Source organism: Hirundo rustica, chromosome 12, assembly GCF_015227805.2.
Source record: "Hirundo rustica isolate bHirRus1 chromosome 12, bHirRus1.pri.v3, whole genome shotgun sequence".
Classification (NCBI taxonomy): domain Eukaryota; kingdom Metazoa; phylum Chordata; class Aves; order Passeriformes; family Hirundinidae; genus Hirundo; species Hirundo rustica.
In genome coordinates, this window is record NC_053461.1 from 20,426,588 (window position 1) to 20,530,113 (window position 103,526).

Below are 103,526 nucleotides of genomic sequence, written 5' to 3' on the forward strand. Positions count from 1 at the left end.
GGTACAGAATATGATTTGTGGGTAAAATACATGAAGTTCACATGCGAAAGAAATAAAGTCAAGAAATCCAGTGTTTATAATCACCCACTGGATTTAAATAAATTGATTTAATTGGTTTCTGAGGGGAAGGAGGAAAGAGCAACACAGGAATTCTTGTCACACGATTTCCATCTGAAATCTAATACAATTAATGCAGCAGGATCCAGTTACCAAAGGCAAAAAAAGAAGGGAAATCAGGAGTCAATTGAGTTGCTGCAAAATTTAATATCTGGCTGTCATCTTTGTTCTTGGTAGAGAGTTGCTGTAGCAACAGACCAAAAAAAGAACTTGCACAAGAGGAGGAGCTTGCCGCTCTTTTAACAACATCTCTTTACCCTCCCTGAATTACTGTTTATGGCCAATCAATCGCTTCCTGGAGTAGTCAATGACTGTGGACACAAGGCCACAGCCTGCAGGTATTACACCTGTAACACACACACTGGTGTTCTCAGCTCCTCTCTGCAGGGCACGTGGTGGCAACTCTTTTCTGCAGAACTGAGCCCATTCTAATCACATGCAAGATACATCTATTCCTTGATCCTTTTCCATCACTGGGGGCTCTGCACCCTGCAGATCAGCACTGCGTGGGACTGTGCAGCTATAAATAAGAGACAACTCTCCCTACCACTGCCTTTCAGGATGATGCTGACAGCACAGTAGCTCAGGAAGGACAGGCCATGGGGCAGCAGAAGGCAGCAGCTCCAGGGTAATGATGGATGCCAGCAGCTTCAGGTCCACTCTAGAGAGCAGAGCCTCGGGAGCTGCGTGCAGTTGGTCATGCTGAAGCAAAGGAAGCTCCAGCATCAGTGGTGGCTGGGCTGTCAGTGTTTTCCAACAGTTGGGTCCCTGCTGTTTGTTGTTCCCAATTAATTTAGTCACACACGATCTCCAATTCTCCATCTACAGTGTGAAACCCACTAATGGCAATTTTAGGCATTTGGGGATGCAGAACTCCTAAGTGCAGGAGCAGGTTGGACAGCAGCTGCAGGAGCTTTCCCTGTGTGCCCTGTGGAGGGGCCCCTTCACAGCCCTGCAGGACCAGCAAGCCTGCCCATCATGGCCCTGAACATCCCTGCACCAAAACAGGGTCCCTGCCCATCACAGCATGTCTACCTGATGTGGTGCTTGACTGGATCTGCCGGCAGGGCACAGAGCTGAGGGTGAGCCCCCACTCCTGCCTGCACTTGCCAGAGCCCAGCGTTCCCAGCAGCACCCCGAGCCCCTGGCAGCAGCGAGGCGCAGGCGGGTGGGCATGGGGCCCACTGGGACAGAAACAGGCTGATCTGGGCCACCAAAGTCTTGCCCACATCCCCATTTCCACGTCTGTAAGTGGAGCTAGCGTTCCTGCTTCCTTCTGGGGGTACTTTCATGGCTGCTGATAGAAAGGAACATCTCCTTCTATGCAGACTGGATGGCCCTGCTCTCTTGCCTTTGTGAAGGGGCACCACCAACCTGTTGCAGAGACTCAGCCTAGTTTGACTTTTTTTTAAGCTTCGCTCTGTTGCTCCTCTCTCCAGCATCTCCATCTGTCTTGGCATCACCTGTTGCCAGGGAGCCCTCACCGAGGCAGGCCACATGGGCACCGCAGCACTCTGCCCTCCCCAGAGCCACCCCTGCTGCCATCACCTTGTCACAGGGCTGCAGCGAGGGCCCTGTCTGATTGCAGACCTGCTGAAGAGTGCCGGGAGCCCCCCTTGCATCCTGCTGTGCATTTTTGCCCAAATTACTCAGGTCTGTTGTACTTGAAAATGATCCAGTACCTGCAGCTGGAGCCAGGGGCAGAGGGGCCCACCCCACTGCCTTTGTTCGGTGCCAGCAGCCCCTGCTCCGTCCTGCACTGCCGGGGGCTTCCAGCGGGACAGGGGAAAGGAGAAAAGGAAAAGCCTGGGAAACTGAGCTTGCACTGTGTGCTCACACAAAGCGCTATTGTTCGGGGCTCAGAGATGCAGTTTAGTAGGGCAGCCTGTCCTCCCCGAGCAGCCCCGGGCGGCACACAGACCCAAGGGAAGCTGCATGTGGGGCCTCTGTCTGAACTGACAGCGATTGATGAGGGAAAAGGGGCCAAATGGAAAACACAGCGCTGAGGGAGAATTCGGCTCTCTCATTAGAGCTGAATACAGCTGGCCAAAGGGGCCTTTTCCTGGAGAAGGCCCGGGCTCCAGCCACATTCACGGCTTCATTGCAAATTCCAGCATGAACGTGTTATTTCCTGAAGGAGTGGAAAGTTTTGGGGTGTTTTTACGTGCCCCTTCCCAGCGGCACAGCAGCGGCACAGAGACCCAGTGACCTGGCCTGTGCACCACAGCAGCACCAAGACACTGAGGTTGGATTTTGTTGTCTGAGCTCAGTCACATATCAGCAGCCCACCCAGAGGGATCTTTTTAGCTTTTCTCAGGAACTCGGGCTAGGCACACTGAAATGGGCTCAGTGCACTACTCATCACTGTCCACCCATGGATCATCTACCACTGGGCAAACACAAGAAAACACCAGCACTTCCACATACAAGTTGCTTCCCAGACTCTTGGCTTCAGCGCTAATTTAGCAGGCGGAGATTTTCTGATTTCCTCCACCAACCCAATTGAATGCAAAGTAGGTTGGGATAATCACGGCTATAGGAGTTGAAGGGCAGGAGAGGAGGGGAATGGCCTGTGGGTTCAAGAGCTCCAGGAGCTTTGCCAGGAAACTGCTGAGTCTGCCCCACAGACAACATGCTTTCTTGAGTTTTGTTTCTTCAGACCTTGTCTTCTGCTCAGGCCCAAATGACACCCGGCCTTGCTTTGGGAGGTGAAGCCAGCCCTTGGTACAAGGCATTAGTCAGTGCATTCAGTGCACGTGCTTTTGTACTTTCACATGGCACAATCAGGAGAAAACTGGTAATTTTTATTGCTATTATACAGTGAGGTCACACAGTTAACCTCATTGTGACGGATTGGCTTAATAAGCTAGAGGAGAGGAGAGGAGAGGAGAGGAGAGGAGAGGAGAGGAGGAGAGAGGATAGAGAGATAGGAGGAGGCGAGGAGGATCGTGCTATCTTCTCTCTCTTCTCTCGCTCTCTTCCTTCTCGTCGCTTCTCTTCTCTTCTCTTCTCCTTCTCTCTCCTCTTCTCTCTCTCCTCTCTCTTCTCTTCTATGGAGGAGAGGAGGGAGAGGATTGCACCAGGGCTTTCACAGTCTTGCAGGCCCACTTAACAAATCTGCATCATCAGTGCCAGCTCTGGCCCATAACCTGGGGGCACGGCCCTGCAGGGAGCACCTGAAGACAGGGAGATCTGCTGATGGAGTCCTTCCCTGGAGAAGGAAGGCTGTTTACTAGAGCAGCATCAGTCAAACCTTCCTAGAAGAGCTGAAGCAGCATAAGCACTTTGCTGACACAAACTGTGTCAGCACGTCTGGACCTGGCCAAGCCCCTCCTGGATCTGCAGAGGGCTTGGGCAGCATTGGCAGCTGTGAGGTGTCCCCATGGCCAAGCTCCAGGCTGCCACCCCAGGCCCTGTCTCAGCTGTGGGACAGGGATGTTGCTGCAGTCACCAGGAATCCTGAACCTTCACTCAGCCATGGGGCTGCCCTCACGGAGTGGGGTCTGGCAGCACCCCTGCAATCAGCATCGTGGGGACAAAGGAGCTGCCTGGGGCAGGCAGGTAAGGTGAATTGAACTGCCACAGCAACACACTGCAGGTACATCTCAGCCTGACTGTGCCTGCAGGACACAGAATCTCCCAGAGTGAGGCGAGGACAGCAATCCACTTTTATGCCATGTTTTTAAAGCTTTCTTCCCTCTATGACCAGCATCACTGTGCTTTAGGTTTGACAGTTTGTGCGCACAGTGAATCTAATTTGATTTTTATCCTTTTTGTCTTCCTCTATTTTGCACACTACATTAGGCTTTTGTTCCAAGGCAGTTAAAGCAGATTTGCTGTGTGCTTCGAGCTGCCTTGCAGTGCTGGCAGAGCCTCAGAGCACAGATGAGTGTCACATAACAGATATGCTATCGATAAGCAGGAGGCTTGCACGACAGGGAGGCCCAGAAAACCAGAATTCTCAATAACAGCAGTAAAACCAATTGTGTGTGAGCAGGTCCCTCCAGCTGGAGAACTGCACCCTGCAATGACAGCGCTGTGGTCGCTGGAACTGCAGCCACTGCGGGGGGAATTATCAGGGAGGCTCCAAGAGCTTCAACAGAAATAGCAGCCCTGCTATTGTTCAGCTACACCCTGGTGTTTGATTTCTCCTTCCCCTCTTTCTAAGTTCATGCTGTGTTGACTGTGCTGCTGTCACAGCCCTGTGAAATGTGGAGGTGGCAGAGCAGCAGCTGTTGGTGACCCAAGGTCTGCTCCTGCAGCTCCCAAAGGCACCGTGGGTGCGCCCAGCAGAGCTGCCTCCAGCCTTCACTGCTAGGATGGGCCAGCTCCTCCTGTGATGCCACTCAATGAGCTGCACGTGAATCCTTCCCTTTAGACAGCATCAGGAATGTCCCAGCATGTTCTAAGTATAGCCATGACTGCTTTCCAGAAAAAAAAAAGCTGCACTAATTTGTGTTGGCACTGATTTGGCACTGGTTTCGCATGTGCTAATCATGCTACATTTTCTTTTCCCATCATCCCCTCAACACTGCAGCAAGAAAAACCTTGTTTACAGTGACAGTGGAATATCCATTAGCTATAATTTAAATGTATACAGATCCATAGATGCTTGAATGTACTTAGATTCAAATGCCTTGAGGAGGAAACGAGGACAAAAGACACTTTGTCAAGACAATAAAAAGTACATTGTTATGACACAATCTACTGGTTTAACAATACTAGAAAATATTTTTTTAAATTACAGCAGACTTTTAATACCTGTGAGTTTCAGTCTGAAGGAAAACCATGGGAACAGAGGTGCTGCAAGGAGGGGAAAGCTGAGGCAGAACTGTGGTGATCAGACAGCCAGGACAGGAGCAAAGCTGAGGCACAGCTTGAGATGCACCTGAGCAAACCCTGAGTTGGGCTAAGGTGCTGAGCCAGTGGACAGTCACCGTGGCTTCCTGCTGGGCTTCAGCAGCCCGTGGTCACACCACTGCTCTGAGGGTTGCGCTGCCCTGCTGCCTCCCACCCCTCCTCTCCATCCTCTCTTTCCCACAGCACCGTGGGCAGGACAGAACTCAGCTCTCCATGCTGCTCTGGCTGTCACTGACCCTGCCACAATGGGCTGCATCTCATAACTCGCAAAAGTTAAAGGATCTCTGACATGGGAGATGCCGGGGTACATGCCTTGTGTGGGTTCCTGAGGCACAGACCGCCCAGGAGCACACTGCTCCAGAAGCGAAAACTTCAGATCCTGAGGGGTCTCCAAAAACACAGCAGGAATGAAGGCGCTGACCTGAAAACACGAAGCAAAAGCTTGAGTCAGTCATCTCCAAAGGCAAAGCAGAAGCACAGCCCACATGCTTGGGGTTTCACCTTCTCAAAGAGCCAGATGGGCCTTTTTGTTCATTCCACAGCCAGAAGACAAGGCAGTGACCCTGGCTCCCTGCAGCAGCGACCCTGGCTCCCTGCAGCAGAGACCCTGGCTCCCTGCAGCAGAGACCCTGGCTTCCTGCAGCAGGACTCCAGAGGCTCCGTGCTCTGTGGCACTGGCGTGCAGCTCCGCAGAGGTTGATACCTGTCAGCTCTCACAGCTCCTCTCAGTGAGGACACAATCCTGCGTTATGGGGCTCCTGCTCCAAAGCACTGGATGTAGCTGGATCCAGCAGCTCCCAGATCTGAGGAGCAGAGCAAAACACATGTGTAAAACAGGAACTCAGCTGAACCGTGCCAGCTGTCTGCGTGCCCAGAATTAGTGCAAAACACTGTCAGATCTAACTGGCAACCTCAACTGTAATACAAACAGCACAGCCTGCTTGCTCCCAGGGACTCACAGCCAGTACTTGTATGAGAGGCAACATGTTGTGGGGGATTTTAATTTGAAATAAAGGCTGCAGTGACCTTTCATTTCAGGTTTTAATTAAAGCTGCAGAGAAAAATCCTGAAAAATATAATCCAAGAGCACGCTAAAGTCTCAAATGTCAAAGGTGAGCAAAATCCTGAGCTGCTGTTGTTCTAATCATAAGTTTGTTAGTCCAAAGGACATATCTTCCCCAATGCTCACAGTCTGACTTTCTGTAGGACACATCAAATGCCAGACAAGTCGTAGATATAAGCCTGCATTTCATCTCATCACAAGATGCTGCATCAGGATTTACCTGCTTTCAGGATATTATTTTTCCATGCTTTCACTCCCTTAATTCAAAAGAGCTACTTGCACAGCTCTTGTCAGTCTCTGGCTGAAGGTCTAGATCCCCATTTTTTGCAAACTAGTCCCACACCTCCTGTTCCCAGGCAGCATGAGCTGGGCTCCATGGGATCTCCCAGCATGCCCATCTTAGGTTCACTCACCTCCTCTTTCTCTCTGAGGCTTGGCTAGTTTTTCCCCAGGCAGAGGTGCAGATAGCCCAGAAATATTTACAGAAAAAGGCTAACAGTGGTGTCCAGCATTAAGAGCTCCTTCCTCTCTGCTGGATTGAGGGAAGCAGCACTGGAGGCTGCAGTCCTGCCCAAGCACCATCTGGGCAGTTACTGTCTCCTGTTTCTGTAGCCCTGGCATCCCTCCTGTGTCCTCTTGCATTCCTGCTCTAGGTTCTTCCAAGAGCTGTTTCATTGCCAGTGTTTGAGATCTAGGCCTTGGCATGCTCTTAAAAGGAGGAAATTGAGCTGACACCAGCACCAGAGCCTGCTGCAGCCTCATGGGGAAACTGCTGCGTGCAGAGGGAGCTGGGCCAGAGCAGAGGGAGCCCCATTTCCTGAGCAAATCACCCACAAGGTCACTGTTTCATAATCAGCTTGAGCAAGGCCATGGGAGAGCAGCATGAAACACTCCTGAAAATGCTTCAAAACTGCAACAAAAACTCAGCACTAGCACTGCAAGATCTATCCTCTACATACTTTGCACTAAACTGAATCCACAAATGGGTTGCTGTGTGAGTGTGGTTCAGGCTGGCACAGGGGGATGAGTTGTTGCTCCCTCTTCAGCTGTCACTTCTCATCCAAAACAGCTCCAGTTCACAGCACATCCAGGTCAAAAAAGAAGAAGCAGGTCAGCAGAGACAGTGACTGACACGTCCACACACTCCTATGACATGGAACACTGGGAAGTCACCGGGTAAGGAAAACCAAGAATTTGGGACAACTGGCACCTCCCTAATGCTCACTTCCACCTACCAATTTATCCCACAAAATCAGGCACAACTGATTGAACACTGTCATCCCCATGCAGGAGCCACACACCACATACTGTTGGTCCCCTGGAGGCTGTGTATCACAGCCCTTACACACCACACACCTCACACATCATAATCTGAGCTGGCTGCCAAGGCCCACTACAGGAGAAATGAATGCACAGAGGTAATGGGTTCAGCACTGTGGAGGGAGTCCCATACCCTCCAACCCAAAATCTTACAGGTAGGAATTTGGGTGAGTGACCCATGTCAGTGCTTAAGTTGGATTCGTTCCAGCAAAGGGTTATCTTCTCCCCCTATGAAATGAGTTTGAAGATCATCACGTTTCAGAATTCCGAAATTACAAGCCTTGGTTCTCTGACTTCACTGTTTTGCAGCTCAGTCAAATCCCTGTCCCTGCTGAAGGGATTCCCTCCAGCCCCGTGTGAGGCACGCTGGAGGGGCAGCTCTAGAGAGCAGGACAACCTATCCAGAGGATTGGCATCCACAGCCCAGGAGACTGACGATCCTCAAATTATTGTCATGGCTGCAAGTATTTTATATGAGCCACATTTGATGATAACGTCTGCAGGCATGTAGTCATGGATATAGAACAAACAAATCACCGAATTGCAGAAAAACAGTGAGAAAATTTAAACCTGGAGTTTGTTCTGGACTCTGCTCCCTGCAGAGTTGCACAATGTTCCCAGTTTCACTTTAAAATATCTCTGTGATTTAATGCCAAAGAGCTGGGTTTCAAGTGAAGCCTGGATTCCCCATGGCTGACTTCACAGATTGAGTTCAACACTGTCTAACTTGGAAGGCATCACCCCTCAGCCTCTGAAAAACTCAGTGCTGCAGAATCTGTTAAGGAATCAGTCAAATATCTGCTCAGACAGAACATTCATCACAGTATAGTAATACCCAGAAATTCACATGTGAACCAGAACGTGCAGGAGGTATCCTCTGGCCCAGAAGAGCATGTAACTGCATGAAGAATTAACACAGATCAGTGGTGCTTCACAAGACCCTGCCGGGGACTGTGCGTCTGGAATGGAAACTTAATTATCAAATCTGAGTTTTCATCTTACTGACATCATCCTTTTAAAATTATTTAGGATGAAGGTATAGCGGTAAGCAGACATGTTATCCAGGATTACTCCTTTTCCTAGCAGAGGAAGGGCAGTCCACTCGCAGCAGTATGAAACATATACAACTGCCCGTGAGTTCCCGTGTGAGCTGTGCAAGCCCTGAGGCCAGAAGGGGATGCTGGGCTTGGCAGGACAGGTAGCAGGACATGCAGAGTTTGCACATTGTTGCTTCTCACCTTGATGCTCCCTTCCCAGCACTTCCGGGAGAAGGAGCTGCAAGCAGGCACAGATGGATGCAGACAGCTCTTGCACATGCTGGAGCTCGTTTGTGCGTTCGTATTGTTACACAGCCCCACAGGAGATACCCAAGATTCAGTCGCATCATTTCGGGAAAGCCCCTTACAGGGTGACTCACATGGAGACACCTTCCTGTCCACACTCCCCCTTCTCCCTGGGCAGGCACTCTGAGCAGCTCTCCCGCTTTGAAATCCCAAGCACAGGGCTGGGTTTGTGGAGAATGGGCTTTAAGGAGGGCATCAAACTCTTTGTTTCACGTGGTAAAAGTGCAGGCTTCCCACTTAAAATCATGTTTAAAACAGCAATGAACTTTGACTGGTAGATCAGACTTTTTAAAATAAAACTCAAAACCTCAGGCTCCCCAAAAATGTCTTTTTAAGTGTGTGTGTGCCAGTCTTCTTCCAAATATTCCCAACAGAAGAATTTCCACTCAGTAACGTAATTCAAATCTTCTCTGCAGGACATATTCGAAGAAATCTGCTGACAATTCAGCTGAGCTGTCCACCGCATTATCCAGCTGCAATACCCACACAGGTTACAGGCAGGCTAAGGAAATTCCCAACAGAGTCGTTGGCAGAAAGGTCACTCCAATTTCTGCCACGCTTCAGCTGTTTAAGGAGTTCGGATTTCCCAGTAAATGCAGCAGCACTCCCTGCACCGTACAAGCTGCTGTGTGCACGACACGGTGATGTTCATGCCCAGACACACAGTACCTCACATGTCACTGTGGTCTATTAAGTACTACAACAATTCTGCTTTTCCTCCCACAGCAATGACTAACAATTAGCTGGAAATAACCGACTAGCCAGGAACAAAGGTCTCAACAGCAGCTCTTGTGTACAGGCAATCTCACTGACAGGTGCTGGTTACACTGACTCAGAAGGAAAGAGGTTACAGCACTTGTGTGCCACTGCTTGGAATGCAGAACCCTGCTTCTAGGGAAAAGAGCTTGAAATTGATTTCTTCTCAGCTCAAAATATCAGCAATAGCAGGAGTGTCGAGCAGTTAATGCATCCTCCGAATGCGTGGTTTAACACCACAGATGTTGAGCCAACAGCGAGAGGAGTGACAGATCCTCAGGTCCCCAGAGCAGGGTCACACGGAGGTTAACAGAGGTAAATTAACTGAACTCTTTTGATATTGCAATACACTATGCATCTTGCACATTCCATCCTAGAGAATAATTAAATTGATTTTATAAGAGGGGCAGTTTTTTGGGTGTGGAGGAGAGACTTTATAATTCCATTAGCCTCTGTTCTGGCCCCTAAGTGATACTTGGCAAGTCTGTTAATATGCAAAAGCCTCAATTTGCTCACTAATAAATTAGCTGTTAGGAAAACAAAGCTTCAGATCAAAGGCTTTAGTAAAACACAGCTGCAGACTCTGAAGATGCTCAGCAGTGCCCTTGTAGCTTCCCAAAGCTCTATATTCCTAGCATCAGTGGCATTTTGGACTTGGGTAGGAGCTAATCAGGTGTAACAGAAAAATACAACAATGCACATTGCAGGGCCACAATGAGATTATATATTCCTGAATTGTGTTTCCAGATCTGTTAAAAATGACTGTAGGGTTTATTAGTTTTCTATTATTTAAAGCTCATGCTAGCTCCACCAGCACTGTGAGCAATCCCAGTCTCTTGGCTGCCAAAGCAGATTCAACACCATAAAGTTGTATCCCTGGCTGGAAGAGGAAAAAATCCTTAACTGTGCAACCTCTTCCCTTTTCCCCACACAGGCCACCGAGGCAGCACAACAGACTGGACCCCATTAGCCCTGTCTGACTGATCTGCAGTTCACACCGCAGGGTGTCTACCAACACTTCATTCACACCTTGCTAGCACCAGCTGACGTTAAAATCCCATGAAAAATTCTGATTTGTAAATTACTTAATATTTGCCTGCTTTTTTGTTTAATTATGTGGGTAGGAAACTTCTCTTCACTAAGTTGTCTCAAAGCAAGCTGGAGCGTCAGGTCAGAAGCAGATGCTGTAGGTTAAAAGGTGATCTGAACAAATCCCCATGCTAACCCTCACTCCTGTAGTAAATATCTGGCAACCTTCTGAGTAGCAGTAAGGTACTGCACAAGAGAGAGCAATTCCAGCACCAGAGAGCACGCAGCTGGAATACCACTGAGGAGGAAGTGGTATAGCCTTGCCCAAGTCCCCTGAAAGCAGAACCTTCTTCAAGAGTTCACAGGAGGCAAGAGCCTGGCACCCTCACATGCACCTTTCTCTGAAAAGCTTTATATACTGCTCTCAGCATTTTTACTTTGGAAGGGCAAATCTTTATTTCACTTTTCTGTGCACATATTGCAATACAAAACAACATTTTAAAAAGCAACCTCTGGAGCCAGGAAGCAACACGAAAAACTTTAACCCCTGCAAACTCAAGTGCTGGATGGAACTTACAGAACACATGCCTGTCACGGCAAGACAAACCAGATCAGGTCACACCAAATTCATTCTGTAGCTCAGAAACTAATACAAACCAAACAGTTTTTTCCAGGTGAGGGCCAGCTACGGGGCCAGAACCCCCGCAGCCCAGTTCGGGAGCTCAGCGCCGGGATCCGAGGGGCTGCAGGGACACCCACACTCCGGGAATGCTGGGCTTGGAACCGGGAATTGACCCGCGGGCCCGCCAGCGCTCCTCGCGGCGAATGAATGACCCTGTCACAAAGCGGGAATACGCACAGAGCAGCACCGAGCCCGGCCCGGGGTCCGACAGCCGCCCACCGCCGGGCAGCACGGGCCGACACCCGGTACCCGCACGGACAGGCACCCGGTCCCCGCGGGACCCTAAGGACCAACACACCCGGTCCCCGCGGGACCCTAAGGACCGACACCCGGTCCCGGCCATCCCGCCCGCGCCCAGCAGCGCACCGGGAGCAGCGGGGGCGGCGCCGCCCGGCGCGGAAGCGGAAAGGGCGGGCGGTGGCGGCGCCTGGGGCGGTGTGACCGGCGGCGCTGGGCGGTCCGGTGGTCGGTCGGCCGCTCGTGGGTGGGTGTGAGCGGTCGCCCGCCCTCCCCGGCAGCCCGGCATGGCGGAAGCGGCCGGCGACGCGGGGCTGGGTCCGGCCGCAGCCCCGGAGGGCGCGGAGCTCGCGGCCGTGATCGGCGCCACCGTGCCCACGGGGTTCGAGCAGACGGCGGCCGAGGAGGTGCAGGAGAAGCTGGGCTCGGCCTCCAGGATCAGCAGGGATCGGGGCAAAATCTACTTCGAGGTCCCGGCGCGGAGCCTGCCTCAGGTCCGTGCGGGCTCTCCGCGCCGCTCCCCGCGCCGCTGTTCCCCCTGTGGCCCGGCGGTTCGGTTCGGTTCGGTTCGGTGGGTCCCAGCCCCTCCGGGCGGAACGCTTCGCTATAAGGCCCCCGATACGGACAGCATCCCGCACCCAGCCACGGACGGCCTGGGTGCAGCAGCTGTGTCCGCCTTTACCGGGGTTTCAGGGGGAGATGAAATGATAGATGGGGACGGTAAATCAGTGCAAAGACGTAAACTGATAACTCCCGTGGGGACTAAAGGTGGAAAACCGTAGTCTAAAACCTCGACGTAAGATGGCAAAATTCTAGCGACAGTAAACGCAGTCCCCACTGCACACGGTTTGTAATGTGTCACCTTTTCATCTCTTCTAGGTCCACCGTCTGAGGTCAGTGGATAATTTATTTGTTGTGGTTCAGGAGTTCAAAGACTATCAATTTAAAGAAAATAAGGTGAGTTACTCTTCCTTTTTCTATCGGTTGTAGGGTTTGGAGTGTTGTTTGGGCTTTTTAATTTAAGACTAGCATCGAAGTATTGTTTGTTTAACAAGTTATTAATTTGTGATATTATTCCAGTTCCCTTTTCTGGCTTGTAAATGGAGGTGTGGCCATGTTGTCTAATATAATTTCTGCAGTTAAATACTTTACATTGGCAAAATCTGGGATAAGAGCTGATGCTATGTTTGTAGGCCACAGACATAGGACAGTGGACAAATCCTGCGGGTCTTGTGATTTTCAGTGTAATTCCATTTAGTTATGGCAAAAACCAGACAAAAACCTGTAAGCTTTGCTTAAACATGTAGTGGATTAATGTTTAATAAACTACTTTGAGAGATCTCAAAATAAAGAATAACTTTTAAAAGGATGGAATAACTTCAAAGCACAACTTTTTCTGTCTTTTAAAGGAAGATGCTCTAAAGGATTTGGAAGATTTGGTTAAAAAGCTGTCCTGGACCGATCCATTGAAAGTTTGGGAGTTGAACAATAGCCTGAAAAAGAAAAAGACAAAACGCAAAAAGCACAATCTGCAGAGTCCAGCAAGCAGAGAGAAGCTGAGTGATGGCGGAGAAGAGGGAGGAGCAGACCAAAATAACACTAATGACCAGGAGGACTGTGCCCAAAATCCTGTGGCTGTGGAACCCACTAGTGGCCAGGAAACAGAGAATCCCCAAGGGGTGACCTCCAGAAATGGGGTGGAGGAGGAGGAAGAGAATGAGCAATCAGATGTGAAAGTTGAAGTGCAGGCGAGTTCTGAGTGCGGGACCAAGGCTGGTGACGGTCAGACAAGCGAAGGAGAGGCGAAGGTGCTGAGGTTCCGAGTGACGTGCAACAGAGCTGGAGACAAGCACAGCTTCACGTCGAATGAGGCTGCAAGAGACTTTGGTGGAGCTGTGCAAGAGCACTTCCAGTGGAAAGCTGACATGACTAATTTTGATGTGGAGGTATAGTGGTGTGCCTTGGAAATACCTATGTTTCTGCAGTACAAAGTTTTAGTTCTTACTTCTGATGCTTAGAAATCCCCAAATTGCCTTCCAGAGACTATGGAACTGAAAACTGGTAATGCTGAAATCAGCCTCTTCTGGAGTGTTAATTTCCCTGGCAACATTATGCATGTCCTCTGATGCAAGCACTTGCCTTGCTTTCACCTTCAGCAAATCTTTCCTCTAATGCGTTGTTTAATAGCAGTCTAAGTTACCAGGAAATGCTCCAAATGGAAGCTGTTTTTGGGATGAAGGGGACAGAAGAAATTAACTGTCAGGTGGTTTTTTTTCAGTCAGGGGAGAGCAGAGGCTGGGAAAATACAACAGCATCTGTCACTGAGACACACAAAGCAGCCACACGCAGACAGGAGGTTTTGCAGAGCAGAGGTTTCTCCATCCACCTCAAAGCTGAGACAGGGCGGAGAGAGACCCCTTTGTTTATTTCTTACTTTTTATACATTTCTGGGTCTAGCAGAAGATTGGCTTTTTGGGGTTTCCACCCCTCAGCCTCAGTGGCTAGACCAATTGTCAGTTACAATTGTTTTCAGGTTAGAAATATGCAAACAAAGGACAGAGAATGAAAAACAAGGGATTTGTTTATGTTACATCTGTGGGAAAAGGTAGAAAACTGCTCTAATATTCTACAGTAACTAAAAGAACTGACTCCATTTATGAAATTCAAAAAGGCCTTAAAAAACTCAGAAAAACCAGGGTAACAAGCATCCCTGGCCTGTCAGTGGTCAGGAGCCACCGTTTTTGAGGGGCAGAAAGACCTAAGGTTTCTTGCAAGTTTACTAAGGGCTGGCCACTGCCCTGGAGTGAGATTTCACCTTCCTAGTTAATGTAGTCCCCACCACAAATATGATTTTTATTGCTGCTTTTGCAGATGGTTCACTATGTCTTGCAGGACTTACCCGACTTCTGCCCCAGAATCTTTTAAGAAGCCAGTGCAATGGTTGTAGCACTTTGAGAAGTCTTGTGCAGCAGGTTTGGTGTGAATGAGACTGTATGTGAATGCTCATCTGAATTCTGTCTTATTAAAATGGTGCTTTGCTTTACTCCCAAGAAGAAAAGCTTTTTTATATGTCATTCCTGGATTTTAAATTACCATCTAAGGCTCCTGCAAGTATTTATTAGGCATTCTGTGGAAAGCTTTTGTTACTTCTGACATTCACTTCAAGTTTTTTCTTTAGGTTCTTCTGAATATTCACAACAATGAAGTCGTGGTAGGGATTGCGTTAACTGAAGAGAGTCTCCACAGACGAAATATCACACACTTTGGACCCACAACGCTACGTTCTACCCTGGCTTACGGCATGCTCAGGTCAGGGCAGTTAAGTTGTATTATGCTCGGTTAACAAGTCACTTTGTTTCAGCAAGTAAACCTTTTATATCCCCCACTGCTTCCTCAGAAGCCATTTCTGTTAATTCATAAAGAAAAAGAAATAAAAAAAACTGGAGTTGCTGACACCATGTGCCTTGTAGTAACAGGTGGTGTTTCCCAGCCAAGGAAAGTAAACATTTGCTGTATTAGCCAAGTTTCAAAATAGTGTACCACAGTCTTCAAAGAATTCCACTGCATTGCTGGTTATGAAATAGTAATTAACTTGTGGAAAAAATAATCACATAAAGTTTTTCGTTAGAAGAGTAGAATCAGAGTGATTAAAACAGTTTCCTTTCCCTTATTTACAGAAATTCATGTTTTTAAGACATTTCTCACTATATCTTTTCTTCTGTTCCTCAGACTCTGTGATCCCCAGCCTACAGATATCATAGTTGATCCCATGTGTGGTACAGGTGCGATTCCAATAGAGGTGATTCTTCTGTGTTTTTTTTTTTAAACTTAATTAAACTTGTCTATATCTGCAGCTGAATAACATGTGTTAGTCTTCTTGGTAATAGAAGACTAGAATAGAAGAATAGAATTCACTGAATAGTAAGCTCCAATTTCACCAATTTTTGAACAGATGCAAATACACTTTTTGTAAATGACCTCATTTTCCTTCCATGGGATGTAAGAGGAAGGGACTAAATCCAAAAGTATTTTGAGCTTTAAAGATGCAAAATACAGCTGTCTGTTACAGAATTCCAAATTTCCTGCCATCCACTTGCAGTCGCTTTGTTGTATTCTGTCATGTTCGAGAAATTAATGGGGTTTTTTCATTCAGTCAGTGTTGATGCTAATGTTGCTTATTATCATTTTCCTGGCAGGGAGCTGCAGAATGGCCCTACTGCTACCACATTGCAGGGGATAACAACCCTCAGGCAGTGAAGAGAGCAGCAAACAACGTCTGCTCCTTACTGAGGAAAAACGAGAGTAAGGACAGGTGAGAGGAGCCTGAGGGATCTACCTTTCCTGCAGTGTTGTATGCACAGAAACCCACTTTGCATTGATGTATTTGAGTGTCTGGTTCATATTTTCTTGTCTATTTTATTGCCAATGTTCTAGACCTCCCCACTGTAAAAACGTTCTGAGTGCTCATGTCTGAGGGAACTGCCTTTGCTCTTGCAGCAGCAGCGCCCTGGGCGTTCCGTTGGACATCGTCCAGTGGGACATCTGCAACCTGCCTCTGCGGACGGGCTCTGTGGACATCGTGGTGACAGACATGCCCTTTGGGAAGAGGTGAGTTGTGCTGGGAAGGTGCTGCTCCTCGCTGCCACAGCTGCGCCGCTCTCCTGACCGGGGCTGGGCTTCTCCCCAGAAGGTACTGAACCGCGCCTGGTGGGGAAGGAGTCGTGAGCCCGATGTTAAAAATGAGCTTGAAAGTAACCGCGGTCCTGAATGAGCACAATGATGTCTGAGACACCAACAACACTGAAGTGGCGCCAGTGATCACAAAGGGGATCTGAATGTGTCTTGCAGGATAGGGTCGAAGAAGAAGAACTGGGATCTCTACCCAGCTTGCCTGATGGAGATGGGCCGGATCTGCACCCCAGGGACCGGCAGGGCTGTGCTGCTTACCCAGGACAAGAAATGCTTTGCCAAGGTTTGTTCTGTGAGAGAAAATCAAACCTATTTACACTTGAAAATACATTGAGGGAAAAGTTGTAAGCTGTCATCATTACAAAAGATACTCCATTTATAGAGCAATAATTAGTAACGCTTAGATTCAGTTTTGGACCTGAAAAGTCCTTTGATGTTGCCATCAGATGTGATATAGAATAATAAAAAATAATGTTGTCTTAATGCCACTCTCTGTCTGTTTTTGGCTTTCAGGCCTTGTCCCGTGTGGGACACATCTGGCGCCGAGCTCAGACCGTGTGGGTGAATGTGGGGGGACTCCATGCTGCAGTGTATCTGCTGAGGCGCACCTGGGAGAGAGCAGAGGAGAGAAGGCCCTTCTGGTAAACTGCCTGAAGGAGACAAGAGACACCTCCAGACTTTGTTGAATAGCCATCTGGTAAAGCAGACACCTGAGAGCATAGGTCTGTCAGTTTCAAAACCACACAACCTGTGGAGAAATTGTCACACGTATATTAAACCAGGGATCAACTTGAGAGCTGCCAGTTCTACTGTGTGTTCTGAAACCTTATTATTCAAATCATCTCTGCTCCCTTCCACCCAAACTTAAATTCATTAGTGGAGTTAGCAGTTCTTCCCTTGGCTTGAATCTTCTCTTGTCTTTTTCAGTTAAACATTTATTTCTTCTGCTTACAGTAGAAAACATGTTGAGGCAGCTCTGGGGGGAACAATCTATTTACCAAGCTGTACCTTCAAATGACTAACAGTACTACTAAGACAGTCACCTTAAAGGGTTCAGAGGTAGTATCTCTAACGCAGCTTTCTAATTTATACCATTGCTCAAATGTAAACTAATAAGAAACCAGTACCTCGTTTTTGTAGTCTGATAAGCAAATTCCAGTTGGCAAACAGTATGCCGTGCTGCTGGTTCTCTTGCCTGTTACCTCACCTTAGGGCTAATTACCAGTAAATGTCAGATCCATATTTTAGTGTTCCATTGCCATGGGTGAAGGGGTAACACACAGCCTTAGAAAACAGTCTGTAGTTACTATTTGAGGACAGAGATTCTTTTAGTAGTTATATTAAAAAGGTCATGGTTTCAGTGTCTGCCATGGATGCATCAAGGTGGCAATTTGAATTTCTTAGGTAGTTTAACTACCACAGTTACGCTGCCACAGTATTCACAAAAATATTGTTGCAAATATATTCTTCCTCTGTGACCATACTATGATTTCTCAGGTCTCTTACTCTGCTCATCAGAGGCTAAAAAACACATTGCTGGTTTGCCTTTTCCATTACAATGTGTTCATGCTAAGTATGTGTAACTGTTCAGAGGTGAATTAACAAGTATTAAAGTTTTAGAAGTTTTGCATAAAGAGATGAGTCTTAATTTTGTTCTTTTTCTGGTTCATGTTCAGATTTCCCAATATCCTGTTAATTTCTCTCGAATTTTACTGTTTTTATGTGTGTGTGAGAAAGATAATATTGTGTTCGGGAACCTACAGCTGAAGGATAAAGGAATATTTTGGCAGACAGCGGTCGGGAGAGGAAGGAACTGGCAGCTTAGCTGTTGCTGGCTGAGGAAGAATTGGTTTGTGGCGGCCCTGGTGAGCCCAGTGCCTTAGTAACAAGAGCTATGAAATGAGGTCGCTGGGCGATAAGACATGACAAGGAGTTGGCAAAGAAGCGGCGACTTTCCCGACGCCTGTTGCCGTTTTCCTCGCGTTGTTAAAAGCGTTTAGCGGGTCCGGGCGCGGGCTCCCCTCACAGCGGGCCCGCCCCGCCAGGGGGCGCTGCCGCCGCCGGCCTGCTCCCGGTGGGTGCCGCCCCCTGGCGCCTGCGCGCGGCGGGGCCGGGGCGGGCCGGGGCCGCGATGTCGCCGCCGGGCCCGGGGCGTCCGGCCGGGCCCGGGCCTGGACCTGGGGCTGTGCTGCGCTCTGTCAACACGCGGGAGGTCTCCGAGGTTGTCTTCAACAACTACAGCCCGCGCTGCGTGCTGCCCGTCTGGCTGGACTTCGAGGGCAAGCCGCGCCACTACCCGGTCCTGCAGCCGCGCAGCGGGCGCGTCATGAACAGCTACCGGGGTGGGTGCGGCGGGACGGGATGGGCTTGGGCGTCGCGGGGCCCGCGTGGGTGAGCTGCTGGTGGTGGAATCTACCCTTTTACCTTCTCCCCTCTTTTTCCTTTCTTTTCTCTTTTCCCTTCTTCCACTTTTCCTTTTCCTTTCTTCTCTCTCCATTTCCTTTGCTCTTCCTATTTCCTTTCCCCCTCTCATTTTCCCATTTTCTTTTGGCCTTTCTTCTTTTCTTTCTTCCTATCCTTTTCACCTTTCTCCTTTCCCCTCCCAGTTCACACCAGTGACTGGGACCATGGCTGTGCACACAGAGCTAAGCTGGAGAGTTTGGTCCCTTGTGAGTGGATGCACTTCAGAGTCACTCATTAAAAAGTTGTATAATTGGTACATTCCCACCTTGTTCCCTGCCAGGGCACCTCTGGCTGTTCCGGGATGCAGGGACCAATGACGGGCTGCTTGTCAACCAGCAGGAGCTGTTTGTGGCAGCCCCCAATGTGACCAAAGCTGACATCACACTGCCAGGTAAGGGCCAGGACCACAGGCACCCTAGGGAATTCTGAAGTTGATCTCTTTGGACCTGTTAGGATTAGTGAGAAATCAGTTCTTCATTAAATTAAACCTACTTAGGCAGTGGAAGAGATGGTGAGGGGTTCTAGGTAGAGCTGTTGTATTGGCTGGAACTAGTGGAAGACCTCTCCTTTAAAGAGCTGTCTAAGGCGTTTCCGTAGATGCCTCATGGCAGGAACCACTTCTGTCGCCTTTCTGGAGAGCCCAGCCTGTCGTGGGTCACTGCTGCAGGCTATGCTCTGTGTTCACATGCTCAGAGCAGCGTCGTTGGCACTGGAGCAGCAGCTGAGAGCCCTCGTGAGAAGGTTGTGTTGTGTTTGTGTTTAACTGCAGTGTTCACCCTGAAGGAGAGATGTCTGCAGGTTGTGCGCAGTCTGGTCAGCCCAGTGGACTACAGGAAACTGGACATTGTTCAGTCGTTATATGAAGAGCTGGAGGATCATCCTGATATTTGGAAGGATCTTCAGCGGCTTTCTCTGGAGAGGAATGAAGCACTGAGGAACAAAACTGTGGAATAACATAATTAATTCAGACTTCTCAGTAGCAAACCACTGAGTCAGAGCAGCAAGAGTCAACAGGAAACACACCAAGAACTGATGCCTCTGTTTAAAGTTTTGAAACATAAACTCATAACATTGGTGATAGTCAAATCAATAGTCAAAGACTGAACAGCACCTGGAGGCATGCCAGGTTCTAATGGATCAGTTCATTTCTTCATTACATGTATTGCAAACTGTAGGGTAAGATCAGGGCAGGTGGAAATGGAAAATATTCATACAAAGTAACTTTCATTGTATTAGAAAGCAAATTACACCAAGGATTAATTTAGCCCAGACTAACGGTTTTAAGTGTCATTGGTTTGAGTAATTTGTTTTGATGGAATTTCCCTTTCACATGTAGCCTCAATGTGCCTGTGGGTTACAGAACATGGGTGGTTTGTACATGAGAGTTTGCAGCAGTGCCTGAGAGTCGGACAAGCATTACATTGGTGGAAAAATGATCTGTTAATGCTTGAAGGTTATTCTGCCTCTTACCTTTCCACATACAAAGCCACATTGGATCCGCTCTAGGTCTGACATGTTTTTACTATCATCATACCTCAGATGCCTTATTTGCCTTTGTCATAGGATTCTTGCCTGGCTGATTTCAGCCACAGAGAGCAGATCCTAGTTTTGGACACCCTTATCTCCCACAGCTGCTTCCACAGCCTGTACAGGGTTCACAGGAGGCAGATGCTTTAAGTTCTGTCTTTTCCCCTAGCCGTGCTATAGTCCAGGTTGTAGTAGGAGGCCTTTTCAGGGAGCATGGGCCTCTCGAGCTGCCTGTGTCTTCTCAGGACCAATGGGAGCTGTATTGGCTCACACAGCCAGCTCACAAACAGGGCCACGCTTAGTGGCAGGCTGAAAAAGAAAGGTAATATGTGTTTGCCTGTATTGTGTTCTCCACATCTCAGTGGAATGTGCTCTGGTGTAAATACACACAGAGAGTTCAAAACAGCGTAGTTTAGAGTTACATTAATTGTCCATCGAGCAAGATGTGGTGCAGCTCAGGTTAGAAGCAGATTGGTTGGAGATTGATTACAGCAGGTTATTTCTGTGAATACGTGTCCCTCCAGTTGTACATTCTGAGAGTAGCTGTGAAACAGAGAATCTCAATTCTCAGTTTTGTACATATGGAATGTCTCCCTATTTGCAAACTTGTTTTTCTTACATATTTGAAGAAATTGATCTTTGACATAAAAATGGAAATGCATGCCAGCTTTCAGACTTTAATTCTGTCAGGTAGGTCCCCAGTGCCTCTGTGTGTGTATTCTATGATACTCTGACAGTCGTGTTTGACCAGGAAACACACTTTGGACTGTACAACCTACCCAGGCTGATGCTGCAGGGCTGCGTTGTGGTTCTCATGAACTATCAGCACAGCTTCAGGCAGTGTCTGGGCAGGAACAGGGCTACTGTCAAGTTCTGCTCTTCCCACCTCTCACAGATCTCTGAGGGGAAGGTGAGCCCATGCAGGTCTCTGGAGCAGACATGGGTCAGTGCCCTAGGGAGCCTGAGGGTCAGAGAGTGCTGTACTCTGCTCCTGACCATACCTGAGAGAAGGTTCCCTCGTGCTGCCTATGAGGCTGTGTACTGCAATTAGCATGGCAGCTCTGCCATACCCTGGCAGGAAGCTGGTCTGCTTGGCTGCAGCTTTTCCTGTAACCTAGTTGTTATTAGGTGTTGGGTTTAACAGTCTGTACATGGCACACACGTTCTGGGTATTTCTGAGTTGGGTGAGGTCTGTGGTTTCTTGTGTTTCTCTTTAGAGTGTATTTTTCTCTTCTGGAGTGCTCCTTTGGATCAGAATAAAAGATTGGAGAAACCCCAGCTGGCTTTAACACGTAAACATTGGGAAACGCAGTCTCCTGGTAGTTACTCAGATGGGTTAGTTATGAGTGAAAGTCGTCATTCACTTGTGGCAGCTGCATTAGCACTGGGTGGTTCAGTCAGTCCAGCACAGCCTCATTGGCCATCCCGGGACCAGCAGAGAGAGCCGGCAGGGCCAGCCTGAGGGTGCACGGTGTGCAGGGGCGGTGGGGCACAGCTGAGCAGGAGAAACCCCTGAGAAATAAATGCTTCTGACATTCTGCAGCATCAGGGGCTGGGGGAGGCACACAGCAGTGCAGAGTCCTGCCCACACCACCGAAAGGGAAGGCCTAACAGCAGGAATATACAGGATTGCTCCACTGCCCACACCAGTGAAGGGGAAGGCCTAACAGCAGGAATATACAGGATTGCTCCAGTCTTTATTCAGTTGATTTCAGTTCCCCAGTAAGACCCTGCATTACCTGTAACATTCAGAGCAGAACTGAAGCCATACACACAGCTGGATGTGTTCTTTCCCCTTGTTTTCCCGCAGAGGTAAATAGTTCAAATGGTTTCACAAATTTTTCCAGTACCCAAGGGGAAGAGGCCTTCCTACTTTTGTGTAGTTCTTTGCAACGCAATTTCAGTCTCATCTTACATCACTTTCAGAGATGTTCCGATCGTGAAAACATTTAGGCGTGTGTCAGAGGGACAGTGAGCAGGGAAAAGGGAGGGGAAAACCCCTTAAATGCAACTGTTACTGTTGAACCTGGTACAACTGATAAAACAGCTCATCCCAAGGCAGTCTGAGTTTTAAAGATATTTAACATACACTTTAAGATATTTTAAATACACTTTGGGTAGTTTTATTTTTTCCTGTTCTTTGATCTTATAGCTACAACAATATTGCATTTTTCAGTTTTTCCTGGCCACAATCCTTGCCTAATCCTTGGCAAGCAAGACCTGGCCCTGTAACCACTTCTGATGTTCTTTAATTCTCAATTCCTGCATATCCTACCGTACCACATACTGTAATGAGTGAGCTCCTTGTGCGCGGCCGTGATGGCAAACCATGCCCGGAGGATTCCTGCGCGGCATCACCTGGCGGCTTTTCAGTGCCTTCTCTGGTGGTGCCCGTTCCTTTCTCAGCCACTGTGAGATCCGTGTCTCGCTGGCCCGCGGACGGCCCCAGCACGCTGTTGGGGGTCCATGTTCACAGCCCCTCTCTAAGGTCACAGGGACGAAGGAGCCGCCAGCGGAGTGCCCGGGGCCGCGGCTCTGCCGGGCTCCGCTCCCGGCCCGCACCCATCCGCTCGCTCCGTACCGCCGGCCCTGCCAGCGGTGCGCAACGCCCGCGAAAACATCTCTCGCTTCCGGCACGCGAAACTCGTAATGTGGCAACCAAGCTGGAGCAATAACAGTCATGGAAAGGAAAATCTGATTTGCATGTGGGGCCGGCGCCTGACGTCAGCCGGAGCAGGAAGCAGCGCTCGGAGCCTGCGGGGATCGCTGGCAGTGTCGCGGGCTCTTTCCCCGGCAGCGAGCCCGCCTGCCGCGCTGGGGCAGGCTGTGAGGGCAGCCCCCCAGAGCGAGCAGCCCCGCAGAGAGGAGGAAGCTCCGGGGCAGAAGAGGAGAGGCCGGTGAGCGTCGCTGCCCGTGGCCGCGGTCCCTGGCCAGGCGCGCACCATGCGCAGCCGCTGCTGATGGCCGCGCTGGGGGCAAGGGGCTGTCCGGAGAGGGACCGCGGAGCCATGGCCCTGCAGCAGCCGCCGCTCGGCCTCAAAGCGGGCTCGGCCCCGGCGCTGTACATCCACAGCATGCCCGCCTGGGTGCTGGAGGACTTCTGCCAGAAGATGGACTGCTTGAGCGACTACGACTGGATGCGATTCGGTGCGGGGGCATGGGGCAGGTGGGGTGGCGACGGGGCTGGCGTGGGGGCACCGGGACAGCAGCGCCTTCGGGACGTGCTGGAAGGATGCGGGCTTCGCGCTGTCCCCCGCGCTTCCCAGCGCTCGGCAGAGCACATCCTGTAAACAGGGAGTTCCCGGTCATCAGTCTGGTTTTGCCTTTCAGACGCAGGTGGGAATGCCAGACTCCTGTGGTTCCTGAGCAGCCAGGTTCCTTCCCCTCACTCTCCGCAATCTTTCGCAGTTCCCTCTCCAGTCATCCTGTATCTCCCGCCACCTCTCACTGCCTGTTTTCACATCGTCCCTCACATCTGCTCAGATGTTCTTCTATTTTTTTTCTTTTCCTCCTTCTCTTCATGTATATTCCCTCATACTTTCTGCCCATTTTTCTCCGTCCTGGCTGTGTACAGTCAGTAAGTACAGAAAGTATAGTCCCTGAATTATTTACTCTTTTTTTTCTGTATCCCAGTGCAAACAATTCTAAGCTGAACCTTTTCTTAGTGCCTGCCTTCCTTTATTTGATATGACTTCCCTAACTGTGTGCTGAATAAGCTCTTACCCCAGTTAAACTTCCTGATGTCGGGTGGGATTCTCCAATACCTTCAGGTGCATAAAGCTGTATTTCTGACGTCCTTCTAAAGCCAGCCGTGGTGAGAACTCGTGAATCTTTGTCTCCACATGAACACCCCAGCCCCTAGCTTTTTTCCTTTAGGCACAGCCTCTCCGAGACTCTAGCTTGGGGCTGTGTCTAGGCACGTGGGGTGGAGCTGGGGCAATGTGAGGGGCGGTGGGTTTTGTATGGGTAAGTGAGCTGGGAAGAATGCAGCGGGGTGACAGGTATGGTCAGGAATTAGGACACATTGTGTAGTGTCAGCTTTGGCACAGGATCTGAAAATAGCTGCATTTCCCTGATTCCTTTATCAGAGTGTAACTAACACCCAGGTGATTCAGTTATTGTTTGGCTCACCACAGCACAGGGATTTAGGAACGCAAGTGGGAGTGCAGCCACTCCACTGACTGCTGTCACCTGATTTGGGAGACTCGCCTTAGGAATTTAATCTAACCTTTGGTACAGAGTACTAAGGAGAAAGATTACAGGGAAAATATGCTGGAAAGGCACTTTTCAAGTGTCTCGGATAGAACAAAATTTTTTCCAGAATAGCTGAAGGAAGAAAAGGGATATCTTACTTTAGGAACAGAAATTTCTTCATGTCCACATAGGTAATTTATTGTGATCCTTCCTTTTAAAGATATGCAAATGCAAAAGCAAGCTGTGTCGCACACCTTAGCCTGTCCTGCTTGCCCTTGCCTGTTTTTTCCAATATTTAAACAGAAATATCCATTCTCTCCCGCCAGCCTCCTATGTGATCACTGATCAAACAGAGCTACGGAAAATCAAGTGCATGGAGAAGACAGGGATCAGCATCACGAGGGAGCTCATGTGGTGGTGGGGAGTGAGGCTGGCAACAGTGCAGCAACTCCTGGACCTGCTGCAAGGGCTGCAGCTCTACCGAGCGGCTCAGGTCATCCTGGACTGTGAGTAGCTGCCCCTTCCTTCCATGGCTCTGTGCTACTCCTCACAGCACCCAGGCCCCTCCTAGAACATCTCCCTTGCTAGCTGAAGAAGCTTTTTGTTAGAGGTCACATCCTGTGTCAAATTCTAAAAAGTCTCCACTGATTGTGACTTTCTGCTCACTCTAGTAAAATTGGTGGTGCTAGGGAAGAGGTGACACAGGTCACTGTTCCCTGCAGCTCATCACCCCAAGTTTGTGGTGCCCATATTGGACCCCTCGAGAAGTGCCAGGAAGATGAGCTGTGGCCCAACCGTGGCTGGTGCTTTTAGACACCAGACAGGGTTTCAGAACACAGAGGCTTCACAAAGGGTCCCTGCCCTTCAGGCCTGGTCCAGGCCTGGTCCTGTGGCACTGGATAACATCCTGAGAGATGGCATATTACAGCCCCTGCCAGGATTGCTTCCAATCCAAGAGCAGGTTCCAGGAGTTAGCCCTGAAACACAGACACAACACAGACAAAACCAGTCAGCATCCCTGCAGGGAAACACTCACCATCCCTTTGTGGGTCTGGTTTGCACCCTGTGGTATGTCAGTATGGCCATCGCTTGCACAATTTGCACCTGATGTAGGTACAGCGGGACATTCCCATACAGCATGCTTTCCCTTGTGCTGCTGTCAGTTACTTTTTTTTTTTTTTTTTTTTTTTTTTTTTTTTTTTTTTTTTTCTTTTTTTTTAAGCTTTTCTCTGTATCTGAATATGCTTACTTGGGTGACTCCTCTTGGGCAGTTACAGAGGATGTAGCTTGTTCTGTTGGGCACTTCAGAAAACTGAGCGGTCTTTACATCACCATAATTCAATTTATTCCTACTTAAAGGAATCACACACAGGACAAAGGGTGATCTTTTGCTGACAAATTACTTCCCAAAGAGTTCTACCTCCCTTCAACAGTTTCTTGCACTCTCTTGTCCCACTTCTGAATGTCCATAGTGATGTTTTCTATGTCAGTTCTTTAGCTGCAGTGCTGCCCTGTTTGTCTGACATGCAGGAAGTTGCAAAAGTCATGAAAAACCCTGAAAAGTAGGTTGAATAAGGGAAGTGATGCTAAGTTCTGAGACTTCTAGGTTAAACCACGTGAGGGAAAACACAGAATACAGGGAGTTGCCTGCAGAAAGGCCTGCAGGCTGTTTGACAGCTAGTTTTAAAACTCTGTAAAGTTTGGGATTTCATACCATTGGAACACAGTAACAAAAATACCAGAGTGTTCTGAGTTTTAATTTTCAGACCTGCTTTCATTCACACCTGAATTCATAGGTGGCATTGAAGAAAACAGATAGAAACCTTAAACAGAACATGCCCATCTCTGCCATTTTTGCTCTTCATGTACTGCTGTTCTTCAGCCTCAGTGCCTGAATGTGCCATGGCTTGGCTTCTCTCCCACTGTTCACTGGCTCGTGGTTCATACAAGTAGCCCAGATTACACAAGAAACACTGGCCTTCCTGCTTGTTCCAGGTACTCCCTGGCCTTTGTACAAGTAAAAGAACGCAAAACTGTTGTCTGATTTCAAATGCAAACAGGGGCCTGGCATATTTGATTCTGAGATCACCAGATAAGATACAAAGCTGTTAGGACAGCAGGATAAGAACCACCATGTAATAATATTTGAGCTTATGATTTTTCTGTATGAAAATAAAACATTATTTTGGATTTTTAAAAAAATGTTAAAAGGTATTGCTGATAAAAAGTGACAAATAGGAGTTTAGAACTACAACCAGGAAAATGTTTTCAGGGAGTAGAAAGCCCTTATATAATCCCAAGTGCACACTGGGCATTTCCAGGCTCCTTTTCCACCTCAGTTTTAAGAGCTCTTTAAGAGATAAGAATTCAGCTGCTTTGGGGATTTTGACTACCTCATATACCACAGCATCTTGAACTTTTGCACTTTATTTCTTCCCATCCTAACTGTAGCCTAATCTCATCTGAATAATCCCCCCTCATATACGTAGTTTTAAGTTCCTGTAAACTGTATCTTTATACTTCTTTTAATCAGACTTCAAGTTGCTTTTTCAGGCCTGACTCTGAGGTTTTGCCAAGCTGTGTACGGCACAGGATTTATTAGAGCTGTTGTGAATCAATAATTTATCCTTTAAACTTTCCTTATTTATCAATAAGTTTTGAGCTTTGACCATTTGTTGTTTACCCTAGATTGTTTTTCGTTTGTTTCTTTCTGTTGCTAAGTAAAAGTATGAGTCTTTCTTACAAATAGTCCTGTATATGAAAGTTTTTCCTGGGAATGAACCTAGTCATGCCATTAAAATCACTCAATTGAAAATAGTCCTAAAATGTTTCACTAACTAAACCCAACACAGTTCTGTCCATCTTCCCCTCAGTCCCATGACAACTGACAGAGAACTCAATGCCTTCCTTAGGCTGGGAGGTATTTGTGATTTGAGATCATTACCTGAAGGATGCTATATAGAAAATGATGTATTATTATTGCTAATTTCTTCTTGTAAGACACTCTGCATCTGTTGAATAGTCATTGCTGGTATTTGTTTGAAGCTATTAGTTCCTTTTTCAGTAGAAGTTAATGTCACGGGTACAGTCTCAATTTAAAACCACCGTCTAAATTGCTTGAATGTTCATTTTAATATTGATGCTAATTTGAAGTCTGATATCCTGACTAGGATTATTTTCTGATCAAACTCTATTTTTCCTGGTTATCCTTATCTTCCCTTTGCTCTGTTTTGAAGGGACATCGGCCTCTAACGTCACCAGCCCTGAGAAAGAAGATCCAGAGCCACCCAAACAGATCATATCTGTACCTCCCACAGAAGGCAAAAGGAGGGAGAAAGAAAATGCCATAAGTTTGTTGCCATCCCCAGACTCCTCACACCTGGGAGCAGTCCCAGCAGGCAGTAAGTACAGTAATGGACTCCAAATGTGCTCTGACATGAGCTGGCTGCATAGCCAAGGCTGTTGTGTGTGTGGTCAGGATAGTACCGTGAAGACACTGATCTCCCAGACGGGCACAGCTGAGTGTTTGTGGAGGCTGTGAAGCCAGACAGTGTTACTGTAAACACGCTCCCCTGGAGAGAAGCCAGACAATAATGTAGACATGCTTCCCTGGACAGAGAGCAGGTAATGTAGACAGTGTATAGACACCACGCCCTAAGGGAGAAACCCTGGCAGACAGCTCTCTCTTCATGCTGAGGAAATGTGTTCCTCCCATGAGGCTTTGTGGTTGATATGTTAATGAGTTGTACTCCATTGGTTCTTTCCCTCTTTCCTCCTTTTTACCACAGACGATTGGTCCATTTAGAACACTCTGATTAGTTCATTTCTCAATCCTCCACCCGATTGGCTCAGGTGCTTTACCCCGCTCCCTGCCTTCCCTATATAATCCTCTGTTTTCCCCTCCCTCTTTCACACTTCATTGCTGGACTCTGAGGAAGAAGCTGAATAAAGCCTCCTGCAGAATTCTGTATGAAGGCTGTCTCTGCCTTCAGCATTGCCCCAAAGAGCTGATTTCACTGAAGAGCTTGAAATCACTCAGCAGGCAGCAGATGTATCTGTGCCTCTGAGACGTCCTTCTAAGGACACTTCTCCAGGAAGATTGCGGCACTCTGACCACCGCCCGCTGCGACAAGTGTTTGCTGTTTTCCTAGCACTGCTGTCTCCTGTTTATTCCTGACTTTAGCACACAACCTCCTGGTTGTCCTTCCTTTAGCCCTCTTGACCTTGAGAGATGCTGGCTGTATCTATCCTCTGGGATCTCAGGGTAATTCCTGGGTCTCTGAATGCCTTGGTCCCATCCTGACTCCATGCGTGTCCTGCTCCATGTCCCTCTGTTCATGCACAGTAAATCTAGGCCAGCAGAGAGCTGGGCGGGAGAGGGAGAACCCCAGAACATACTGGGAAGAGCATCTGCAACAGCACAGACACAGGGAGTGCCACGTCCCCAGCCAGGGCTGAAGAGGGCTTCAGAGTTATCATGCAAACAAAAACCAGGAAGAGAGCTCCCTGTTTTCACACAGAATTTCACAGTTTGACAGCTTGTCACAGCTTATCTTTGGTCAGAAATTAAAAATATACCCTAGATCTTCATAATTCCTAGACCTTTGTAGTTAGTCACAGGTGGTTGTATTACAAAAATAAAGTGTGTTTTCAATGCTGTTATCTCAGTTTCAGGTGCTGTTTCTGAAGGAGCTTTGTATTCCCTCCCTGCTCCACCACCTCCCCCGAGAGACCTTTTGAATTCCCTACAGTCCAATCCTCCTGTTTTATCGAGTGTGAAGGTAAATCCCCTTAGTGTTCACTGACTATAACAAGGAAAATTGCCTTTGTGACATTGTGTCTTTTTTCAGTTAGAGTTTATCCCTCTACTTGTACAAAAACATTGATGTAGTGAAAACATTGAGCTTGATTACCAAGGGCTTGGACTGAATACAGTACTATTGCTTCAGTTAGATTGCTTGTGGTTTAAGTCACTTTTTTTGCCAGTGAAGGACCAGTGAGGGAAAAATTTGCAGTTTAATTCCTGCATAGCTCAGAAGGGATAGCATACCCACAAACAGCAGTTGTGTTTGAAGGACTCTCCTGTGTAGATTTTACAGAGGACTTACTTTTCCGGCGTGATCACAGGACAGGACAATATATATAACTGATTAGTCAGAACCACATACCTCTTTTAGTTTCATTGTATACTTAAATGTGGATTCTGTTCAAAACTGAGCTAGTATTGAATTACAGTCATGTTGTCCAAAGACTTGTGTAGCTGACAACTGAGAATCTCCCAAGGTAAAGGTTCCATCACCTCTCTGAGCCCCTGTTGCAAGTGCTTAACCATCACAGTGTGAAAAATTCTCGTGTTCCTAATGATTTCAGCATGAAGTCTCCTGTTCGTTCCTCCCCACAATTCTCTCATCTTCCTTACAGTCTAACTAGATCTGTCCTGTCCCCAAAGTGTTTCCCAGATCTGTGAGCACACCTTAGTCCCATCATGGTTGTTCTTGGCCTGTTTTCTTTGGTTATCCACAATAACATGGTCCAGGAGTACCAGCTGGGAGAGAAGACTGACTCAGAGTGCAGTAGTTTCAGAGTTTCTCGAGAAGAAGTTAGTGCTTTGTTTCCTCAAGTTGGGTGCACATTAAGGTTGCGAAAGCTGCATGATTAGGCTGCAGTGGGACTGTAATTATAGTTGGTGTTAGGACTTACCACACTGGAAGCAACAAATTATTGTGCAACTGATGCCAGATGCTTCAAAAGTAGATATCAAGTTTCTACCAGAGCATAATTACATTATGAGGGATCCCACCTTCTCATCCAACTGTTTCTTAATGTATAACCCAACTATAAAGATTAATATCTTTCGTAAATCAGACTAAAATCACTTCACATAAATATATGGACTTTTAAACAAAACTAAGTCTGTTTCCTGGGAAAGGTGGAAATGCAGATTGGTAACTGATTTCAAGTCGCTTCTACTATGCAAATGTTTTACATCATCCCAACACATTGATACAGGAATTACCTACACCCTAAGGATTGATTACATAATACCTTTCACAGTTTCATTCAGTAATCACAGTGATGGCTTAAAATATGGGAAGGAAAATATCACACTTAAAGAAGGAAAAAGCATATGGATTATCATGAGATAAACTTGTTTCTTTTACAAATATGTAGCCTTGCAGCTCTTCTACTCCTCAGCAGGAGACAATGGGTGATCTCCCTAGTGGGAGTCTTCTGTGGACCCAGAAGGAAATTGCTAATGCCACAAACAGTTTCAGTGACAAGAACAGAATCTGTGAAGGTACTTTTGCAGACATCTACAAAGGTCAGCGGAACAACATGGTGTTTGTAATCAAAAGACTCAAAGAGGCAAGTACTGCACCTTTTTCTAGAATAGGATGTTGTTATTAGCATGACTTGCCCATTAGCAGTTGTTGTTTAATATTGTGTGGGGAAGGAACCAGAATAACTACACAAGAGGAGAGGTAAAAATGAAATTACATAAATAATTAAATGTAAATTCAGAAGACACATGTGATGGATACTTTACTCACACATGTAGTTCCTTTAACTCTCTGCATGGGAGTAGCCTGCAGTATAGCTGCCTGCATTGATGATTGGATCGGGGGTGTCTTTACACTAGTTTTTGTTCTAATTGCCAATTAATTGCTGCCTTTGACTTAATGTTGCTATCAGTGGTACTTGTCCTACACTAGCTTGTCATCTAGAGGCTACCTGATGTGAGTATATGCAAAGTTCTAGTAATTACTAATGACATTCTCTTGTATGTTTTCATTTTTCAGCTGGAATGCACAAGCCCAAATTCCACCCAGAGGTTCTTTCATACAGAAGTGCAGATTTGCTTTCGGTGAGTGGTTGGCTTTCAGAGGCAGCGATGCATGTCCTGCTCATGGTCTGTGCTGGGTGTTCCATCAACACTGGGGTATCTGCTCCAGGCACCGTTCTGGGCTGGGGACAAGGGGTCGTGCGCTGCCTGTGCAGGAGCCCTGGGCAAGCAGCACAGAGCCCAGGGCTACTGCTGGTCCTGACTGAGCTGGCACTGCCACTCTGCAGCCTTGGGATGGGGAGTGCCCACCTTGTACCCCTGCTGCAATGTGATGGGCTCTTCCCCACTCAGGCTCCTGCTGTCTCCTGTCCAGGGCTGTGTTGTGCCTCCAGCTGTGCTTCCAGCTGCAGCACACCATTCCAGTTGCTTGAATTTAGGAACATTTTCCAGCTCAGAAATGTATTTTTCGGCACTGCTCTTACATCATTTGCAAATCACTGCTGATCTGTCCCTGCAGGTGTTGTCACATAAACATTCTGCAGCTGCTGGGGTTCTCAGTGGAAACTGGATTGCACTGTCTGATATATCCGTACTTGCCCAATGGCTCCCTGCAAAACAAGCTTCAGTGCCACGTAAGCAATAATCTGAGTCTTCCACCTACTTGTGATTGCAAGTACTCTCCTGGAATTCCAGGAAAAACAATTGCATCTCTTTGATTTTGGAGAAGCAGTCAGAAAAAAAAGGTGCCCAAGTGCCTTGGCTGCAAGCACCAGAAAGGCAGCAGCTTTTCTCCTGGAGTTTGTCTGGGACTCAGCTAAGCCTTTGGTTTGCTAAACTACCGATGTCTTACAGTGTTTTATTCCATTAATTACAATTTTTTTTCCTCCTTTCCTTGCAGAATGATTCTGCTCCACTGACCTGGGAGATGCGAATTAGCATTTCTATAGGAGTTGTCAGAGCAGTGGAGTATTTGCATAATTTTGGAATTCTTCATGGGAATATCAAGAGGTGAGGACTTTGGCATATCAGCACTTCCTTGGCCACCTGGTAATTCAAGGATTTCTTTAACAATCATGGCTAAAGTTTATACAATTTGGAAATTGATCTGCAGTATTTTCTGCTGTCCCTTGTTCTGTAGGGCCTTTACCCTTTTTTGTTTAACCTGTCTCTGTTTCCTAAATGATGGAAGTAAATTTTTGAAGTAATTTTTGGGCACTCGTGTTCCTCCTTCTTTCTTTCTAACATTCTTAATCCTTTCAGTCCTATGCAGGAGGCCAAATGCTGGACACTTTCAGTGCTTAAGTTTAAAAGTATAAAATTAATTCTTTGCCTCAAGATAAAGTAATGATTTGACCAATATTGCTATTTGTTTGCCATTATCACAGCTCAAATGTCTTGTTGGATGAAAACTTCACACCAAAGCTTGGGCATTCTGGCCTGCGATTGCATTCTTCTGATAAAAAAACAGAATATGCCATGATGAAAACCAAAGTCCTACAAGCTTCTCTTACTTACCTGCCAGAAGATTTCGTCAGACATGGGCAATTAACAGAAAAAGTGGATATATTCAGCTGTGGTGTGGTACGTTGCCTTTTTTCCATGCTCTTTTGCATTTTTTGATGCTTCTAGACCAGCAATTCAATGTAAGAGCAAGTACCTCATATGGTTGTTTTGCTGGCAATTTCATATTATAGTTGCTGGCTTTATAATGTGTTGAAAACCTGGTTTTATATATATCTCAGTTTGTGGCAAAATGAGGTGAATCTTTTGAACTAGAGAAACAAAAGTGTTTCTTATTGTAAATAAAATATTTCTAATGATGGCTTAAATGATGGCTTAAAACAAATTAGATGCTCCAAATTCTTGCAGACTTACCACATGAACTGCTACAAACATTGCCTGTTATTTGTAATTTGAGCCAAAATAAGTGATAGTCTGTGATGTCACCCATCTCCTGGTGTTTCCATTTAAGTAGGAAGTTACTCTGTTCAGCGTGATTTCTTATCTACATTTAGCTTTACTTTCTTCTTATTCTTTGTTTCAGCAATATCTATTGTACTATAAAACCTGGGCTTGACTCTGAAGGTAGATCTAAAGTCTAATAAATGCCCTGAGCTGGAATTGTTAAGCCCCCTGAAATAAAAATATAATATCAGAGTGCATTGAAAGTTCAATAGTTCTTTAGTTAGAAACTTATTTTTTTAAAATTATAGTTCATTCTGAACAATTAATTTTATCTTTCACATATGTTTTATAGGTCTTAGCAGAGATACTGACTGGGATTAAGGCACTGGATGAAGACAGACACCCGATTTACCTGGTGAGAAAAAGCAGCAGTAATGAACACCAATACAAATTAATGGGGTTGCTGTCATAAAATAATTTTAATTTTATTTAAATACAATTTGATAACTGCTGTCTGCTGTACATGTCCTGCAGAAGGGAAGTTTAGGAGCCGTATCCTGGTTCCATTAATGTCAGTAGCCTGCCTACCGTTAGAACAGAAGCACAATAGATATTCCCATTTCACATACCCACTCATGAGTGCTGGCCTGAATTGCATTAGGAGAGGCTCCAAAATAAATAAGTATTTAAGAGGCAAGGCTTTGTACTGAAATGCTGCTGCATATTTTCTGTGTGCCAGGAGGAGGTGGTATGAGCCACAGTGAGTGGGAAAACATGGGTAAGCAGGAACTGCAGAAGCTTATCATCATGTTTATCGGGCATTTGTCTTGTGCTCATGCCTGGAACTGATATCCTTGCCAGTTTCCCAAGCAGAGGTTAGAGCTCCATAAACCACTTTTGCAAGCAATCAGAACAGCCAAACTCACTGAATGTATTAAAACCATCTGTAGAAAGCAGCCTCCACCTGCATCCCTTCTGTGGGATGTGCTCCCATCTTCTTGTCTGGCTGAAGCCTTGGAGGGGAGAACTACTGCATTCCCACTACTTGCAAGCAGTTCAGAGAGGTTCAGAAAATCAAAGATCCTACATTCCTGATTTCTTTAACACGTGTTATAAAGAAATACATGTGTAAGGATGCTGCTTTACACAGCGTTGGCTCTTTTTCATTCTTATATAAATGAGCACAAGCCAAGAAGAGCTGGCCCTGCTTTAGGGAATTTGGCATTGGACACATGCAGAGAAAGCCACTGGCCTTTTTCTCTCCTTTGAGAACAAACATTTCAGTCAGTTGCATGAACAGAGATTATTAAAGCTTTTCAGTCTGTGAACCAGGCATTGAGGAGCAGTAATGACAAATACGCAGCAATACTGATTCTCAGAGATTCAGACAAAAATAAATGCTCGTGTTCATTTTGCCTTCATTTAATGCATCTTCTTCCTTTGAACAGAAAGATATGATTGCCGATGAAATTCAAACAGCAAAAGAAAGCTCACACTCCAAAGTAAAAAATTTGGAAAAACTGGCTGCCAAGGAAATCTGCTGCAAATACCTAGACAGAAAAGCAGGGCACTTGCTGGAGGAGGTGGCTGTTGATTTTGCGTCATCCATCTGCCTTTGCCTGAGAAAGAAGAATTCGAACATAGCAGAGGTAATATTTGAAATACCTGGCCAAGATTTAAGTCTCCTCGTCATTGGGGTATAAAGCTACAACAATCATGCCTTGCTTATTTTTGTGAGTGTTGACATAGGAGAATATGTGTAAGCAGGGCTACAGGAATTCCTATGCGTTCACAGATTTGGTTGTTAAAAACAGGTACTTGAAATTATGGAAATGGCCGAAAACAAATTAAAAGAGCATTACATCTGTGGAAGCAGCACTTCTGGATTCTCCATGAACACTCCAGAAGAAACTGATGATGAGACAGCCAGTCTGAGTGTGGATGTGCCTTCTGCAGAGGGGACTAAAGAGGAGAGCACCCAGGCAGCGATTCTGGCCACTGGCAGCCCCTGTGCACCTTTCATGGGAGCTGTGGCACCCGACACGTATGGCATCTATATGTCACGGGTCCCTTGTGAATCAGATGAGTCCAGTAGTTTCATATGGAATCCTCCAGAAAAATCCACAGAGGAGTTACCTAGCCACAACTGTACCAATTCAGAAAAAGTGGCATCCTGTGATTACAGGACCAAGCAGGGAAAGCCTGACCAGGGACTGCAGGAGAGAAGCGTGGCGTGCGCCAGAGGCGATGGCATCCTGGAGACAGCAGCTGCTGCTCAGGGCACCTGTCCACAGGGAAACACAGACCTGGATTCTTTGTGTGCTCCACAAGGTACAAGTGCCCTCATCTTACAATCCTAGGGACAAATTACTCTCTTCTCCAGAACTGCTTAGGTTCCTCTTCCTTCTTTTAAACACATACCAGTAAATCTTTTCTCCTTGGTTATGAATTTACTAATAAATCTACAAAACATGTAGCAGTTTTCTATCAGATTTTTTTTTTCCTAAGCCAATTTTCTTGATTTCTTACTTGCTTGCTTTTTCTTAAATTTAAAACTACATCTATTCCTTAGATAGTAGATGGATTTTTTTTTTTCCTCAGTATTTGGGCTTTTTTTTTGTTTTTCAGCCTTAGCCAGAGAGACATCTTGGAAAATACAGATAAATGATCAAAAAAAGAAGCTCATGGAAAATATTTTGCTGTATGAAGAAGACAAGTTAAACAGTTCTGAACTTTTTGAATCATAAATTGGATGGATTTATTAGCTGTGGCCAGCTAAGAAGAAGAAGAAATAAGTATTGTCTCCTCCTTAGAAAGATGGCAAAAGTGTACCTTTCACATAGGATTAGTAGCAGATTTGGATCAGGAACATGAGCCCTGACTGAAGGACACAAGAAGTACCACATGGAGAAGCACTGGAAAATACCTGTTCTCTAGCAGATTAAAGCACAGTTCCACACTGTACAAAGAAATGCCTTCTGCCTTTTCGTCTGCAAGGTGAAAAGGAGTGACAAAATAAGTTATGATTCATTTGCAGTGCATTTCAGGAAGCATCTGTTGGTCTATTAAACCACAGTCTCCGGAGTTACAGAGCAAACACTGACCAGTGGCCAGGCAGCAATACCCTGTGTTGTTTTCCCACTGCGTACAGCGGACAGGAATCCTCAGAGTCACTGGGGAGGTTTTCCAGTGGCTCTCTCCTCTTCCATATAATCTTAGTCCACATACTCAAAACCACTGCATTACCAGAGAAGGGGCATTTTTGTGCAAGTCCTCAGGATGGTGTATATGGCTTCATCTTGGTTTGAACTGCACTGACCACAGGTATAAGTAAATAACTTCAACCACTTTCCTCTACTCTCTGAGCTTCTCTCCCACATATACATGTAACACCACTTAAGTACAACCTTTCAGTTCACTTTTGTGAGCTCTAAGGCTGTGTTTAATACTTCATAGGAGTACTTTTGGGAATTTTTTTTTCTAAGTGCCCTTTACATGGTGATGTTTCTCATTGTGTTTCACATGGTAACTGTTGTATATTTTGGATTGGGGAAAAGATTTTAATTTAAAATAGTTTTGTTTTTTTTATAGGACACTTGAAACATAATTTATTTATTTTGGCAATGGATCAAATATAAGCTAATAAGGGGACTTGTTGATGGTTCCACACTCACCAGGCATTCTCAGAGGAATCCTTGTGGGTGTCCCTTGGTTCACCCAGCAGTAGGTTCCTTGGTCTTAGGACCAGGGATCATATGCAAAAGAAACAGAAACTTGTATGCTGGTGTATTTATGATCAAGTGAAAGCCTCCTTATGAAAGTATCACTTTTGGTTTTATCACTTATGGATATTTATTATTTGTACTATTGCTAGCATATTCCACTTGTGTGCAGTCTGGGGAAAAACAGGTTTATTACGATCCAAAAGAATTATCAGAGTATGTAGCTCAGCTTACAGACAGGCGAGCTGCCTCCTGAGCGTAGGAGACAGGGCCTGACGTGCAGAAATGGCTGCAATTCACAGTGCAATTCAGGGAACAAAAACAATTATATGTAATTATTTTCAGTGGAATTGTGTACTAGTATATATCCCTAGCTTTACACAAAGGCCTCACACCTTCTGTTTCTGTAGAGTACCTAGCTCATTATTATGTATTATTACGAGCAAGTAAAAGTATTTTTAACTAAAACCTCAGTACTGGAATTACCTACACATTTCTCAAGGTATTCTCTACACTAAAAACTGGTAAAATTCCTTAATTATAAGTGCCTAGATACTGCCTTTGTATTTACGTTTTTTTTTTTAACAGAATCAAACCAAGATAAGATTAGTACTGACATAAGAAATACTGTATACTCAGATTAGTCAATAACTGCTTAATTCTACAGGAGATTTAATTGAGATATTTTAGGGTGCTGAAAATGTAATATTGATTGTTTTTCATGGGTATATTCTGGGAGACGCATGGTAAAATCCTCATGTCTTCTCCGGACAGGAATGCGTATGGTTACACTGCAGAGCTGAATGGGAAACCTGAGAGTTTTAAACAGAAATGTAGTTTGTGCACAGTTCTATTTCATGAAAGTGCTTTAGAAGTTTTGTTCTCCTGTAGTCACCAAATGGAATTGTTATTGTTTGTCTTGTACTCTAATAGTTTTTAAATGTTCTGAGGTGATTTAGGTAGTCATACAGTTACCTAAATATTTAGCATAACATAATAAGACACTGTGTGGTCTTACATTAACACTGTTATATAACTTGGCAGTTTGGAAGCCAGTTTATGCATTACCATTTACTAATAGCTTTGTGAATAAAAAACCTGAACATTTCCTTTCTTTCTAGCCTGCTTTTTCACGATTTATGGCACAGAAAATGTATCTCGTTCCACCCATTTGGGCAAAAACAGCTCAAGATCACTTTGCTCTCAGTAGTAGTTAGTACAAACATGTTTATTCAGTCTTCATTCACTGTCAAATAGCTGATTTTTTTTCCCTTTCTGATGGCTCTAGAGAAAAATTTCACCGTACAATGAATACAAAGATTGCTGAGGTACCGGCGGGCCGTGGCTGAGGGGAGCCCTTCCCGCCCTTTTCGGCACAGCCAATCAGCGCCAAGGGGCGGGGCCGTGCCCTGAGGGGCGGTGGGACGGCCGCGACTGTAATAAAGGAGCGGCTGTCGCTTTTCAGCGCTTCATAGAACACTGGCTAACGTTGGTTTTTAAAAACGACTTCAAAGTGTGTGAATGGGTTCAGGTCCTGTGAAAAGATTATTTAATACAGCACACCAGGTTTTAACCAATAGGATTTTATTCTGTTGGTATCTCAACAACAACAACAAAAAATTCAAACAACTGAGGTACAGTACAGAAGTGTGACTAAAAAAACCAAAAAGTCTTCAAACCATGGTTTGATTTATTGATGTTGGTCAAATAACCCAGTTTGAGATTATTGTAAAGCAGAAGACATATGCATTCCACTACTCCTTTTCATCTTCAAGAAAGCATAGAGACTTTCACCTGGCCAAGCACATTATTTTCAGAAAGACACAAGTACAATGTCGCTGTTACCAACAGGGCTAGCTAGCACACTACCAGCTAACCTGAGAACTCCACCAGCCCTTTCCCTCACTTGAAACAAAGCTCTGGTCTTTGAGGGCACAGAGTATTTGTCCCCTTGCATAAAGGAGTTCACACCTCATTGTTTTGACAGCTTCCCTGTGTTCTGTTCAAGTGCATGAACTGACCACAGTACAAACAATCAAATTTGACCCCTAAACCAGAAAAGCAGGGAGTAATTCCTACAGCATCGAGGAGTAGTATCAGGCACAGTACTTGGCTATACTGTTTACCTTAAATTTAAGGGAATGTCAATTAAGGCTGATTATCAACATATTGTAGCCTCCCAGTAATAGAGTGCTCATAAAATTGGATAATTGTTTCCCATGTTCATGTCCAGTTTAGATAAAATCAGTTCTCATCCAGCTGAAGACACATGGCAAATCAGGGACAGCGATCACTTGTTGCAGCTGGAGTTTTCAAATGTGCATCACTGCTCATTCTGCTGCCCTTCTGTCACAGCAGACACCCCACCTTGGCCCTTGTTCACATCACTGATACACGCCCACAGTCCGTCTACCGACTCCTTCCACAGTGTTACCTCAAAAAGAGAGCAGGAACAGCTTTCAGCTTTAAATACATTCTGTTTCCCCTTTTCTTGTAGCTACCACAGAAAGGGTTTGGTGATAGCCTGCAGTCATATGAGGAGAGTATGTGAATTGTCAGTACCCCACAAAATCAAGTTCACCCTGCATTTCTGCCCTCCAGTAAGGACTCAGAATGCAGTGCAAGTAGTTTTCCAAAGGTCAAAGTCTTCCAGCCCTCTTGATTAATCAGAAGAAAAAAAATGTCCCCATTGCAGCAAAGGGAGACTATGACAGCCTTGTGTTAAACACACGACAACACGCTCATCTCAGCTCCTCTGGAAACAGGGCACAAGGGGTAAAAAGCCAAGGCAGCAGTACTCACTTTGTTGTCTCCTCCAGACACTGCAAGGATATTGGCAGTGATGGACCAGCTCACATGCCAGACAACATCATTGAACTTGTGCAGCAGCTTTGGCGACCAGGAGTTTCCAGAGGCATCATCACATGTCCAGATAAACACTCGGCCATCCTGCAAAAGCAGAGACCAAGTTGGCTGGGCACAAGAAACATAACCCAAATTTGCTCTTGGAGCTACACTTCCAAATCACAGCTCAGACACCACCCCTTGACGTGTCTGCATGGATTTGTGGTCAGCATAGCAAGGGGGCTGTCTCCTTGCTATGTATAAAAGGCAAGGCAGGAATACAGCTCTGATAAGAAAAGCTACCAACAAACAATGACTTGCAAATACCAAAGAAGAGCCCCCAGAATACATATATATCAGCTGAAATACTTCCCCAGAGTGAGATTTTGTTTTCCAGTCACATGGCAGGAGCTCACTAAGTAGTCTTCTTGATATTAAAAAAAATAAATCATTTATAAATTAGCAGCAAGAACACAACTGTCAGTATGAAGGCTGAGGACATCAGAGCTGATTAATATTGCCAGTTATTGGAAAACAGTATTTTTAGAAGGAAGTTCAGTAAATTTGATCCTGAAACACTAAAATATGACATTAGTTGGAAGGTCTTCCTCCTAGTGAGACCATCCTGCCCATGATTTTCAAAACAAAAGACAGTCTTTGGTCCAGAGGCACACACACACACACATAAACCTTTGTCCAGAAATGCTTCTGCTGGGCTTCTGAGCTTGGGAGGAAGAGGAATCAAAGGCTCTTATGCAGAGACCGATATGGCAAAGGATTGCCAAGAGGACCTGTTACAGCAACTCTATCACTCCAACTCCTTTAGTAGAGAAACGGGGAGGGAAGCACATAGAAGAGAGCGCACCAAGTGCCTGCCTCTGTTGCTCCAAAGAAACCTCACCTGTGAGCAGCTAGCAATGGTGCTGGTTGGTAAACCTATGGATGGAGCCCAGGCTACATCTCGTACCCAGTCACTGTGAGCCTCTAGCTTCTGCTCTTCTTTCCACTGACCCTCTTCTTCCCTGAAAACACAACTTTACAGTCAGAAGGGTTGTGGCAGCATCCTTCATCATCTCATCCCCTGCTCAGGAAGGCTTTGGACTGTAGTATTCAGACTCCTTGTTCATCAACACAATACAAAGCACAAGTGTTCCCCGCTTCTCCAAAAATCCCAACACCTTAAACTGACATAAACCTTTCCAGGGAACAGAAAGCAGCACAGGTAATGAGATTCTGACCTTCAGTTACTGTCAGAAACCTGCTCTTACCAAAGTGGTAACCAAAGACCATTAGAAAGCCACCCTTGGAGACAAGATCACACAGGGCTGACACAAACTGCAGGAACCATGGAACATATTGTGTGTCACTAAGTTTCCATTTTTAAAACACTTCAAAGATAATACAATAGAGATGCTGAAAATATTACTTGAGATTCTAACAGGGACACTCAAATCCCAAAGTGTCAGGTTTTATCTGGCAACACGGCACTTACTTCCAGATCTTGACCAGGTTGTCACAGCCACCAGATGCAAATCTTTTGATGTAGTTCGGCTTTTGACCAGAAGGCTGTTCTATAAGGCTCCCTGGTACAACAGCAGGAGCCCAGCTAACTGCATTACATCCAATCTAGTTAACAAAAAACATCACTGTTAAAAGTTGCTTATTTTAATTAAGTAAATAGATAAAGGCTGCTGAGGGGGTGAAGAGCATACTCTCTGTTGAGAGTGGGGAATAAGCCCATCTCAGAAAAACCAAAGTCTTGTGCAATGCTGGATGAACATCGGATGAATAAGAAATCCAGATGCAGTCTAGCCTCACTAAGGCACTTACTCAGAAAGCCTGAGGTAGCTAAGGGTACTTGCACACAAAATAGTTCATCTTGCATGTGTAAACAGGGGAGACAGAGACAGAAACTGCAAAGACAAAAGGTACACACAATTGCTAAGATTTAGGAATACAGGACTTGAAGGAACCTTTGGTCCTAAGCCAAATTTCCTTCTACTGGGGGCCACTGCCATTAGCTTATTACATTCTGCTTAAACAGAAATCTCCACAATTTTGTGAGAAACAGAAGTCCCACAGTTTTTCCAGCTGGTGCAGGTATTCTTAGGATCAAGGCCATTTCTTACCAGGTAACTTTCAGCACTGTGTTTAACAATAACGCCCAATAAAGAGGCGTTGCCAGTGCTGTTTAGTGAACTTCATCATATTTCCACTTCATTTTAGTGACTAAGAAGTACACCTGCCTACTCTGAATGAACCTAAACTATTCTTGGTTCTGGATGTTTCACATAATTTCATTGCATTTCAGTATTCATCTAGTCAAGTCTCTGAGTCATCACCTTGGTGTTATCTGTAGCTCTGGGAACTCTGGCCTGCTCTAAAGGACCAGACTCACCGTGTGTGCATTGCTGATCTTTTTGACTTCCCACTGCCCATCACCCGTGTAGCTCAACAAGGAAATGGCCCCGTCAGAGCTCCCACAGGCCAGGATCAGTCCATAGTCGTGTGGTGCCCAGCAGACAGAATTCACTGGGAAGGGGGAGACAGACCAGATTACCGCACAGGGACTACCTAAAACCGACTGACCAATTCATGTACTGGTATTAGTGGCACAGTCACAAAAAGCAAGTGGTTTTGAAAGCTGAGAATGAGTCAGATTTCAGCAAAAACCAGCCAGTTAGCATTGTTTACTGAGTAACAGATCTGCATTGGGAGGGTGAATCATCTGAACACAATAGTTTCCGTTTTAAAACAAAATACAGCATGATAAATGCAGTTTTTCTTACTGGAAACAGACAGTATTTTCCTCAATTCCATTCTCTGCCATCTTTATTTGAAAGCTGACTATGGTATAAATCAGTAGTGGGTTTTCTGGCAATACAACTTCAGGGAAATGTCCTTTTAGGGGTGAATAGATTTACACTCTCTTCAGTTTTTATCCTTTTCTTTTTGACAGAGGTTTTCTTCCTTAACACTAACACAATTATTTCAGTCTTACCCAAATCCCCTCACTTCCCCAGCTCCACACTCCAACCCTCCATACCTGAGGAATCATGTCCCGTGTACTCATAGGTCTTTTCCCAAGTGCCATTTTCTTCCTTCCAGATAATAACCTTCCTGTCATAGGAACAGGAAGCCAAGATATTCCCATACATAGGATGAGCCCAGGCAACCTGCCACACAGGACCTTCATGCCTGCAAGAAACAACATAATTTCAAAAAGCTGAGAGAAACCCCTTCCAGCTGTAGCTGCCTCACAGATCACTATTGTGAATCGCTGTTCTGGGACATAAGGAATGGATAATGCTAAGATGGCAATGTTAGTGCCCTGACACAGGGCTCTCACTGTCACAGAAAACAATTCCAACTTGTATTACTACATTTTACTTCTTGAAAATCAGAGGTGCAAAGTACTAAATGGATGACCACTGTGTTTCTCACTGGGGCTCTGTCCACTTCCCCCCAGCTCTGAGAAATTGTTCAGCAGAGTCTTGCAGAAATTCACCCTGGAATTCAACCTGCACTTTGTGCTGCCCAAGGGCAAAAGGATAAAGCATCGAGATTTTGCCCTGATTAACCTTTCCTGTTGTGACATCTCACCCCCTCAGGTCTGCAATGAGGATCTGCCCCCCGTTCCGGACATCGAAGATCTTCACGGATCGGTCTGAGGAGCAGGTAGCCAGGCGCGTGCCGTAGTAATCCATCTGTGCATCGTGCTGCAAGGAGAGCAGGGAGAGCTGCGCTCAGCATGGCGTGCTCAGCCTGCTGACCAGCCCCACTGCAGCACAGACACCCCAGGCCCTACGTGGCAGTGTCAAAAGAACAGTTTCAAACAATTCAGACATGCCACAAAAGCAATTTGTTTCCCCAGCTGCTTCTCCAATAGCTATACAAATATTATACAGAAAGAATCCACAGAATTCTGAGCAGCAGTCCACAGCATTTTCATGACAGGGAATTCAGGCTGCTGACTAAAAAGCAGTGACCAGTTATGTATTTCTGTTTCTTAATATGTAAAATGGGTGTGCAAATACTACTCTTAATTATGTTTGAAACTTCACCACCACCACCAAACCACAGGATCTTTTAAGGCTGGAAAAAACCTCCAAGGTCACTGACTACAACCTTTGCCCGATTATAACTTGTCACTAGACAAGAGTACTCAGTACCACATCCAGTCACTTCCTGAACACCGTCAGGGATGGTGACTACACCACCTCCCTGGGCAGCCCTTTCCAATGGTTGATAGCCTTTTCTGTGAAGAAATTCTTCCTGAAAAACTAGGCTCACCTACCTGGGCTCCTCCTCCTTTCTTTCTACCCAGACTAATACATCTACTCCCAGAAACATCCACGTTTACGGACAGAAGACCATTTTTATCAGCCGAAGTTCTGTACCAGCAAATATACACACATCTCTGTTATTTCACAGAAATGGGCAGAAACAAGGCTGCATATGAAAATTATGATTTAAAATCATTTCCCCTTTCCTCCGAGCCAAGTCTTCCTCTGCACACAGTATAAAATGGCAAGATCAGGATTTCAGACAGCATTCTGCATCCAACATCCCACGAGTGTGCTCTTACACGGGCACACAGATGCTGCCCTCAGTGCTCACAGAGAGCCCCACAGCAATTCTGTTACAGCAGCCGCCGGACCGGGCGGAGCAGCTTCCCGGCACACTTACGATCATGTCCTCGTGGGACGTGTCCACGGTGTTAATGACCGAAACCTGCGGGGAGAAGGAAGAGAACAAGCTCAGCGCACTAACGCGCGGCCGCGGCCCCTGGAGCCCCAGTCCATTCCCGGCCGCCCAGCCGGGGGCAGCAGCTGGGCCCGGTGTACCCTGTGCCGTACCCGGTGTACCCTGCGCCGTGCCCGGTGCCCCGTATACCCTGTGCCGTGCCCCGGGTTGCCTGAGCCAAGACGGGAGGCCGCAGCCGGCTGCGGTCGGACCCCGCACCGGGACGCCGCCGGTTGCCCGGCTCCGCTCCCTCCCGCCCCGTTCCCCCGGCGCTGGTCCCGGCCCCCCGGCGCTGGTCCCGGCCCGTGCCCCCTCGCCCCCGTCTCACCATGGCGGCAGCGACCCCGCGGTGCTCCCGGCCCGGCCTCTGCCCGCGCGCTCAGACGTGGCACGCCGGTCCGCGCACAACCGGCCCCGCCGCGCCCCGCCCGCCTGCGACGACGTTCCGCTCGTGCCGGGTTCCGGGGGCGGCCACTGCCTTCGCTGGGCACGAGAGGGCGAGCGGAGGGAGCGGGGACTGTCCTGTCCTGCCCCGGGCACCCCGAGCCCAGCCCGCCGAGCGGCCAGAGGCACCGCCCGGGCCCGCACAGAACCATTTATCGGCAGAGCCTCCTCCCCGGCCCCCGAAGCCGCCTGGCCCGGCTCCTCCCGCCGCCTTGGGGCCACCCGGCACGGAACGGAGCGGGCGGCGATCCCGGGGCCCGCAGAGCCCTCCGCCATGGCCAGCGTGTCGTACCACATCTCCAGCCTGCTGGAGAAGATGACCTCCACCGACAAGGACTTCAGGTGTGGCACCGCGGCACGGGACGGGCCGTGCGGGCGGCAGCCACCCGCGAACGGCGCCTCGGGGCCCTGGGAGGAGGGGGCTGCCCAGACAGGGGTCCTTCCTTCCGCGCTGCGAGCGGGTGTGCAGGAGACCTGAGATTTGCATCAGCTTTAGTTACAGGGTTTCAAGCCGGCTGTGTCCTAGCTGAGGAGGGAAGGTAGAGAAACCAGCGGTGCTCCCCTCTCTCGCCTAGATTGGTGCTTGATGAAAGTGGAAGGGGGAATAAGTCTGGGCAGCTGGACTTCAAGTTGTTTTTTTGTTTCGTGAATAAAGAACACCATAGCAGAAATGCTTCTAATTTGTTTTGATAACTTGTGAGATAGTCAGTGCCCTAAAAGAGGTGAGAAGATCCCCATGTCCCTGGGTGACGGATGTTGCTCGTACTGGCTGTGCTTAGGCTGCCTGGAGAGCTTTTTCTCTGTCACAGGAGAATGTGCTTCCCTAACAGGACTGAGATGCTTTTATTTCTTTGTTTATATCAGCAAAAAAGTTGATATCTTTTTAGGGTTAGGCAGATGGCTCGATGTGTAAGGCACTCTATAAAAAGCAATTGAAACTGACATGTATGAAAGATTACACCCCTGAGCATATTCTCTCAGTACCAACCTGAAAGGGAATGTTTGGGCCAGACTTGGTATTTTGAGGTCTAAGAGAGGGGTTAGTAATAGCATAAAAGTAGGGTTTTTGTAGAAGCTGCTGATGTTCTCAGATGTTAAAAAAGGTACTTTATAAAGAAGTCAATGATGGAGCAGTTGTACCAACAGTTCAAAGAATTTACAGTTAACACTCCAAACGAGGTGTGCCCAACACCCAGCACATGCTATGTCACAGAGGTACTGCAGAACCACTTCCTCCCAGCACATGGCCAAACATGATCTGTTATAGGACCAAGTTTCTCTTGTTCCCCCCTCACAGATGGATCTCTTTGTGAGATCCCAAGGTCCTGGGGCAGCGTGGCAGCAGGCTGCGAGTCCAAAGCTGGATGTGTTGCCGTGGAAGGCTCTGTTCAGCCTGTGGCCATAATTGGTCATGCTGGTTTGACACAGACCCTGAACTGTAGAGTGCAGCTGAAGAGCCTCCTGCAGAATCAGAAATAGACTGCATGTTAACATCTCAGGGCACATTGCTGCTGTTTTCTCACTCTGGATTTCAGGCTGGTTATGGAACACCACAGCAGTCCCTTGTTCCAGATATACCTCATTGCTGCTCTGGAATGGGCTTGCAGACTGAAGCCTCAAACGATGACCTGTACATGAGAGCTCTTATGTACTCAATGAGTGACATCAGAGCCTAATTTCAAAAGGGGCTGTCATTTTGTAACAAGAGAGAAGAACTTTGTGGTTCCTGTTAGACATCCATTCTGTGCAGGGCTAACACTGAAAAGCAGCTAACACATGACAGCCACACTGAGACTTCTTAGACCCTCCAGCTCCTATACTGGCATCTTTTGCATTTCCTACTCCTGGGAAAATAGATACTTTCCAGAATTTCTCCATATCCATTTTGTTCCTGTTAAAAAACTGACTGTCAGTTTGGTCTTAGTTTTTCTTTCTAATCTGGCGTGATAACTACTCGATTGGTTTTGCTTACAGAAACCTAAATATAGCCTACCGCACTTCTGAGGTGTAGTTTGCATGGAGTTATGACTTTTTTTCATTTTTGAAAGTGATAGGGCTTGTCCATGTGTGTGGTCAAAATATCAGTGGTAAGTTAGCCAGAAAGAACAGCACTAGGTGCATTCTTAGACCCCCAGACTGCTTTTCCTAGGCCAGGTGAAAAATTGGTGAAAAAACCCATCATGATTTTTTTCTGTCATAGTTAACCATCTTCACTTAGTCGCTGAGAAAAAAATAACATGCTGAGTGCCACTTTTAGAGTTTTTGTTTACCTGACTCCTGTTAGGTAGTTATCTACTTGTAAGATAGCAGTAATTTTCCTTTTTCTTAGACAGTGTTGTAAGTTATTCTTTGGTAGTCTGTTTCCATACAAGCACCCGTTGCCAAGTTCTGTCCCAGGTGATGCAAAGGTGATGCATTTGTGTCTGCACATCAGCCAGTCCACTTTTTCCCTGTGTCGTTTCAGGTTTATGGCCACCAATGACCTGATGATGGAACTGCAGAAAGACTCAATAAAACTAGATGAAGACAGTGAGAAAAAAGTTGTGAAAATGCTTTTGAAATTGCTGGAGGACAAAAATGGGGAAGTGCAGAACCTTGCTGTCAAATGGTAAGAGCCTAGACAGTAATAGCCATGTTCCCTGGCTAATAAAGCCATCACAGACTGCAGAGAGTGTGTGAGAGCAGAGCCTGGCCCTTGACACCTCCCTCAAACCTCCTTTGCAAGGGACTTTGCCCTCCTTTGCAAGAGACTTTGCCCTCTCTTGCGGGCACTGCACTTCTTCTCTCTGTACAAGGGGCAGCAAGAAATTATTTTGGAAGTACTTCAGTGTTCCTGTTATAAACCCTACCATATGGAAGGCAGATCCCTAAGATTTTATTTCTTCTGGGAGAAGCACAGTTTAAAATTTTGGTCATCAAGCTTTTGACCTCTCTCAGGCTTTGAAATCCAGTGCCGAATTTCTCCATGGTTGTGTCTTTGATAGCAATGGTACTAAACATGTACAGCTCTTATGGACTTTAATTTCAGGTGCAAATCCTTTTCTTCAAGAGAGTTTTCTTTGAACTTTATAATGCACTTGGATTTTTCCCTGCCCTTACTCTGAGTGCAGCCTGTGCTGTTGCTTTGCCTTTGATCATTCCCATTTTTTTTAAATCAAAATGAACAAAGGCAGCAGGTTCCTCTGAGTGAATCCGCTGATAAAGAGATCCTGCTGTTGACGTGTCTTTCCCATCTCTTTCCCCAGCATGGCTAAGTGGGCCTGTTCAGTCTAGAAATGCCTTTGAATGGCTCTAGGGCTCCAGAAAGCTGGGCCATTTAAAGACAACTTTGGGTTCCTCTATTTTTTCCTGCTGTGGATCCTATTCATATTCCCTTCTTTTCAACCACGTGCTGCTACTATCCCTGTTCTTTCCCTGTAATCTTTGGCCCTTTCCTTTTGACTCCCACTGTCCTAACTTTTTTTGGCCCTGCTCCTGTTTCTGCCTGGTTTGGGTTGGTTTATGCTGGGTTTTAAAGCAAAACAATTGGGCACTGAGCAGAGGACCAACTTCTCAACTTCTTTGCCTGTTAATCTCTGGTTGTATCTGCAGTAAGTCCATACTCATTGCAATCTCTCATCCATCCAGAGTGTTATAATGAGGAGGCCTCAAAATGGAACCAGGAATATTCCCTTTCCGTGCCTAAGGAGATGCTTAGAGCGGAATGTCAGTCATTCCCAGATAGGTGGCCAGGATCTTTAAGAAGGAGCTGTGTGGCGGTTTGAAGGACCTGGACAGTTGGATTAGGCCCTTCATCCTGACTGGCTTCTCCTCCCGCAGCCTGGGCCCACTGGTTGGCAAAGTGAAGGAGTACCAGGTGGAGACCATCGTGGATACGCTCTGTACGAACATGCTGTCAGACAAGGAGCAGCTGCGAGATATCTCCAGCATTGGCCTCAAAACAGTTATTTCTGAGCTGCCACCAGCTGCCACAGGTACACTGTCTGTCCCCATTTGTCACTGAGGAACGGGGAGTCATGGCCTTTGGCAAACAGGGGGAAAATGTAAAGTCCAGAGCCTAAAAGTTACCGATTCTTTACTCACCTGCCAGAGGATAACCTGTGAAATCAGGAAGGACAGTAGAGCTGAGGTACCAATGGTATGAAAGATGGAATGAAATGAAAACTTGAGCTGTATTTGGAACTATGTATCCCCCCAAAATGCATCAGCTTTTCAGGGGATACCTGAGGCTCCCAGTGATAGGATTTTTCTCTGCAGCAATCTCATTAATCTGTCCTGATTAGATCTCCCAGTGATGATTTCTTTTTTCAGTGTACAAGGGATTGAATGGTTCCTAGCAGCAAAAAGACTCCTTGTTAACTGACAGTAGGGAAAAATATCTCTCTTGCAGGTTCCAGCATGACAGCAAATGTGTGCAAAAAGATCACAGCCCAGCTGACAGGAGCCATTGGCAAGCAGGAGGATGTGTCCGTGCAGCTGGAAGCTCTTGACATTCTGTCAGATATGCTGAGCAGGTACCAGAGGATTTCTTTCTGGCAGCTGTGCATAAAAGGGGGCTGCAGGGATGTGTTTGCTTTTGGTTTCTTTATTTCCATAATCCTATTACTGAGACTTAAAAACACTGGATTTTGTTGGCTGTTCCTAGAAAATATCTGAGTAGAGCAGGTTCCGGGCAGGGATGAGAGATAACAGGCCAAGCCTTTCTGTGCTTGGGAACAGCAGTGTCTCTGGTGATGGATCCCACAGAAGCTTAGCTCACACAAACATGGAAGAGTGAGGGTGAAGCAGGGAGGTTTATTTTAGCCCTATGAGCCCATCACATGTTTTTTTTTTTTTTTTCCTGGCTGCCTCTTGTTGCATAAGTCAGAGTGACAGTGTCGTATGTCATCTGCATGCAGGAAATTATTAGCACACCCTTGGGTCATCCAGAAGGACACAGTCAAAAACTCCTCCATGATGGAGACAAATAACCTCTACCTGTGTTTTACAGACCAAGTCAGTGCTCAGACCAAAATGACAAACCCACACTTCTCCTCCCCCTTGCCACAATGTGCATGAAGTCTCCATAGCTGAAGGATTTTTAGATTTGTTGCTGCCAAGAGGGCTTTTATTCTGAGCCTTTGAGTTTCACCTTGTGCCTTGTTCTGTTCATTGTAGGTTAGGAGGAACACTCTACTCATTCCATTCCTCCATCCTGTCATGCCTGCTGCCCCAGCTGACGAGCCCCAGGCTGGCAGTACGTAAACGGGCCATCATTGCCTTGGGGCACCTGGTCTTGACCTGCAGTGGAAACATCTTCTCAGAGCTTACAGAGCATCTGCTGGCGGAGCTGAAGAGGAACGAGTCTACATCTACCACCAGGACGTACATTCAGTGTGTGGCCGGCATCAGCAGGCAGGCTGGGCACCGCATAGGTAGGATGAGCAGCTTGAAATGATGCTGCTTGAAATGTACATGCATTTTAGAGCAGCTCCTCTTAGTGGTAAGAGTGCTCGTTGTTCTTAATGTATTAGTGGCTTGTGCTTGTGATCCCCTCTGTGGTTCTGGTCTGGTTCTCTGATCTCCACTTGGAAAGGAGACACCAGAGTATCTCTCTGACTGCCCTTCGCTAATGACTAAGATCTTCCCCTGAAGATCTTGCAGCACTTCCCTGATTTGAATTAATACCTCTGTGAACTAGGTCAATGGATTCACCCCCTTTTAAATGACAGAGGGGATGGCAACATATTGTATTACTTGTCTAAAAGACCTGCCAGAGTTGAGATTAGGTCCTAAGAGATCTCTAATCACAGCTCTTCCTTTGAAATGCCAAGAAGGGGCTGCAGACAGGGAGCAGGGATCAGCTGCTGAAAACCAGCACAGCTGGTTTTGGTGGGCTGCTGGCTCCTAGCCTGTGAGGTCTGGGGCAGGAATGCTCTGCCAGACACAGGAAGGAAGTGGCAGGTGGCTGAGCTGTCAGCTGCCCAAGTGAGTGAAGGCTGGAATGGTTTTTCACTGCTGCTTGCTTTTTCTTTCCCAGGCGAACACCTGGAGAAGATAATTCCTCTGATTGTTCAGTACTGTAATGTGGATGATGACGAGCTGCGAGAGTACTGTTTCCAGGCCTTTGAGTCCTTTGTGAGAAGGTGTGTACCCTTGGGGAATGCCTCTGCACCATTCAGTGGTCTCTTGTGTCCTCTTGGTGTAAATATCCATACGTTCAGCATCCTCGAAGGAGGGCCTTCCTGCAAGTATTCCTGTTGGGAAGAAGTTCACATATGAAATTTCTTCTGCACATGCAGACTTGGACTGGAATCAGGAGCTGCTTTACCTCAGCGTGTGAGGCTGTCCTGTATTGGTTTTGCAGGAGTGGGAGTTTTCCTTGTCCTTGGAGTATTCCTTAGCCAAAGCGAACTGCCTCTCTCCTGGTGCATGGAGGGAGCTGGAGGCAGGCAAGGGGGTTGGGCAGAAGAGCTGCTGTGCTGCAGCTCTCCTGTTGTTTGGTCAAACATTTCCTGCTTGGAAAAGGAGCCCTGCAGAGCTGCTGAGGTGTTCTCCTAGGAAGGGAGGGTTCAACCAGGGTGTGTATGTGTGAATTGGCACATACAGGGCCACCATCAAACCACAGCTGAAATGCCCACAGTAGGTTTATTTCATTACTTTGCTAATAATGCTGGGTGATGGAGACACATAGGGACACAGGCTCTGTTTGGCTTAGTTATCCCAGCTGAGAGAAGGGCAAGGGGGCTCGCTGCCTGCCTCTCTTTAACGTGTCTGTGAGAGTGTATTATCTCTCCACAGGAATTGTACTTCTGAAAACACGCAGAGGATGTAGGTATAATAAATAGATTTTTCCCACACTGACATCTTTAGCATTCCCAGCTGCAAGGCCACATTGAGCAAAACTATTCCCTCCTCCTTGTCAAATCTTCTGGTTTTTACTCAGTCGTCCCAACAGAGTGAAGGCAGTTGATACATTTATTTGTTCTTGTAAAAATTATTGCATCTTCCCCATAGGGGAATGTGGCTTTGCTTCATGCACAGCAGGAAGGAGCATCTTCGGTTTAGCTTATGTTATCAAAATGTTCACATGCTCTGTGAAACACTTTGTGATCCTTTTGAGATTAATAGTATTATCTGGATATTTAAAACAGCTTGGTCTCTAATAAACTCTTAAAATTTTCATTTGTGATAGGTGCCCGAAGGAAATGGACCCTCACATCTCAAGTGTGATGGGACTGTGTTTGAAGTACATTACCTTCGACCCAAACTACAACTATGATAACGAGGAGGAAGAGGAAGAGATGATGGAAACTGAAAATGGGGAGGATGAAGAGCAAGGTGCCTGCTTGTGAGGATGGCTGTGCTCAGCAGAACACGGGGTTAACATTTCTCCCCTTCCTGCTTTCTCCTCCTGGAGAGGGCAGCTCTGAGTATCAAGCGATCCTTTAGCTCCAGTTTTCTCATAATGCTGTACCTTGTTTCCCCTTGTGTTGTTTGCAGAAAGTGACGATGAGTACAGTGACGATGATGACATCAGCTGGAAGGTCCGAAGGGCTGCGGCCAAGTGCCTGGAGGCCATTGTCAGCAGCAGGCACGATCTCCTGCAGGACTTCTACAGAACTCTCTCCCCAGCCTTGATAAGCAGGTTCAAAGAGAGGGAGGAGAATGTCAAAGCTGACATCTTCAATGCTTACATCTCCTTACTGAAGCAAACACTGCCTACCCAGAGCTGGCTGCACTCTTCTGATGCCTCTGGCAAAGATGATGTTCCCCTGACAATGCTTCAGAACCAGGTGTGTGAGCAGGTGGCGGCTGGGTTAAATCACAAAGCAATGAGAAATAGGTACCTTGAGAATGTGGCTAGCTGAAGGAGCCCTGGGGTAGGCATCTAGAGGGCCCCAGATCCAGAGGGCTGGCAGTTTACTGGCCCAGGGGAAGAGTGCTGGCACAGCACAGGAGCGTGAGGGTACAGCCAGCACTGCCCTGGCATGTGTGCAGGCTGAGGCAGGTGGCTTCTCGGTGAGGTGTCTGGCTGGTGCCTTACTACAGCTGTTGCTCAGGAAATTCATTGAATAAACTGTGGTAGAAATGTACCAGAGTGAGCCTCTGAGAGCAGCTGGTTGACTGAGGTGTCCCCTTCTCATTTGGTTCTCCAAACTGCAGGTTCCCAACATCATCAAGGCCTTGCACAAGCAGCTCAAAGAAAAGAGCATCAAATCAAGACAGGGTTGTTTCAGCCTTCTGACAGAATTGGCCAGTGTTCTTCCTGGCTGCCTGGCAGATCATATACCTGCACTTATCCCTGGTAAGCTTGTCTGTGGTCTGGGGTGAAGCAGCAGGCTTGGCAAAATCCATTCTGAACACGTGCTTCTTGCCTGTGTGTTCCAGTTTTATCCCTGAGAGTTATTCTACTCACCATTAGGACAAACACATGAAGTTCTGCTCTGTGCTGATGTGCTGAACAGCTCCCATATTGTGGCCTCTGCACTGAAGGCCAGGATAAAAACATCAAGTTCATTTCCACAGTCCTTTGACAAGATGCTTTTGGATGGGCCTATTCCAGCCTCCTTTGAAAACAGCTGGAATTGTGCTGTTACCACAGTGAGATCAGAAATATAAATGCCATTTTCTTTTGCAAAATGCAGTGGCATTTAAAAAAAAAAAAATCTTTATATTGACTGATTCTTTAATTTGCACCACCACTTTTTTTTGAGCTCTCTGGCCTGTGGGCTTATGAAGCATCCTACTGCTGGAAGGCTCAGGTCCTGCCTTTGCTTGTGGTGTGATTGTATAGTGAATATGAAAAAAGTCTCCTGTGATTGTCCCTGGCTTGATCCATGAACCTCCTTCTTTGGGAAAAATATGACATCATATTTTCTTCTGCACAGGTATTGTTTTCTCCTTGGCGGATAAATCCAGCTCCTCCAACATGCGGATCGACACACTGTCCTTCCTGCACGTCCTTCTCTGCAACCACCAGCCTGAGGTATTTCACCCTCATGTCAAAGCCCTGCTGCCCTCTGTTGTGACCTGTATCGGAGACCCCTTTTATAAGATCACGTCAGAAGCTCTGCTGGTAACTCAGCAGCTTGTGAAAGTTATCAGGCCTTTGGACAAACCTTACACCTTTGATGCCAAGCCCTATGTGAAGGACCTTTTCCCTGGTACTCTGAAGCGGCTGAAGGCAGCTGACATCGACCAGGAAGTTAAGGAACGTGCCATCTCCTGCATGGGACAAATCATTTACAACTTGGGAGATCATTTAAGCACTGACCTCCAGCCAACCTTGAAGATATTTCTGGAGAGGCTCAAAAATGAAATCACCAGACTGACAACAGTCAAAGCATTAACCTTAATTGCTAGTTCTCCACTTAAAATAGATTTGAGACCCATCCTAGGGGAAGGTCTCCCCATTCTAGCTTCCTTCTTGAGAAAGAATCAACGTGCCTTGAAACTGAGTACTCTGAATGCTCTGGACATCCTGGTGAAGAACTACAGCGACAGCCTCAAGCCTGCCATGATTGAGGCTGTGCTAACAGAGCTCCCTGTCTTAATTACTGAGAATGACATGCACGTGTCCCAGGTGACCATCGTGTTCCTCACGACTTTGGCCAAGGTTTATCCGTCCTGTATCTCCAAGATCAGCGGCTCTGTCCTTGCTGAAATCTTTCAGCTTGTCCACTCACCTTTGCTTCAAGGAGGAGCCCTGAACGCCATCATTGACTTCTTCCAGGCACTGGTCCTGACAAAGACAGCTGCCGTGGGTTACTCGGAGCTGACGAAGCAGCTGACAGCGCCCGTTTACTCCTCGGGTTCGGCCGGGGCCTCGCTGACGCTGCACAAACAGGCGTATCACTCCATCGCAAAGTGTGTGGCAGCCCTGGCCTCAGCCTGCCCGAAGGAAGCCCCTGCCACAGTGAACCAGTTTGTCCAGGATGTCAAAAGTCCCAAGTCTGGCCCTGCTGTTCAAGTGCTGGCTTTCCTCTTCCTGGCAGAGGTGGGCCGCACCACGAACCTCAGTGCTCAGAGGGAGCTCAGAACCGTCGTCCTGGACGCGTTCGCTTCCCCCAGCGAAGAGGTGAAATCCGCCGCCGCCTATGCGCTGGGCAGTGTCAGCGTTGGGAATCTGAAGGAATATCTGCCCTTCATGCTGAAGGAGATCGGAAGCCAGCCCAAGCGACAGTACCTGCTGCTGCACTCCCTGAAGGAAGTCATCAGCTCCTCTCCAGCTGACAGCCTCACGCCTTACGTGGAGGATATCTGGGCTCTGCTCTTCAAGCACTGCGAGTGCACAGAGGAAGGGACACGCAACGTGGTGGCAGAATGCCTGGGGAAGCTGACTTTGGTGAACCCTGCTGAGCTGCTGCCCCGGCTGAGGAAACAGCTGTCAGCAGGTAATGGGTAGGGCAATGGCCAGAGCAGGGAAATTGCTGCCTTTTGATGGAAATTCATTTTGTAAATTGCTTGTGGGTACAACAGGGAGCAAAGCCAGTTGAGAGGAGAGCAAGTCACAAGATGGATCTCTCTGCAAGGGGGATCAGAGGAGCACTGATCCACACAAGAGCGGGATGGTGCTGAGAGCAGGGACTACACAAGGAGAGTGTGCAGGAGCAGGTTCAGAATTGATAAGAAGAATCCTCTACTCCCTTTTCTCTGTAACACATGTAACAGGACCAAGGACAGAATATGTACTAGAGAGTTAGTAGAGAGTTGATTTTTCACTGTTTTTCTTCCTCTCTTCTTTGCAGGCTCCCCACATGCCCGGAGCACCGTGGTTACTGCCATCAAGTTCACGATTACAGACCAGCCTCAGCCCATCGATGCTCTCCTGAAAGGCTGCATAGGTAGGCTGGTTTGGACAGAGGTGTGAGCTGGTGGCAGGAAAGGTTGGGTGTTGTTAGCAGCTCAGGGATTTTCCACTCCTGTGTGAACGGTACCTAGTCCAGTTAGTTTTTATCAGTGTTTCTCAGCTTTTGGGGTTAAACAGCAACACTGTACTGTGAATCCTTCTAAATGCACTGATGCCTCACTCTTGGGCATGTTGCATTGTTTTTTAGAGTGCTTAAGTTCTTTCTGCATTTAAACTCAGAATTCCAGCACCCCACAAAAAGGATCTTCAAAAGTATAACGTACGTGAGTTGTGTTTGATGTCCAGGGAGCCCACACATGGATCTGCTGTATAAAACTGGCCCTTCCGTTTCAGAGAAGTTTGATCACATCGGATCTAAGAAAAATCCTCTACAACTTACTTGAATAACAAAGCTTCTGATTTGACTTTAGGGTGAGGCACCTAGTCACACCATTTGTTTTTATGCTCAAATGCATAGGATAGTCATGTTTCTTTATCCCAAATGGAGGGAGAGAAAGCATCTCAAATGGCTCTGACAGACTGAGCCACTAGTTATTTCACCATAAATGCTCTCATAACCAGCCTCCTTGAAATATACCCCAATATACTTCTAAAATACTGGAAAAATATTGCAGCCTCTTGGCTGCAGAACTGACTGATGTGTTCTTATCCCACAGGTGACTTCTTACAAACTCTGCAAGATCCAGACCTGAATGTTCGCCGTGTGGCTTTAGCCCTGTTTAATTCTGCTGCTCACAACAAGCCTTCCTTAATCCGGGATTTACTGAACACAGTGCTACCCAGCCTGTACAATGAAACCAAAGTGCGAAGGGAGCTCATCCGGGAGGTAACGGGGCTCGGCTGGGTGCCACACGGTGACTCACAGCGGCCTGTGAAGCCCAGGTGGAGCTGTTGCTCTGTCTGCTCTTCGGTGACAGCTGTACTTTGTCTCGGTTCAGGTAGAGATGGGGCCATTCAAGCACACAGTGGATGATGGCCTTGATGTGAGGAAAGCTGCTTTCGAGTGCATGTACACCCTGCTGGAAAGCTGCCTGGACCGGGTGGACATCTATGACTACCTGAACCACGTGGAGGATGGGCTGAAAGATCACTATGACATTCGGGTAGGTGCTGTGTCCTGACTGATGTCATTTTCTCGGTGGCGCCTGGGCTGCAACTGGGCTGTGTATCCCCACAGCCCTGGGCCAGGGGGTGCAGTGTCCCCAGGGCCCTTGGCCTTTGCAGACACCTGCAGCACTGCACACACCTGGGCCAGCTGCAGCTCCAGGCATGCCAGGGGTGCATTTCCAGCTCTTAGCAGAGCTTCTTGCACAAGCACAGAGGAACCCACCAGGTGCGGGTACAGCCCAGCCTGTCAGCAGAGCCGGGTGCCACAGAGAACCAACACCAGTTTACCTCCTGCCCAGATGCTGACGTTCATCATGCTGGCACGGCTCTCGGTGCTCTGCCCCAACGCTGTGCTGCAGCGGCTCGAGCGGCTGATCGAGCCCCTTCGGGCAACCTGCTCCAGCAAGGTAAGAGCAGCATCCTGCAAGGGCCTGGGCTGGGCGCTGCCCAAAGCTGCCTCTGCTCCTGCCCTTCTCCCCCAGTGCTGCTGAGCCACCCACTTCCCTTGTTTCCACAGCTGGGAAATACTCTGCTGGGCTTTGCTGCTGTGTTGGTTCTTGCCTGTACGGGCTTTTCTAAATGCCAGCTGAAAACAGGGCTTTGGATTTGCAGGTGAAAGCCGGTTCAGTGAAGCAGGAATTTGAGAAGCAGGATGAGCTGAAGCGCTCAGCCATGCGGGCAGTGGCTGCTCTCCTGACCATCCCCGAGGTGGAGAAAAGCCCAGCAATGGCTGAGTTTTCATCCCAGATCAGATCCAGTCCTGAAATGGCATCACTTTTTGAGAGCATTCAGAAAGATTCTGCTTCCCTCCCTGCCTCAGAGTCAATGGACATGAGCTAAGATGTTTTTCCCCACAACTCTTCTGCCCTTGGGATGCCCAGCCAGACACCAGCTGGGTTGGAACAAATGCCACTGAGCTGCTCTCCTGCCACAGCCACGTCCCTGGGCAGCACAGGAGAAACTGAGGATGTGTGAAATGTGACAGCTGGACGTGACTGGCTCGATCCAGCTGCACTCCTATCAGACACCTCAGAATTGGAATGAGACCTGAGATCAGGGGAATGTAAGCCTCAAGTAAGGGAGGAGCTGGAAGATGATTCCCATTTTTTAAAGTTTTAAGGGGTGCACAAAGCAATCACAGTTGTGGTTCCATGAACAATGGAAACTACCTCCTCAGATACTCCTTACTGCAGTACAAAGTTTTTTTAATCACTCACTGCACATGCACTTTCTACCTTAAATTGCCCAAGAATGTATTTATAGTGTTTAACTAAAAAAACGTGGCTAAAAACTGGAAGCCATGCCTTCATTAATGGGTTCATCCCACAGGCCTTTTGGGAAAGGAGACTTGCGCCTGCCAAGCTGCAGAGGCTGCACAGGGCAGGGGGGGGTTCCTGACAACCCACCCTCTTCCTGGGGCTTCAGTCTGGCATTTGGGCAATATGAAGCTTTGTTGCTTGGCTTTCGTATTTATGGTATTGACTGCAAAATACCTCAACAGTCTTCCCCAAGGGATGATTAGTGATTGTTTCAGTGACAAACCCTGCTTAAAGCTTTGCTTTGCACTAACTGGCTTCTCTCTCCCCTTGGAGACCTCAATGTTGGTGTCACCAGCCACAAGGATCTACTGGTCCTGGTCACCCATCAGCAGCAGGCATCTGCAGGAGCACCAGTGGTCAGTGTCAGGAGCCAGAGGTGCAAGCACACAGACCATAGTGGCTGTTGTGCTCAAATCCTGCTTTGTGCAAGAGAAAATGCCTTAAGAGACAAAGGTTTTAACAGCCAACTAAAGGATGAGGCCATCATGACACACTGCTCTAGCCATGAACTGCTCTGTGCTTTCTTTTCTCTCTTGACAGAGTGGTTGATGTGAATAGTATTTATAGTGCTGTGTGAAAGGACATCTGTTGTCTGGGTGGTATAGAAAATAAAATACACTTGTGAAGTTGCATGCCCCGAGTTCACTGACCATCACCATGACTGCTCCTTGAGCGCCCCTGGACCCAAACACAGGCTGCTGCCCCTCCTCTGCCCATGCAAAACAGCACCCAGGTTGGACTGAGGCTTTATTAAATACACCTGTGCTGCAGAGGCTGCTACTCGTTCTCCTCGCTGCGCAGTCTGGCGTTGGGGTTGGTGATCTTGATGGCGAGCTGTGCGGCTCTCTCCACGATCACCTTCCTGTTCTTCGAGGACACGTTGTGGGCAATCTCTGCACAGTACGACCTATTAGAGACAGATGGTGTTGGGCTTGGCTGCAGCAGCACCCAGAGCCAAGGCAAAGCCCTCCGGGGACATCCTACCACGGGAAAGGGTCAGAGCTGTCCTGCCAGCAGTACTTGGACACAGCTGAGCAGGGGGGCATCACTGCATGGGCACCGAACCATGACTGCCACCCCTCACCAAGCCTGACCCATCTGGCCTGAAGCAGGAGCTCCGCTCCAGCTTTTCTTGTGAATGACTCAGTCAGATGGAATCGTTAATTACTGTTCTTACTGCTTCGTAGCAAAAACAGGCACTGCAGCAGACTTGTGCCCAGGTCTGACCCAGAGCCCCAGTTTTGACTGTGGTTACCAGAGATGTGGCACAGCTTCGCTCGCCACTGTTGTGTATTTTTGCCAAGGGATGAGATTGCCAGCCCCAAGGCCTCTTTGTGCCCCCACCCTCCAGTGGCACTCAGGGAATCACGATGGCATCTGTGCTCTCAAAGGCAATGACTTCCGTCGTTTCACCCTGACCATGCCACCTCTCCCAGGTGAGAGTACAAGCCCCATACACTCACTTGTTGCTCATCATCAGCACTTCCAGCTCTTTCACATTGTGGACCAGGAACTTTCTGAAGCCCGTGGGCAGCATGTGTTTTGTCTTCTTATTGCTGCCATAGCCAATGTTGGGCATCAGGATCTGCCCCTTGAAGCGCCGGCGCACTCTGTTGTCGATGCCTCTGGGTTTGCGCCAGTTGCGCTGCACAAATGCACAGAACAGTCACAAAACGAGATCACCCTGAACACAGCTGGCCTAAAAGCTGTCTCCACCCCCTCGCTGCCCAGCTGCTGCAGCTTGGCACCAACCTGCTGGGCTTTCCTTCACTGCCTACACCAAAAGCACCCCAAAAGTTCCTGTCTTTGGAAACCTGCACCAACTCCTCACCTTGATCTTGACATAGCGGTCAGACTGGTGCCGGATGAACTTCTTGGTTCTCTTCTTGACGATCTTGGGCTTCACGAGAGGCCTGAGAGCAGGCATGGTGGCTGCGGGACAGAGTGGGGTGAGCGAGTGGCGTGGCCGAGGTGCGGTGCAGTTCCCCGCGCCACGCGTGTCGCAGACTGTCTTCCCCCGCGGGCCACGGCAGGCCGGCGAGGGAATGGGTCTTCATCTGCTGAGGCTCTGCCTCCCGCCTCCGAAGCTGGCAGAGCACTGGGAGCTCTCCAGATGCGATCCTGGGAGGCGCTGCGGTGTCATCCCCGCGGCCCTGCGATGCTCCTGCCCGGAGCCCGGCGCCGCACACCGCAATCGACAGCGACCGAGACCCCCCCGGCTCCGCTCGCCCACGCTCCAGAGGCCCGGGCCCGGTTCGTGACCGAGCGCTGCCCCGAGAGCGCGGCCGAAGCGGCCCCGCCGCCCGGGAAGGGGCACGGGGGAGGCCCCAGCACCGCCCATCCTGGGTCGCCCCGGCAGGCAGAGGAGCGGTCCCGGCCCGCGAGGGCCGCTTTTCGCGCCCCGGGGAAAAGATGCGGCGGAGGGAAAGGGAAAAAGGAGGGAAGCGGTCCGTGCCAGAAGCGCCGGGGGCCGGATGGACCCGGATGGCGCGGCCGGGACTCACCGGTGCCGATGGCGCTTCCACCGCGGGCCCGCGTAGGAGAGGGAGGAGCGCCCCGCGCAAGCGCTTATGGGACACGCGGGCGGTCCTGGCAGGGGCGGGCGGTCCTGGCAGGGGCGGGCGGTGCCGCGGACGCGCGGAACGGGGCAGCGGGCACCGGCGAGGCGGTGCGGAGGCCAGGCCGCCGCCGCAGCGCGGTGGCACTGGGCAGGGAGGTTCGGTCCGGCGGGGGCGCCCAGATCGGTGCTTCCCGCCCACCGCCCGGAACTGCGAGAGCTACGAAGCTGACAGGACCTGTCGGCGTCTCACCGCCAGGCTGTGCCCGCCAGCCACTTCCGCCAGTTTGAGCGGGCGGGCAGGCGGCACCTGGCGGCGCGGAGGAGCCGAGTGCGGCGGGTGCCCGGCTCCGGCCCGGGCTTCACCGGCCCCAGGAACAGCGCGGCGCTGCCCGAGAGCGGCCGCAGCTCCGGGAGTCAGAACCCGCCTGGGCCCCTCCCCTGCCGGAACGACACGGGGCCCGTCCCCGGATGAGACTGGGAAGGCACCGGGGGAAGCGCCAGCGCGGGGTCTGCTCTGTCCAGGTGTGCTCCCTGCACAGGCTCTCCCCCCTCAGCCCCTGTCCAAAGCAGGGAAGATCAGATCCCGGCTGCTCCGGCCGTGCAGGAGGTAACGGTGGGCAGTGGGTGGCTGTGCTCAGCAAGCCCCCGGCCCAGGGAGGCAGCCATGGGGACAGAGCTGCACTGCAAGAAGAGACAGGTACTACAAAAGAGGGACACGTTTATTAAAAAAAGAGCAATGACCCCAGCCATGGCATCACACAAATATTTACACCCAGAACGGTGAGGGCACCCGATAGGAGGCAGGGGGCCAGGTCACCCCCAGCTCAGCTCAGTCGATGCTCAGCCTCTCCCGGTTCTCCCACAGCCACGAGTGGTACACATTCAGCTTGTGGTCCTGTGGCTGCACCTGAGACACGGGGAAAATGTTGAATATTTACTAAAACACCTTGAAATAGCTCATTACTCCAACACTGTGAGTGTTGGTTTTCCAGTGCCAGGGCGTCAGTGGGATGCTGAAGGGCACCACCCACCTCCTTCCATTCGTTAACACAGAAGATTCTGTAGGAGTCATTGCCGTACTTGCCAATGCCGTGCAGCTCGATTGGGTACCGCCACGCCTTGCTCAGGTACTCACCTGCAGGGCAGGGCACAGCACTCAGCTCCTGCACACAGACCCTGCCCCCACTGCCTCCACACAAGGAGCACCTGGGCAGGACCCTGAGCCACTGTTACACACCTTCACTTTGGCACATTTCAAATGAAAACCACAAGTTTTAGGTGTTTCCTGGTGAATGCAGGCCATGAATCCCCACGGGTTATCCCCAAAGGCCTTCTGCACGTCACCAGAGCAACCCTGAACAGAGCCGCCCTGTAACAGTGCTGCAAACACAGCAGCAGTGCTGCAGGTGCTTGGGTCTCTTCAACATGTTCCTGGTCTCCTGCAGAACTCACCGTGGCTGGCATTGCTTTCCCCGTTCAGACTGGGATCAGCAGCTTTGCCTGTATGACACCAGTGGATCCCAAATGCTGCACAAAATAACTCACCAATCCACCCAACAGAGGAGAAGCCACAGAGCAGCGTTTGGATCAAAGCTCTTTGTCTTTTGCCAGCATAACCAAGATTGTTCCAGAAGTCAGGAAAACCCACCTGAGAACCTGATGATGGTTTTGGCTCTCAGTTCGTAGAGACCAAGAGGTTTGAGTAGCTCTGACATCTCTTTCCAGTCTGCAGCCCTGGCTACCTCAGGAGAAGGATACTTCTTCAGGAACTCCCAAAGCACTGGAATGGCCATTTTCCCTGGTGAAAGAATCCCATGAGCAGAAGGCTGGGATGGAATTATCCTTCTGCACTATCCATATGCTTTCTGAAGTGAGCTTTTCCAAGGCAGGGTACCAACTAAGGATTATTATTTCACAGTAACACAAGTTAAAATAAAGTTTCTTTCATTAATGCCTTTAAAAACTGACAGTTGTTTCAGCCCTGTAACAACTCCCAACATTTACATACCTACTCCTGCTACTCTACTTACCTGAAGTTTTGTTGAGAAATATGGTGGCAATGAGAAGCTTCCATGGATCATGGAAGAGTGTTTCTTGGATAAGATTGAAAGGAGAACGTGGAGGAGTCCATTTTCTGAGGGCCTTCCTTCTGGGTGGGCTGGGGGCTGTACAGGGGCAACACAGGAACATTTATTGGACAGGAAAGGATGGCTTTACCTATTCAATGAAAAAGAAAAAAACCCAACGAACTAAAATTAAGACCTCTGAAGCATTTTTGTGGAGGCACTGTGCGTAGATGGAGCCATGGCAGCTGCCACACAGCCTTTACAGGGCTGCAGGGGACTGTGTCCCACTTGGCACAGTGGCAGCCAATGTCAAGCTGCAAGGGCTTTTCCACATCATCACTTGATCCTGAGCCATCCTATTCTCTTCCCCATTAAAAAAAAAAAAAAAAAAAAAAAAAAAGTATTTCCCTAAATACGATACCTTCTTTGCTGTATTTACTGGAAAAATATGGACTCGTTTTCCTTCTCTCCACTTGTGTTCGTGGGACAGACTCTTCTGTAAAGAAACAAAACTTCAGCATTAGGAAAAAGGACCAAGTATTTTGCTGTCATGTTTCACACACCATTTCTGCTTTATGCTGTGATGGAAACAGAAGGAATTCTTCTCATGTACAGAACACATTTAAGGTACACAAATGTACCTTAAATCTCCTCCAGATTATTGTCTGACATTGTACAGCTTAATAGCTTGGCACAGTAAGTTTCAGTTTTGAGTAAGTCTGCATTAATTTCAATGCTGTTGGCTAAAAATGAGATTTGGATGTCAGAGCAGCTTGACCTGATGCAGAACACGTGGCCTCAACAGTTAAGAGAGGCCGGGCAGGACGTGAGGATTGGCACCACATTCTGCTCTCGCACACACGCACCTGGTGCCATTCTGACTGCTGGGAAACTTGTCCTGTCCCACGGCTCAGCATCCACCTCGGTGTCAGATTTAACATTCTGCTTAGCCAGATCCCCCGAATCTGGCACTCTCCCTGTCTCCAGTCCGGAGGATTTCTCCTCAGACCTCGCAGCAGGTGTGTCACTTGAGCATGGCCCCTCCTTTGGCAGGTGACCCAGCTCCCCCTGTGAGCCAGCCAATGACCTCAGCTGTGCCCTGGACATTCCTGACAGAGCTTTCCCTGCATCCACAGGGTCAGCACCTGGATCACCCCGGCTGTCAGCTCCACGCATGTCTGTCTGTCTGTGGCCCCTCTTGGTCTGAACACACTTGGTCTCCCGTGTGTTAGAGATTCTTCTCTGCCTCTTGCTCTTGGGGTCACCTTGGTTCCTCCTTTCTGAGCCCTTCCCACGTTTCCTAGTTTGGACACTTTTCCCATCTGCCCTCTTTCTTTTGATTTTCAAACTCTGCTCTGGGTTTGTTCCTTCCGTTACTAAATCCGTGCTTTCCACAGTAGATGTAGCATCTTCCAGGTGTCCATTCCCAGCCTGGATGTCCTGAATTCCAACCTCAGCACCATTCTGTGCATGCAGCTCCTGCAATTTGCTCTGACAATCCTCCTTTTCCAAGTCAGTCCTTGCAGCTCCCGTGCCATAGCTCCTCAACCCCAAGCACGTGTTCCTTCGAGGAGTTGTGAAATCAAAATCTGCTGCTTTCAGTGTTGTCTCCCCAGTTTTCTGTAAATACTCCACAAGTGCTCTTTTTGATCTCAGCTTCTTCCCTTCAGGGCTGTGATAGGAAAGGAAAGTAAATTAGCAATAACTTTCCCATTCTACTGCTCTTCACTCAAAAATCTTCAATAATACATAAGCACAACCCCAAAACAAAGGACAAAAACAGTTTTCAGGGCGATGTCTGGGCACATTTCTGTGGTTTCATCCAGAAAGGCCACACAGAGCTCACTGACAGCCCAAGCCTCACCTTACGAAGTAAACGTCGATCCTCCCGGCCGTCCTGCCCGCCCGCCTGCGGCTGCTCACCCGTTGCCACCCGCGGGGGGCGGCGCTGGGCCCCGCCGGACCGTGATCCCCGCAGCCGGGGCTGGGGCCGAGCCGTTCCGCCGCCGCCGCGCCTCGACTGCCGCCCCCGGGGCTGCAGGGGAAGAAGAGCCCGGGTAAGGTCCTGCTAACGGGGGAGCTCCGGGGACGGTGGGGGGCCTAGGCACGGATCCCCACACGACCCCGGGGCCGGGCCGACACCGGCCGCGCCCGGCTGACGAGGCCCGTACTCCGGCCCCGCTCTGCCCTCACCCGCCCGCTCCCGGCGCCGCCATCATCTCCCGCGCGCCGCTCACGTGACGCTCACGTGATGCTCCGCCGCCGCGCCGCGCCGCGCCCCGCGCGAGCGTCCCCTTCAAGGCTGGCAGCGCCCCCTGGCGTAGCGGCGGACCCACGGGCCCCGGGCGCAGGCGCGTTGCCCGTGGCAGCGGCGGGAGCGGAGCGGGCCCGGCCGTGCCGAGCCGGACCGTGGCGAGCCGTGCCGAGCCGTGCCGGACCGTGGCGAGCCGTGCCGAGCCGTGCCGAGCCGTGCGGGCTCCGAGGGATGCGGGCCGCGCTCACCTGGCGCGACAGGGCCGAGCAGTGGTGAGCGGCCCGGGCACAGGCGGTGTGAGCGGTCCCGGGTACAGCCGCCCGTGTGCCGGCCCGTTCCGCTCCGGCTGTTCGCGGCTGCGGGGTCGGTCCCGGCCGTGCCTCCTGCTCGGGGAGGTTGTTGGGAATCACAGCCTCGCTCTGTGCCCTTACCGGTGCTGGCCATTGCCGCATCTGACGGGCAAGGGATCTGTTTCTATCTCCTGACACGCCGTTCTTGGTTTGTTTGTTTCCCTCAGTATTTACGACATCGCGTTCAAGCCGGATGGGACCCAGCTGATAATTGCTGCTGGAAACAGGCTGCTGGTAGGGAAACCTTCCTGTCCTCTCTCCTTTACAGCTGTAGGAACGTGATTTCCTTCACATTAACTTATGAATATAACCTATCTGAAATCCCCTTATCTCTGTCAGTGCAGCCTCGCAGCAACATGCATATTAATGCAGACCAATTCTAAAGTGTTTAGAAGCTTTTCAATATTTCTTACCAAGTTTTAAGCTCTGTTTCCAAAAGTAATGAGATTTAAGTTATTTGTGTCATCTCATCCTCTTGTGCCGTGCCTGGGCTTTGAGATCCATGAACCTGCCCCTAGTCCTGGCGCAGAGTGCCACAGGGGCTGTGCTGGTGCAAGTTTTGTTAAAATCTCTGACAGGGCAGAGACTCAAACCCGTGTCCTGGCATTGTGGTGGCAGGAGAGATGAGGGAGGATTCACCTCGAGCTGTTTGTGGGTCCTTGGGGCTGCTGCAAGAGCTGCCCAGGACCAGCTGCTCACACGTCCTGCAGAGCTTTCAGATGGGGCAGGTCTAGGAACTGCAGGAAGGGATGGATGGGGTGGAGGGATGATGGATGGATTGTAGAGGTGGAGTTCAGCACTGCAGGACAGCAGGTGTTATCTTCAGGGATAACAGAATCATGTATTTAGTGATGCTCCTTTGCAGTGATTTATTATGCTTAAACATCAAATGTGTAGAAAGATGTTTTAACAGTAAAATGTAAAATATAAAAATAAAAGAGAAAAAGCCAATAAGATGTAAAACAAGCTGCCAAACAAGCTGTTGAAAAATGTCCTTTGTGCATGATATTTCTAGTACTGACTTCTAAGAAGTATCGTGTTACAGAAAGCTGTTTCTGTGCTAGAAAATGTTTTGTCTTGTATGAACTGTATGAAATCCGAGAAAGCAGATACGAAAGGAAGTGCATAATAGCTTGGCCTTCAGTAATTTTATATCCCAGCCCTCCCTGGAGATGTTTTAGGCCAGGTTGGATGGGACTTGGAGCAACCTGCTGTAGTGGAAGGTCTCACTGCCCCATGGCAAGGGCGTGAACTGAGTGAGCTTTAAAGTCCTTTCCCACCAAAATGTGGTTCTGCGATTCACTGAAGGGTTTTCTTGTGTAAGTTCTTTGGTTTGTATGTTTGGATTGGTTTTTTTTTCTCCCCATTTCAACAGGTATATGATACTTCTGATGGAACCCTGATTCAGCCTTTGAAAGGACATAAAGACACTGTGTACTGCGTGGCCTACGCCAAAGATGGTAAATAGCACCTTGGGGCATTGTTACCCTGGTTTGTAAAGTGCATCTCTCCCATTTGTGATTGCCCACTGAAAATGCAGAATTGGGGCTTGTTTCAGTCACAGGGGGGGTTGTTCTTTAACAAGTGCTGGGGTTTGTTGTCCAGTGGAGGGTGTGATCTGCTGTGCAGGTGCTACCTGCACCAGTACCTGTAAGGTGACCTGTGAACACAAGAGCTGTGGTCCCAGTGCTCCTCCTCTTTGATCTCAGTGTTAGGTTTAGCACTGGTGAAGTGTATATTCATGGGTAGTGTGAGGAGAAGGCTCACCTCAGAGATTCCTGTTTCTACTACTCATCTGCCTCTGAGTTTTATTCCTGTAGTTCCTCTCTTCCAGAGCTACCTGGTCTCCTGATCCTTCATACGTTACCTGCTCACTGCACTCTGCTTCCAGTTCTCTCATGGCCCACGACTCATTCAGTGGGACTCTCCCTGTGGGCTTGGGGTCTTCCTGCAGCTGCTGCTGTTTGGGTGATGGGAGTTCCTGTGACAGTGTACCAGTTGAGCCTGTCACTGTTCCCATCAATCTCCAGCCTGGGGCTGGAAGGACTGGCTACCGGCAAGGCCCTGGAAATGGTGCAGTACAGCCATTGGAACTCTGTGTGGCTGGGGAAGCACCAGCACACCCAGGCACACAGTGTCAGCCCCTTTATTACTTGAGCCTTGTCGAGTTCAAGAACTTCTTGGTCTCTCTTTGATTCAGTATTTGGAGTGAAAGTGATTCTTGTATCTGTGGGATTTAAATTATCTCTTAATTCCTAGGCAAGCGTTTCGCATCTGGCTCTGCTGATAAAAGTGTGATAATTTGGACTTCAAAGTTAGAAGGAATTCTGAAGTACACGTAAGTTATGCTGTTCAGTTCTGTGCTTCAAAAGCCGATTTTGATTATGCACTGCTGCAATTAAAGAGCATGAGCTGTTAGATTTGGGAGAAGGTTCACTAAGGTCAGAGAAAAGGGGTGATAGGGGAGGAGGAGGAAAAGAATGGCTGAAGTATCTGAATGAGGCAGGAAAGCAATTAAAGGTCCAAAAGGAGCTGGGAAATCCAGAGAAGTCTGTAAATTTAGAGGGCTGAAAGAGATCTAGGGAAACTCAGAAGAGGTCAGAATAAAATGAAACATAATGTGACCAGTCTTCTATATTAAACCATCATTCTGGTTCAAAGATCAAATTAAAGATGGGTTTGGCACTTTTAGAATATTTCAGTCATCTGGCTCTGTTGTCAGTCAGCCCTCTGAAGCCACAACTTCATGTTCTGTTTCCTGACTGCACATTTTTCAGGAGTTGGTTTGTGTTAGCTGGTCACTGCATAAGCACACTTGGTTCAGGATTTGGATGCAACCTTCAGTCATGTTTCACAAAGCACAGTCGCTGTAATGTTGATGAAATACAGTAAATCCTGCTACTTGGAGACAGTTTTTGCAAGGTTTATTACAGATTTACTTTACAGTAATAGCAGATTTACTTGATGTACTGTAAACCAACCCAATTATTTTGGCATCTGCTAAAGCTTTCAGCTCACTTGCTGAAAGTCAGAAAAGAGACATTTAAGAATGATTTATTGAAATCTCATTGTAATTTCATTCTAGGCATAATGACTCTATCCAGTGCGTTTCATACAATCCTCTCACTCATCAGTTGGCATCCTGCTCATCTGGGGATTTTGGTATGTCTTCTCCCTTGAACTTTTCCATTGAGACTGAATTCCATTACAGCTGGATAGCTAAGCTAACCACAGATAGATACAGCCCTATGACTTCAGAAGAGATGGGACACAAAACTACCTAATGTTCAGGGACATTGGATACTGATTTAAATCACTTAAATTCAATGGGAAAGGACAGTGTAGTGAGGGGTCACAGGATCAAACGTGCTGCTCTGTAACTGGATTTTTTTGCAGAGACACCCTCTGTTATTTAGATGGATTTTTTTCCCATTTAATAGTAAATAATATTTAAATGTTGTTCAAGCACTGGACAAGACTTTGATGCCTCTAAAATCCCAGCTGAGTTCTCTGACAGTATTAGTTTCCACTAATTGTGAACACTGGCACATACTTACTTGTCATTGGCTTTTTGTTTTCTTTCATCAAGGCCTGTGGTCTCCTGAACAGAAGTCAGTCTCTAAACATAAAACAAGCTGCAAGATTACTTGCTGTAGGTAAGTTTTAAGGGTTATCTGTGTCATTTAAGTTAGTTTCAATACAAACCAAGTAATATGGAAGCTTTAAAGAAAGGACTTTCCCCTCCTTCTTTTTCAGTAGCAAAGTCTTGGGTTATGCTTGGTCCTGTTAATAACCAAATCCTTCTGAGGGCATCAGAGACATATTTTGGTCTTGAGCAGCTGTCTTAGGTTATCTGTCCATCTGTTCATCTGTCTTGTGCAACAATAAAATGAAATGAAGCTAGAGGAAAAATAATTGCAATTATTGTTTGTAGCTCATTCCGTGTACTGTTGGTGTTTTCAGTTGAAGAAGGTATTACCTTTGTGGGGAACCTGAAGCAAGGATCCATTAACTGAGGTCATTCATCTGACTGAAGAAGAGACCAGAATAGACCCTAGTCCCCCTCTGTCCTACACCAGACAGTTCTGTCCAATCATGTTCTAAATGTGGCCTTTAAAGCATTTTGCTCTGCGTCCAGACTGCCATCCCGAAAATATATCTGTGATTTAGCACATGATACAAATATTACAAAATTTAATTTTTTATTTTATTTCTGTGTATGTTCTCGTTGTAAAGTGTGCTGTTGCTGTAAATGTGGATTTAGATGCGTAAACAAACCATAGGATTACTAGCCACTCCCAGAACTCCCTCTTAGAAATATACTTTAATCTCCCTTTCCTGTGTGAGTGTGCTATATCCCATCCTGCCTTCCTGCTGCTTGTTTGTAGTAGTTTACTCTTCAGTATGTATGTGTTTTCTCAGCTGGACAAATGATGGCCAGTACCTTGCTTTGGGCATGTTCAACGGCATTGTCAGCATAAGGAACAAAAATGGTGATGAGAAAGTGAAAATAGAGAGGCCAGGGGGGTCTTCCTCTCCAATATGGTCAATTTGTTGGAATCCTTCCAGGTAAATAATTTCATGCTTCCTTTTTTTCATGCTGAATAGATAATCCTTGGCTCATTGGTTGCAGAAAGGCTTGACTTTTATCCCTGCTGGAACAGGTTAATGCCCTGTGTGTTACCTTCTTTAAGTGATTGTATATTGGGGGTTTGGCTTTGCTGCCCGTCTTCAACTGTATGGAGAACTTGGGAGCAAGTTACCTTTGGATTAGAGACTTGGGATTCCTTGGATTGGAAAAGCACTTTGAGACATCGAGTCCAACCATTCTCCCAGCACTGCCAAGGCCACCACTGCCCTGTGTCCCCAGGTGCCACATCCACAGGGCTTTTAAATCCCTCCAGGGATGGGGACTCCACTGCCTCCCTGGGCAGCTGTGCCAGGGCTGGACAGCCCTTTCAGGGAAGAAATTTTCCCAACACCCAACCTAAACCTTCCTTGGCACAGTGTGAGGCTGTTTCCTTTTGTTCCTGGGAGCAGAGCCTGACCTCCGGCCTCAAGCTTTGAGTTATTCCTGTAGAGGAGACTGGTTTTGATTTTGTGTCCCCAAGCTGTTTTCTACAGCTTGGTTTAAATGACAAACTGCTGTCCTTTCAGTTTGGGACTTTTAAAGAGTAACATGAAGTGAGCTCTGCTATTCTGCTACTTGGTTCTGTTGCTCTAAGAAATTTGTTAATAGATTGCTGTAGAATTAGTACTTTTTCTTTTTTTTTTTTTTTTTTGGCAGAGATGAACGCAATGACATTTTAGCTGTGGCAGACTGGGGTCAGAAGCTTTCCTTTTACCACCTGAGTGGCAAGCAGGTATGTCTTAGAGAGTTTATTCAAAAGTCACTTGGTTCTGTTTTGTGTCCCACTGTCAAAATGTTTGTATACTGGTGCTTTATTAGTTACATTAAATGTCTTCTGTTTTTCCAGGCCGTTATGAGTCTACTTTTTTTTTAACCATTACTCCTTCAGTTCTTGTTTCTCACATAGCAGCTCAGCTGCTGTCTTGCAGTTCTTCCATTAAAGCCCTTACAACTCTGCTGACTTCTGTGCCATGGTTCACTGGTTTGTAGAGAACATCTTTGTGGGATTTTTCAGCTGGTTAAAGGGGTTTTGTGAGTTGTTGCATTCTGAGCAGAGTGGTTTGAGACTGGAGGGATTCTTGGACATATTTTAGAACTGCCTTTGGGAATCTTAATATAGCCAGTGGTTCTGGATATTGAAATGCCATGCATGGAGGAGATGAATGGTATCAGTGATGGCACTTGTTGCCTTCAGGAAAGACGAAACGATCCTTTTGTTAATGTTCCTGATTGTTTTGTTTTGTTTTGTTTTGTTTTCCCTTGTAGATTGGGAAGGACAGAGTGCTCAATTTTGACCCATGCTGCCTCAGCTACTTTACTAAAGGAGAATATCTCTTGCTGGGAGGTTCAGATAGACAGGTTTCTCTCTTCACAAGGGATGGGGTACGCCTGGGCACTGTGGGAGAGCAGAGCAGCTGGGTGTGGACCTGCAAAGTTAAACCAGACTCCAACTATGTGGTGAGTAGGGACCTTTTTCTAACATTTTCACAGGGAATTTGCTACTTAAAGTAAGATCATACATTTTCCACTTAGTTGCTTGGACATTCCTACTGAGGCAGTAGAACTTCAGCAGTGTCTGGGGAAGTCCTAGAACTGCCACTGGGATTACAAATATCCCACAAAAGTAAAACCTGAGCTGTAAGAGGAATAAGGAGCGTAACACCTGCTCTCAAGTGGTAAGGTGTTTGCTGCATTTTGATTAAAAAGCAGGAGGGAAAAATAATCAAAAATATCAGCTAATAACTTCTGGAATTGACGAAATCTAATTCCATGATGGGAAGAAAATGCCTACAGGGCAACTGTCAGCCCAGAGTGCTGCACTCTAGAGTCCTGTACAAGTTAGAAGAGAACTAACCAATTTTTAAAATGAACAAACACACCTTCTCCACAAAAAATCTAACCAAAACCCTACCCAAGTAAACCCAGGACCCCCACCAGCAGGGTGGTCTCCATGGTCTGTACAAGGATCAGTGCTCATTCTACTTTGCACTTGTACTGTGGTTAAATACGTGTCCATCTGTTCATTATGCAGGAAAAGGGACATGGTATTCATATAAACACCACACTCTGCCAATTCTCACCGGTAAGTACCAATTAAATAAAATTTCTCCCTTCTTCTGTTCAGGCAGTAGGGTGTCAGGATGGAACAATCTCCTTCTACCAGCTGATTTTCAGCACTGTCCATGGCCTCTATAAAGATCGCTACGCCTACAGGGACAACATGACCGATGTTATTGTCCAGCACCTCATCACGGAACAAAAAGGTAATTCCACACTTGCAAGCAGGCCAAGCAGTTTGTTTTAATTAATATCTGTCAGGATATTAATGGAATATATGCTGCATGTACCTGACAGACTGTTGTCACTTTGGCAGTCAAACCGTGGAACACACTTTGCACAAGGAGAGTGCAGACTTGGAGTGTGCAAGTTCAGCACTGATGAGTTTAATGAAAGATGTAGGGATTGGCAAAGAGACTGGGAGGGACAGGGGCTCTTAAAATAAGGTTTAAATCTCTGGAAATGAGATAAAAATACTATGTGTTATATTTAGCTTTTGTTTTCCGTACTTGTAACCTCAAGCATTTGTGCTTATTTTGTTTTTCGTTTCTGCTGGCTTTTTATGGCAAGGATTTGAAATACTGCTCCAGAATGTGCTGCTCATAGAGGGTGGTAAACTGTGACAGGGATAGTAGATTACATAGATGCAGAGCAGCAAACACATCTGAGCAGGAACGTGCTTTGAATTTTAGAGGTGCCCTAGGGAGATTCAATTTTAGTGTATTAGTTCTCTGATTTCTGTATGTTATTTTCGTGTCAGCTTATACTTTATAATTTTGGTGTTTTTTTCTTTCTAGTTAGGATAAAAGGCAGAGAGCTTGTGAAGAAAATAGCAATCTACAAAAACAGATTAGCCATCCAGATGCCAGAGAAAATCCTGATTTACGAGTTGTACTCGGATGACTCTGCAGATATGTACTATCGGGTGAAGGAGAAGATCATAAAGAAATTTGAATGTAACTTGCTGGTGGTGTGTTCAGATCACATTATTTTATGCCAGGTATGTGCCTTAAAAGCTAGAGCAGTCCTGGGGTGTGTTCAGCGTTCAAGGCAGCTGTCCCAGTCAGTGGCTGGCAGGACGTGACTGTCCTGCGGGAGCTGCTGCAGCACTTCCCAAGGCAGTCGTGCTGTGCCCTGCAGGTGCCCCAGTGCTCACCTGCTGCTGGGCAGCGCCTGGGCTGTGGCTCTGGTTCAGGAAAGGAGGTTCTGTAGTGAATTTGATAAATTAGCACAGAATCCAGAGGTACTTCTGGGTGGGAGAGAACTCCTAGAAAAAGACTGGGGATGTTCGTTTTCGTTTGCTCTTAGGATTGAAAAATCTTAAAGAATTCACCCATTAAATTGAGTATTTGACTTCATGATTTTTAAATGTAAAAGTAGACACACTTGCAAGTATAGATATAAACATCAGACACAGATTTTTGTCTTCACCTCCAGGCTGTGTTTTCTATCTTACTATGTCCTTAGGAGAAGAGATTGCAGTGCCTCTCATTTAGTGGTGTTAAAGAGCGAGAATGGCTGATGGAATCTCTTATTCGTTACATTAAAGTAATTGGAGGACCTCCAGGAAGAGAAGGCCTCTTAGTTGGTCTGAAGAATGGTCAGGTAACACATTATGTCTGGTATGTGTCTTTCCACTGCAAATAAAATGTGTTCTGTGCTCTTAAAGGGAGACCTTAGGAGCAGCGGCCTAGAATTTTATTTGACAGTCTCATTTTGGGATTAGAAATTAATTACTTCTATCTTTCACGTTCTCTGTCAGTTAAATTCATACAAATGTGTTTAACTGTGTCTAGAAGTGTGTGAGTTGTTAGTACCAGCTGACAAAAATTGAATTCTCGGTGAAGAGAGCAGGTTTGCCTTTAGTGGGGGTTTGAGGCGTGTACACGTCTCCTGATGACCACTTGTGAGGGTGTGGCTGTTCTCCAGGTGTAGGTGCTGCCTGTTTCACACGCCAGGTGGCAGCTGGAAGTGACAAACTGGAGCCCAGAGATACTGATAGCAAGGAAGCTGAGATCCTGTGTGTCTTCTGTATGTTACATGTTCCTGTATTAATGAGATTGTGTGACTAGAGAATCCAGACTGATGCACGGTGTCTGATGTGTCTGTACAGGCTTGCGGCCTAGAGCACGTTGTACCAGCCAGTCTGCTCAAGAGACCTCAGACTGGAAGCATTTCCCTAATTTTATTGCAGTTTGTCTCTGAAAAAGCTTGCAATTTGACACTTCAGACAGCACTGAAGTTTTAACCCGCTGCACTGTTTCCAGTGCTGGGGACAGAAGTGTCTGGAGTGACTTTGTTTGTAATGTGCCCAGATCCTGAAGATCTTCGTGGACAACGTGCTGGCGATCGTGCTGCTGAAGCAATCCACGGCCGTGCGCTGCCTGGACATGAGCGCGTCCCGCAACAAGCTGGCCGTGGTGGACGAGAACGACACCTGCCTCGTCTACGACATCCACACCAAGGAGCTGCTGTTTCAGGTGAAAATCTACACTCCTTGGGGTTTGGGAAAAGGGGGGTTGGCAGGGCAGAAGTAGTTTGGCGCACGGGGCATCCCAAAAGTGTTGCTATGCAGAAATTCATGTAACTCGTTTAAGCTATTTATCACATCTTGTAGAATTTAACTGTGATCTGTTTATCAAAAGCACCCTCTCAGAGATGGTGAAGTAGGAATGAGAAGACATGAAATCTGTGTGAGCAACAGCTGAATAAAGAGCTCTTAGACATGTGACCTTTTCAGTTTAATTTAGAACTCTGCCCTGCTTCTCTCTGAAGCATTACAGTTAATGAGCATTTTAGTTTTATCATTACTACAAGCAGAATTAAAGCCTAAACATCTTTGTTCGTTGGGTATTCATAGGCTGTAAAAGGAGTCATGATAATGGTCTCTTCATTGGCAGTTTAGCAGTCCCTTATTAATGTTGATTAAATGTTTTCAGAACACACTGGATAGCAAGGATGGAGTGCTGCAAAGATAGGGTCTGCATCTTCCTTTGTGTAGTGGATTGAGAAATGATCAATTAAATGTGCTAACTAGAAATACGTTATTGTGGAATTTGGTACTATGTTCTACAAATTGATTGTAGAGATCACTAGTAAATACACATAAAAGGCAAGACAATTATAGCTGAGTATTAAAATGTAAAATACATCCCTATGAATCTGTTTAGGAATATTCTAGGCTTTAGGATATTGCAGATGTGAATAATCGATGTGTGTACACACCAGGCTGTAATGGGTCAAACACTCCAGCTAAAGGAAGCATGTTTCTTAGCAAGGATGTGATTGCATCAGTTGTGATCCTGTGATGTTTTGCTTCTTAGGAACCCAATGCTAATAGCGTGGCCTGGAATACCCAGTGTGAGGATATGCTTTGCTTTTCTGGAGGGGGTTACCTCAATATCAAAGCTAGCAACTTCCCTGTCCACCAGCAAAAACTGCAAGGCTTTGTTGTGGGTTACAACGGCTCCAAGATCTTCTGCCTTCATGTTTTCTCTATGTCAGCAGTTGAAGTTCCGCAGGTAATCCTTTAATCTCATTAAGTGTTGCTTTATATCTCATAAACATGAATGTTTAACAAGTGAAGAAGCTTTTCTGAGATTTACTTGTATTTCATTACTAAAATGATTGCAGTTCACACTTTCTTCGTTGTTATTTAAGTTATATTGTGTGATCTATTTTATTTTTGTTTATTTGGCATTCATTAAGCTATCTTCCTTTTTGCTGTTGGTAATTGTGTCTGATTCTCCCTTTCTACTTGCAAATGCACATAATCTAATATGGTGCAGGCCTTACCTCCTGCAGGATTTTTACTGTGTTCTCTCTATAACTTTTCCCCGTTGTAATTTCATTTTTATTGAATACATCAAATACTGTTTCATTGTTGGTTCATCTAGATCTCTTTAGGCAATATTTAAATGGAATATTTTAGTCTGAATGTGTAGTACCTGTGTGGTCTTTATATTCAAAATTTAGGGATCGCCTTCCATAAAATGCTGTTTTCTGTGTCATGAGATGCAATGGAAGTCAAAAAAACCAAAGCAAAAAAAGAAAGTAAAAGGGTTGTCCCTGTGCATCCAGGTGTGTGCAGGATTTGCCTCTGAGAACTGGTGAAAAAGGCAGAATGTCCCGTGCTTATGTTGACTAATGCTCACCTGTGTTACAGAGCCCCTGTGCCCTGAGGGCCTGGGCAGGTCCTTGGTGAGGCTCCGGGGTGTCCAGGGTGGTTGGCAGCCACGGAATGGATCACCAGGCCTTGAACACTCCTGTCTGCCTTTGGCATGCTGTAGGCACCAAGATGCCACAGAATTACTGTGCAGTATCACAGAGGCAGCTTTTCCAAAGCTGTGCTTTTGGAGAGAGGGAGTACCAAGGGGTGTACAGTTTTCAGATAAATTAATAAAAATAACACAGGAATGAGCCTGCATCGTGCTGGAATTGCAAACCCAGGTGAAGGCAGTGGTGCTGCAGTGCTCCCTGCTCCCTCGGAGGGCTGTGGCTGCAGAGCCACGTGGGTCTGTCTGTGTGTGTCACCCTGCAGCAGCTGGCAGCTCCTGCTGGGGTTTCCTGTGGGGCAGGTCCTCGGGAGCCTGAGTGTCTCTTGGGCCTCTACAGTCACAGCCTTGCTAGAGCAGCTTTGTCCTCGAGCTTGGGGCAGGAGGGTTACTTTCCTTCCCCGTTACTTTCCTTCCAACCCTTCCAGTGTGTCTGGATGTTCCCAGGGATGTATCACACCCGGCAGTGGGGCCACTCCTCATGCTCTTGGCCCTTGAGAACACACTGCCCCTCCTTTGCTCTGCTTCCAGAGTACTGAAAAAGCTCCAGGCACATCATATTTAGCATGTTCAATTCCCAGAAGAATTCACATCCTTAACTAATTCCTAATATTGCAAGGAACTGAGGATTTCAAATGGATGAGTTTGGAATGTAATTAACACAGCTTGTCTAAATATATGATAATGATCACCCCAGAATGTTGTTCTGTCTGTGTACAAAACTGAGATGTTTATTCTCTGGGCAGCTTGTAATGGTTACGAATAGAATATTTTCTTTTCCCTCTATATATGTAGAGAATTTCACTGATACATCTCAGTATTATGCTTTCTGATACATGTTTTTTTCTATGGCTATCCTCAGTCTGCACCCATGTTTCAATATCTGGAACGAAAAATGTTTAAAGAAGCCTATCAAATTGCGTGTTTAGGAGTGACTGATGCTGACTGGAGGGAGCTGGCCATGGAAGCCTTGGAAGGGCTGGAGTTTGAAACTGCTAAAAAGGTAAAGCATTTATTTACCCGTTTAGCAGAAAGCTTGGGTTTGACATTTGTATGTATTTGTGTGTGCGTGTGTATAATGCGTGTTTTATGACTAGAATGCAAGTGGCGTTCCTGGGTTACTGTCTTGCTTGTCTCTAGTGTGTCTTATTCCACAAACAAACCAATTGTTTGTTATAAACTCGGGATTTTGCGATGAGGTTTTGACCTGAAATCTAATGTACCTCTCTAGATAAATGCCGTGTTCTAAATCAAGGTGCTGGGTGGGAAGGAAACGGTTCCAGCTGGAGGGTGGGTTCATGTCTTTAGGGGAGCAGCGCTGGGAAGCCGCTCGGCAGCGCCCACCGGGTGGCAGCAGAGGATGCTCACCTGCCTTCGGCCCCCTCCTTCCTCAGGGGTACGAACTTGCCCTTTCCCCCCGTAAATATTTAATATAACCTCAGCACAAATGTGAAGATTTCCCATTCTTTGTTATCTACCCATTAAGGGGTGAAGGCAGTGGTGATGGGATCGGACCATTTCAGTCCTTTTCTGTGTGGTTTTCTTGCTTTGGGGAGTGGTCAATGAGTTGGCAAAGGCTGAAGAACTGAATTTTCTCTGGCATAAAATACTTCCCTATTTTCTTTCACCACCTCTTTTCAAGTAAAAGAGAGCAAACTGAGTTCAATGTCATGAATATTGTATGAAATAGAAAACATTCTAAAAATACTCTGAGAATGGTCTGTAATGATAGGCATCTTTTAATAACAGGGTTTTTTTAAAAAAAAAGGAAATAAAATGCTTTATTTTTCTTTTTTTTTTTTTTTCTTAAGCAGAGGCATCAGAATAATTCTGGTCTCATGGATGGCTTTATGCAAATAGATACTTTTAAAAAGAAGTTTTCAGTGCCTCCTTGGAATTTTAAAGTAGTGCCCTCTTAGAATTAGAGCGGATTAATTCAAACAAAAAGCTTCTTGACATTAAAGGCTCTCACAGTTCCTAGTCCAATCCGTTGTAAGCAGAATATTCTCTGCCCTCTTAAGTATTAGTTTGGTTGGAAGTCTTGAATGTGCAGCCCAAAGAGTTAAATTTCTGGTTTGTGATGCATGTCAGGAATAAGTGCTGAGCTGCTGCAACTTGCACGTGACTTTGCCACTTGAGACTTTGGGTTGCACATTTATCTCCATTTGCAAAGATATTACACTGTCTTCCAGTACTTTTATCTTATCGTCTTCTTACTTCCTTTGCTCTCTTTGAGCTCCTTTCATGCTGGATTTTCAAAATGGTTTAAAACCTAGGAGCATATGCAGCAGGCTTTGACAATACGATCAGTTATGTGCCCTTCCTTGTAACAGTTTCCTGAAATTTCCTTCTCTGTGTCACACCCCACAACAAAGTGGAGAAACTATAAAATAGCCGGAACAAAGGCATGTAATATTTTAATTGACACTTGTATTTCTTGGGGGACTGATAGGCGCAGCTCCCACTCCCTGCTGCGCTGCTCATGTCAGGGCCGAGCTGTTTTGGTTGTACCTTGTCTCCTTTCCTGCCAAAACTCAGGGGCCACAGTCACAGTCAGAGTCCTTCAGGTTTGGGACTACACACATCCCAACCCAGCAGTCTTCTGCCTGTCCTTTTTGCGTGAAGACAGCTTAATTCATCCAGAATAATGTTTGAGTTTTTCTGGGTTTTCAAGTTAATGCCTTTTACTTTTTTTTCCAAATTATTTTCAACAGGCATTTACCAGGGTACGAGACCTTCGATATTTAGAACTGATCAGCAGCATAGAGGTAAGCCAGTGTTCAAGAAGGTGTATTTTCTTAAACTTACTGCGGTGCCAAAATCAGTGCTTTCTGTTTTGGAAGGACTTTTGTTTGGATAGTGCTTCTGACTGTTGGAGATGTGTTTGAAGTGAAAAATCCTGATTAGTAGAGGTGACTCAAGTTCTAATCATAGGATTGGAACCTCATGGACCAGAATGTGGATGTGGGATGAGAACTTCTGAAACTGTCTTCAGGAGGACTGGAAAAATGTTCAATATTCAATTAATAATTGGTAGAATACTACTGTGCTGACAGAGCTTAGTACAGAATACTTTATAAACATGAGTTCATTAAGCCTTTCCCTACCCCCTGGAGGTAGGTAATTACTATTATCTCCTCCTTGCAGAGACAGAAACAGGCCCAGAGAAATGAAATGACAAACTTGGGGTCTCATGACAAGTCTGTGACAACTGGAAATAGAATTTGGGATTCCATACTTCTGTACTGTGCTCTAATCACTCCTTCCCATTCTTTTCACGCTTCCTGATAGAATTTCACTCAACAATAACTGTCTGTCATGAGCACTTGAAAATACACTCATCACCCTTGTCCTTCTACAGAGATCGCAAGATAATGCTTAAAGATCTGCTTGGAGATGGCATAAAAGGAATTCCTCTTCCTTGTGTTAATTAGATTTGCACCTTTTCTTGAAAGATACACCCCTTGTCCTCATGTCTGCAGAGCTGTCCTGCTGTTGTTAAAATGCCCACTGGTTGCAGTGAACTTTTCTCTAACACAGGGCAAAAGTCTGCATCAAGAGCCCCTTTTTCTGTTGGTTTTATTTTTTTTTTTTCTTTTCAAGGGTATAGGTATGTGAGAGTGTTCTCTCACCAGTAGTAAACTTTCTTTTCCACATATGCTTCTCCAGATCTGCATTTTTTGAGGATATTCTGGATTTGTCATGTCATAGTCTGTTTAATAAGAAAGAATCCCCCTAAAAATATGCATAAGCTCACTTTCACATGTCCTGAAAATGCTCCTTCTGCAGTGAGTTCGACGTCCCCACTTACTCTGGCCTGCAGTGGATTGGATTCCTTTTAAGGCTTGTAGGAGTGTACCTAAACAGATGTGTTCCATTAATGCAATGTTTTTCTCTCTGTAATGACACTTTCTCTTTCCTAATTGATGACAGAGAACCATAATTGCCATCTCTATCTGGCAAGATTCTGTGGATTCTTCAAAAAAGGGTGTAACAGGTCCTCTGATTTTTCATTCAACCAGGTTTTTGAAGGGAGCTTTGAACACCAGCTCAGTGTCAGCCCAGTCAATAAGTGTGACCAGGGGGTGATGGCTGAGCCCCCTCAGCAGCAGTGGATTGAATTGGGATGCTCATGGAATGCTTTTCCCCTTGCATGCAGTTTTCTTTGAATTCAGTTCACGGCTATGTGTTTCCATATGATGTGGTGGTGTGCCTCCAGTACACGGGATAAGGCACACACATGGAAACACACACACGTGTGTGTGCAAACCTGTCCTGGCTCCCTCACAGTCAGGGTACTGCTGCAGTTTGATTCATGTGAAGGGTTTCTGCGGGGCTCTGCACCGATGCTGTCCTCATGGTCCCTTCCTAGGCAGAGCAAGCAGTTCTGGTTACCAGGAGAGCATGCACAGGTGCTCTGGAAGTGAATGGTGCTGACCCACATCCATGAGCTCTTGCCTGTGAAGACAGTGGAGGTGTCACTGGTTTGTATCCAGAGGCAGGCTAACAGACTTTCTGAATCTACTTATTGCTGGCAGTTATCCTCCTGTTTGTCATCCCACCTGCAGATATTTTTAATGTAGCCAAATTATGTGCTGGTGAGATTGCAGGGAGAAAATGAGGAGTCCATCAGATGCCTTTTTTAAAATAGACTGGAATAATGGTAGCATGTGTTCATTTTCCTGTGTGAAATCAACAGAACTGACTTTTCATCACTTTGGTTTGTGTAGTGAGATTTAATTTTGCTCTTCGTAATTTTAATTAAGAAGGGCTTTAATCCTTTAATTATAAATTCACCAGAAATATAGGAAAGGCATAATTATGCTATCCCGTTACAGATTTTAATTATTAACAGTTAAAATATGAGCCTGAAAAATCTAATTCCTCAAAGGCTATTTCTCACCTAGGTCCTGATCATCAGGGATATTTTCTACATCTTTCCTCAGTTTTTCTGTGTTTCCAGGACCGGAAGAAGCAGGGAGAGAACAACAACGACCTGTTCCTGGCAGATGTTTATGCCTACCAGGGAAAGTTCCACGAGGCAGCGAAGCTGTACAAGAGGAGCGGCCACGAAAGCCTGGCCCTCGAGATGTACTCGGACCTGCGCATGTTCGACCACGCTAAGGTAGCACCTGGCACGTGCACACTGACAGGCAGAAATACTGGTGTACCTGAACTGTTTCCAAAGAATGATCCCACAAAAGGTTTGGAAGAAGTGTGGGCTTTGAATTCCAATTTTATTTTCTCAGGTATTTCTTTGGAGGTCATCTGGCTTATAAGGGGAAAAGTGTCTCTGGCCTGGGTGTAACGGTGGCATTTTCCTTCAAGGTCTGCCACCAAGGCAGCAGGTTGTGTGTTGTAGAGTCTCAAATATGGCTGTGGAAATTCAGGGCTTTTCAGTGAATTCTTTGGGTGGACACCACCAATGACTTTTATGATTACATAGTATTATCCATAGTAATTTTCCTTCTTCCAAAACTAAAAATTTTGGGTTTATGACTCCTTCTTCTCCATTAACTTATTCAAGAGTCACTTTTTATTTCTTTGTCCTCCAAAGATGACAAGGTAGCACCCATGTTATAATAAAAAAATATTTATAGATTGGAGTAAGTTCTATATTGATGCATTTTAAAAATTGTAAAATATGCTAACCTAGAGTATTTTTGTTTGCTACAGAATTTCTTCCAAAGATTCAATGTCTCAGCTTTTTTTAAAACTCTGTTTCTGTGTAGGAATAAATCAACTATAATTCTAAAAAGTGATGTTTTTATATGGTGATAAGAAGCATTACTTGGCTTTTAAGTCTTCTATGGTGTTTTCTTATCAAAATCCCCGAGAATGCATGCACTGTTTAGTCTCATTCATCACTCATCAGAGCCCTATTCTGCCCGGTCCAGGACAAAGAATTCACCATGACACGCACAGAAACTCTTTAGCAGAGATTCCCCAAGCCATGCTGCAGAGAGATCTTTTTCTTCCAAGAGCTCAACAGAAACATTTGGGGGCTTTGCTGATGTAAGCCCGACTTCCGCTATTTTTGGCTGATGAGTCTTTGTTAGCTTCAGTGTTTTGGCTCCTCTTGAACATAAATGTAATTCATACAGGAAAATGTTCCCATAAGTCTTTGTAAGAATCTTTTAATTCTTGGCTGCAGTCATGTCTAAATTTAACCCGTAGAGAGCAAGAGGTCTCATGTCTCCTATACTTCAGAGTGATTCCATGCTGAGAAATTTAAGGTACTTCATAAAGCAGCTTCTTGTCCAGGGAGTGCACAGGACATGGAAAAACATGTAAACTCTCCTTGTTTGACAGTTATTTATCCCAGGAAAGATATATGGGGGAGGGGTGTGTTTTTGTGGTGGTGTTTTCACTGACACTGCCAGAATTATTCAGAGAACCACAGAACCTGGTTTCTTGTGCATGACTTCGATGAGTTCGGGGTGGAGGGTCCAGACTGGAGGCAGAGTTTGGGAGTCCTTTGATATCTGGTCACAGGGTCTTTATCACAGCACCAGATCACTAATTGCTGGCAACTCATACAAAACCTCTTTATACAGTGAGAAGCTGAGCTTAGCTTTTGATTTGGGGCTTATTTTGGTGGCCTAAGCTGGAAAACAAGTCTTGCCGAAGAGACCGTTTGACTGTGCACCCCAGTGCAGTTTTCCATGCTCAGAGGCCGCCGGGATAGCTGTGTAGCTGCTCCTGGAGCAGGGCTGTGCTTCAGGAGACAGGCCTGGGGCTCAGCTGGCACAGACCGGGAGCAGTTCTGGCTGTAGCAGGGAGCTGCCGAATTGCACTGGTGAAGCAGATCTGGTGTAGAGGGCTTTGCCCATTTGTTGCTTTGGTTTTGGTTTTTTAAACCTCAGTCAGAATTTGGCAGAAACACAGACGATACACAGTTTTCCACTCTTTTCCCACCTGTCGTTTCTCCTCTGTTCTGATTTTTCTTTTGCTGGAAGCTGTTTAATGGGCAGTAGCCTGTTCTGTTAACAGACAAAATTGCCTTTAATCAATCTTCTGGTGTTGAACGGGGGTTTTATATTTTTTTCCTGGCACATGATGTCAACAGATGCGAACCATATGGTGCCAGAGCTTTAGTACTGGCAGAAGAAGCTGAACTAACTATTAGAAATATTTCCAAAATGGATGTCAACACAGTGTCCAGGCTTGGTGTTTGCATTCCTTCCACAAGTCCAAGCAGTGCTTCAGAGCACTCTCACTTTTGAACAGCTGTGGTTCTGTCTTTATAAAAGAACTTCATGGATATATTTTTTAAAATATCTTGTTTCCTGCAAAGACACTTGATAATTATTTCAGCCTTAGGTTGATTTGTGGTGGGGCATCCTGATGCCAGCATGTGATTAAGTGGATGTGCTGTTGTTTACTGAGTGTGGGCTGGGATTGGGTTGTCTTTGAGAATGAATCCATACCTGCTTGGCTTGCAAGAGAAAATCTGAAACTTGGAATTGATCTATGAGAGTTTTTAGATTAGTGCCATTTTGTTTTGGGAAGGCCTGTTCCTGACAAGCTTGCAGAAATCATAACTCATACCCAGCAAACTAGCAGAGAGCAAGAGGGGACATTAGTGTTGTCTCTGAGGCAACTGCATTGTCCTTCTCTGGGCCTGGCCACAATCTCCTGCTTTTTTTTTAATTGAAAACTGACTAAATGAGAGACTTGCCATTGTTTCTTCCCAGACATGGGGCCTTGATGAGGAGCTGCTGAAGGCTGGTTCAGTCCATGTTGCTCTCCATGGAGTTTTTCTGTGCTTGGGAGGCATCAGGATATTCACTACAGAAGCTTTTATCTGTTTTAGAGCTTAGACTGTAATGACATTTGTGACCAGAAGGTAATGCAGTCTTTTGTATTGCACTGTTGCAGGAATTTCTGGGATCTGGAGATCCCAAAGACACAAAGATGCTGATAAAAAAACAAGCAGACTGGGCCAAGGATATCAATGAACCAAAGGCAGCAGTGCAGATGTACCTCTCTGCTGGCGAGCACATGAAGGCCATCGAAATCAGCGGGGACCACGGCTGGGTGGATATGTAGGTTTTTTGTCACCTCAGAGATAATAATACATTAGAAAAGCTTGAATGAGATATTGTGAATTCCACATAATTTTAAAATAAGACCAAATGTATTTGGTATCTGCCTTTATACCAGATTGAGTATCTGAAACACATCTATGATTAAAAATGTTTTAATTGCATATGTTTAGAGGGTAGGGCCATAAATATGTTACAAAAACTAATGCATTACAGCAGTGAAGAGTATGCATGGGTTTATGTCCAATATGAGATTGTCAAAAATAGCCTGAATGCCTTCAGAGTAATCACCACAGCAGTAATTGTACTACTGCTGCTGTTCTCAGATTTTTAGGATAATCATCTAGAGGATAGAGAAGTCACCTGGAGCTCAGAGTCTTTAGAAATTCTGTGGCCACTGCTGTCGCTGGTCATTTCTCATCAATGTAGGTGGCACTTTGGGTCATTTGCTGAGCTGCTGTAAGATCTCAGCCAGGCCCCTCAGGCTGGCCTTGCCTCTGTTTTGCTGTGTGGCACAGGGGGTGATATTTATTCAGGAGCCTATTGCTCAGGTCAGGGTTGGGGAAGTGTGTCCTGTGCCACTGAGTCACGCAGGACATGTTCCCTCCTTCCATCTGCACACTCTGAGATACAGAGCTGAAGGCGGGAGCAAAGAGGGAAGGAAAGGGGTTGAGTTTGCAAAATGAAAAAGCTATTTGGAATGTTTACTAAAACTGAACAGTGTTGCATGGTAGTATTATTAGGATGTTTTTTAAATGTTAACTGATTAAAGGTGATGTTTATGACAATAATTAAAAGGCAAAGCACCAAGGCAGAATCCGAAACATCTGGCTTCTTTCTGCTGAGTCTAGGTTAATCGAAATTGCTCGAAAACTGGATAAAGCAGAGCGTGAGCCCTTGGCCAAATGTGCCTTCTATTTTAAGCAACTTGATAACCCTGGCTATGCTGCAGAAACCTACATGAAGGTTGGTGACCTGAAATCATTGGTGCAGCTCCACGTGGAGACTCATCGCTGGGAAGAAGTAAGTGTGCCTTTGATTTCTGTTTTGAAAACCACTGCTTCTTATTGTCACTGGTTGCAACAAAAAAGGGAGGCAAATGTCTGGCTCCCCCAGCATTGCAGTGAGGGAGGGGCAGGCGGGGAGGAAGGGAGACTTCTGCGAAGGATTCCGAGTATTTCAGTTAATCATGTATGCCAGCATGGGGTTGGGGTTGGTGTGCTTTTCTGGAAGTGAATCTAAACTGCACTTATAGTGATACTTCAATTTCTCTAGAAGAGGTATTCAGTAAAAATACAAATATTTTTTGTCTCTTGCTGGGAAATCTACTAAATTTCCCAGATAATCACTTTTAAGTCTTTCTGTTTCAATAGTCAGTCTGTTATTATGCTAAGCTTCTTTTCTTTTGTTGTTGATTGCTTTTTACTTTAAAACACGTAAGTTTCATACTGGAGAAAATATGGATTACACTCTCTATTCTGTGTATATGTTTCATTGTGAATTTTCTTAGAGCTGAAGGATTGATACCATGGAATACTTTAAACCTTTTAACTGTTTAAACCATGCAATATTCTAAGAACGATTTTTTTATTTATGTCAGGCATTTGCTCTGAGTGAAAAGCATCCTGAATTCAAAGATGAAGTCTATGTCCCTTATGCTCAGTGGCTGGCAGAGAGTGATCGATTTGAAGAAGCCCAGAAAGGTGAGACTGTCACTGACAGATCACTGCTCACTCCATATTTACTCCATAGTTCTCCACTATAGAATATGCAGACTCTGCTCTGTCAAATTTCTTATCAGTGGTATCCAAAACCAAATATAATCCGTGTTTTCATACTGGTTTTAAAGTAACTGGAAATCTCCTCATTTTATAGGAAAATGTGATGGATCTATCAAAAATTATGGCATCTAGATATAGGTCCAGATTTTCAATCTTGTTCTATATCTGAGTGTGGCACATGTTTGGCAAATAATCCTGTCTTAATATTTTTATCGCACAAAAATTCAAAATATGGCAGCCATCTTATAAACCTGAGTGAAAAACGTAATTTTTCCTTCTATTTAGATAATAGTAGATTTGTACAAGTCAAGTTTTCCTGTTTCTTTAAGGTTTTTGTGGGGTTCGTTCGGCTTATGAGATTACATTTGAACAGAACAGTCAACTTTCCATCCTGTGGAAAGGCTTCAAAATTCAGCCCACAAACTGTTTGAGAGGCAGGGAGCTGTTGAGGCGAGCTCCGTGTGCAGTGCCTTGGCTCAGGTGCAGTTCCATGTGACACGTGCACCTGCTGTCCTGAGCCAGCTGGGATCCAAGCCTGGCTCTGCTTGCCTTAGAAGGGTCCAGGCAGGGAACAAGCTGGGCCTGATCTGTCTGTGCACAAGAGGAGTTTGTGTGCCTCGGCACCAAGTGTTTGAGCAGCTGGTTGAGGGCAGAGTGGAGTTGGCACTCTGTGAATGCAGGGTAGAGGCCCCGTTTGCTCCACAAAGCTCGGTGCTGATGGGGCTCAGCAAGTGTAGATGCCCAGAACTTGAGGAGCTGGAGGTCCTCATGGGACTGTTCTGATCTCAGAACAGAATGTGAGGTCTGGCTCAAGCTGAGCTGGCTTCACTCAGGGGGCAGCAGTGCTGTGGGGTTGGGTTTTTTGGGGTTGGTTCCCCCTCAGCCCCGTTCCTTTATATGGAGATGGCATTGTTTGCCAGTGCATGTTTGCCAGGTGAGAATTCAAGGGGTTACTTGGTGCATCAGAAAAGGAGATGCTGTTAGTAAATGACAGAAGGGTGTAGTAGCTGTAGTCTTAAAGTATTCAGCACAATACTTTCAAAGTATTCATACACACCAGAGCACTGACTTCAAACAGTTTATTGTAGCTTTGGGTGAAGTTGTGATTTGCAGTGTTTGGAGATGACTGTTGTTTGTACAGAGATCTAATTATCACAGCATCTTCTCTCTTTCCTATTAAAAAAAAAGAAAAAAACAAACAAACCAGCAACCAGTATTATACATACTCCTTGAGCTCAAGAGTTGCTGAGACAGTATAAAAGCTTCAAAATACCTACAGGTTCTTCTCATGTTCCATTAGTGTCACTGTTTTCAAGGAGGAAAATGTCAATGTATAATCCCTTTTATCCTGCCCTGGACAGGGTGTTTGATATGGGCTGAATAGACTGCTCTCAATTCAAAGCCATTAATTTCCATTAATTGATGTAATCACACTATAAACCTCTCTTTGTTTTGGGCTGGGCAGCGTTTCACAAGGCTGGCAGGCAGAGCGAGGCTGTGCGGGTGCTGGAGCAGTTAACACACAATGCCGTGGTGGAAAGCCGATTTAACGACGCAGCCTATTATTACTGGATGCTTTCCATGCAGTGCTTAGACATAGCCCAAGGTGAGTCACCCAGAGGAAGTGTGTGTTTGTTACCTTATTGTGCTCGTAGACAAACAGCTCCTGCATTGTGATGGCATTGCTGCAGCTGCTTCACTGCTGGGTGGTTTGATTTGGGTTTTTTAATGCTGTGCATAGCTCGGGCTTGTGCTATTTTCGTAGTCCCCTGTTTTTCCCATGTGCTAATTTGAAACAAATAAACAAACCAGCGACATCAGCAGGCATAAGGCTCCTTCTGAAGTCTGGCTAGGATGAAAATCGTGCCTCCCGGGACCGTGTATCCTCCTGCACCTTCCCACCACACCCACTGCCTGGAGGGTTAAGGTGCTAGTAAATAAAAGATGTTGGAGAGTAAATTACCTCAAGTGTTTGAACATAGGTTAGGGAGGTTACATATTATTTCTGCCAGCAGGTAAAACTGATTGTTTGCTAGCTGTCATCATGTCTCCCAAATTTATGTCACTATTATGGGAGAGAGGTGTTAATAGTTCGTTGGTGTAGTTTAGTGATAATGAATATGGAAGGTTGGGAATACTGCCTTTTGCCTGGTGCTCTAAGTACCTTTGGTTTTAGTTCAGCTGATCTGTCACCCCTCAGATGTTTGAGATGCACGTTTTTCCAAACAGCTTAGTAGTATATTTGGTATTTGTGAAAGTTTTCAAAACCAATCGTATTTGTGAACTTTGGCATTCTGGAAGAGTTTCCAGGGATGCACTCCTGCTGCTTTCTACCTGCAGCTCAGCTGTAGCCTCTGGCTGTGTTATACCCATTGCCTCAACTGTTCTGTGTTTTGCCGTGCTTGTTTCAGGCCAGAAGCTTGCTCAGGAGAACAGCAACTCTGTAAGCACACGATTTGCATGGGTGGGTGGGGCATACTTGACCTGCTACATACTTTTCTGGCAATGCTGGTGCTAAAATCATAACAGGTTGTTTTCTTCCAGCTGAGTCTCATAGACTGCTCTTTGAGTCTGACACTGATGCCTTTGCCTCCCACAGAGAACGAAGGACAGCAGACTGAAATGTTGCAGAAGTTTCATCACTTCCAGCATTTGGCAGAAGTTTACCATGTCTATCACTTTATTCAAAGATACACTGTAAGATCCCCACTTTAAAATTGTGTATTTATGCTTCCTGAGCGTTTTTTCCTTAGGAAGTCCAGAAATAACTAGGACTTTTCAGGAAATTAAATATTGAACGTACATCAGTGATACTGTATAGTAACTTTATTTAACTTAATTTTATTATACAGTCTTCAGCTGTCCTGTACAAGAACTTGCTCAGCTCCTTAGAGCTGCAGGTGGGGCAGGGCTGTTCCAATGCCTGACCTCCCTCCTGCCCATGGCCCTTTCTGCTGGTTGCCTTGGTTTGGTCCCATGGTACCTGAGCTCTGCTCCTGCACAGGCCGGGGTCAGGTTTTCCCTTAGTCATTGGAAAACAGGGTTGAACAGAAGAAGGCGTGCTAGCCTAGGGATTTCCACAGGGTGCTACATGTGTCACTGATGTGCAGTCACAAGTGAGGAGCTCCTACTAATTCCGGCAGTTGGAGTCATGTTGCCATCCCTGTTTGTGCAAATATCTGTTGTAGACCATTTGAGAACCCTTGCTCTGTGCCCTTGCTCAAAAGAAGGCTCTGTGCTGTGGAGTCTTCGCTGTGACTACTGCAGATCTCAGTGCTAGAGACTCTGCACTGTGGCTCTGCAGACTGCCCTCATTTTTAAATAACCTGGTAAAGGTCCTGTCTTAGCTACACTGAGCTCTCTGTCTCTCTTCTCTGTGTGCATCAGGCGTGAGCTTTGGTGATAAAGACATGCAAAATCCACTTGTTATGTTCTGTCAACACCTCTTTTCTCAACGGATGAAAGAAACACAGTATTAGAGATGCCTTGTGCTGTGGTGTTTACTGATGTAAGTTGTTGGTTTTCCAGCTTAGAAGTGTGTGTCTGTGTTTTTCATACCACAGGAGGAGCCTTTCAGCTTCCACTTGCCTGAAACCCTCTTCAATATTTCCAGGTTTCTGCTTCACAGCTTAACAAAGGAGACTCCTTTGGGGATCTCAAAAGTGTATCCTTCCAATACAGTACAAAATCTAGAAGCTATCATGTGATACATGAAAGGAATAGCTGCTGTTGTTCCAAGGCAGGGATGTCCTGCAGGGAATCTTCAGTGTCAGCTGTTAGTTATCATTAATGGGAACTGACTTTTGTCCCTCAGGAATAATCAGCATCTTCAAACTATTGTGTGCTGAGCTGCACTAGTTTATTTGTTACAGTTTTGGAGGGCTGTGCAAATCAACTAACATGTAGCTCTGTTCGGCCACCTTGAACGCCTGCCCCGTCTGGTGTGTCACCTGTGTCAGAGGAGCAAGTTCTAGGACACCGGTCACTGCAAAAAGATGTTGGCTCTGAATCTTGGCAGCGTTGTTGCAAGGAGACTGAACTGAGACAGAGGCGGGGAAACCCAGGAGCTTTTGCTTTCCAAGAGGCTGGTGTGGCTGTGTGGTCTGTCAGGCCAGCATCTGCATGGCTCTGTGAACCTCTGGGGAGTGCTTCCCAAATGGGCTGTGTGAGCCCAGTGAATGCACCTTTCTGTAAGATAGCCAGACGGTCACTGGCAGCCATAGGGAGGCCTTGCCTTGGCTTCACTTTGTTTCTGGCTTTGGATAGGATGTTAGCTTTCTTTTTCATAACTTCCTCACTTAAAAATGTAGAATCTTTCATGAAGTCTTTGATAATAGGCCTTGTGGTCATTAGGTGTGAACAGCAGTAACTGTTTCACTCTGGTGACAGGGAAGGACACTTGGTTCCTAACATGGGGCACACTCTTTCTGATCATATCCGGTGTATTTACTCGGTGTCAGTGGGTTAGTTATGCTGTAAAAAGCGTTTTGTTTTTTGGTTTTTGTGGCTGGGGGAAAATGTATGCACCCCAAAACTACTGAAATATTGTAAATGGAATCAGAATATTTAATCATAGCAGCCTTTATGTAGGGCCAGTTCCTTACCTTGCTAATAATTGCCCACAGATATTTCAACAGTCCTTTCAGATGTGTTTGTAAATAAAGTTCTGTAGATTTCTCTGGTTAAAGCCTGTTGGAGGTCCCGGCGTTGGATATGCTTTGTTGCACAACTTCCATGGTTAGACAGAGTATTGCATTTTTTCCTAAATGCTGTATGTATTTTTATTCCTTAATTAAATTATAGCAATACATTATTGGCCCTGGCAAAGCAGAGTAAAGCTCTTGGTGCATATAAATTGGCTCGTCATGCCTATGACAAGCTGCAGGGACTGCAGATCCCAGACAGGTTCCAGAAATCCGTTGAGCTGGGCAGCCTGACAATCCGATCCAAGCCATTCCATGACAGTGAAGTAAGCTGTAATGTGTTTCATGTTAATCATTAATATGTGGCCTAATCCTAGAATATGAGTTCCTGTGTGCACAAAACAATCTGAAATGTATTATGCATGGCTCTGTGATATAATTATATTTCTGCTGGAAACACAGTCCTTTTATTGTTATTCTTCAAGTCAGACTTCCTTCTGCTCCTGAGAGCAAATTAAAATCAGCCCTCTCTTTGTGGGCAGCTTCCATCCTCCCTCTCCTCTCTTGCAGTCACCTTCCTTGCTGCTGATTAATTCTTCCAAGCCCTTTTTTCCCCTGCTCACATGCTATTGTTCCACAGTCTTCGTCTCTCTCTCCAGCTGGAGGTCACTTTCATTTGTCCCACTCCTAACACTCACTCCCTCCTCCCTCCATCCCTTCAGTGACCTTCCTTCCGTAAATCTTACTTTAACACCTTTTCTTCTTTCACTGAAGTCTGGTTTTCTGCAGTGTTTTATAAAGCTATGTCTCAGAGAGTACTCACTAAAAATAAATTGCATTGTACCACTGAACATGCACCTGGCCTCCTGAAATAATAGAAACACACCCTTTAAGAACTGCCTAAAATAACTCTGCTCTTGAAAAGAGAGGAATTAATTGGAGAACCTAAATTTGACCAAATCTTAGAGCAAAAAACTTTGCTTCAATAAACTTCTCTTCAGCTTCTTTTGCCCCTGTGTATTTGATGCAGAATTCTGCTTCTGTTACTGCGAAGGCAAGGTGAAAACTTAATTGTTAAAATGGTGAAGACAGCTCTTTTTAATGGGAAGACTTGCTGGTGTGTTAAAAGGGGAAAGTATTTTCAGATGTTGAAGGATCTGATTTCACAGCAGTGCTTCTCCAGACTGGCGCTGGTGTTGTATCGGTGCTGTCAGCCGAAGGGGCCCGAATTTAATTGAAAACAAAGAGTAGAGGATGTGCCGCTCTGTGATTGCCATGCTCTCAATCTGTCTTTTCAGGAGCTCGTGCCCCTGTGTTACAGGTGTTCCACCAACAACCCTTTGCTGAATAACCTGGGGAACGTCTGCATTAACTGCAGGCAGCCTTTCGTCTTCTCGGCCTCCTCCTATGGTGCGTTGGGATGTCGGGTTTGCTCACGCTTTGCAAGTAAATAAATGTTAGCAGAGTAGGTTAGTGCTTAATTTCTTCTCTCTGCAGCGTTGTTTGGCCAAAGAAATGTTCCTTTACTGTTGTTAAATTTGACTATGTGGGGGTTGTTGGCTCTCACTGCAGAGGAGCAGCACAGTTTTGTTTAATTGCCAGATACTGAAATGCACCTAGTGATGTTCTGTGAAGGTGAACACAGTCCTTTCAGAAGTTCACGGGGTTTGGTTTGCTGCAATTTTATTTTATTTAACTTGATTCATGAGAGAAGGTGGGCAGAACACCACTGATGTGAAGGAGCACAGTATCTGCTATGAGACATCTCCTGAGTTCTTGCAGGTCAAACACTTCCTGCCTTTCCCACCTTTTAGAGGTGCTGCATCTGGTTGAGTTCTATTTGGAAGATGGCATCACAGATGAAGAAGCTGTAGCTCTCATTGATCTTGAAGCCCCAAGAGTGAGTAAAAGAGAGAATAAATGGCAAGAAATGCTGAATGACCGTATCCTTTTGATTAGAATTGGCTTCCTTTTCTTAGGGAAAAAAATTAAACAATTTAGAGTTTATTTTTTTCCCCTTAGCTTTAAACTCTTCTTTTTGTCATATGACTGATGTAAGTACAACTGCATCTTGTTTCTTTGTCGTGTTAGTATAACAACCAAAATATGGTTTAACTAAACCTAATATTGTCAAGACACTTTTCCATCAAGGCAGTTTATTTATAATCCCGTGCAATGTTTATTTTTAACAGTGGAATGCCATGCTTTACCTATTCTGTGTGAACTGCTTTCTGACAAGGATGGGGTGAATCTGGAGTGTGTTGCTTCTAATAACAGCTTCTTTTGGAGGCTGTCTTCTCCCAGCCAAGAGAAGTAGCACTTCACAACTGTTCCTGTTGAGATCTGGTTTGGAATGCTTTGGCATCCAGAGCTCCCAGTTGCTAGGGGGGTTATAGAATATGAGATGTAGAGTAATGCACAAGAACACACAAACTCTGACTAAAGCTGCCCAAAAATGTAACTTCAATAGATTGCTTCCTTTGCTCTGTCATCTGTGGAAGGGTAAGAGCTGACGTCAGGCCTGGCTGTGGTCAGACTTTCTGTTCCACAGCAGCTGCGGTGATAAACTTCCCCAGGCACTGGAAATCCCAGCAAGGCTTTCCTGGTCCTTTTGTAATGACCTGGGCACTGTCACAGTTTGAGATACTCTGAAGCAGCAAGGGTACTGGTGCTGCTGGGGTGCTCCTATACTGATTCTGTCAGTGCTGGCTGTGGTAAGCTGAGCCAGTTTTACAGGAATTCTTGTCCTTCCTTAAGACATGCATCCAGATACTCAGAGTTTGAGGCTTGATGACAGTACAGATATTATTATGGAGGATGATGATCCCTTTACAGCAAAACTGAGCTTTGAGGTAAGAACTGTACCTGTGTCTACTAACAGAAATTAATAGAAAATGTTACTTCACAAAGCCGCTCTTCTGGTGTGTATGTGGTACAAAGTGAGCTGCAGAGGAGGGGACTGGGAGAGGGATGCTCTTGAGAAATGGACTAACTAGTTAACTCCTCCCTTAAGAACATAAACAAAGCCCCTCAAAACAAACAAACCAACCAGCAAAACCCACACAATCCCCCCCCCCCCCCCCAAACAAACACAAACCTCACAAAACAACAAAGATTTTAAACCAAACACTCCTGGAATTTTGTTTCCTCACCATGCACTAGTACAGCAGCAACATACCTATAGAGCAGGCCTTACTGTGAGGGCTTCGTAGAGACTGTGAGCCTGGCTGTTATTTGCAAGGAATTGTGTTAAAGAGGTAAGGGAAGCTCACTGGAAACAGATGTGGCTGGATGCTGCTGTCGCTGCAGGTTTTGATAAAACTGACAGGGAGTTTGGCGGGACAAGGCTTGGGAGAGTTCTGCATTAGCTTCTTATACCGAATTTTACTTTGCTTCTTAAAACGACTTACACATCCTCCAAGGGCCTTGCAGTTGGTAACAGCGATTCTTTGCTCTCGTGCAGCAGGGGGGCTCGGAGTTCGTGCCCGTGGTGGTGAGCCGCGCCGTGCTGCGCTCCATGAGCCGGAGGGACGTGCTGATCAAGCGCTGGCCGCGCCCGCTGCGGTGGCAGTACTACCGCTCCCTGCTGCCCGACGCCTCCATCACCATGTGCCCGTCCTGCTTCCAGGTAGCGTTACGGGGAGGTGGAAGAAATAAACAAAAAGCCCTCTCCAGTACCTGATGGGTACTGCTGATCGTTGAAACCTCGTACTCTAAAACGTACTCAGCAAATTCCTGAATGAGGTAGAGACAGAGAGGTGAAAAGCCCAACTCTGAGCTGTGTGATAGAGGAACAGCTGCCTTGGAAGACTTGGCCGTTGCCCTGACAGCAAGTCAGAGCCTTTTGAGCAAACCTTGGATGCCCAACAGAAGCTGATTTGTGTTTATCTCCTTTTGCTCTGTCTCTCTGACATGCAGCCGGGTCTAGCAAGGAAAACCAGTCAGTGACTGTTATCTTGTGGTTCAGTCCTGCTCCTGCCTCGCTCAGAGATGACTTTTTGAAATGCTGGAATTCAGTCGTGCTTGCTTACACAACTGCCTAATTGTCCTTCCTTTTGCAAAAGTAGTTAACGGGTTTGTGCCTTCTCAGCAGCACTGGTAGAGGTCTCTGAAGTGCTGCTGCTCTGTTCCAGGCTGTAGCATCTCAGGTGATTGAAACAGAGGACCAATTCTCTGTGATGGTAGTTCTAGAATATCTGTGCTATTGAGCAGCCATTGAGCTCAGTTTGCATTTTCTTTGAGCAGGGTACAGGCTAACTTGTTTTAAATCTGTTCCTAATTAACAGATGTTTCACACAGAAGACTATGAGCTCCTCATACTCCAGCATAATTGTTGTCCATTCTGTCGGTGGAGAACAGATGACTCAAACCAATGAAGAAAACCAGTCTTTTACCTCAACAACAGACTTCCTTGTTGGCTTGGCAAAACACTTCTTAGATCTGTAGAGCTTTCCTAATAACTTAGTTATGTCATCTTGTCTCATTTGGTAGGTAAGAGTGAAACCAGGTTGAAGAATTTTAACTATTTTTTTAAATTAAAATGTCTGGTTTTTGTGAATGTGCTCTGCATTTTCCAGGCAAGCAGCCGAAGTGCCACAGAATTTTACAGGAATGTTTCTAGGACCTAGTTCAGCCTTTAAGTAATTGTTTTTACTCCAGATTGTGCTCCTTAATACACACCAGTTATTGACAGATCTTCAAATAAATGGGACTATTTTTCATTATTTATTGTCTCAGAATTTGTTGTAATACTCGTGCTTCTGATCTTGAATTTCATTTTCCTTTCTATTCCATTTAGTCGAGAACAGCATTTAGAGCCCTTCAAATATAATCTGAAGGGTTCCACTGCTCTTGGCACTGGGGGCATCTCACAGCCACCCTGGGGCAGTTCATGGCTGAATCTGTGTGGAATTTGCCTGGTTAAAGTGCCGCGTGTCAGGCTATGCACACCTGAGCTCCGTGCTGCTGCCATGGAGCGCTGTGCCAAGGGAGTGCTGCTGAGCAGGGTGTCCCCAGCATCGTGTCAGTCCTGAGCCAAGGGCGAGCTCTCTGTGCGTGTGGGAGAAGAAAACCCGCTGCTCTCTGCTGCAGCCTCTTGTCGAGGCACAAGACACGGGGGCATCAGTGCCAGGCAGCCCCTGAGCCCCTACACTGCTCTCCCTACAGGATGGACAGGAAATAGGAGAGCAAAAGCCAAGAAACTCCTGTGTTGAGATAAAGACAATTTAATAGCTGAAGCAGAGCTCTGCGTGCAAGCAAAGCAAAGCAAGAAGGAATTTATTCCCTGCATCCTGGAGAGCAGGGCTCAGCATGAGTAACTGTCCCTTGGGAAGGCAAACACCACAAACACAACATCCCCCCTTCTTCCCCCTTTGCCTGAGCTTTTATTTTGGAGCACACCATCATCTGGAGTGGCACGCCCCTTTGGCCAGCTGTCCCAGGACTGTCCCTCTGTTCCCAGCCCTGCCCTGGCCTATTGCTGAGGAGACAGAGCAGGGAGAATGGAGACCCCAGTGCTCAGCCCCAGCTGCAGCACCAGTGTATTCCCCGTGCCAGTTTAGACACCAACACTAAGCACCCCACGCTGCTGTGAGAGACGGGAACTCTGTGCCAGTGACACCAACGTACCCTCGGGCAGGGGAAGCTCACCAGGATGGCCAAAGGGTCATTCCCAGCAGCAGGAATATTCATGTAGGTAACGGGCTTGGCTGGAGCTGGGAAGTGGTGTATCTCTTGACTTTAATCCAGTATAAGCTGTGCCCGTGTTGCCACGAGTTCTGTTGTGGTGGCAGCCTGTCTGTTCCAGCCTGCCTTTACCCTGAGTGGGAAAGGACACGAGCAACTGGCTGAGGTGGTTGGTGTTGGCAGGGCAGCTCCCACAGGAGCAGCACTTTGCACGTGAAACGGGATGTCTGTCTGCTCGAGTTCCTCTGGAAAAGGAGAGCCTGCAATCACCGCCGGGTTTCCGAATCCCTCAGTGGTTCCTGACCAAGTTTGCTTGATTTACCACTTTAAAAACATTCTGTTCTAATTACAGCTCGTCTGCTTTCTGACTCAGCTGTCACTGTTTGCAGTGAAGACTCTGCTATTGACATGGATAAACAATGCTGTTTGAGATGGGAGCCAGGGTGGAATTCAGCTCCTTGTGGAACTGAGCTGGCTGTGCAGAGCCAGTGGGAATGAAGAATTATAAAACTGAAGAGAAAGGGTTTGCTGTGACACAGAGACAAAATGGACCAAGACAAAATGGACCAATGTTTTTTTTAAACAACTCTGTGAATACAGTCTAGCTTTGAAAATCATTTTGGGTTTTTCTGGGCGGAAACACTCTGCGTGTCTCGTACACGATTAAGGTGTTCTAGTCCTGGCTGCCCTGTGCCATGGAGCCCACCAGCTGGCTTCATGCTGAGGAGTCCCTGGAGGTACAAGAGGTCCCACCACAGCACTTTGGTTGGAAGCTGTTGTGAGCTATTTGCCCCTTTGCTCTATCTCTCAGCTGTGTGCCTGTCCCACTGCTGCATCCAGCAGTGACGCACGCCAGCCCTAAGCTCCACGCAGCAGCTGCTACCTCAGCAGTAGCTTATTGCATCAGCTTAAAGTGTTTTAGGAAATAAACCTTTAATCCCTGTGTGCCCAGGTACAAGTGTAAAGAGCTGCATTTGCAGTTAGAAAGTGGCACTGCTCTGGGCTACAAGTGTGAGAAATTGATAGGGGACTTAGGGTGAGGAGAGTGTGTGTGAGGACCTGGTGTTTTCATCTTAAGGTGAAGGAAGACCTTTGGGACTGTCCAGAGACTGTGGCCTGCATTGGGCTGCCAGCAAGGTCTGCCCTAGTCTGTGGTGCCAGCACTTCAGCTGCTTCCACCTTCCCCACTTAGAGGGCAGGTTTCCCAGCTTGGTCTCTGCTCTAAGGAGAGTACAGCACTGTGCTTTTTTTCCATTAAACTCACTGCTAAACTAACCTACAAGGAACATTGGGGAAAATTAGGCCAGGACTGGAGGAAGTTTATTATGGTGAAGAGGACATGAACTTCTGCCCACCTTGCACCCATGAGCTCCAGCAGCTCTGGTGCATCCTCCTGTATGGGCTGAGGGCCTCACCTTCACCTGCTCCTGGCTGAGAGGAATGCTCAGCTCAGTCCTCAGTGCAGCCTGGGGAGGTGGTCCAGAGCGAAGTCTCTCTTTGTGCTCACCTCCTGTACATTTTGTCCTACTGCCTCTGAAAAATTAAGAAAAGATAATGTATAACTCAGCTGCTGGTTGGCACAAGGAATGTTCCAAGCACAACTGAGTGCATAGAGTGGTGAGTCAGAGAGACAGAGGGCACAAAAGGCTCCAACAACAGTCTTCCCTGTGGAGTTTGATGATTATGCAACGTTTGAGGAGACTGAGGTTGTCTGTCAGCCAGCATATGAAACAGTGCTGGCTTCAGCTCTGAACCTCCCATCAGTGCCCTGGTCCAGCAGCTCTCTCAGCACCACTGCAGAATGATTCCAGTCCAGGACAGATGGACTAGGTTATTTATTAGGTGTTACCAATGCAGTTACCAAATCAGATACAAAGACAGGCACAGAGGAGATGGCACAACTGGTAACCTGCCAGTGGGCCAAGTGTTTCACGGTGGTGGTCAAACTTCCACAGCCAAATCCTGAGTAGAGAGATGGCTGCAGCATGTGGAAGAAGGTTTGGTCATGCTGCCTTCTGCAGCCTCCTATGGGGATTGGCAGTATGTGGGGATGGCTCTCCAATGGGGACTGGCTGGTCTCAGATCCACATTCCCCTTGTGAGGATGGGCTGGGACGCTCCTCTGGCACCGAGGGACCACACCACGCCTGCCCAGCCTGGCCACCACTTGCAGCCCCCAAATGCTGGGGTCGGCACCACACGTGTCCCTCCTCTTAGCAGGGAAGGGGAAGGAAGAGCGAGGCTGTGCCAGGGAGCTGCTGCCTGGTTTGAGCCCCTGCAAATGAACAGTGCAGTGCAGAGCTACCTCTATATATGTGACCATGAGCCGTGGTCTCCAACAATGACAGCGCTGGCTAGAAACTGGTGTCACCTTAACACCTTCCCAGGAAAGCCAATTACCCTGGGATGATTATGATTAATAATTCTCTAAACCCTAATCATGCTGACACCAGTGCCTGGAGCTTACCCTGGGGGCACTTTATAAAAGGTGCCCTGTGGAGGAGAGTGTAACTGGTTCTCCTTGGGGTGACAGCAAAGGCTGAGAGGTGGCAGGAGCTCCATTTCAGAGTCAATTTCCCCCTTGCACAGAAGAACTCTCAGAGTAAGTGCAAAAAGCGCCTCATAAACTGCAACCATGAACGGGACAGAAGGCCAAGACTTCTATGTGCCCATGTCCAACAAGACCGGGGTGGTGCGGAGCCCCTTTGAGTACCCCCAGTATTACCTGGCTGAGCCCTGGAAGTTCTCGGCGCTGGCTGCCTACATGTTCATGTTGATTCTGCTCGGCTTCCCCATCAACTTCCTCACGCTCTACGTCACCATCCAGCACAAGAAGCTCCGGACACCTCTGAACTACATCCTTCTGAACCTGGCGGTCGCCGACCTCTTCATGGTATTTGGAGGCTTCACAACCACTATGTACACCTCCATGAATGGGTACTTTGTCTTTGGAGTCACAGGGTGCTACATCGAAGGCTTCTTTGCCACGCTGGGCGGTAAGTTTTCCAAATATTCAAATGTATTCTGTCAGGAATTTCCCCAGATTTTAGGAGTGGGAGGAAAAACACACAGAGGATCTTGGAAAAACATGGTACCTGCAATGTTCTTGACCTGCTGCTGATGTAGACTGAGGCCATTTGCCATGTTTCTGGGTAGGAGCTGAAGAAGGTGACAAATCACGCTTTTTAAAAAAAACCCTTTATTTTGGGAGCCACCTGCTCAGTTTCCTGAGAATCATGGTGCAGCAATGAAAAGCAGCCAATACCAGATTTTGCAGTTGTTGGATTTGCGCATCTCCTTGGCTCAGTTTCTGACTCGAGAGATGACAATTTTGTTCCTCCCATTTTGCAGGGTTCAATCTGCCACTGGCTCTGGTGTGCTGCATGGTGGTACAGGCAAGCAGAGCTGGCTCTCCTCCCCATGCCAGCCTGGTATGGAACCAAACAGATGTTAAACAGAAATTGTGTGTCTAAAAATGCCCTCCTCCTCCATTTGTCTCAGCCTTCAGCCACAGCTACAGTTTTACTGGTTTGGTCCTTGTAGCACAAGTTCCCTGGGAAGCTGTGGGTAGTGAGGCAAAGTCCTGGGATGATGGGCACTTGCTGCATATCAGAGTGTGACCATGGGCTTGCAGGTGCAGGTGCCGTCTGGGATCAATGGTGGGATCAGCCATGAATCTCAAAACATTGCGGCAAAGTGGTTCCTGTGGGTCAGCAGTACAGTGAGAAGGGCTCTTCTCACACTGTCCTACCACATCTGCCCTTGATCGTTCTCCATTTATCTTTCTGAACCCTTGGCAGAGATTAAGCTGCTGCCAGAAGTTGTGCTCAGGAACATCAGCCTGAGGAAGCCTCATGCTGCCATCAGGGTGTTTTTCTTTTCCTGTTGCTCAAAGTCCCTGTGTCCCTTTCTGTCCCTCTCCCTGGTGCAGGTGAAATTGCTCTCTGGTCACTGGTGGTCCTGGCTATCGAAAGATACGTAGTGGTCTGCAAGCCCATGAGCAACTTCCGCTTCGGGGAGAACCATGCCATCATGGGTGTTGCCTTCTCCTGGATCATGGCCTTGGCATGTGCAGCTCCCCCACTTTTTGGCTGGTCCAGGTAGGGAAGGCATTGGACCCGGGGTCGGGGGCGTGGGAGCCTGGCTGGTGGCTCGGCTGTGGCTTCCAGCCAGTCTCCTCTGCTGGGTGCTGACCCTCTGGGCTCACCTTGCAGGTACATCCCTGAGGGCATGCAGTGCTCATGCGGGATCGACTACTACACTCTGAAGCCAGAGGTCAACAATGAATCTTTTGTCATCTACATGTTTGTGGTTCACTTCATGATCCCGCTGTCGATCATTTTCTTCTGCTATGGGAACCTGGTTTGCACTGTCAAGGAGGTGGGTACCCGCCAGACAGGGCTGCCCCTGTCCCCAGTGCAGGGAGGGAGCCCACACCAGGCTCAAGAATGGTGCCAGGAAGGGCCCTCCAGGGGCCGGCCTGGCCACCCATGTAGAGGGAAATAGCAAACTCCAGATATGCAGCTTGACTACGGTGAGCCCTGACCCTGTATTCCCCACCGGTGCAGCACGCGCTGGCTCCATCACATCTCTGTTCCCCTCTGCCCACAGGCTGCTGCCCAGCAGCAGGAGTCTGCCACTACCCAGAAGGCAGAGAAAGAAGTGACTCGCATGGTCATCATCATGGTCATCTCCTTCCTGATCTGCTGGGTCCCCTACGCCAGTGTCGCGTTCTACATCTTCACCAACCAGGGATCGGACTTCGGGCCCATCTTCATGACCATCCCGGCATTCTTTGCCAAGAGCTCGGCCATCTACAACCCTGTGATCTACATCGTCATGAACAAACAGGTAACTGGCAGGGTGCCAGGAAACTCCTCTTTTGTGCTTCTTTTTAGCAGCTGGCAGAGAGTTACAGCATCTCAAGGTGCCAGTGGTCTGGAGCTGGGATTGTTTCCAGGAGATCTAGTTCTGGCACATGGGAAACTGACTGTGCAGCTCATCCTTGGTGTTGCATAAATCTCACAAATGCAAGGCCATTCCACCTGAAATAGTGCTGGCGCTGGGTTGATGGGAGAGCCAGGACTTGAGCAGGCAGGGCTGGCAGTAGATGGGGTGGGCAGCAGACAGTGGGGTAGATGACTCCATATAGGCATAGCTCCTCCTGTACCACACTACTGAGGGCTTCCAAGCAGCTCTGCTGGGCTTAAAGATGGCTCTGCAGCTAGAGCTGCATGGTGTCTAGCTGGCTCACCCTGGGCTTCCCTCTCTCCCAGTTCCGTAACTGCATGATCACAACCCTCTGCTGCGGCAAGAACCCGCTGGGTGACGAGGACACATCTGCTGGCAAGACAGAGACCTCCTCCGTCTCCACCAGCCAGGTCTCTCCTGCATAGGCCCCGTGGGAGCCGCCGGTCCCTGGGGTGCCACCCTGGGAGCACAAACTCAGCCCCGCCACCACCACCTGCCCCTGCTTCACCGTGGCCAAGGTCCCATGGGGAGAGCTCCTCGCTCCTGGCACTAGGAACCCTGGGAACAGAGCTGAAAATGTGTACACTCGTTTTGTAATTAAAATGCAAAAGCTTAGCTCCTCTGGCGTAAATCCATGCATTTCTGTTGACTTTCTGAGAACTCACGCCCCTTCTCTGAGTGCAGACTGGGTTGGAGAGCTCTGCCGTGCCTGGGCCATGGCAGAGCTGTCCTTGCTTCTCTCAATCCATCCTGACACCCCAGCCAGGGCACATTCTGCATCTGCTGCTGCCGGGGCCGGAGCTGGGGCCACTTTCTGGCTCTTTTGCCAGAGATGGATCCCAGCCAGTGCAGCCCAGTCCCTCAGCCCCATCATGCTGTCTGCCCAGAGCAGGTTTGGCTGCTGCAAAGTGCCCCGGCTCTGCCATATGCTCCCAGCTCTGGCCCTGCCCCATCTGCCAGAAGTCTTGGGAGACACTGTGATTCCTCCAGGAGGTGGGACAGGTACCGGTGCAGGGTCCTGCCCGGCAGGCAGGTGGCAGGGAGGGCCCTGCCAGCACGGCACAGCCGTGTGTGGCCGCAGCTCTCCGGGGCAGCTCTGTGCTCAGTCCTCCAGCACTGCTGCAGCAGCGACGGATGAGGCTTGCACCCTCAGCAGCAGCTCTGCTCCGTGTTCCCCAGCACCCCTTCCCCGCAGTCCTATCTCTCTTCCTTAGGCTCTTTGGACCCCCAGGGCCAAGCCCCCAACAAGCTTGGCCCTGGTGGCTGTGGTCAGTTTGGCCTCGGGCCAGCAGGAGGTTCTGGCAGCTCCGGTGCTGCTGAGGCTTGCCGGGCACAGGGCTGATCTCCCCCCACCCAGCAGCATATGGCTCGGCGAGGCCGACATATGTTCCAAGCACTACGAGATGGCATATTGCAATTGTAGCAGCGTTCTTCATTTTTATTTTTAGTTCAGTTATACAAATAAGATGTTTTTCTCACTGTTCAGTGTTATCAACATTTGAAACTATTTTTGTACGTTATTATCCTCTCTGATTTCTAATCCTATGCAGCTTTGCAAGGACTAATAGGGAATGTATAGAGCCCATGCGAGTTAAACCCTTAATAAAGAGCAATTTGCAAGTACAATTCTCTCTTTTTTTTTTTTAAACGATACTTCTGCATATTCAGTGAAATCTAAAGATTAGAGTTTTATGAATAATTCAGTGTTTAGGCTGATGTCTGATTCATGTACTTCAAATCTGGGCAGTGGTTTTGGAGGGAAGAGGAGGAAGGATTCAGTGTTTATTTGCTGTCCGTGAGGCCGTGCCCCACACACAGGGGTGTGGTGACGCCTGGCACTGTGGTTCTCCCGCCCATGGAGGACCAGCCCTGGCCCCAAGCCTGCAGGCTGTCCCCACACTGTGCCACCTGGCTGCTGCTGGGGGTGCTGGGGCAAGCAAGGGTTTGGGACCCTCCTGCTAGCTCAGCCACGTGCCAGAGGCATCACAAAGCTACCAGAGAGATGATGGATGGATCCAGGATGAGGAAATGCACCCAAACCTTCTGTGGTGCCAGCACCAGCAGCTCGCCAGTGCCCCCACTGTCCCCTTCCTGGGGAATTCAGAAATGGACTGGAAATGAAGCGATAAAAAGGCTGGTGCTGCTATGGGGGAGGAGGGCACTGGTGTTTTATTCAGGTTCTCCTCACAAGCACGGGGTGCCTG

The 103,526-nt window shown here is 47.1% G+C and overlaps 9 protein-coding genes and 1 non-coding gene across 15 annotated transcripts; 6 read left to right on the forward strand and 4 right to left on the reverse strand.

Moving 5' to 3' along the window:
* The first annotated feature begins 11,579 nt into the window (after window positions 1-11,579).
* Window positions 11,580-17,730, forward strand: THUMPD3 (THUMP domain containing 3). Of its 2 annotated transcripts, none has more exons than XM_040076661.2 (9): window positions 11,580-11,901; window positions 12,287-12,364; window positions 12,817-13,353; window positions 14,586-14,716; window positions 15,137-15,206; window positions 15,604-15,719; window positions 15,905-16,015; window positions 16,256-16,379; window positions 16,610-17,730. In XM_040076661.2, the coding sequence occupies exons 1-9, from the start codon at window positions 11,695-11,697 to the stop codon at window positions 16,739-16,741; spliced, it is 1,506 nt and encodes a 501-aa protein (XP_039932595.1). In that variant the 5' UTR covers window positions 11,580-11,694; the 3' UTR covers window positions 16,742-17,730. The 2 variants fall into 2 exon arrangements, with proteins under 2 accessions (XP_039932595.1, XP_039932596.1); XM_040076662.2 differs by having other exon boundaries at window positions 11,689-11,901; window positions 15,908-16,015.
* A 479-nt stretch (window positions 17,731-18,209) lies between these two features.
* Window positions 18,210-21,364, forward strand: LOC120758473 (von Hippel-Lindau disease tumor suppressor-like). Its single transcript, XM_040076773.1, has 3 exons — window positions 18,210-18,438; window positions 18,840-18,950; window positions 19,329-21,364. The coding sequence occupies exons 1-3, from the start codon at window positions 18,228-18,230 to the stop codon at window positions 19,511-19,513; spliced, it is 507 nt and encodes a 168-aa protein (XP_039932707.1). The 5' UTR covers window positions 18,210-18,227; the 3' UTR covers window positions 19,514-21,364.
* Window positions 21,365-23,074: 1,710 nt separating this feature from the next.
* Window positions 23,075-37,789, forward strand: IRAK2 (interleukin 1 receptor associated kinase 2). 2 transcript variants are annotated; one of them, XM_040076738.2, is made up of 13 exons: window positions 23,075-23,233; window positions 24,607-24,786; window positions 27,517-27,681; window positions 28,949-29,061; window positions 30,452-30,646; window positions 31,081-31,145; window positions 31,582-31,696; window positions 31,963-32,072; window positions 32,450-32,645; window positions 33,322-33,384; window positions 34,418-34,618; window positions 34,784-35,300; window positions 35,598-37,789. In XM_040076738.2, exons 1-13 carry the CDS (start codon window positions 23,095-23,097, stop codon window positions 35,714-35,716), a joined length of 2,178 nt encoding a protein of 725 aa, XP_039932672.2. In that variant the 5' UTR covers window positions 23,075-23,094; the 3' UTR covers window positions 35,717-37,789. The 2 variants fall into 2 exon arrangements, with proteins under 2 accessions (XP_039932672.2, XP_039932673.2); XM_040076739.2 differs by having other exon boundaries at window positions 30,479-30,646.
* Window positions 37,790-38,258: 469 nt separating this feature from the next.
* Window positions 38,259-44,691, reverse strand: SEC13 (SEC13 homolog, nuclear pore and COPII coat complex component). Its single transcript, XM_040075845.1, has 9 exons — window positions 44,610-44,691; window positions 44,225-44,269; window positions 43,139-43,254; window positions 42,582-42,733; window positions 41,934-42,067; window positions 41,028-41,161; window positions 40,437-40,557; window positions 39,494-39,640; window positions 38,259-39,125 (listed from the first exon to the last, which is right to left on the reverse strand). Exons 1-9 carry the CDS (start codon window positions 44,610-44,612, stop codon window positions 39,015-39,017), a joined length of 963 nt encoding a protein of 320 aa, XP_039931779.1. The 5' UTR covers window positions 44,613-44,691; the 3' UTR covers window positions 38,259-39,014.
* Window positions 44,692-44,747: 56 nt separating this feature from the next.
* On the forward strand, window positions 44,748-58,635 carry LOC120758064 (cullin-associated NEDD8-dissociated protein 1-like). 2 transcript variants are annotated; one of them, XM_040075846.2, is made up of 15 exons: window positions 44,748-45,067; window positions 47,190-47,333; window positions 48,545-48,699; window positions 49,116-49,239; window positions 49,883-50,139; window positions 50,745-50,850; window positions 51,900-52,045; window positions 52,208-52,500; window positions 52,871-53,012; window positions 53,596-55,101; window positions 55,456-55,551; window positions 56,234-56,403; window positions 56,516-56,680; window positions 56,984-57,091; window positions 57,297-58,635. In XM_040075846.2, exons 1-15 carry the CDS (start codon window positions 45,000-45,002, stop codon window positions 57,522-57,524), a joined length of 3,708 nt encoding a protein of 1,235 aa, XP_039931780.1. In that variant the 5' UTR covers window positions 44,748-44,999; the 3' UTR covers window positions 57,525-58,635. The 2 variants fall into 2 exon arrangements, with proteins under 2 accessions (XP_039931780.1, XP_039931781.1); XM_040075847.2 differs by lacking the exon at window positions 57,297-58,635 and having other exon boundaries at window positions 56,898-57,008.
* Window positions 58,636-58,737: 102 nt separating this feature from the next.
* On the reverse strand, window positions 58,738-60,846 carry RPL32 (ribosomal protein L32). The gene is made up of 4 exons (XM_040075848.2): window positions 60,508-60,846; window positions 59,835-59,935; window positions 59,467-59,648; window positions 58,738-58,910 (listed from the first exon to the last, which is right to left on the reverse strand). Exons 2-4 carry the CDS (start codon window positions 59,928-59,930, stop codon window positions 58,781-58,783), a joined length of 408 nt encoding a protein of 135 aa, XP_039931782.1. The 5' UTR covers window positions 59,931-59,935; window positions 60,508-60,846; the 3' UTR covers window positions 58,738-58,780.
* Window positions 59,999-60,134, reverse strand: LOC120758511 (small nucleolar RNA SNORA7). Its single transcript, XR_005702926.1, has one exon. It is a non-coding gene; the product is annotated as a small nucleolar RNA SNORA7 (small nucleolar RNA).
* A 418-nt stretch (window positions 60,847-61,264) lies between the features above and the next one.
* On the reverse strand, window positions 61,265-64,845 carry MBD4 (methyl-CpG binding domain 4, DNA glycosylase). The gene is made up of 8 exons (XM_040076557.1): window positions 64,823-64,845; window positions 64,494-64,664; window positions 63,496-64,301; window positions 63,051-63,125; window positions 62,594-62,728; window positions 62,212-62,361; window positions 61,595-61,698; window positions 61,265-61,470 (listed from the first exon to the last, which is right to left on the reverse strand). The coding sequence occupies exons 1-8, from the start codon at window positions 64,843-64,845 to the stop codon at window positions 61,393-61,395; spliced, it is 1,542 nt and encodes a 513-aa protein (XP_039932491.1). The 3' UTR covers window positions 61,265-61,392.
* Window positions 64,846-65,047: 202 nt separating this feature from the next.
* On the forward strand, window positions 65,048-95,371 carry IFT122 (intraflagellar transport 122). 3 transcript variants are annotated; one of them, XM_040076579.1, is made up of 29 exons: window positions 65,048-65,155; window positions 65,401-65,467; window positions 66,609-66,693; window positions 67,493-67,571; window positions 68,319-68,395; window positions 68,823-68,889; window positions 69,656-69,802; window positions 70,521-70,596; window positions 71,130-71,321; window positions 71,989-72,127; window positions 72,719-72,921; window positions 73,389-73,526; window positions 74,237-74,401; window positions 75,245-75,442; window positions 77,058-77,198; window positions 78,910-78,963; window positions 81,159-81,320; window positions 84,077-84,243; window positions 85,095-85,266; window positions 85,844-85,946; window positions 87,490-87,630; window positions 88,624-88,721; window positions 89,588-89,688; window positions 90,828-90,993; window positions 91,966-92,077; window positions 92,482-92,610; window positions 93,437-93,519; window positions 94,131-94,295; window positions 94,954-95,371. In XM_040076579.1, the coding sequence occupies exons 1-29, from the start codon at window positions 65,115-65,117 to the stop codon at window positions 95,041-95,043; spliced, it is 3,558 nt and encodes a 1,185-aa protein (XP_039932513.1). In that variant the 5' UTR covers window positions 65,048-65,114; the 3' UTR covers window positions 95,044-95,371. The 3 variants fall into 3 exon arrangements, with proteins under 3 accessions (XP_039932513.1, XP_039932514.1, XP_058278196.1); XM_040076580.1 differs by having other exon boundaries at window positions 94,134-94,295; XM_058422213.1 differs by lacking the exon at window positions 65,048-65,155 and adding an exon at window positions 65,216-65,246.
* A 3,615-nt stretch (window positions 95,372-98,986) lies between these two features.
* Window positions 98,987-101,754, forward strand: RHO (rhodopsin). The gene is made up of 5 exons (XM_040075986.2): window positions 98,987-99,347; window positions 100,283-100,451; window positions 100,566-100,731; window positions 100,963-101,202; window positions 101,628-101,754. Exons 1-5 carry the CDS (start codon window positions 98,987-98,989, stop codon window positions 101,745-101,747), a joined length of 1,056 nt encoding a protein of 351 aa, XP_039931920.1. The 3' UTR covers window positions 101,748-101,754.
* Window positions 101,755-103,526: the final 1,772 nt, after the last annotated feature.

Bases quoted from the DNA above. Each gene is read 5' to 3' on its own strand.
- THUMPD3 (XM_040076661.2), top strand. From the start codon at position 11,695: ATGGCGGAAGCGGCCGGCGACGCGGGGCTGGGTCCGGCCGCAGCCCCG. The intron at 12,365-12,816 runs GTGAGTTACTCT...TGTCTTTTAAAG, and splicing joins ATCAATTTAAAGAAAATAAG to GAAGATGCTCTAAAGGATTT. The intron at 16,380-16,609 runs GTTTGTTCTGTG...TTTGGCTTTCAG, and splicing joins ACAAGAAATGCTTTGCCAAG to GCCTTGTCCCGTGTGGGACA.
- LOC120758473 (XM_040076773.1), top strand. From the start codon at position 18,228: ATGTCGCCGCCGGGCCCGGGGCGTCCGGCCGGGCCCGGGCCTGGACCT. The intron at 18,439-18,839 runs GTGGGTGCGGCG...GTTCCCTGCCAG, and splicing joins CGTCATGAACAGCTACCGGG to GGCACCTCTGGCTGTTCCGG. The intron at 18,951-19,328 runs GTAAGGGCCAGG...GTTTAACTGCAG, and splicing joins AGCTGACATCACACTGCCAG to TGTTCACCCTGAAGGAGAGA.
- IRAK2 (XM_040076738.2), top strand. From the start codon at position 23,095: ATGGCCCTGCAGCAGCCGCCGCTCGGCCTCAAAGCGGGCTCGGCCCCG. The intron at 31,146-31,581 runs GTGAGTGGTTGG...CTGTCCCTGCAG, and splicing joins GAAGTGCAGATTTGCTTTCG to GTGTTGTCACATAAACATTC. The intron at 31,697-31,962 runs GTAAGCAATAAT...CTTTCCTTGCAG, and splicing joins AAAACAAGCTTCAGTGCCAC to AATGATTCTGCTCCACTGAC.
- SEC13 (XM_040075845.1), bottom strand. The intron at 42,734-43,138 runs GTGAGATGTCAC...TGTTTCTTGCAG, and splicing joins CTCATTGCAGACCTGAGGGG to GCATGAAGGTCCTGTGTGGC. The intron at 39,126-39,493 runs GTGAGTACTGCT...TCTCTTTTTGAG, and splicing joins TGTCTGGAGGAGACAACAAA to GTAACACTGTGGAAGGAGTC.
- LOC120758064 (XM_040075846.2), top strand. From the start codon at position 45,000: ATGGCCAGCGTGTCGTACCACATCTCCAGCCTGCTGGAGAAGATGACC. The intron at 50,851-51,899 runs GTGTGTACCCTT...CATTTGTGATAG, and splicing joins TTTGAGTCCTTTGTGAGAAG to GTGCCCGAAGGAAATGGACC. The intron at 57,092-57,296 runs GTAAGAGCAGCA...TTGGATTTGCAG, and splicing joins GGGCAACCTGCTCCAGCAAG to GTGAAAGCCGGTTCAGTGAA.
- RPL32 (XM_040075848.2), bottom strand. From the start codon at position 59,930: ATGCCTGCTCTCAGGCCTCTCGTGAAGCCCAAGATCGTCAAGAAGAGA. The intron at 59,649-59,834 runs GTGAGGAGTTGG...GCATTTGTGCAG, and splicing joins ACCGCTATGTCAAGATCAAG to CGCAACTGGCGCAAACCCAG. The intron at 58,911-59,466 runs GTGAGTGTATGG...TGTCTCTAATAG, and splicing joins GTGCTGATGATGAGCAACAA to GTCGTACTGTGCAGAGATTG.
- MBD4 (XM_040076557.1), bottom strand. From the start codon at position 64,845: ATGGCGGCGCCGGGAGCGGGCGG. The intron at 63,126-63,495 runs GTGCGTGTGTGC...GTTTCTTTACAG, and splicing joins AGCAGTCAGAATGGCACCAG to AAGAGTCTGTCCCACGAACA. The intron at 62,362-62,593 runs GTAAGTAGAGTA...TTCTTTCACCAG, and splicing joins ATTTCTCAACAAAACTTCAG to GGAAAATGGCCATTCCAGTG.
- IFT122 (XM_040076579.1), top strand. From the start codon at position 65,115: ATGCGGGCCGCGCTCACCTGGCGCGACAGGGCCGAGCAGTG. The intron at 66,694-67,492 runs GTAAATAGCACC...CTTAATTCCTAG, and splicing joins CGTGGCCTACGCCAAAGATG to GCAAGCGTTTCGCATCTGGC. The intron at 93,520-94,130 runs GTAAGAACTGTA...GCTCTCGTGCAG, and splicing joins CAGCAAAACTGAGCTTTGAG to CAGGGGGGCTCGGAGTTCGT.
- RHO (XM_040075986.2), top strand. From the start codon at position 98,987: ATGAACGGGACAGAAGGCCAAGACTTCTATGTGCCCATGTCCAACAAG. The intron at 99,348-100,282 runs GTAAGTTTTCCA...TCCCTGGTGCAG, and splicing joins CTTCTTTGCCACGCTGGGCG to GTGAAATTGCTCTCTGGTCA. The intron at 100,732-100,962 runs GTGGGTACCCGC...CTCTGCCCACAG, and splicing joins TGGTTTGCACTGTCAAGGAG to GCTGCTGCCCAGCAGCAGGA.